The 123,131-nt window shown below is 41.3% G+C and overlaps 10 protein-coding genes across 14 annotated transcripts; 3 read left to right on the top strand and 7 right to left on the bottom strand.

Moving 5' to 3' along the window:
- Positions 1-337: 337 nt before the first annotated feature.
- sfr1 (SWI5-dependent homologous recombination repair protein 1) lies at positions 338-3,079 on the top strand. The gene is made up of 3 exons (XM_080507598.1): positions 338-474; positions 2,327-2,668; positions 2,859-3,079. Exons 1-3 carry the CDS (start codon positions 379-381, stop codon positions 3,045-3,047), a joined length of 627 nt encoding a protein of 208 aa, XP_080363724.1. The 5' UTR covers positions 338-378; the 3' UTR covers positions 3,048-3,079.
- Positions 3,079-10,601, bottom strand: cfap43 (cilia and flagella associated protein 43). The gene is made up of 23 exons (XM_080507597.1): positions 10,576-10,601; positions 10,442-10,479; positions 10,161-10,265; positions 9,455-9,532; positions 9,121-9,228; positions 8,833-8,937; positions 8,635-8,748; positions 8,080-8,259; positions 7,705-7,911; positions 7,524-7,610; positions 7,252-7,332; positions 6,792-6,905; positions 6,581-6,700; positions 6,376-6,483; positions 6,100-6,186; positions 5,920-6,008; positions 5,609-5,819; positions 5,360-5,472; positions 5,101-5,260; positions 4,806-4,976; positions 3,750-3,830; positions 3,516-3,669; positions 3,079-3,414 (listed from the first exon to the last, which is right to left on the bottom strand). Exons 3-23 carry the CDS (start codon positions 10,263-10,265, stop codon positions 3,239-3,241), a joined length of 2,649 nt encoding a protein of 882 aa, XP_080363723.1. The 5' UTR covers positions 10,442-10,479; positions 10,576-10,601; the 3' UTR covers positions 3,079-3,238.
- An 8,048-nt stretch (positions 10,602-18,649) lies between these two features.
- Positions 18,650-21,438, top strand: LOC308138108 (glutathione S-transferase omega-1-like). Its single transcript, XM_080507083.1, has 6 exons — positions 18,650-18,789; positions 19,987-20,095; positions 20,190-20,412; positions 20,500-20,601; positions 20,697-20,803; positions 21,260-21,438. The coding sequence occupies exons 1-6, from the start codon at positions 18,762-18,764 to the stop codon at positions 21,408-21,410; spliced, it is 720 nt and encodes a 239-aa protein (XP_080363209.1). The 5' UTR covers positions 18,650-18,761; the 3' UTR covers positions 21,411-21,438.
- Positions 21,439-21,999: 561 nt separating this feature from the next.
- Positions 22,000-26,430, bottom strand: itprip (inositol 1,4,5-trisphosphate receptor interacting protein). Of its 3 annotated transcripts, none has more exons than XM_080507080.1 (2): positions 26,298-26,430; positions 22,000-24,123 (listed from the first exon to the last, which is right to left on the bottom strand). In XM_080507080.1, the coding sequence occupies exon 2, from the start codon at positions 24,053-24,055 to the stop codon at positions 22,442-22,444; it is 1,614 nt and encodes a 537-aa protein (XP_080363206.1). In that variant the 5' UTR covers positions 24,056-24,123; positions 26,298-26,430; the 3' UTR covers positions 22,000-22,441. The 3 variants fall into 3 exon arrangements, with proteins under 3 accessions (XP_080363206.1, XP_080363207.1, XP_080363208.1); XM_080507081.1 differs by lacking the exon at positions 26,298-26,430 and adding an exon at positions 24,289-24,392; XM_080507082.1 differs by lacking the exon at positions 26,298-26,430 and adding an exon at positions 24,208-24,245.
- An 851-nt stretch (positions 26,431-27,281) lies between these two features.
- Positions 27,282-31,528, bottom strand: fas (Fas cell surface death receptor). Of its 2 annotated transcripts, none has more exons than XM_080507164.1 (9): positions 31,467-31,528; positions 30,910-31,043; positions 30,601-30,735; positions 30,289-30,406; positions 30,095-30,159; positions 29,149-29,247; positions 28,980-29,035; positions 28,674-28,692; positions 27,282-28,548 (listed from the first exon to the last, which is right to left on the bottom strand). In XM_080507164.1, the coding sequence occupies exons 1-9, from the start codon at positions 31,520-31,522 to the stop codon at positions 28,268-28,270; spliced, it is 963 nt and encodes a 320-aa protein (XP_080363290.1). In that variant the 5' UTR covers positions 31,523-31,528; the 3' UTR covers positions 27,282-28,267. The 2 variants fall into 2 exon arrangements, with proteins under 2 accessions (XP_080363290.1, XP_080363289.1); XM_080507163.1 differs by having other exon boundaries at positions 31,455-31,523.
- Positions 31,529-50,644: 19,116 nt separating this feature from the next.
- LOC308138891 (phosphatidylinositol 3,4,5-trisphosphate 3-phosphatase and dual-specificity protein phosphatase PTEN) lies at positions 50,645-64,367 on the bottom strand. Of its 2 annotated transcripts, XM_080508181.1 has the most exons (10): positions 63,655-64,367; positions 58,011-58,095; positions 57,849-57,893; positions 57,709-57,752; positions 57,299-57,537; positions 56,664-56,805; positions 54,062-54,130; positions 53,357-53,523; positions 52,470-52,799; positions 50,647-51,889 (listed from the first exon to the last, which is right to left on the bottom strand). In XM_080508181.1, exons 1-10 carry the CDS (start codon positions 63,731-63,733, stop codon positions 51,704-51,706), a joined length of 1,386 nt encoding a protein of 461 aa, XP_080364307.1. In that variant the 5' UTR covers positions 63,734-64,367; the 3' UTR covers positions 50,647-51,703. The 2 variants fall into 2 exon arrangements, with proteins under 2 accessions (XP_080364308.1, XP_080364307.1); XM_080508182.1 differs by lacking the exon at positions 54,062-54,130 and having other exon boundaries at positions 50,645-51,889.
- A 3,285-nt stretch (positions 64,368-67,652) lies between these two features.
- Positions 67,653-79,436, bottom strand: LOC308138260 (bifunctional 3'-phosphoadenosine 5'-phosphosulfate synthase 2-like). Its single transcript, XM_080507334.1, has 12 exons — positions 79,249-79,436; positions 76,036-76,150; positions 75,592-75,827; positions 75,313-75,451; positions 75,061-75,179; positions 72,633-72,746; positions 72,143-72,254; positions 71,048-71,253; positions 70,734-70,869; positions 69,542-69,810; positions 69,216-69,445; positions 67,653-68,942 (listed from the first exon to the last, which is right to left on the bottom strand). Exons 1-12 carry the CDS (start codon positions 79,273-79,275, stop codon positions 68,801-68,803), a joined length of 1,845 nt encoding a protein of 614 aa, XP_080363460.1. The 5' UTR covers positions 79,276-79,436; the 3' UTR covers positions 67,653-68,800.
- Positions 79,437-83,076: 3,640 nt separating this feature from the next.
- On the bottom strand, positions 83,077-91,127 carry minpp1a (multiple inositol-polyphosphate phosphatase 1a). The gene is made up of 5 exons (XM_080507963.1): positions 90,546-91,127; positions 88,865-89,059; positions 87,126-87,223; positions 85,441-85,571; positions 83,077-83,767 (listed from the first exon to the last, which is right to left on the bottom strand). The coding sequence occupies exons 1-5, from the start codon at positions 91,123-91,125 to the stop codon at positions 83,383-83,385; spliced, it is 1,389 nt and encodes a 462-aa protein (XP_080364089.1). The 5' UTR covers positions 91,126-91,127; the 3' UTR covers positions 83,077-83,382.
- A 2,161-nt stretch (positions 91,128-93,288) lies between these two features.
- LOC308138363 (multiple inositol polyphosphate phosphatase 1-like) lies at positions 93,289-97,260 on the bottom strand (the record flags this gene model as incomplete). The annotated part of the gene is made up of 6 exons (XM_080507447.1): positions 93,289-93,664; positions 94,301-94,431; positions 95,328-95,425; positions 95,785-95,979; positions 96,062-96,556; positions 97,254-97,260. 6 exons carry the CDS (start codon positions 97,258-97,260, stop codon positions 93,289-93,291), a joined length of 1,302 nt encoding a protein of 433 aa, XP_080363573.1.
- Positions 97,261-99,397: 2,137 nt separating this feature from the next.
- Positions 99,398-121,801, top strand: LOC308138500 (phosphatidylcholine:ceramide cholinephosphotransferase 1-like). The gene is made up of 6 exons (XM_080507631.1): positions 99,398-99,494; positions 114,673-115,535; positions 115,649-115,766; positions 117,714-117,867; positions 118,602-118,768; positions 119,675-121,801. The coding sequence occupies exons 2-6, from the start codon at positions 114,922-114,924 to the stop codon at positions 119,849-119,851; spliced, it is 1,230 nt and encodes a 409-aa protein (XP_080363757.1). The 5' UTR covers positions 99,398-99,494; positions 114,673-114,921; the 3' UTR covers positions 119,852-121,801.
- The last annotated feature ends 1,330 nt before the right edge of the window (positions 121,802-123,131 follow it).

Genomic DNA, 123,131 nt, shown 5'->3' with positions numbered 1-123,131 from the left:
ATTTGTTGGAGAGGTCACTGGGGGGGGTTTGTAAATGTGGATATTTTTTCAACAACAAAAAACTACTTTTCCCAAGGTGCAGTTCGGTCTACGTTATCACATTTGAGCCAATCACAGTTCGTCTGATTCAAACCCGCAAAAATACGGAAAAGCAGAAACTTCCTCCATCGATACGAGTTTTATTCACATTTCAGAGTCAGACAGGGGTCTGTTTTGTTTGCAAGCTTTTGCAGCAATGTTTATTTGCAGTTTTTAAAGCGGGAGTGGCGAGTATGATCTTAGACGTGCGGTTTTCCGTATTTGTCGTTTAAACAGGCTAACACGACAGGCTAAAGATTGAACGTCGAAGTCAACAACGAATCAAAGTAAATCTCACCGATGGAAATCACACCTAAATCGGCCAAATCCCATCCCACACCCCTGTCTCCTTGTAGTTCAGCGGAGTCAAGCCCCTATGGAAGTAACGAGGAAAAGGTGAGTGCTTCCTAACAATCAGTTTACATGTATTCAGATCAACACGCTTCACAGAGACGATAAAATAAGACTGAAAGCCACAATAACAAAACATGGAGTAAAATATATTATTTCCTATTAAAGACCCACATTTTCTTATGTTACAGCCTTCTTTTACAATGGAATTAATTCAATTCCCCTTGAAATACTACACCACATAATACGTGAATAAAGTTTTTGTTTTTGCAAATATTTTAAAAATAAACTAACAAATCACGTGTCTAAGCATTCTCAACCTTTTCAATGACATTTAAAATTGAGCTCAGGGGAATCCTGTTCCAATGATCAACCCTGAGATGTTTCTTACCCATCTTAGCTGGAATCTAGCTGTGGTCAATTCAGTTGATTGGACATGAAAGATGCACACGTGTCTTTTAAAAATATATAAATAGATTCTCTGCTCTGATAAGACAAAGATGGATTTCTTTGGCGTGAATGCCAAGCATCATGTTTGTAGGAAACCAGGTGATGCTCTTCACTTGGGCCAATACAGTGAAGCATGGTGGTGGCAGCATCATGCTGTGGGGATGTTTTTCAGTGGCAAGAACTGGGAGACCAGTCAGATCAATGCAGCAATGTACAGAGACATCCTGGATGAAAACGTGCTTCAGAAGCTGCTTCTTGATCAGAGACTGAGGCGATAGTGAACATCCTTTAGTTGCCTAACCAGAGCAGACATTAGTCTTGATTGAAGAGCTCTGTAGAAATCTGAAAATAGCTTTGCAGCGACGCGTCACAACCAAGCTCATGGAGATTTAGATGTTCTGCAAACAGGAACGTGCCAAACTGCCCTAGGATAGGTGTGTCAAGCTTGTTGCATCATATTAGGGGGAAAAAGACTTTTAATGCTGTAATTGCTGCCAAAGCTGCACCAACAAAGTATTGGGCAAACTTATTACTTATTATATATGTGATTTCTGTTTTTTATTTTTAATACATTTTTAAACATTTCAGAGAAACTTTTTCCACATTGCCATCTTGGGGTATGTTGTGTAGAAGCTTGTGGAAACAATACATGTAATCTATTGTGGAATAAAGCTGACATTATAGCAACAAGTCAAGTGCTCTGAATAGTTTCCAGATGTGCTGTACACAAACAGCTTCTTCACTTCTGGTGAATACAAATTGTGAATGTAAGTCTTCTAAAACAGATCTTGCCTCAATGTCATGATTGAAAACTTTCCCCCACTGATTCTCAAAGTGTGGGGTGAGCCTCTCCAGGGAGGCGTCAGAGCTTCAGGTGGGTGCATTGAAGCACAAAACTATTAATTATCTTGTTAGAACACACTTTGTATGACTCAATTCGGATTATATGTAATGGAGGCAAATGTACCTTATATAACAAAATGTTGTGCAAAACCACGTGTCACTGCTGTGGCACTTATACAGACTATATAGAAAAAAGCTGCCCTTTACGACATGGCAGAGATCTACAGTTTAGCTAAATTGTTTATTTGCATGTGAAATGAGACCCTATTTGTTTCAAGGTGTTTATTCGGCTCCTCGCTTGTCTCGATTTGGCGTTAATGAATGGTTATTTCAGCGTATTGTTTAGACAGTCAAGAAAAACTGTCATATTTAAGTGGCATGTTGAAGTCTTGGACCACAACAGAGCCACATCTCACACACACACACAGAGAGACTGCAGATCCATAATCTGCTAAGTTTAGGAGTATTTCTATCATTGCATGACTTTAAATGGAATTAGTCCACTCGGGGTTTAGTTCATCGGCCTGGTCCTCCTCCCACATTTCATCTTCAGACGGGAACACCCAGTTCTCCCCCTGATTCACGTTTTACCGTCATCCCACAGCATCACCCGAAGCTGAGTGCCTCCCTGAGGGAGAGGCTAAAGAGAGCAAGGCGCTCGTTCATCTCGCCCCTTTCTGTGGCCAAACGCCTTTGCGTCGACGACTCGGAGGAGGATGGCCGACAAGTTTCGGCAGATTCCCGTCGGCAGACTGTTAACAGTCCTCCAACCGCCGTGCCTCGTGTTGATGTAAACAGTAATGATGGGAGTGAAAGCTTCGCTGGACACATGCCCGAAACAACACATCTTACCCCAGAGGAGTTTGCACAACAGCTGAGGAAGGAGGTTAAAAACAAAATGGAGACTCTGCGCAGACTCAAGATGGTTAAAATGTACAGAAGCAAGGTACCGGCCACCTTCACATTTCAAATGAGACTTGTTTTGGTGATCTACAGAAGTGATTTTGAACATTTGCATTAAATAAACCATTACTGAGAACCATTAACTTCTGCGTGTTGAAAGAGAGGGGAATCTCATACATGCACTGTCGTGGGGCCCACCAGGAAGTTAATTTGTCATCGCTCTCTCTCCTCAGAATGATTTAACACAACTCCAAAGCTTGATTGAGAAGTGGCGGCATTGTGCCCAGGCGGCCCTGTACGAGCTCCAGTCTCAGGTCCCGATCGACGGGAGGAAGGCTGACCTGTCCGAGCTCATCGACCTCTTCAATCTGGACGACGGCATTCTGCACTTTGACCGCGTGGAGGAGGACTTCACTTCCTGAAACTCGACTTCGAAATGTCACCAGTTTCTTATTACTACAAATAAAACAGTCAGATTAGAAGCACCAAGGTTGAAAATTGTTTTATATATATATATATATTTGTTGGGGGTTTTTTTTTGCTGCTATAACTGTAGTTCACAGTGAAGTTTGCACAGTGTAAATAAAATGTTGTATCGACGTTGCAACTTTGCTCAGTGGTGTTTCAGCTGATCGAGTGAAGGAAAGTTCCTCATGGTCAGACGTTCAAGTTCTGCTCTGAGGACAGCCAGCGTCTGCTCCTGCGCTCTGGCTCCCTCCTTCAAGCTGCTCATCTCAGCAATTATAGAGAACCGCTCTTCTGCTCGAGCCTCCTCGTTCTCCTCAAAGGCTGAAACACAAAATGAGTCACATTACCCAGAAGCGGAGGGGAATCTTCCTCTGCGGTATGTTTTGAGCTAAAAAAAACAACCAAAAACCTATTTTCATCACCTGTAGGTTGGCAGATGTGTCTCAGTTCTGCCACTTTCAGCTGCACGTCGGGAAGCTGCTGCTCTAAAACAGCGGTTTCCTTGGCTTTCCTCGCCGCGTGCTTGTTGATCTGCTCGATCGTTCTGATGCGTTGCTGCACGTTCTTTAAATGAGTCTGAAATAGGGAATGAAACCGTTATCGAAGTCAAAGTGTAGAGCTCAGAAATGAGAACAAACAAATCAGCATTCTGTTACCTCTTCCATAAAAGCTAAACTCTTCTCCAGTGTGCAAACTTGCTTGGACATTCTACTGTTTTGATCCTTTTTGCTCAGATGCTGCAAAGTGTAAGGAAATAACTAGAGTTTAGAAAGTCACAAAGTTAAGCAGAAAAATGTGTAAAAAAAAAATAATAAAAGCGGAATTTTCTATGAAATGACTGCTCGCAATGTTTCCGTGATGGGTGTGGAAAACAACCCTTCATCATAAAGTGTTCAGGATCCCTCAGGGTGGATTTGTTTATATCCAGAGTTTCTCTCTCTCATGGTTTCAGGGGCTTAAAACAATGAGAGGAAGCTGAAAAATCTACCTGAACCTTTTGCCAGAGGAAACTGGCATTCGCACACAGAGAGACTCATGCCACGCTCATCAGCCTGCAGGATGAGGAAGCCGAATCTGTTTTTTTCGACGATCCCCAATTCCTATTTGTTTTTAAGATAACTTTCGATATTGTGTGAGTTGGGACGCTGCTTAAGAATTTGAAGATTTTCACTTGAAAGCCAAATATTGTCCCGTCGACGTTTGTGGTCTGTGTTTGATTAAGGTGTCTGTGCACGCCTCAGATTGGTATGCACAACGGAACGGACAAATTCTTTCCTCAAAATCTGAACACAAACGCTATGCTGTTGGAAAAAAAAGCTGTTAAGGACGAACAAAGTGTGAGGAGAGCAAATCTTTAACCAGTCTCCACCTGTTGGATGAGCGGTAATGAGTGAAAAACAAAAAAGACAAGGGCGTGGAGCGGGCGTGAATAGGCTGAGTGTCTTCAATAAAAGATCATCCATCTGTCCTGGAGGATGGTAACAATTTTCTGCATGCAAAAACATCAGCTGCTGCCAAAACCCAAATACCTGCCTGCATATCATGTAGACTGAGATTTGGCTTGGAAGAGCTGACAGGAATAACATTTCACGAAAAACACATTTCAGTGTCATTTCAAGCAGAGCTTTTTTTTTTTTGCGACCTTTATGTCTTATGAATAACAAGTCAGAAACATAAGATGCAGTAAACATCCAGGAGAAAGAAAACATTACGATCATGTCCCGCTGCTCCTCTGAGAGCCGCAACATCTTGATGCTCCTGGCCTTGTTGTAGAGATCCTCCATCTTCTCCCTCAGGACCTTGTTCTCCCACTCCTGCTGGATTATGCCCTTACGGACGTCTTTGCGCTTCTCCATGGCGGCTATTTTCTCATCTCCAAGCATCTGTTGTTAGAAATCATCATTTTGACAGACGGGACACGTTTTAATCACGAGCTGCATTCAGCTCGTGATTGAAGTTGACGTATTTTAAAGCACAACCAAAGTTGTTTCTGTGTCTGCTGCTGACCCTGATGTGCTCCCTGAGACGATCCGCCAGGTTCCTGTGGTAAAGGACGACCTTGGAGTAGTCGACAGTCAGGTCTGTGTCTGGCAGCTCCACCTGGCCCTGCTTGATTATAACCTGGACCATGGTGTCTATCAGGAGTTCATTCTTCTCCCTGTGTACACTACAGCATAGCACACCATATGGGTTCCTTTGAAAAGAGACAACTTTTAACTCGTTTCAGGTGTTTCAGACTTTCATCTCTTGTCACATGCGGCCGTACCTTTCAAGCTCCTCATGGAGGTTTTCAATTTGCTGTTGAGCGGCCTGTTCCCCGTCTCGCCTCCTCTGCAGAAACGCCTGCATCTCGGCAAGAGTCAGAGCTTTCAGTTTGACCTGTGGGGAACATGGAAGACGAATAGTTTGATAGATAATGTGCACAATAACTGTAGTTATGTCTCAAAATGATCTGGTTGCGTATTTGTCTATCTAATGATGTATTCCAAGTCTTTTAACATCTCTATCGTGTTACCTGATGCTCACTCTCTACTTTTGCTCTACGAGTCACGCAGAATCTCTCCCAGACTGAAGGATTCAAGCCCCTGGGCATATTCTCCGGAGCATTCAGGTCCTCCATGGCTTTCAGCATTTTGCCGTGTGCGTCAGTAGACGGAGAACCACACAGACGATGATCCTGTAACAGGCTGGGATTGTTGTCAATCTGGGCCCTCATCTTTTGTACCCTGAGGAATAGAAGACCACCTTGGAACAGGTGAACTCCCACATATCATGATTCTACTCATGCAAACTCTGAATTAGCAGACGTGGGTGGGCGTTACAAACCAGGGGCGACGTTTGAACAGCTTATAGAGGACATCCACCACAGCGTTTGGGACGTCGAAAAAGTCCTTCCTGAAGTCTTTGTCAAGAATCTTTGGAAGATATAAAGGATACGACCCTTTAAAATGTCCTTCAACGTCACTTACAGTGAGAATGACTTGAACGTTTTGTCGGTAGGTTTACTTTGTCTTCAGCCACAATGCTGTCATAGGCCTCGTGAAAGACTTTTAGTTCTTCCTCAAGTCTCTTCAATTCCTCAACAATTTCATCCTGACAAGAGAAATAGAAGTCGTGAAATTGTAACAGTGAAGCAGCAGTTTTTGAATCCACATACATGTTGTACGGATTGGCACTTCGGAATGTACATCATGAGCTGGATTAACATGACTGCCATTGCTTCAGATTCTGAAGCTGTCACTCGTAAGTTTCTCAAGAATTACTGCATCAGAAATGACCAACCTTGTGTGCCTCCATTTTTTCAAGTTTGCGCCCCAGCTTCAGCTCGAGATCCCTCATCTCCTCATCCATAAGGAGTGACTCAACAAGACACGTAATCTTCAGTTCCTCCTGTAAAATACATCAAATCCAACATTGAAGAATTTTTTTTTTTTAGACGTCATGAACTTAACGAGGAACACCTGATAAGATCTGTGTGTTTACTCACCTGGTTAATAGCTAGTGTGCATTTCTCTTTCTTCTCCAACAACTTTGTCAAACTTTCATCAACTGTTTTGGTTGCATCCTGGGTGGAATTTTGCAGTTTTTTAATTTCCGCTTCTAAGGACTGTAACAAAAGCATTCACAGATCACTTAAAACAAACGCCAACAATTGATTAATGTTGATCTATAGACGTACATGCGTCTCCTGTCCTCACCCTTTTGTGAGTCTCTTTCACTTCGTTGAGTGCTTTGACTTTGTTTTCATACTCCTCGTAGGCTTTTTTCTCCTCCTCAGTTGAGGGCACCAGGCACTCAGGCGGAGGTATTTCCTGTGGAGTAAATTCAATAGAACCATGCGCCCTTCATGCGGATTTGTCTAATTCAAGTGGAACAACCAAGGAAATAATTTAAGCTCAAAGGAAAAAAGAAGAAGAAAAAAAGTCCAACGCATCATGAATTTATTTTGAGGTTCACAGAAATCCACCCGCCTTGATCATAAAATAAATGTTACATCTCACTGAGGGTGAAGAGTGGTTTTCAAATGACTTGTTTTCATCCAATTTTCAGACTGGATCTGAAAGATACTTAGTTTCGCGAGTATATTATACAAAATGATCTGTTTAAAATATTTTATTTGGGGACAAAACCCAAATGTATGTATGTATGTAGCTATACCTTTTTCAAGATGTCCTCTTTCTTTACTTCAATCACTCCATCCATCATGGCATCCAGAGCCTTTCCTCTACTCACATCTTCCTGTCAACATGACAGACAACAACAAAAAAAAAAAACATGAATATGGCAAAACAGAACACATGTACTATTCTATGGGATAAATAATGATCATAAAAAAACAACAATTAAATCTTGTATTGATAATTAAGGATGCATAAAAGAATTTCCTATAGTCATGAGGTGAAAAAGAAAAACTACTTATGGCAGCCTACTTTAGCAGCCAAATGACTAAGTTCCTCCAGTTTCCTCCTCTCCTCCTCCCTTCTCTGTTCGGTTGTGACATACTTCTCTGCTTGTATCTAGAGTGGAAAAAAACCCAGGTCTCGTACGAGTTAAAACAGCAATTCACACGTGGGAGGATGTGCACACTGCTCCGTTCGGTGAACTCCGAACCTCAGAGTCGTCCACGGTGAGCAGCCTCTCCGGACACTCGCTGTCGGCCATGCTGGGCTCCCAGAGCTCCGCATCCACCTCCAGCTCCCGCATGAGCTCCCTGATCAGTTGGTTCCTGTCGCTCACACGTTTCAGCTCCTGCACCTTCTGCCTGTGCAGGGCCTCGAACTCGGTGTTGAAAGCCGTCTTGATGCGATAAATCACATCCTGCATTTAGACAAGCAAAGATCAGTACGACGATGTGATTCCGAATGACTCAGTGAGGTTCTGTCAGGCACTTTGCCGCATTTTCTTTTACTTTTCTATGAATCGTGAAATATTTCACGAACATTATCACCGTTTCTGGGACTCTCTATCACTGTCTCTCTCTCTCACCTGCAGAAGAATGATCTGGTTGATCCTCTGGTCTGCTGTTATGACGCTGAACTGATCATAGATGTAAGGATTTGAATGTCCTAACTGAGCGGAGAAACTCCCCATCAGAGAAACGCTCTCTGGTTTGTGCAGTTCCACCCTCTGCCCTTCAAGCGCGACGGCACGCTCCGTGTCGTTCAGCTACAGGAGAAGAAGCGTGCCGACATATTATCGTGCTCTGAATCTCAAAACATTTCAACGTGACAAGATTGGCGCGTGTTCAAATATTTTAACAGCAAGAGGTTAAACGAAGGACTGTGATTCAAGTCACGGTCCTTCATCACGTTATTTTTCCAGCCGTTAACTTGTTTTGACTTGACTAATTTCGCAACAAAAACAAAAAAAAATATTTTTTATTGCGTGTACAAATCAACACGGTGAAGAGGGTGCGCTGTCACAGCTTTCAGAAAACGCAGACATTCGATGTCAGTTAATCACCCCTGACTCGACTGCTTTTTTTTTTGCCAAGGAATCTAAGCCATGCTTCACTCGAGCGCTTTGATCCGTCTTGCTTACAGCGACGGCCATTTCAAGCTTCCTCGTGTTCTCGACCCTGCGAAGGTCCTCCAACTGTTTCTGAGTCCGCTCATCCAGACGGTAGTTTTGCACCTCGACGTCAAGGTGAAAGGCCTGCGTTGAACGACAGGAAGCAGGGATTAAAAATAAACACTCACTCGTCTTCTTTTTTCGGTGTTTGTTTCAGAGCAGATTTACCTTAATGAGTCGGCTTTTGACCTTCACAGAATCCCAGCATTCTCTCTGCAGGACATCATAAAGGTAATATTTCTCCAAAATGTCCCGTTGAATTTCAGCTCTCACCTGCAAATGTGGGGACACAAGCATAGCAAAGCCGAATGTGCCACCAATGTGATTAAAGTTTGACATATAATCACAAAAATCACAATATAACGTATATATGACGTAGATAGAACCAGCCAGATTGAAAACATTAGACATGGGATATTTTGCTTAATTATATTACTGCAATTATATTTACTGTACCCGTGTGACTTCCTGTTCCAAAATGGCCTCAAATGTACTCTGTTCCTCAACATTCAGGTTAAAGTTCTGCTCTGGGAGGTCTTCATTCTCACAAACAATTTGCTGAACCTGCATATCCAGGAGACAAACGTTTTAATGTCATTGTGTTTCACAGATAACAACAGCATACATCATCTTAATTCATACATTTTATGTGCTATTATCAATTGAATTACTATAAGATACAACTGAGATACAAAATGCTTTTATTCATCGTTCTGAGTTTCGCATGATAATTTTGTTTTGTCCTTCTTGATTTTTTTAATGATGAAAAAACGTAATAAAACTGACTTACAGCATCACGTAGCTCTTTGATGGTTTGTCTCAGGTTTCTTTTAAGCTCAGAATATGCATCATTGTCTTCTTTCATGGCCTGTTTACAACATACATTTTAATTGTGAGATACAGTGAAAAAATAAAAACAAAAATCAAATCATGTATTTATAGAGAATATAACAACAACAAAAAAAGAAACGTGACCTAACACTCCACACAGCAAAACGCCCAGAGTTGAATTAACTCCCACAGTGTTTATTTGAGTCGGACTCAAATAAACACTGTGGGAGTTAATTCAACTCTGGGCGTTTTTGGTTGTGCAGTGAAGAATGAAAACTAAAAACTGCTTGGTTCCCATGCACTATTGCCAGTGTGGTGTGAAACCTTCCCCTGACCTGACACGCCGCCACCGCCGGCCCGCTGCTATTGCTGGGTTATAAAATACTCAACAAGTTTTTCACAGATGTCCACTTGCTTGATAGCGACGTGCCGCTGACTAACTGGCTGACTTTCTCACTCTGTGCACGATGATAAATTAAGCTGGTGAACGCAGCGAGCGGCGGCCAAAAACAGCAGCTGTTCTCTCCGTTCGGGCTTCGCGTGCAGGTGCGACGGGCACAGTGTCATGACGGCTCTGTCTTACAGGAACCCCAAACGCTTCTAAACACACTTAACATTCATCACATCTCATGCCACGACTAAAAATATCGCAAAGTGACACTGACTGCTTCTGGCCTGCCCTCCGACCAGGTGGGGTGAGAATGTGGAGCACACAGAAGGCCGGGGCTCTCATCCTGCTCTGTCGCGTCCGCAGACGTTGGTCCACTCATCTATTGTGTGTTAACACATGACATAAACACAATCAAAACACATGGTAATCATGCTTTGGAATAAGAAATAAAGAATAAGCTCCATTAGCTTTGATAATGCGATAATAAATCCATTTTCACTTTTTGTGCAGTACTCAGTTAATCATATAAATACAACATTTTTATTATTCTCTTACCGCACTCTCCTTTTGTTTTTGATGCCTGCAGGAAACCCCTACACAGGAAAGCCAGCAAGAATGGGGTTTTCAGTATTAAACACGTCCTATAAGAAAACAGAGATATACTGGATCGACTGAGTGGCTCCACTGACCTTGTCCACTTTGATGCCTTGAGCTCTGCCAGGAGCCCCGGTGAGCAAATGTACACTGTAAACATGTGAAGGTACTTTATTCTGGTGGACATCTATTTCTATTGAAAAAGTACCAAAGACGCCGAGTTCATTTGAAACATCTGAACAAAAGTAAAAGGATTTGATGATTTTAAAAAGCTGAAGAGTATGAACAGTCGTTATTTTACTGCTCAGTGGCCTAAATTAAACTATGACGCTTGTGTAGATCATAAAGAAGAAACATGTAATGATTGGACTTGATCATGTGCCATTTAATCATTCCCTTGGCCAACAAATGATCAGACACTGTGTGTGAAAGAGATTATTCTTCAGGAATGTGGAATGTGAGTGGGTTCATATTCAGCGGAGAGAGATTGCTCCTGTGAATTCTGTCACTCTTCAAGCGTCGTGTGGATCGGGATTCTCCGGCACTCACAGCAGATCACTCACCGTTTATTTACTTTCGTCCCTCATTGCAATGGAAACAGACCAGAGTACTTCTCAAAGTAAACAACATTTGAGTACGCAACAGTTCCCTCTGCTGTTCACAGCCGCACACTATGCCAGCATGGCAAAGCTGCTTGCTTCACCCGAGGTTGGTGCAGACAAGGAAGTCACCCTTGCCGTGAGGAGTGTAAGGCCTTCCGGCGAGAAGGACACACTCCTAACGACACGAGCGGCATTGCAGCTCAACGTACCGCTCCTTGCAGGTGCAGAAATATCCACGCAAACTGGAACATTTCAGAGGAAATTTTGTGTGTCTGCCTCTCGCTGCATCGAGATGTCAGAACAGCATCAAACTTCCATCTCCTATCATCTCCTCTGTGAGGAGCCTCCCTCATCCGTTTTGAATGGGGAATTTGTCCACTTTTTTGCGATTTATTCAGAAAGAAAAAGAAGGTTAAAAGAAGAAATGGCTTTGTTATTCCTGGTAATCACTTAATGAAAGAATCAGCTGTGAAAATGGCCAAATGTGAATATCTAAAGATGTCAGATTCCCTGTTGGCACACTTCATTTACATTCCCCTACTTCCCTGCACATCAGAAGTGCTTCCTCTAAACAAACAGCTTGATATTTGAGTCCCACTAAGACAAGGCAAGAAGTGGAAAGCCAGCAGACTTGTGGCCGAGCTGCACTCAGCTCTCACATATGGCAATCTGTTGTTGGGGGGATTAATTAAGATGTATCCATAGTGCGTGATATTAGGAGGAAACACTGAAAACACACATGGCCACTAACCTGACAGTGCAAAGAAAATGGGAGTGGATGAAAAGTAATCATGACTTCCTCAATATGATCACCTAATCAAGTGGCGTTAAATGTTCTCAGCTTTCTTTGCTCTGACGTTAATCCACAGCCTGCTAACGGTTAAACTATCTAATCCACTTCATTTCTAGGCTTTGACAGGTTTCGTGAACTCGGTAAGATACTATTAAAAACACTGGGTTTTGTGCAGGCTTGCGACAGTTGGACTCCTCAACCATGGCGTGCGGGATTTCTCCCTCGGTGTCTCGCGCTCTTTCTCTCAGTTTGAAACTCACCTGTAAAAGAGTGCCGTTCCTCTCTCGTTGTCTGGGTTTGAAGATAATTCAGATAAAAACGAAGACGATCACGTGTACGTGTCTGTGTGAGACTTGTCCCCATGGAAACGTCTCAGCTCCCAGGTGACGGAGCAGCCGAAAGGTTTCTGGGAGATGTAGTCCTGTTGTGAAACTACAACATTGACCGTGAAAACTAACTATTATTATTATTATTATTACTGGAACATTTTAGAGGGAATTGTGTGCACTTGTCAAAGAGGAACCTCGTTGATGAGATGAAAAGAAATAAAAGGAGATGAGGTTTTGTTTTGTTTTTTGTTTTTTTTAGAACTTTATTGCACAACATCCAAACAGTGCAAACAAACAAAAACTTTAACCGTGGTGTTCACAAATAATACATATATATAATCAGTTACGCACCAAAAATTGGCGGAAGAAAAAGATATTTTTCAAACGACACCAAGAATAGTATTCTTTGTGCCTCGCCTCTTACAGAGGCCAGCTCTCTGTAGGTTTTAAGCAAAAACTTCACCAACTAGAACACAGGATTTCAGTGGAAAGAGCATTTCATATCTGACTGCCTTGAGAACTGCAGAGGAGAGACTGCCATAGCACTTCTATAGGTGCCACGAGATGGAAAGTATAAAACAGAAACTGTTGAGCAAACTGTAAATGTGATGACTAACCGAGATCTCGTTCTAAATTTATACATTTGCTCGTGATCTCCAGAAATAGACTTGGCACTTTTGTCTCAAGCCCTAAAATGTTGTATCATATGAACAACACACCAGAGTCCAATTTTATTTGTTTCAGCCCTTTCCAGTAAAGACTTCAGTATTTAATGGATTGTGCAGCTGTTCAGCTCATCTCTCCAAGCTTCTGTATAAACATAATATGAGTTCATACAAACCATTTGGCTATGGTGCTGTGTGCAACAACATTAGTGACAATATATCTAAACATTTGAATAACAAACTCTTCATCAATCAGCTGAATGTCTTTGAAATTGATTCAAGCAAAACTCATCTGTCCCAACTGTAACATTTACTGCTCACATACTTATAAAATCTCCTGAAAGACAATATATCTCAACATGAAGGACATAAAAACGCTCCTATTATTCTTTGATTTGGTTTACTCCCATTAATTACTTTGAAAAACTCTTCTCGCCCGCATGAGATGATTAATTGGAAAGTGATTGCGAAATCGTGAAAGGTTTTATTTGATTCTGTAGAATTGCTTTATGTCAGTACCACATGATTTTATGACTCATGCGTCAAACATCCGATCGTTCTCTCCCCTCTTGGACTTTGCTCTCACGTGAGTCTGTATTAGTCGTCACCTTGGACATATATCAAATATTTGTTTTTATCACAATGGGGAGTGATTCACCTTTCAGGTTCATGGCAGGTAGAGAAAGAAATATGAGCAGTTTGTCATCCTGATTTATGTTCAGTGCACAATAACAAGACTTTCACCTCCTCACTGTTGCAGATGCGCTGAGTGGAAAGTGACACAATAGATCCTGGAACAAATCAAGACAGAGACCACAAAAAAATTCGGTTTTTCTGTTGATGCATGAAAACATTGAACCTACAGTACAAGAGGGAAATGGCATATTACAACCAGGGCCAAATAATGTTTGTGAAAGCCAACATGCCTACTTTACACTTGAATATGACAAAATTGTCATCATAAAGATCCTATCTGTAGTCCCTTCAGCTACATGTGTATTTTTTTTATTGACAATGAATTTTATTTTATTTTACCTAACATAAGCCATAAATACCCAAGCTCATGAAAAAGACCCCACATTGGACTTGGTTTTACATGAAGGTCTCAGTCCAGACAACATGGAGAATAACTGTGTCCTATTTAACCACAGCTGTCAGATAGTCTCAGAGTCTGTCGCTCCATATAAAGGCATACAGCTGAAAGACGCCTCACAACCTTAGTTCAATCAAACAACACAAGTCGTAATAAGAGATTGCAGAGGAAAGGAGGTAAGATGAGATCTGGAAAGCACCAATAAAAGACTAAGACACAGTTAAAGAAGGAAGTTTTAGTTTTAAAGTCAATCCTAACTTTATCAATAAATAAACAACATATGCAACGTAACATAACTCCAATTCAGACAGCAAATCATCATCAGGAAAAATGACCCAAAGTGTGTTTTCAGCAATTTCACAAAAATTTTCATGAAGAACTTGTACAAAACTATCCTGAAAATAAAACCAACCAGATGTGACCTCAATGTAATCACTCCTACGTTCCTTAAAGAAAATATAAAACACAGTATTGCATAATGTGCAACAGGACAGCAGGCCAGGCTCGTCACGAGAAGAAACACAAAGTTTGTAAACTGTGTTTAAAATCAACTTTTTCATTTATATAAACCTATTACAAGCCGTTTTAAGTGAGGATATCTCTGAGTTTACCTGTGCTCTTAGCAGTTAATATAAGTGTACTTTTACAAGCTCTCCAACAACAAGAAGTAGTTTTAAAATCAGACAAGTCAGTGTGCATGTTTGTTTACTTGTGGACTTGAAGAGGACGGAGACAGAGAGCCGGTGTGGATCAGAAACCCCTCTGTGCAGCCCACATACATGCTTTGATGTGGTTGTCCAGCAGATGGCAGAGGGAGTCACTCTGACTCTGTTGCTGAGGTTAGTCTGAGTAAGCAAATGGCGGTTTGGGATTTTTTATTTTTCAACAGGTCACACAAACTGTTTCATTGAATAGTGTAACATGTCTGAAAGCAATTTTGTGAAACTGATCGACGAACTCACCTGATATGCCTGTCAAAACACATCAGCAGATTACAGCTACATAACTTTGCAGCCAGCTGTGCGCTTACCTTTTTTTCAGGACATGAAAACTGGCACTCTTCTCGCTATTCCTGACAGTGATGGATGTAGTACCCACCGCACAAAGCTGGAGCCATTTCAAAGGCTTGAACAACATCCTGTCCCCCCCCCCCCCCCCCCCCTTGTGGGTGCACACAAACATTGGCTCAGCATTGTCCTGCATCGAACAGTCAGGTTAACAAAGTTTTATCTGGATTCACTGCAAATACAACGTGTGACATGTAATATGTATGTAATGCTGTGGTCAGGAAGAGAGGAGCAACAGCCCAAATAAAGAGCATCACTTAATGTCAGAGATGTATAAACCAGTTGTGCTGTTCCTTAGAGAAGAAATTAAAGCAATGAAAATTACAAGACATATTTTGTCAGATGATAATAGCCAGATAGATTGATAAGGACCGCAAAAATTCAAAACTTTACAGATTGCAGTCAAATTAATGCATCATTATTTCCTCTTAGCACTGATTCACATGTTTAATACCAGGGTCCAGCTGCAAGGTTTCTAAATAGAAACGATTTGTCTTAAAAGGCGTTTGTTGTGTCATTACTTCAGATTTGAAAACTGCCTGAGGAGCTTGAGAAAATAGCTACCATGAGAGGAGAGAATTGGGTGTGTGTGACTGTTTCCCCTAAAGTAATCTAGTTTTGGCTTCAGCATCCCGCGACTCTGTATTGGAAAAAGCAGTAGAGAGCATGGATTAACGGAAAACCAAGAAGACATCGAGAGTGTGACCACAATGTATGGGGAAATCCCCAAACCAGAGACTAGTGACGAGAATGAAAACATATATTTTCCCAGTTGGGAGGCAAACACTGGGTCATTTTGAAAATGTTGCACACTGAGAGCATTTTTCAGAGAGCAATGTTTTTAGAACTCCACTGTGTAACAGACAAAATGCAGTAAAAATAGACCATTTCCACTTGAAATCATTGTTGTGTAAGCAACGTATGTACACCTATAATCAGTGTTGTAGGCTGAATGCATTTCGACAGTACAGTTCTTTATTGTTACATATAAAAGCCCAGGCTCCATCATGTCTGGTAGTCAGAGCTGTTTATTATATAACATCCCTTCAGAATACTGTGTTCTCAGAGTGCTGGCTTGCTGGAGGCTGCAAGCATTTCTACACGTACAATGGGAGGCAGAGCCTTCAATTATCAGGCACCTCTCATATAGAACCAACTCCCTGGTTCAGTTAGACAGGCTATACCGCTCTCTCCTTCAAAGACAGACTCTAAACCTCCCGATTTAATAAATGGTTAGGGCAGGTTCAGATTACTCTGGACCTTTTTCCAGTTAAAGTCTGAGTCTGAGCAGTGAGTCTCTTTCCTTTTCTCACCCTCACGCCACCATTGCATGTCACTGACATCTTGTTTCTCTCCTGTCGTCTGTGATTTCTACTGTCTTTTCTCAAATAATGCCTTTCTTTTTTATCAGCTCCACCTTGAGTGTCCTATTGTCAAAGGATCTCTGACACAATGGAGGTGGAGGTTTTCAATCTTTGTCTCATGACTCATGCATACTACAACTGGCGTTGTCATTGTTTTGTTCCTTGAAGGAGTAACGACAGTAGGCAAGATTTTGCATCGTCATCATGACTCTGCATTACGCAGTCACATGATCCCGATCAATGTATCGCAAACCCGGGAAAACGTTTAACGTATTTTAAAACTTCACTGTCAAGTTATGATTATGTTTTGTGGTGGTGTCTAATAAGAGCTACTTTTTGTCCTCAGTTTGTTTAAGTGTAAACGTTTATAATGCAAAACATTAACTTTGTCATTAAAAGTAACACTAAGAGTCCAGTTGTCTTTAACGTAGACAATGTAATGTAAATCTGGTCTAGTATTATATTAATACTTCCGTGTAAAAATACTTCCTTAACAAAAACATGAACACCTCTGATTCAGAGATGGGAGCAATGTGATAAATGCCAGTAAAATAATGCAATGACTTGCACATCTCATTTGAAGGTGTTGCAAGTTGAAATTTGACATCATGACACGGTACACATTTGAAAACTTGGGACAAAAAGAATTAAGTGGAACTGATTTAATGAAATATACTGAATGTGTTAACATGTAAAAAAGTAAACAGACTACCCCAAGAAGACACTATTTACAAAACAGGAGTGTAGCAACCAAAAATGTTATACTATCCAATCCAATAATGTTGTACCTGCCTGACCAACCTGATCAACTGCTGCTGAGTATTTTGCAAGAACCCCCCCCCCCCCACCGCCTCCCAACCTTCTCTTTCAATATTGAAAGAGGAGGTTAGAGGTTGCAGGAGCAAAATATTTTGCATTGTCATCATGACTCTGCATTAAGTAGTCAACAATGTATTGCAAACAGTGAAGAAATTTCACACCACTTAAAACTTGCCTGTTATCTTTATGTAACATGCCGATAGCCGTTATGGGCGAGCTGAGGGAACGATCATGGCTCTCTCATAACTCACTCTAACAAAAATGAGGCCTCTCTCATTGGTACTAAATCCAATCCCAACCATCAAAATGTAAAACTCCATCATCCATCCCGCCCCCGAGGTTAAGAGTTTGGGTGTCATCCTCAACAGCTCCTTAAAATTTCAATCTCACTTCAGTAATATCACCCACTCAAAATTCAGCTGCCTATAGATCATCACTCAAGCCTCCTCCACCCACCACATCACCCCAGTGCTCCAACAGCATTAATATAAGTTATTCTAATTATTTTTGAATGACTTGTTTTATGACTGCGAATTTAATTTTAGTATAAAAGTCATTTCAGATAAGGTGGTGTCATCAATACTATAAAAAAAAAACCCTGAAAGGTCAGAATGCACTTTGTTTTATTGCAGACAATGAAAGCGCCGGAGTAAATTTAGCCTTGTAGAATTTTAATCATTAAGAAGAAAATATTTGCTTTTGAAAACATGAACACCTCTAATTAAAAAGAGATTGGAACCATGTGTACAATATATACATCAAATTGCATTGAACTGTGCTGAATTAAAGCTTGGAGTGTGTTTGCTGGTGTCATTTAGTGTTGGGTTTTTTTGTTTTTTTGTTTGTTTTTTTTTTGTTTAAAAAGAAACACGAAGATCATTCACCTCTGGAGTTACATCAGAACAACCGGGAGATATTATGGCCTTACCTTTGAGCTCGTTCTTTACCTGACGCTCGGGGAAACTTTACAGAAATATGGATGGGCTCAGTTATTGGTCTGAGAAAGCAAAAATCCACTGATGCCACTGGCTGTCAGAGCACTGACCCCTCTGCCAGGATTTGGTCTCCAGGTGAAGGAAAGGACGTGATTATCAAACTGTTTTATTGTCTACACAGTCCACAGCCTTATCCCTGAAGCCCCGAGTTAACCAGCAGATTATAAAACCGGAAAAAAAGAAAATCACCTCAAATTTGCATCTCTGAATTGTATCAACGTTAATATGGTAGTGTAATTTTAGCAAATTGTCAATTTTAAGGCCAATTTCAAACTACATACATGTAACTTTTACTTTATCAATAATTTCTATTGAGTTTAATAACGCGCAAACCGAGAGGGGCGTCTGCTTGAAAACACTGTAACCACGGTAACCAGGCAACTCCAATCTCTCACGCCATTGGCTGATACTTGAGCGGCCCCGCCCACTCCGGAAACTGGAGTACCTATTTAATAATAGGGAAGTTTGAGTGCTCTGCGAGCTTTGTGGTTTCTTTCCACGATAATCTACACCCGGTTTCACTTTTATCCTTCACTGACTGTTACAGACTGACCATGTCGACTGAGAAGTGTCTTGTTCAGGGTAAGATAATCCGCGGAGTTCTGCAGACAGAAATTGTGGCGCGCTTTGTTATTTCCGTGGTTTACAAACTGTCATTTATCGTTTTCCATTGTCCTGACGGTCGCTTACGTCGCTTCATTTCCTGCTCAGAGGACGGCATTACGTTGATATTTCAGAAAAGTGACTTGCAAGATGTTCATCCCTCCTATTTCGACATGTTGCACGTCTTCTGCTCGGGCTCGAGAGAGTGAAGACAGAAGCGAATTTTTTTTTACATTCTTTTTTTGCAGCGTCATCGTGACTATGCATTAAGATCTCGTCGATGTATTGCAAACGGTGAAGATATTTAACCCCTTCAAAACTTGACTGTCGCGTTATCTGATGTGTTGTTGGCTGTTATGAACGGTTTGTTTTATAATTTCCGTATATTGTAGCGTAAAAGACACTGCAGATAACGCGGTGTCATTAAAGTTATTAAAAAAATCTAAAAGGTCCGAATCCAGGTTGTTTTATTGTAGACAATATACGCTCCTTACGCAAATGAAGTCTTGTATATTAATAATTCATGGTGAAAATACTTGCACGAGCGCTTCTGATTCAAAAGAGATTGGAACAGTATGAATAATACCAATCAAAACAAAGTTATAATATTGACCGTTAGATCATGACTTGAAGCGGATATCAATCAGAGTAAGAACTATTTTATTCATGCCTGAGGGAAATTCTAAAATAAAAAATGTGTTTCCGCCCGGTCTCGAACCGGGGACCTTTCGCGTGTTAGGCGAACGTGATAACCACTACACTACGGAAACTTGTGAAGAAGCAAAGTGGAGTAAATGTGTTATGTAGATAGGTTAGTAGTACAACTGCTAAACATGCTGCAGAACTGTTTACTTTTTGAGAGAATTGCAATGTTTTCATAACGGGCGAAATTCAAACAACATAACAGTTTCCAAGTTTCTTTCTGGGTTGAAGAATCAGACTATTACTGCAACATTGCAAATGTTTTGATTCTTTATTAGAGTGTCTATTTACTTACCATCTCCAAGCTATTTGTTAAAGAAGGATGTCCCAACCAATGACATCTGATAACGTTATGCCTGCCAGTGATTTATTTTGAGCCATTTTAAATGTCATGAAACCAATAACTTTGCAATTTGACAACAATACATTAAAATTGTTGATAAAGATGAATTTTTTTTTTTTTACTTCTATCAGGTAGTGCCGCACCCGGTCCAGTGCCCAACGGCACGATCAGGATTTACAGCATGAGGTTCTGCCCTTTTGCACAGAGGGCAAGGTTGGTGCTGAATGCCAAAGGAATCAAGTAAATAATTGTTTTTCTTGTTGCACTTTAAACACAACATTTACTTTGATTTATTGCCTAAAATCATTTGCTGCACCCACTCTTTTGTCTCAAGGCATGAGATTGTCAACATCCACTTGAGAGACAAGCCTGAGTGGTTCCTGAAGAAGAATCCTCTGGGTCTTGTTCCAACCCTGGAGACAGCTGCCGGTGAGGTGATCTACGAGTCGCCCATCACCTGCGAGTACCTGGATGAAGTATACCCTGAGAAGAAGTTGTTTCCCCCAACTCCTTTTGAGAGAGCCCAGCAGAAGATGCTGCTGGAGCAATTTTCGAAGGTCTGTCACACTGCAAATGTCCAGATCCTGTTTGCATGTCTGCCTTCATCCAACACTCATATTATTATTGCTGGGTTTTTTTTCCAGGTACCAGCATGCTTCTACAAGATTCCAATGGGGAAAATGAAGGGTGAAGATGTCACAGAGCTGGAAACTGAACTGAAAAAGAACTTCACCAAACTGGATTCGGTATGTCGTCACGTTACTCCACATCTCTCCATGCATTTTTATCTCATTTGTTTTAACGTTCCACTGAAACACATATTCAATATTATCATTCTCAGGTCCTCGTTGAGAAGAAGACTAAATTCTTTGGTGGCGACTCCATCACAATGATCGACTACCTCATGTGGCCTTGGTTTGAGAGGCAGGAGGCGTTTGGCCTGCAACAGTGAGTGAAAAACAACAAAAAACAAACTTTGAAAGTCATTTAGCAATAAATAGGTTTTATTATGAAGTCACTTAACAGTGATCCCACTTGAGCAGGTAGCACAAAGGTCAAGATATGTACAATAAATAGCAGGGAATTCCGTAAATGATGATCATGATAATGAAATCTGTCTCGTCATTATTATTTTGTAGCATCTGATTTTATAAAAGCTTCTAAAGATGACTTGCAATTTTTACATGTAACCTGCTGGCACTGAAATGTTTACAAAGATTTGTTAAAATTGTTTCATGGTCTCTTAAGCCATTATCTGTTATCTAATTTATATATCTTGTATCTGCTGAAAATAAAACAATCTCTGGTTCACCAACATTTGTTTGGAAGCATCATTGTGTTTAATTGTTATGATGTAATCTTGTGTTAATGCTGTTGTTGATTCCCTTTGTCTTGTCTTTGCAGATTTTTGGACCACACACCTGAGTTGAAGAAATGGACCGAGCGCATGTTGGTGGACCCGGCAGTCAAAGCCTCCGGGCACAGCGTGGACACCTACAAGGCTTTCTACCAGACCTATACCTCTGGCACACCCAACTTTGACCTCGGCCTGTAGCAGGTTGCTGTCCTGACAACCCCCCCCCCCAAATAAAAAACACCTATAAAGTCAACTCTACAATGTTCAGCTTTAAAGATGACCGTCATGTCAAAATTGCTATTTCGTGAAATAACCCAGGGTCAATTTATGTATTGTATATTAATATTATATATTCTTTTTCCCATTCAGGAGTCATTTTCATTACATTTTCTATTAATGTGAAAGATTCAGGTGTGATAAAAACAACCTGCTAATTTATATATATGTTAAATGTCAGATTTCTTGAAATACAATTGATACAATCGACGTTAACTTTATTAGAGTGAAAGTTGCTTTTATTGGTCATGGAAGTGGTTTGTTATAAAGAGAAATATGAATTTCTACAATTTGAACCAGTTGCATTCATTTTCTGACTCAGGGTGACTTAAATGATCCATTGCAAGAGTGTGATATGTGAAATAAAAACTACATATAAGTCTGAATCTGTATTGCCTCTTTGTGTTACATTTGACATAAAGTTGCATCAATAGACATTGATGCTTTAAACAAACTGGGGCTTTTCTGTTGATATGACATGAATACAGTCAAAATATAAAAGGCAAAATGTAGAAAACATATCCAACACTAGGAATGATAAACCTATCATTTCTTTGATTAATAAAAATATTCTTCACTATTTATTAAAACAATTCCCATCCAGGCTTCACCCAGAGTGGTTGCTTGTTGTTGCTTGTTTTCACCAGCAGAGGGTGTATGTCTTTCTTGGAAATGTGACTTCTGAAGCAACAGACAGTCCCACTGACTGTATTTCATAACTGTCAAGACACCATTTAGGCACTCGGGTGTAAGAAAATGACGGCTAAAATATAGACTTCAAGTTGCATTCTCAATATAGTGGGTGTAGAAAATAAATCTACAGCAAAACCACATTTTCATATAAGCCACAACCTTTTTTGGAATGTGCAGCTTTTCATGACACTGAGTGATAAAACAAATGAGAGTGAGAGAGAGAGAGAGAGAGAGAGAGAGAGAGAGAGAATGGCTGGCACTCAAAAGTGTTCCTCTATGTCTTGGGGTGATCCACCATTTGATAAGTGAGGCGTGTACTCTTGGATGAGTACCGATGCGTTTCTCAACATCTCCTGAAAATGCCTGACCGTCGCTGTGTGAAGATCCCTCTGCAACACAAGAGGCCTGAACAGATTCACGGGCTCCGCTTTGCGAATCGTCTCGGGAACGTCGATTTCTTGGGGCACTCTGCCGTTTCCAACGAGAACGTGGTTGAGTCTTTTCTCCAGCAGACTCCTCTGCGTGAAGCTGAGCACGTCCCGCAGCCTGTGCTCCATGCTCTCCGGACCCCACGTGGACGGCCTGCTGCTCAGCAACAAGTGCAACAAAGCGGTCTTTAGGTGGTAGTTGGTAAGGGCAGTTTTCCCTGTGAGCCGGGACTGCTTCCTGTGCAAGAAAGTAACAATCTGGAGGCAGTGTAAATGACAGGAATGTTGGGGTAGGCGTTTAGCAAAATATTTGAGCAAATTCCTCTCGTATACAGCAAAGGAGAGAGGCCAGTGTGGGTCTGGGCAGACGTCACACTGTGAGGGGAAGTGCGAGACAAAGTAAGCATCGGTTCCCTCCAGCTGAACCACAGGGATAATGTTCATCACGATGACTTTCCCAGAACGGAATCGGACTTTCAGAGCACCTGCAGCATCCAGGTTGCGAAAGTTGACATCAAAGTCATACTTGTGTGAAATCCGTCCCCACGCTTTGGTGATGGAGATCTGAAACCACTTCATGATTTGGTCTTTGGCTAAGAAATGAGTGTTCTTTGAGCACAGCAGCTCGTCGCGGGCGTGGTTCACGTTGACTGAATCATTATTGCTGTGCAACAGACAAAGCATGTCCTCGCCCAGGTTGGCGGATCCACATAGACAGGCCTCCTCGCCCTCCCCGAACCGGCTCACCTTTATCTTGCCACAGCCCTCCATGTCTGGTGGAACGTCGCTGGTGGGGCTGCACCACAGCTGGTACCGGAAGCAGTGCGGGTCAGGAGGGGAAAAGGGAACTATGAGGTCACACATGAGAGGCTTGCACACTGTCCAAGACTCAAACATGCTTCCAATCCCAACAAAGTCCCCAACTTCCATGTCCATCTCGCGGTCGCAGACGCTCCTGAGGGACTCCAGCAGGTCGTCAGCGAAACCCTCAACAAACTCCCTGACTCTCCAGTTTTCATGGCCCGAAGTGTAGGTGCATTTGTCACAGAAGTTCCTCAGGATGTCCTTATCCAGCACCATCTTCCTGGGGCTGATGGATCCACTTTCGGAAAATAGGTCTTCGTCCTCCACTAGCCGGGTTTCCGCGTCAGCAAAATCCACCCTGCACATCTCAATAGTGAAAAATATGAGAAAAGACAGCGTGCTCCAGAAGTACCAGCTGTAACCTTCGTCCCAGATGGTTTCTTCCTGCTTCGAGTCCAGCTCAGAAACTTCCTTCTCCAACTTGGCCTGCTCCATTTGCAGCCTCTCCTCATGCTCCCTCATCCGAGCCACCAGCTCCACGTCCTGCTCCGGGAGGGTGATGTTCTCTTGAGGAAAGAGCGAGGGGTGGTTCAATATGGCGGCGGCCACCACCATGCACACTCGCGCTATCGCCCCCTGCATCGTCAGCTAGTTTTTACCAGAGACATTGAAGGACTGAGTGAACATCCTGGCAGACCGCAGCTCTGACCCTGAAAGGAAAAGGACACATTTAATTAGTTTTAAGTAAATAAAAATCAATATGAGAAAAACAAATGAGCATTAGTCTACCATACCCTGGCATCTATAACAATTTCAGTTGCTCTTATGAAGCACTCCACCCAACAGGGGAAACTAAAAAAAATCCCAGTTTGTACCTCTAAATATAGAGGCAGTGACGCACTAGTTGAGTATCAGACTTTGCAACATAAGAGGAAGGAAGATTGAGCCCTTTGGAAGAACATCGCCCTTCTGATAACCACATATTGTGCTTCCTCACCCGTACATCCTGCTGACATTTATCTGAAATAGAGTGAAAAAACAACAACATTTTTAGACTTTAAATAAGTTTTAATACCATTCTGCAATGCGGAAAATACTTGCACTGCATTCTAATGTTTCCTGTACGTCATAGACAGCGAATAAGCATTGCAATTGCAGGGGAGGAAATTACATAAGCTTATGTTCCAACATTGACATAGAATTTAACCATGTATGGTGTTTTACATCACAATTTAAACTCTTGATTTGATTGTAACTTACAGTACTGATGTTATTAGTTAAAAGCTATAGGAATGTTTAGTGATGGTGAGCTGAGTTACAGTGAATCACAAAAAAGTTGCTTAAAATAAAATGCTCAGAGAGACTTCCTTTGACATGCAAAGTGCAAGAAGTAAAAGGAAGCGTAGTTGTGTTATTACCTCACTCTAACATCATGAGATGACTGCAGCTCTTCAATGACAGCAGTAATGGTGGGGTACGCAAGGCCAGAAAGCCAGGGAAACTTCCCATGACTTACGCACTGGGACGCTTTCCAACACTTACATAGATTTGTCCATCAAAACAAACTCACTGCCAGACTCGAGGCCAGAAATGTGGCTCATGTAAAATTGCTGTGGATGGTTACAGGCCACAAAAACATGAATTTTTGTTTTTATTTAATCTTCCAGTAATCTCACTGTCTTTCCAGTTTTAAAATGTACACATAATTATATAAAAACACAAGCCGAGTCCAGCAATCTGAATATGACTGCAGGCTTTATGTTTTACTTACTCTGTAAAAAGTTTAAAAGGAAACAAAATAGGACTTAAAATTATAATTCTCATTATTAGATATGTTATCAAACACATCCGTGATTACATTTTGACATTCCATGAAAAGTAAATTGACATTTTGCACTACTTGTAAACTCCACGCATGTGGAAAGAGTGATAAAAAAGTGTGATACAGCATGTATCTTAAGATGAAGATTATGCAACAGAGCCACTGTTGTGTAGGAAAAAAATGTCCACACAGTTGAAGCACTTGTATCAAATGTAGTTTGTCAATAATTCAAATGATATATGTATATTTATTTACATTGATTGCACTTAAATCAGGAGAAGCGTTGTGTGGTAGTGGTTCGACCCCAGGCCTTCCTATGCATTGTACATGTTCTTGTGTTTTTACTGGTTTCCTCCCACAGTCCACAACCATGCAATTGTGGTTAATTGTCTGCAGGTGTGAATGTGTGCGATTGTTCGACTGTGATAGATTATTGGTGATCAATAATTAAGTTAAAACAAACAAAAAGTGTGTTCACTTCACACACTCAAGGTCACTGTTGAATTATGCAGACATAAAGACAATAGTTGTTGTATTGGAAAATGCCAGCAGTAAAACTAATAGATATCGTAATAAAATATAACATTTGGAAGAGTTTAAATTGTCAGAAGCTCGTGCCCACTGAAAGTAACTGATCGCCTTTCCCATGGTCACGTGACCAAAGTCGCAGCAGCTAAACTTGACAACAAAATGGACAATTAATCACGTAAATACACCAAATATATTAACATGTCGGTGCAATATACATGATATATAGTGTTGTATCGAATAAGTGCGAAATGTGAACGCATTCAAGACAAGAGCGTCGCAAATGCACGCGCAGTGAGGGAGCGTCGCCGCTCCTGTTGTCGTGGCAACACAATAAAGAAATTCCGTCTAATTACGGAAAGATGGCGACGAACAAACATTATTCCAGACAACATGAGTCACTACAGGAGCTGCACTGCCGCTGATCTGTTAAGTTGTTCACTGGCTTTTTTTTTTTTACACGCTGTCGCGTGAATCTGCAGGTTTACAAAGTAGTTTCAGTTCAAAATAAAGAACTGGGGGGAAAAAACGTACCTCTCGTCCATGGTGACAGAGTTGGTGTGTTTTTGTTGTTTTCTTCTTCTCCCTCTTCTTCTGGCCATCCGGTGGTAGAAGCAGCTTCATGAGAACAGCGGAGACATTTCTCAACCCTCTGCTTTCACATTTCCTGACATGTGCGCTCCACCCATGAAGACAGAGCCCGCCCTGCTTCCTCTGCACACCCGAATCCACACTTTTAAGGGCTGCGAGGAGAAAAGTTTAATCATACATTATGTGCAAAATGTCTTTTTCTCACTAATCTCCATCAGTTTCTTTATTCGCTCACGCTACTTCAAGATGTGTCTTTGGTACATATGTGTTTGTTGCAATTATGTCATTAAAAGGGGGCATCATGCATTTGTGGGATGAGCAGTAGAGCTGAGTGAACTGTTTACACCACGGGTGGGCAACTAATTTTCCCAAAGGGCCAAAAGATTATCACTACTGTTGAGGGCGGAGATATAAGTTGACTTATGTTTTGCTGAATAAGAACAATCTCTTGATCAAAAGCAATTTTGCATGATTCTTGTTGTTCTGCAACTTTTTTCTTAGTCTTTCCCTGGAAGTCATGATTAATCATTTCCCGAATTTCAAATTCAGTAAATCAAAACATTCATGACACATGTCAAAAACTACACTTTCTGATGTAATATAGCAAATAAGGATATTCTTAGTACGAGGGGCATCTCTGTGAGGTTTGTATGCTCCCCATGCGCATGAAATGAACTCCAACCATAATCCTAAAACAATTGTTCACTCAAAATTTTGTGTAGTTGTGAATATGAGTGGTTGTATGTCCATGAGGGACTGGCAACTCGTCCAGGGTTTACTCAAATCAGCTGTTGCTCGACACAAAGTTACACTGGATATAAATAAAGGAACAATGGAGACAGAAAATACAGAAATCTTTCTCTTGGAAACAGCAATAAAATCTTTTGTAACTCAATATTCAATGTATGAACAATGATCATCTGCAACAATGAATAGTAAATGTCCAACAGTGTTGCTAATTGAGCCACTGAAATTGAAAGAGATTAAGTTAAACAAGGAAATTCTGAATCAATTATAGTTGACATGACTAGGCTGATGCTTTTGAAAATGAAAATACTCGTCTCTGAAGCTACCAATGAACAGATTGGCTCAAACATATGCATCAGTGTTACATGATTTAAGGTCAACCACAAAATGTAAGGAGAAAAATCCCATTTGACACTTTCACTCGTTCTTAATGTACACAATTATGTCAATAGTACAATTCAGTACATGCAGAGTGAGTGAAAGACAACTGGATACACCCAAGAGTTCATTAATCAACGATAAAGTCCGTCGTCTGTAAATCACAGTCGTCGTGTAACATATATATTATATATTTAACAACCGCTTTTACAAATTTTCCAAAATTCTTTAAAATACTCCAAATAAAAAACAAAATCTTACAAGCACATTCACAAATTAATCATTTCATGTAAACATCTTGCAATCTGAATGAACACTATACAATGATATGATTATAAGGTGCCATTTACAGGAACACTGAATAAAGTGACCAGATTGATGTGCAAGTTTGTATGGCCCAAATTAAACCCCAGCATGCTCTGCTGCTTGGAGGCAGTTCGCAGCACGATTCCACGCCCAGCTTTACCTTCAAGCCTACTAATATTGAAGATGGATTAGTTTTTTTCCTCACAGCTTCTTTGTGCGATGCGGCATGGACAGTCGTGCTTTCCCGCACTGCCTATTTTCTCAGCGTGACGTGGTGACGCCGCCTGACACAACCACAAGACGGCTCAGTGACGAGCAATCCGACGTGCAGTTTACATGATGTCTCGATGTCTGATGTCTTGACTGCAACTACTGACTGGATATTAAGCCGACTTCTTGTTGGGTGGATGCGTGTTCTGTAAAGTTTTGTGAATAAAAAACCGGTTGCATCATGCATCAGACCTCAAGTGTACTAAACTAGTTCATCCAGTAAGATTCTTGCCACATAAGATGTCCTGGATCCTCTCGGCTTTGGCGATTTTGCGGCTATCACGAAGGTTTTGGACCAGCTTGTTTGAGGCCTTCCTGCCTTGAGTATCCACCCACTTCTTCAGCAGTTGGAGCGTCTGCTCCTGACTGTCATTCGGGTAGTCCAGCATACAAGATTGAATAGCAGCGCTCAACATCCCGCTTTGCATCGCCAAATGTTCCACGTCCTTCCATTCAAGCTGCTCAGCAATTTTCGGCAGTAAAGGCTCAATGTCTGCAAAAGAGTGCCACTGAAACGTTAACAACAAGGCTAGATTCTACGTCAAGCTTGAAACAGAGAACAATGCACTTTCAAATTGAGAAAACAATTGTTTTGGATTCATGTTTGGCGTTTCATACCATTAAGAAGCTGCATCTCCTGTGAAGCAGAAACAGAATAACGGTTAACCGCCAACTTCACTTTGATTAAAAAAAAATACAAACAAAACTGTTTGCACATTTTTACAGCAACACCGACACAAGGACGCACACAAGCGCAGACACCTTTCAGACTAACCTGTGCCTCTTTCATAGAGGGGCAGCTTCACCAAAATTAGAGAAGAGACAGAATCACTTATCATTCACGTTAATGTGAGTCTGATGGAAAGTCAAAGCTAAACATCCTACAACGGATCGCGTCAGAGCAAGTTGAAGAGATTAACTTACCACGTCAGCTTGATTTCCATTATCTGGCGTTGTACTTGAAGTCTGCGGTTGTTTCGCTTATGACAAAAAAGAAGATAAAGAATCGTTATTTTTATTTTTTTTTTAATGAAGAAATAAATGTTGACCTTGTAGTGCACAGCAGGTTTTAATGAGTAGCAGAAATACTCACCCGCTTTTTTTTTTTTCCAGATAAAAACTGCCACTCCTACTGCTGCTAGTACTACTATCAGTACAAGTACAGAGACCACGATGGCTGTTGTGGGAGTTCCTGTGACAAAAACACCAAATCACCAATGTGTCTTAATTACTACAACATTATGACATTTTCTTTCAGGAATCGTGTGGCTATATAATAATAACTACATGAAACAATTTAAGTGGGTCTCAGTTGAACTGTGTATATTTTGCAGATATGTGTTTTCAGGTTTTGGGGCAGTCAAAAAGAGAAGTGGATGTGGTCACCACCAATTAATTATGTAAATAGGGCTGTGCCATTCCGAAGAACAGATTGGCCTCCTTAAGTACAAGGTACTTGAGGAGGGAAGGATGACATCACCAGGTGGCAGAGTGGTTCAGAGGGATGTTGTCATCCTTCAGTGTGTGTCAACCGGGAGAGAGCAAGCAGCCTGTGTGTGTTTGACGTGATCTGTGAATTTAAGTTAAATGCATTTTCTCATTTTGACATTTGACAGGGAGGCAAGACTTCATGTTTATTTTACTCTTTTGGTTTGCAACCTGAGAGATTGGTGTGGTTCTGGTTGTTTTTGAAGTCGAGTTCACTCTTTATTTTATTTATTAATTACTCCTGACTTGTTTAACTTTGTTGCTTTAGTCACATTATAAATAACTATTCACTTATTCACTGAGAAACTGTTTGTGTGGCTGCTCCGGCCATTGAAGGATGGCATTTTATGTTTTTGTATGTTGTTACTGCATGTAACACTAATCAAAAACAGGAACCATCATCCTTTTATAGAGGTTGTCTGGGTGGGCTCAGATGAAAAAAGTTTGGGACTCTCTGGTTTGAATCAAGCAACTCTGTGTTTCTATGGTGTGCCCCACAATAAGACCATTATGATTTATCCCACACTGAATGAGACTGAACAATTCCAAACCTTCAGGTTTATCGCAGACTGTGTCATTAGTGGCAGTGCAGGGTTCCTTAATTTTGGTTGAACACCTGGGGGGAAAAAATAAAAAAAATAAAAAAAAAAAAATATATATATATATATATATATATATATAGTGATAGAGAGAGAGAGCTACTGAGGAGAGCCAGCGAGTCTTCACGTGGAAGAGCAGAACTTACACTCTACAGGGATGGCAGATCGTGCAGCTCCCTGTGTTGCTGGTGCAGTAATGACTCTCCTTGCATCGACACTTCGTATCTCTGGCAATGGTACACGGTTCAGCAACTTCCAAATTAGCTGAAAGGACAACAGGTGCATCGTCATTATCACAAGAACTGATAAAAACCCATCACAGGAGGGCTCAAAATAAAACTTTTTGAAAAAGCTACCGGTATATCATTTAGTCACGTGGCTGTGCTACTTTCACAGGACTGATAATGACCGACTAGAACTAATTAGGAAAATGATAAAGATGTTCGTTTTGTTTTTACCATTGGGGTGGGAGCATGAAGTGCACGGCCGGCAGGACTCAAAATTGTTAGGATTACTGTTGTACGTGCCGGTCTGGCAATGCTCGCAGACTCGATCATCTGGACTTGAGCTGCAGTGCTTCTCGAGGTATTGACCTGGACGTATGCAGACATAAGAAGAAGGGCACATTTGAAGTCGACGTCTTTGTACTTTTAGAAATAAACAAACCGTGCTTGGGCTCAACAAGACTCATCTTCACGGTATTTGAACGTTTGTTTAATTTAATTGTTTATAAATCACATATACTTCCCCAGTACGTTGCGACTCACCAGCAGCACAGAGGCAGCAGGTCCTGCCTTCGTGCTCGTAGGTGCCGTCCACGCACACCTGCCTCCTGCTGCGGATTATTTCTCTCCATGGATTCGCACCGACTTTAACGTCAGACTGAGAAGAGCAGGGCAGGCTGAGACACGGGCAGGAAAACGAAAGTGAAAGTTAGTAAACAAAACACGAATATTTACAGTAAACACCGATGTACTTTCGACCACATAGGAATTAGTATAGCTGTCAAACTCGGGTGTTAAGGCGAGTTTTGTTACCTCACTAGTTAGCCCCCCCCACGCAAACTAAAACTTATTCGCCGTAAAAGAAAAGAGAAACCGCAAATCATCGTCTCCAAAAAAAAAAAAAAGAAGCTTAACATCCGGCTCATTTTCAGTCATAGGTCTTGTTCATTTGTTATTATAAATTACTTTAAATCACGTAAACAACACCGGGGAGGAGAGACGTCAAGACATGTCTACAACGTCAAAAACACGCACACACCAGTGAGGCCACCGGATTATAATCACGTCTCCTACTTAACAATACTTACAGTAACACATACCAGAATAAAATAAAAACGATTAATCGAACCGGGACTCTGGTGTGGTTTGCAGCCATCCTCCACCTTCTCTCATTCAAAATTGAAGTTGACGCCCGCACCAGCCGGGAAATCTTGCACTGCGCAAGCGCAGTGATGATGGTGATTTGAAGTGGGTTTTTTAGGTGTTGTTGTTTTTTTTTCATAGGGCACGTGATCGACTGAGGTTTGAAAATATGTTACTGTGAGGCAAGAGCGCCAACCTCGCCACTGTGCATGCAAAATACAGTTTTCTACTTTCTGCTGAGTAAGAGTTTGCCCTGACTTGAATTTGCCCACCACATGTTTGCCAGTGAGATCATGTGTTGGAGCAAAAGTCACGCTTTAAGCCAATCTGTGTAAGGATCAGGCGTTGATTGTCTCCTGGTGCTACAACTGTTTTGGATTAATATATTTGTTGTGGCTTTGCACAAGAATCGTGTTAAGGATATTTTTAATTTGTTGATGCTTACGTTTGAAAGTTGAAATTATTTTAAATTGTTTGAGGATTCCTTACCAACAGCAACTTTCAAAAGTATCGTTCCTCCCACAATGACAGATATGCAAATTAAGTGTATCTATGTGATGCAAGTCAATTAAAGGAGCACGGGAACATGTTTGGACTAAATTCTATATCTATTGCTTCGGTGTTTTTTTTTTTCTTTTCTCTTTTTCCATGACATTTTGAAAATGGAAATACCCCTTAGCTCAAAACCGTTCATCAACTCTGTGTAATGTAATGAATATATTCAAGTAACGTTTCAGTATCTGTCCTGCAGACTTAGTTCATGCCACTAGGAGGCGTCGTTGCACTTTCTAGCTTTGTGCTGTCTATTGTGGAGGCTTTTGCTCTTTGGTGTCCAAAATTGATATGACGTAATACTAAAGTATAATATCAACTATTGCTTATGTATAATCCATGTTGTGCTTGGTTTGGGTGAGGATTTAAAAAAAAAAAAACAAGTTAACGTTTTGCTATCCTTCTTAAATAATGTAAATAACTTGGCAGCTCACAATCCTTGTTCATATACACAAGAAGACATAAAATTAAAAGCTTAAAACTTGGGATATTGTATTTTTTACTTTTTTTATGTATCTCTTACAGTATTTGTTGGGGTTTTTTCTGAGAGACACTAAAAGATCAATTGTACATTTTTGCATAGTGGCAATAAAGATAGAGTGATCCATTCAAGGTAGCAAAAACCCTCAGTTGCCAGTCTAGAAGGCAAATGTCCACTCACATTGGCACCCAAGGGCAATTTCAAGTAACCAATTGACCTCGACTCCATGTCTGCTGACTGTGGGAGGAAACCCTGCAGCACAAACTTAAACTGGTGATATTCTCACTGTGAAGTGAACGTGCAACCCACTCTTACACCTTACCTGACTCATAAAGTATCCGTATAGTGTTGGACATGTAGTGAAGTGTTATATTACGTGCAGATTACATATGTGCTAAATGCCTCAACAGCAGATTTATCTGTGAACAAAAGTCGGGGTGAAAGTGTGTTTGGCTGAGGGATAAAACTTATCATGCAGCAGGACTCCTGATTTAGTATCAAATTACTGGCCCTTTCTGTTCTTTGCCAGTCTGTGTCGCGGGGCAATCAGAAATTATGAGTTTTTAATTAGACAAATGGAGAGCAAGTTGTTTGAGCTGACCCGCCTCTTTCTTCTTTCTGATACATACACCACAATTAATCATAATGTAGTTTCTATTTAGTTATTTGAATAACAAATGTTCACTCAAATCAGGAGAGGAATTCTGAACAACAGCTTCAAGATATATTCAAATTTGTGCCAGAAATATATATAAAATATTATATTAATCTTTCCAAGCTGCTCAGTCGACGAGCTTGTTGCACTTCTCTTGCTTTTCACGGATGCATGTATCATACTCTCTCTTGTGTGGGCTAGTGCATAATGTAATAACAGCATACAAAATAGGCCACAACGAGAGCATTACTCTCCTCCATTCTGCTGTACTACAACAAAATCAAATAGCTGTTAAAAAAAACCAACAACAATAACAGCAACAACAAAAAAACACAGCCACCAGAGAGCTGCAGCTCGTAGATTTCTGCTCGGCAGAGCAGCATTATCATCGGTGGCCAATGTGTTCCGCCTCCTATCGCCCCCGGGTCATATGCAGAGTAAGGCAGAGTAATAGCTCCACTGAGATGGAGTGTGTGTGTGTGTGTGTGTGTGTGTGTGTGTGTGTGTGTGTGTGTGTGTGTGTGTGTGTGTGTGTGTGTGTGTGTGTGTGTGTGTGTGCGTGTGTGTGGGGGGGGGGGGTTAGAATAAGACAATGTTTTTGTTGTTCGGAGGGAGTTGCTGGAAGGGGCTGCGACGCAAAGCGTCCCCGGGGACAAAGAAGACGAGAGGAGAGATGATTTGGGAGAGGCGGCAGGTAACAGCTCTTCTCTTTTGAGAAGGAGAGGAGACTTCAAACTGTGGGTTTCGTAGATTTTAGTCAACTGCAGTCACACTGCACTGCTATATTTTTTTCATTTTAGAATACACTATTAACGATACTCTGTTATATTCCAAATTTCTTGCACGTCGGGGAAGATTTCTACCGATTTTATTTTTCACTTCCTTCAGGTTAAACTTCTTTAAACTGAAGGCAATTTAAAAAGGGACACTGTCCGGTCAGGCCTACAGGCAGTGATCAGAATCCATAAAGAAACTAGAGGCTGAATGCGAAAACTACATTAGCTTTGGTCTTTGTCACCGACATAATTTAATATTAAATGTGATGGGAACCTAGTGTCTGTTGCATGTTTGTCCAGTAAAGAAGAAACTGGATCTGTGTGGGGACAAACCTTCTTCTTAACACACACACACACACACACACACACACACACACACACACACACACACACACACACACACACACACACACACACACACACACACACACACACACACACACACACACACACACACACACAGAACAGGAAAAGAGTCATGCTGCTCTTCAACTACAGGAAATAACCTCGGTGCTGATGACGCAGGTCTCCGGGGAAACTTCAGCGAAGTTGTACAGATTTGAAATACACTGTACACTCCGCAGGAGCACCAGGCCCGTGCAAGGCTGTGCAACGTGTTGCAGCACGGACACACACACACACACATTCACACACGGCTGCACACATGCATATTTTCTTTTTGCTTCGTGCCATAAAAGTGGGGGAATTAGTTCATCACTAAATCGTCAAACGCGACTACGATATCTTCTCGCTCCCTCGGCGCCGGCTTACACACAGGCACACAAACTAGATGAAAAGACTTAAATCTGCAAAGCTGCCACTAGATGATAAGTCTGTGCAGAGAGATTTCCCCCAGCAACACGTCCAGCGGTCTGCCTAATTAGAGCTGAGTGTATCTGTGGGCAATGGTCCGCCTATGGAAGACGGGGAATTTGGCCCGGAGCGTTCGTACACTGGGCTGTCTGGTGGGGAGACAATGGTGAGGAGTGCCGATTGGACGTCTCCTTCCCAGAGCAAAGACAAGAATAATTCCGGTTGAATATCCCACAGAGATGGATTTATTGGGACTGTATGGGAGAGAGAAAAAAAAAAAAATCCGGTTAGGGACTTCATCGGAACCGAGCAGCAAGACAGCAAGAGACTGAGCTGAGCCTGCAGGCAGGCCAGAGTGATGCCAGTGTGCTGTGTGTCCCGTCCTTTACCTGTCCTCGCTGTCCTCCGAGCGGGTCCACTCCACCCATTTATCCTTTGTCGAAGCCATTATACGAAAGGGCATCCTCCTATTCCTGTCCTCAAGGACACCCCCCCCGTTTCTGAGTTTGCCCTCACACACAGCAGGATTTGAAAAAAAATTTTATGTCTGTTGTCCTCAAAGTCTCTCAACCTTTTATAGCCTAGCTGCAATCTACATTACATATTTGCAACCATTATGGATGAAGGACGAGGTGCATGTTCAGGAAAAACTAATCTATGTGACGTGAGAGCCCTTATTGGCACATCTTAATGTCCTTTATTACTCGGACTACAAATTCGTTCTCCAAGTGGCAAAGATCTTCTCTTTTTTAAGTTCCGCATGTAGTTCTACCGCCAACAGGCAGTTTTGTGTCTGCGTCTTCAGAGAATATGGATACCATTGACCTTTTCTGAATGGGTCATCACCAAGGCCAACTGCAAAATTTGTTTTTCTCTTTCAGTGTGCTGAAGCTCCACGGCTTAGTGTCCTGAATGAAAAGTTGAATCCAATAAACCACCACAGTTTGAAAACAGTCTTTGGTTACAAAAATTGATTTCTATGTGCAGTCACACTTTTTTTTTTTTTTTTGCCAGCAAATAGGTTGTTTGCTTGCACAGCAGCTTCTGGCTAAAATCGGTTGTTTAGTTCTAATTTTTAATGTCGATCCATCTATCTTCTATTCAGCTTTATCCATTTCAGGATTGTCGGGTTCTGGAGCCAATCCCACACACAAAAAAAATCCCACATAAAATGCATGTTTTTGGAACGCCCCCTCCCCAATAAATAAATGGACGCACACACAGGGGAGAACATGAAAACTCCACACGGAATTGCTTGGACTCTCAAACCACTACTTTCTCACTATGGGGCGAGGCAGCGAACCACTTCACCGCCATGTAGGTCTTTATGTCACGTCTGCTCGTCTCACTGAAGCGTTTCCACCCACACTGGAAAAACGAGTTGCTTGTGTAGAAATGGTGCGGTTAATGTTTATGATATTTCCACTTTGCAATACTATTCAGCTTGTTTATCAAATAATTTATAGACGGAATGGTTTGACACTTTCACAGTATTTAAACCTGCTATAAAATAAACCAAATACATGACATGTGTTTTATAAAAAAAAAAACACACACACACACACAGATTTGCATGTTAGAAGATGACATTGGTGGAACCACAGCTCAGGTGTAACATATGAACTGTGACTCTGAACCTCTGACAGTGTTTTTTCTCAATATTCTCATATCTTTTCAGAACCAGTGGACAAATTAATTTAGTCTTACTCAGTTTTCACAAATGCATAGATAAATAATCCAAGATCACCTGAATTGAATTGGTGGATTTTCATTTTTATTTTTTTCAGTTTTCACCAAACAACATCGATACTGTACCTCATAACAGTGTAGATGAATAATTGATCATCTGTTGTGCCTTCATGGATCCTCAAAATTGTGTGTGGTTATTATATCAAAGAATTATTGAATCTGCAATGCTTTTAATAACAAAGCGTTTCAAAATGTGCCTCTGAATAGGAGTCGGTGTTTTCAAATCACAGGATATATGTATGAAACACTTGATAAGAAACAACCAGAACTGTTGCACTTTGTTCCACTTAGTGATAACAAATCCTGTTTGAGTGGATGTGCAACCAAAGCAATTAATTGTGACCTTCACCCATCATCTTATGTCCTACTTAAATGTGCAAATCTTCCTGACGGGTTTTTAAGATATTCTGACAAACGCAATCAAATCAATATGGCCTCTGCAGTGCATTCACTCCACTGAAAATCAATCCATGTTCTGGGAACATAGCAGTGTTTTACACCAAACTTTTCTGCTTCACCCACACAGAAAACACGTACAAATGTGCAATAAAAGTCTCACGCACGCACACACACACACACACACACTACTCACACCGCACGAACACACAGAGATATCACCTCCCACCCACCAGCCTGGAAAATATTAACCTTTTCATCTCATGTCACCTTTTCGTCTAACTTCACGCGCCACGCTCGCATGCCAGGAGCCACATGCCACACTGCACACATGCACATTACGAAACTGGCGCGAACGCACACCGGCTCATGCACACCGGCACAGAGGGAAGCGCACACACACACACGAGGCAGCTGCAGATGTCTCAGAGGAAACTTCAGAGAATTCAGGGAGTGGAGAGTCATTTTGTTTAAAGAGGACCAAACTGCAGGAAATGAGAATCATTGACCCTCCCCTGCGACCGAATTTACAATCTGAGGCTGAAATCAGCCGGAGAGAGAGAGAGAGAGAGAGAGAGAGAGAGAGAGAGAGAGAGAGAGAGAGAGAGAGAGAGAGAGAGAGAGAGAAAACAGAGAAAGTTAGCAGGAGAAGGAAATGTTTGAGCGTCTATAAATAGAGAGCCCACGTTTGAAATGATTCAGAAAGGCATGCAGTCATTTATTATTCAGCTCATATTGCTTCATGTTTATCAGATGGATTGAATAAGAGAAGCTTGACAGGCCTGTTTCGAATCTGGATTTATTATCTGGCAATATCAGATTTTAAAGACAACTGAATGTGTATTTGTGAAAGAACAAGTGCAGATACAATAAAGTGATGGCTAACAGTAAAGAAACCTTGAAATGTCCCAGTATTTCAGCTCCTCGAATGCAATTGTCTTAGATCTGCACCTCTAATCCATCTGCTTTGTCCACAGTTTGACTACACCCAGACAAAGGGGATTTAAAACGGCCTCTCAGAAACACTCTGTGAGCCTTTACTTAAGATTTTTATCACAACCAACAGTGAGGACGAGAAGCTGTGTTTCAAGCGTTGGGTATTAACAAAACCAAACAGTATATTGTGCGCGCGAGGAGAAGAAGAAGCCTTTTTTGCATTGAAGATGTGCATGGGGCCTCATTCATAATTCAGAGGCGTCGCGGCAATATGAGAGAGGAGGACGCATCTGTCTGCATTACGCCAGCGTTGCCTCTGCGTTGCATCACCCTCCCGGGAGGTTCGTTTTCGAGAGTTTAATACGCTCCCTATCAGTTGCGTTCTGGCTGTGGTCTAATTTCAGCGTCAGATAAGGGCCTTTATTTGTCACCCGGCTCCTTCGCCCTGTCACACTGTGCCTCCTCAGTCGAAACATCTTGAAAGGAGCGCTGACGTGACGAAGCCGCCATGTGTCTATATGTTACTTGTGACTGTTAAGTGTGCCGTATTACAAGTAGGAATATTATGAACCCTCTTAGTGCTCACTGAAAGCCCACCCCCCACATACATATAGCTGTCTCCCCACACAAAGAGAGGCGCATGTGCCTTATTACACACACACACACACACACATACACACAGCTGGCTGCTGGTCTGTCTGACCTAGTTTATTTCTGTAGGCTGCTCTAATGGAAGGAGCGAGCCTGATGTATTATCTGACTGTATCTGATTTGCATTTCTGCCCTGTCACTGGCAGATGGCACCAGAGGTCGAGAGCGGAGCCTTTTCAGTGGCACGTGCGTGCACACACACACACACACACACACACACACACACACAAACACACACCCGCGCCTTATACATTTTTAAATTGTGAGAAAGCTGGATTACTACAGAGTCTGTAGCCGACCTCATGTATAAGTGAAACAAAAAGTATGTTGTGTGTCATAGAGTCCTGCATGTCTGCTTTAAGACATACACACGCGCCAAGTTATGTCACCGTGGAGCACAATGCTCGCTTGCATGCATGCATGTATGCAGAGGGGTGGAGGGCCCGGCACTCTGAACTGTAGCGTTTGGTTTACACCCTCTGCTCCTGCACTATTCATGCTTAATAGGAAGGAAGCGATGAATCACGCTCACTTATTTGTGGCAGTGGTTTGTGCTCAAGTACAGAAGATAGGGTCTCTCTCTCTCTCTCTCTCTCTCACACACACACACACACACACACACACACACACACACACACACACACACACACACACACACACACACACACACACTCACTCACTTTCTCTCAAGAAGTGAACAGACATGACACCTCGGTGATTTGTCGTTGTCTCTCGGACGGCAGTCTCCCGTCATTGTTGAAATTATTAGGAAGAATTTGATGGCTGCTTTCTGGTAACACAGGAATATCAAGTTTACATTCCCACTGTTGCATCTCAAATGTGTGGTGCATCAAATCTGGAAGAATGAAACACATGTGTTCTGCATGTGCCATAGCAACATGTGTAGGTGGTGTATATGCGTGTATATGTGTGTGTTTGTATGTCGGACTGCACTGGTGGTTCATAAGAAAATAAGCACATATAAGTTGATAACAGACAACATATGAGGACCTGTGGATAAAATTTTGCATATTCTAATAACTTTTAGTTGCGTCAGACACTCTGCTTTTGGTCTGGATTTGTCACTCCAGGATCAACTGGCAGTTGTTTCTGAGGAAACTTTCTGCTCAGTGGAACAGTTTGTTTCAAATCATCTGGATTTTTTTTTTTTTTGGGAGGTGCAAACGCACTCAGAACTTTTCTTATTAGGGCCTGAAAGAGTGCTTTAGATTTAGGTTTGATGCCACATGGGGAAGGCGCCAGAGACCATAAGGAGGCCCGAGGCTTTGCCTGCTGCGAGCTTTGGACGTCAAAGAAAATGATAATAAGACACATTTTATTTGTGGAATAAAAGGTTTGGAATCACGGCCTGAGCAAAGAGAGCACCAGGCCCTTCAGATTTTAATGAAGCGGGGTCCTTCTATCTGTCTTAAACCCATTCTGAAAACTCCAGTTTGAAGTTAAAGGGCTTTAAGGTTCTGTATCACAGTAGCTACTGCTTTACATAGGATCATTGTTTTTAATATCTAAACTATGAAAGAAATTACAATGTTTAATGTGTGATTTAATTAACTGTTTCAAAAGTTCGATTTTTGTCCAGCTCGAATGTATCTTGACTGTGGTTTGCTTGGATGTGCCCACGTGAGTTATCAGCCTTTATTTTGAGACAGGAAACTTCAGGGTGTGCTCTATCTATGACGTGCACGCACAAATGCATGCACACACGCACACACATAACCGTTATTTATGGGTGTGGGGACATTTTCCATGTGGTTTGAGTGGTTGAAGCTTTACAATTGCAAAATGAAAAGAAAATGGGCAGATCTGCAAAGACATGACATGAATTTAAAGGGTGTTGAGCCCAATTAGTTTAAGCCAAGTTAAAGTGTGAGGCAAATTTTTTTTTAAAGAAAAGTCTCCTCACACCGGAGAATAACTTTTCCTTGAGCTCAAACTTAAAGAAGCGGACTGAGATACGATTGCATTGTTAATAATTTTATGCTCCAAGTTCAAAATCAAGGGCTCGGTTCAAACAGAATGCTACTCGTGCTTTAGAATTCCCCCTTCGTTCCTCCCTGTATCTTCTTACTTTCATAATTTTCTTTGACATGGCCATCTCCTCTCTGACTCATCCTCCAGGTCTCCAGCGAATTGTGGCGAACCGCCGTCGAATTTACTCCACTTTTATATTCCTTTCCTCTCCTGCATCTCGCTTTCTCCCGCTCTCCATTTCCGTTTGTGCTGCATCTGTCTCTCTTTAGCAAAGGTTAAGTTCTCGTTCGGTGTGGATACAGCTTAAATAATGCATAGTTCACATTAAACATGAATGAGTGAGCTTTTTAAAAAGAAAAATATAGTAAATTATACAGTGAATATCAATTTTGTGAGTTGAAATAGTTCAATATTTGGACAGATATCCACTGAATACAAAAGTAGGGTTGAATTTCCTTCTGCTTACACACACAGTGGCCTTTAAAAGTTTTCTTTTTAATCAACGAGAGAAAGGATTTTTAATTATCTCAGAATGAGCTAATTGTGCCAGTTTAGTTTAGTTGGAGAGAGAGAAAAAAACAATCTGTGCGTTACCTCAGGATGCCTCTGCTCTTTTTAGAGAGAAATTTGCTTTAGTGGAGCCTGATGTATTTCCCATGTGTATCATAGAGTTTTCCATAGTGGAAACTCCATCAGAGCAAACAAAAACATCCTTTGTTATCTGATTTTGCAATTTGGTTGATAATAGTCACCTGGAATGCAACTAATGATATTACAACTTTAACTCAAGTTGTTCAGTTGTGGCTCACAGTGTTGGTGGTCAGATTCCCCACTTCACCTGGCCCATGTGTCAAACGACCCCAATGAGAAACTCGCATCGGTGCCATCAGGAGGAGCACAGTGACTGGCTGAAGTAGTACAATGCACTGTAAAAGTAAAGTCCAAATATTGGGTTTTTTTTTTTGTTTATGTTGGTTTGTTGACTTGTTAGAATGACTTTTAATGAAATCCTAATGTATTTGGAAAACAGAAAAATATAGTGGATGGGGCTTTGTGGCCTGGAATCAGGACACCAGGTCATTCAGAGACACCAAACTGCAGAGACAGAATGACAACATGACTAACATGACTAACATTTAATGGAATTTAATGGAAAATAGTCTTCGGGAAGCCACACAAATCCTGCAATTTGAGAGGCTCTCGATGACAAAGGTGGGCATGCTAAAGTTAGCGCCGCAGGTAGCGAGATATAGACACGTCATCCGTTTAAATTAGACACTCTTTGGATAATTCACATGCGACCTTTATTTCACCCCTCTTCTCCAGGATCCCAGCAGTGTCACTCTTCCTTCGCCTGGTGAGAGCATAAAGGATGACAACATCGTGCGCTGTCTCTTCACACAGGCAGCTGTGTCATTTTTACCTCAAAAACCTGTTAGCTACGCAACAATTTGAACTTTTTTGTGTCTTATTTAATAGTCTGAAATGGAGTTAAGTGGAACTGGCATGTAGTGTGTGTGTGTGTGTGTGTGTGTGTGTGTGTGTGTGTGTGTGTGTGTGTGTGTGTGTGTGTGTGTGTGTGTGTGTGTGTGTGTGTGTGTGTGTGTGTGTGTGTGTGTGTGTGTGTGTGTGTGTGTGTGTGTGGATGCTGTGGGTAGGTAAATCCAGTGTGCATGAATGTGGATGATGTGTATGTGTGTGCTTGCCGTGTGTGTTCTCATTTGATGGCGGCCTGCCATCGGTGTTTGTTTGGGGTTAAAAGCCCCTGTCTCCGAGGGTGTTAGCGGGGGTCATCTAAACCGGATCTGCAGCAGAACCGCTTGAGAGGCAGAAGCATAATCTGTTGCTGGCTTTGTGCTCCCAGATTAAAGTGATGATGTTTTAAACCTTTCTCACGGCCACAATATGCCTTTGCTCCCCCTCGCTTCGCTACTCAGTATGTGTGTGACAGCGGATCCACACGGCCGGGTTCAAGAAGAGGACACCTTCCTCGCTATTTATGAAAATGTGGGGCTTTAGCACATTATCTGAGACGACGCGCGCGTGTTCTATTCATCTATTAATTTGCCATCAGCGCGGTGTAGCTATAGCATATCTTCTCCAGTGTTTGAGGGGAAGCAGCTGCTAATCCTAATCCCCGCGTTCTGTCCCCCCCCCCCCCCACGGGATTCTGTCAAATCACTGGCCCTTTAAAATGCTCTGGTTGGCTGGTTTCAGGCCTGGTTGAGTAGCTGGCTGACTGGCAGGCTCTAAATGAGAGGATGGACCACGCTTACCCGCTCCTGTGACTGACTGACATCCACCAGGCCTCCTGAAAGTGTGTCACTTGTTTGTACACTTGTTTGTACCCAGCAGAACTTTCCATATCCACGCCCCACTGCGGTTTACCCCGAGGGATCGTCCACTCCGGTGAAAATAGCTGTAAACATTTGCGAGGCAAGTCGTTTACAGGTACGTCAGAAGGTTTAAATAAATGCATACCATCAACGACTGGGTTTACGCAAGATGTTTGTTGCTGCACGGTTCATGAAAACAACCACTGATATTCTCATCTCAAAGGACATTGACACTCAAACCCTGTCCGTATGCTTCGGGCACAAGTTAAACATTTTGGCAAAAGTGCAAGAGAAAGCAACCAAATGGAGGAAGCCAAACACTCCTTTTGTACTTTGTTTTTTTTTCTGAGCCAATAAACTAAATATAACTCCACATATATTTTTCTCTTGTGATGGTAAGACCATAGTGTTGGATGTTACCAGGGTGAGATTTAATGGATGAGTTGTATCTGATTCCTCAGCGTCCTTTATTCTTTGTAATTTTTCACACATTATCATAAAACAATGGGAACAAGAGGAGATTAAAGTGGTGTTTCTTTGATCAAGAGACATATCTAATGCAAATGCAATGGAGACGAGTGATTCTGGTAGTGAGAAGCTTCCCTCAGTCCTTTGTAAATGACAACATGAGTCAAAGCCTGCGCAGTGTGTTGGTTCACAGTTCATTGATTAGGTCTCACACGTGTGAATTTGCGTTTCTTTGATATCATTTGGGTGTTAAAGTAACTTTGATTGCTATAAATCCACTCGGTGAAGTATATATTTAATCAGGTGTCAATGTCAGCTGCATCCAGTGACGTTTGAGATGCAGCGGTCATTAAACTCTGTGATCTTATTAATCGAGACTCTTAAATTATGACAGTGTCTCCATCCAAGCTTCAAACTGCTGCTAACACACACTTTAAAACAGGCTTGTAGGCAAAGTCCATTCACAGCAGGGCAATGATGCTGATGTCAAATTACAAATATGTTATTGCTGCAAATATCCTGCAAGTTACAACACAAGAATTTCATTTAAAATGTTTTTTCACATGAATTTGAGATTACTGAAGACACTATATAAGATCATAGTTTATTAGACATATATAGTACAATTACAGCAGGAATGGTAATGACGCAAATGTCAAATAACAAGCATGTGATGCTGCATCAGCGTACTTTTTTGTTTTCCATTTTCATGTATTTATTTCAGTGTTTATAGCTTTATTTCAAGCCACCAGAAAAGCAAACTCTGAATACTGAACACCCTCAGGCTGGTTTTAGCAGGCTGGAGGTGATGAGCTCAGAACTGACGTGTTGGTAACTTGTACATATAAACCCTTTGACAAAAAACCCCCCCCAAAAAAACATCACACGAGTGTGCGAGGATTTTGACTTCAGCTTCCAGCAGCAGCGTTGGCTTTCTCTTATTCCTAATGCATCCCACAAAGTGCGAGACGCCCCGAAGCGACGTCTCTCCTCCTGAACTCTGAAAGTCTGACTATCTAACTCTCACTCTCGGCACAAACACTAATATCGGCCTTGTCCATCAGCCGTTCTCACATCAGTCATTCCAGATAATGATTCTCGGCTGGCGGAGACACGGAGCGGAGAGACGCCGCGTCTCATCCCCCCTTGTTCTGGCTTTTATACAGGAGGATGAGATGGGAATGAGGAGTGGTGCGCGGGTAACTATCAGTTATCTGCGAGGATTAGAGACTGTCATCAGCAGCCATATGCCTCATATTACCCTCCTGATGACACTAGATGGAGGGAGAGAAGAGAGGGAGAAGACGGAGAGGAGGAGGCGGAGGCTCAAGGGAAGGATTACGCTCGCCCTAAGATTTCAGGGGTAGAAGTCAGGTGGAGAACAGAGGCTGTCACAGTAAAGTGTGACGAGTTCATAGATGCTGCCGCATGTGAGCCCACAGTTTTACATGCAGGTTTACATATAATGTGTCCGTGCTGTTCTGGCTGCACATAAGAATTACAGTCAATCTTCTCTGCTTCTTTTTCTTTGTTTCTCGCCTGAGGCGGTGCAAGTTGACTATTATTCAGGAGAATGGGCACATATGTTCTCTTCATTGATTACACTGTGTGTGTGTGTGTGTGTGTGTGTGTGTGTGTGTGTGTGTGTGTGTGTGTGTGTGTGTGTGTGTGTGTGTGTGTGTGTGTGTGTAGGAGGGGGGTAATAGGAGGGGGAGGGGTCAATCAGTGGTGACAAACATACAGTAAATGTTTCCATGTGCTTCTCTTATTCATGAAAACACACGCGCATGCACGCACGCACGCACACACACACACAGAGAGAGAGAGAGAGAGACCTCGTGTGACTCATTAGTTGACTCAGGTCTTGACAGTAATAAAAGAAACAAACATCTGAAGACATTTTACCGTAGCTTCATTAACGGTCGGTCCAACTCGTGACGAGAAACACTTTTAATGGATTTCCATCACATGTGCGTTGTGGCTGCTGCTCGGGCTGTACGCACCAAGAGCATTTGTTTCTAAACCCCTCTTCTTCTTTTTTGTCTTTCTTTGTTTCTTTTTCTTCTTCCCAATTCCACTTCCTCTTTCACCAGTTCCGGTGTGCCACTGCCGGGTTTATTCTGATGCATTCACACAAAACGAGAAACCCTGCAGATGATTTGCTGAAAAGTGAATAACCAGTTGACTCTTGAAATTATTGCTGATTGAGAGTGAGAATATCTTGGGTTTGACTCCGTGTGACTCTGTTTGCATGTTTTTGCATATATGTTTCCTTCCACAGTCCAAAGAGATGCATAACAGATGAATTGGCACCTTTATACATGAAAAATGTGTGTGTGTGTGTGTGTGTGTGTGTGTGTGTGTGTGTGTGTGTGCGTGTGTGTGTGTGTGTGTGTGTGTGTGTGTGTGTGTGTGTGTGTGTGTGTGTGTGTGTGTGTGTGTGCGTGTGTGTTCTGGTGGTTATTTGTGTTCAGTTCCTGCTTTCTGTTTAACGCTGAGTTGGTAAACGTAGTACAGTTGGTGGCAGGCTTGTGGTGACAGGAGGTCAGATGGTGGCAGTAGATTTTTAAAAGATAAACAACTCGAAATATTCCTTCTTATTAATGGACACCTTTTCAACAGAACTCCAACAAGAAGTTATTTCACGTAGATAAGTGATGTCATTTAACGTGTCGTCTCTTTTTCTTTCGCAAAGTTCAGGGAAATGCCACATTGAACACAAAGAGGAGAACACTCCAGACAACCTTAATTAATCCGCCAGGAAATTGGGTATTTGCTTCATCTTGGACAGTAACAAATCACCACCACTGCCTCAATTATTGCATTTCATTTGTAGCAACTGTGCCTGGTTCATTAGACACTGGATTCTTCTTCTTTTTTTGTTTTGTAATCCCTCCATCCTAAATCTGAGTAAATATAAAGTCATTTCTCAGGAAAACAACAATTTAGTGCAGTTGATAGAAAATTATGTTTTTTTCACTTCCCAAAGCATTCATTAAAGATGGGATAGACCTTCACTCCAGTCCGTAATGACCCACGACATGCTCTTCCATAGTCCTGAATGACAGTTAGATCTGAAGTGACTCGTGATCAATCAGTAGTAAGGACAGAGTCTGAGAAGAACAGCAGCTTTTAGATTTTTACATCTTTCATTTTTGTCTTTTCAGTTTCTACCTGGAGGCATGAAAAGGACGATGTACACACTTTCTACAATCCTAAACATGAAACGACCCAAAAATTTCTGGGGACAATAACAGACGATGAATGAGAGTAAAACAATACATTTAGGAATTGCAACGAGAGCTTAACAACATGCTGATGAAAGCCGTAATTGTTTAATATTGTATTTGTTTTAATCTCCTTTGAAAAAAAAAAAAAAAAAAAAAAAAACTCGGCAGGATTCCAGCTTTATTGTGGTGAGATTAATTCAAAAATATTCAGCGAGGATCGAGCACATGCTACTCAGTGAATGCAATCGGACTAAGTTTGGATACGTTTGTCTCACTGATGGTGATAATAATTAAGGATGAGCTGACGCTGATGGGACTGAGTGAGGAAGACCACCATGAAGAGGAACGGACATGTAGAAAGACCATATGTGTGAGTCTGGGCACACAGAACTGACACCCCTGTGGTTCTGCCTGGGCTCATACTGGAGTACACATACACCGTGTGTGTCTCTGTGTGTGTGTGTGTGTGTGTGTGTGTGTGTGTGTGTGTGTGTGTGTGTGTGTGTGTGTGTGTGTGTGCGTGTGTGTGTGTGTTTCAGCTTTTGTTTAATTTCTACTTCCTGTTTTATTCTTGGCCTAATCCAAATGCAACACAGCTGTGCAGTGAGCCAGAGAAACAGGGCTTGGTGGGGGTGGGGGTGGGTTGGGGGGGGCATTGCCAGGTCCTGAGTGCAGCCATACTCCACAACCGCTACCAACAGATGGAGGAAAAATGGGGTTACCAGCTTGGGCTTATCTTCTCTTAGTAGGCCAGTCTGACCCAACTCCCCACCTCCATCATCGCATGCACACACAAACACAAACACACACACACACACAAACGTGTGTGTGCACGCACAAACTCCCCCACCCCCTCAGTTGGTCATAATACCATGTTGCATTGTGTCAAATAACCTGACCTGTCGGTCAGAGCTTATCTGCTAACTAACACCAATCAATCAACAACAGCTCATGTTGATGCACTCCATCTTCACTGTTTACTCCCCATAGACTTTTTTTTTTTTTTTTTTACCATCTCACTAGTTGAAAGTGAAGACAGAGACTGGAGTTCAATGATCTCATGGTGCATTCATGAGGAACTGGGAAAAACACCTAAAAACTGTCAAATCTGAGAACTTTCCCTTTGGGAAATGTGGGAAGTTTTGAAGAGATCCAAGGAATATGGAGTTATTCATCACAACTGTATTTGTGCATCGACATGAGTAGTATTTCTGAAGGATAAAGTCTGGGGAAAACAAATCCCATTGCATCCAAAGTGGAAATGGCTTATCCTCGCCCAAATGAAGGAATACATAATGTCGACTTTATGTGCATCATTTAATCCATCGTTTTACCCATGTATCGATAATAATGCTGTCATTTAGCTGGAGATTGTTGAAAAGATTGAAGTCTGTGTATGTTAGTATATGGATGAAGCTTTGCCCCGAACTGAAAGCCTGAAAAAGCTTTCTTGAGATGACCCACGTAGAAAAAAAAATAAAATAAAATACAATATCTGAACTTTATTTAATGTCAAGTGTAAATAAACTAAACGTGTTGGCTGCTTGTCATTAACACTTTCCAAACTTGGTAGTTTTCTTTGTTCCCAGTGGCATGAATACGTCATAGCAGTTTAAAAAAAAAAAAAAAAATCATCAGACAGGAACGGGGTAATGGAGCTCTCCAAAAACAAACTGGAGGTGCATTCATGAGTAACTGGGAGGTGGTAGAGATCCCACTTCCCTCTGGGAAACATGATCTGCTTTCCAGGCGGCCATGTTGCTTATTATTGTGAGCCCTGTAAAGTGGGAAGTGGGACCATTCCAACTGGTAATTATCCCACTTCCCAGCTGCATGAATGCTAGTTTTGAGTCAAGATAAAGCTACACAATATTTCAACATTTTTGAGATCTATTTGTGACGTCACTTTTTCATACACCTCTAATGTCTTTGTTTTCAACACCTGGTATGTCGGTGAGGAAGTTTTGTTGCATCTTGAGTTGAAATTGCATCAAGTACATTTCAACCTTTTTCATTTTGACTTGTATTTTAAAATAAAAAAACATAAAAAAATCCCACTTTTTACCTTCAATGCACTCTCATAAATAAGTGACTCGTGCCAATATTGACTTTCTACAGTATATTCCAATATTAACTTTGGCTCAGTATCTCACAACTTTAAACCTTGATACCATCTCAGTGGGGTTTCATAATAAAATACCATGAGGTTGTGTGGGGAGACCTGAAATGAGAAATGCAATAAACATATAAATTCCTATTGTTCCCTCGCAGAGTTTGTGTTCCATCTTTATTCTGCTGAACGTATAAGACATGCCCCACATTTTGGGTGAAGCTTGATATTCAGACGCGACTCCAAATCATCGGCTTTCACCATCTTCCCTCTCGTCTCCAGAGAGGCCGGCGATGCCGATAAATCAAACAAGAGTAGCCGCAGCTCAGAAACGCGGGAGACGAAGCAATAGATTGATTTAGATTAATATTTCAGGTGGCGTTTCTGCTGCTGCGGTGTTTGGCGGGTGTGTGTGTGTGTCTGCGGAGGAGGGCAATCAAAAGCCGAGATGCTCCGCGTCGAGCTCGGGCCCGACTGACGTCCATCCACTTCGTTCACCCTCACCCTCCTCCGCCCTCTTAGGGCCGAGGCATCTCTCAACTCCCGTCTCAGCACATTCATTATTCATCCGCCGGAGTCGCTCCCTCCTCCTCAGCTCGGCCAATTACAGCCGGGCCCCAGCGACCGCTGCCTGTCTCATTCGACGCTGTACTGGCTGGCTTTGATGTCTCTATCAACACGGAGGAGCCGGGGACCGAGCCTTAATAGAGCAGGGGGGGGGGATTATACGACTGCATGCCTCTAGGGGTGGAACTTAAAAAAAAATAAAAAAAAATATATATATATGTTTAATTCATACTTTATTTTATTATCTGAAGACTTTAGGCCATGCTTTCGCCAAGGCCTTGCGACTCTCCGCTCTCCTATCACAGCGACACGCTTGTTAATCCTGTTACTCTTTCATTTGGGGAGTCGCGGCGCAGGCCTGCCATGTGGAGCGGCTCGTCGACCCGACGGCCTCACGGGCTCCTCCCCTCCTGGCCTGGAAGCGTCTCCTTCCTCCGCTCATTCGGTGTGGAGAACGCCTCCACTAACCAGCGGCAGCGACGGGTCGCTACAGGGTCAGCCGCGCTGACGTCAGCTCAGTCGTGTTCACGTTACCCAGAGTTTAGGGGGAAGATTGCGCCGGAATCGTTTCAGGAATTGGACAATACACGTTGATCACATGAATACGGCAGTAAAAGTCCTTTCACACACATTAGTATTGAAAATTTGGATTTTAGCGGAGTGGTTGGCGCTCCCAGCTCAACGCCTGGTTCAAGTCTGGAGGTCAGTGTGGAGTTTGCATGTCCTTCCTTGCATGGCGAACAGAGTTTGCTCTTCAGGTTCACCCATTCACTCACAAATATGGACAACCCACTCCTGCACTCTGAATCAGCTGGATAAATGAAGGGACTTCCCTGCTCTTTTCCCCAATCTTCATCTTTGCACATGACTTCGGATTGACTGGTTAAAAAGTAATCAATTCTAAACCATGCTCCCTTCGCTCGGAACTGTTTTTATTGGAAATAACCAGAAATACTTTTGGGTAGTCCTTCACTTTGACTTCTCCTGGCAACGAATATCGAACCTCAATCTCTAATCAAGTCTGAATAAAAGCCAGTGATTGCGGCGCCTCCAGTGAGAATCTGTGCTTGTGCTCGGCCCCCCCAACGAGGAGTTTGAAAGCGGCTCGTCGCCCTGAGCTGAACTCTTTAGAACAATCCTTCAACGCTTCCTACCTCTGGTCCCACCCGCTATTTGCAGCGCTGACCTTTAAAGCAGGAAGTTACTGTTAACGCGGCTCCAACAGCTGCAGAGACGACCTGCTTTACAACATTTTTCTCACCAAAGCAAAGTGCACTAGTGCATCCCCCCCCCCCCCCACCCAACGCCCTACACAGGCATTACAGGTTCTGAGCATCATCGAGTTATCGACCTGATGGCAACTACGTATTACAAAAAAAAAAAAAACAAAACATATATTCATTCATTTTCAGCCTTCATGATGTAATTTTCAGGGGAACCCCCACGCGGAACACACATCTCAAAGTGGGCTTCTTTAAGAAAAGACAACATTGCATACATTTATTAGGGATGGACGCCAATTCCAATACATGCAAATCACCACTGTCCTTTAAATGTAGTGTCGACATTATTGCAAACACTTCCGTCTCCCTGCTGTTTTGTGTATTATATTTTTATTATCTTAGGATAAAAAAAACATTAACAATTACATGGGATGCCTTGTTCTGCATAATTTAACGTATACACAGTGGGAACAGGAATGGCAATGCTTTAGACATCATCACAGCCTCTTCATAACCCCGCCCACCCCCAACCCACTGCCCGCATGCAGTTTGCACTGCACAAAGGCCAAAAGTCACGTGAGACAGCCTGCAAAGAGCACAAGAAGCATTCACAGTAAAGGAATATAGGAAGGAGGAGAAGAGAGAATGAGGGAGAGGTGGAGGGGGGTGGGAGTAAAAGATGAAGAGGAGGAGGAGGAGGAGAAGAGAGGGAGTGAAACAAAGTGACTGCAGCACTGGCCTTGGTTTAGACAGGAGAAGGAGCAGCATAGTCCTAGTACATCATTCTAACTTCTCCCACACTTCAACTCCCGTCTCCTGATTGTGGTACTCTTTCCATTGTCTTTGACACAAAAAAGTTTGTTTATATATGCATGTATATATGTATATACATATATGTATGTATATATATATATATATAAACACTTTTTTTTTTTTTTTTTTATAGCTACAGCACCTTTTCCCATGGGGCAACAGTGTCAATACCTCGCACATGGTACATGGCCGTGCCAAAGAAAAAAGAAAAATAAAATAAACTTAAAAAACAATATATTGGTCAGGATATTTATCTTTTTTTTTTTTTTCCCTAAAATTGGCATTTGACATGGTGATATTCTATTGCCGTCTGGGGGAGGGAAGGGACAAAGGTTCTTCTTTTGAGTTCATATTCAAGTTTTCTCCTTTTTTTCTGGTGTATAATTTCTTCTTTTCCTGTTTTTTTTTTGTTTTTGTTTTGTTTTGTTGTTTTTTTTAAAAAGAGTTCACACTTTCGTGATTTGCGTGTGCTGCTCTTCATCAAAAGGTTCATTTTCCGGATCAGAGTCAGTGGTGTCAGAGTATCGATAATGGTCTGGCTCATTGTCGCTAACGTCCGGGGTGACGGATGTCGAAGTGCTAGCCTCAGAATTCGAAGGCTCCTCCACGGTTTTCGTAAAATACAACTTCACCTGGAAATCGAGACAACCAAACTTCAGTCTGTGCAGAGAGATCATCATCAACATGTACAGGAAAATCATTTCGGAGGCTTTCTCAATGATGAAACTAATCTAGGATCAGGGTTCAGATTGAGCTTGAGTCGTGTGTGTGTGTGTGTGATCATTACACCTGGTTTGTCAAACCCATTTTAATTGATGAGCAAAGCCTAGTTCCATACCAGCAAAATTATTCTATTATTGATCTATAAATAACACCGTTAACTGTTTCTCATGAGAGCAAAGTGTCGTCTGAAAGTTTTTTTAGTCACTCGTTTCAGACTTGAGTCTGTCACTTCTGCGGCTGCAGCTTCCGCATGTATGTGTTAATGAGCTCCTGGTCAACGGCTCATTCATGCAAATGCTTTGTCACTAGCAACAAGGCAGGTCGGACTATGCAAGCTACCCTGAATAAAACAGAGGGACAATTGAACAAAATGGCTACACTGCGACCGTCAGACGGGTCGGCTATGGGGCTACAGGATTGATGCAACCCTGATCACATCGACCAGCAGAGGCTCCGGTGTTGACGAGTAAACCGACGTCTGAATCTTACCTTGAAGTTTGGCGAGAAGTATCGGTTAGCTTTGTCTTTGTTGGCCTTGTCCAAGTCGTTCTTAGTGAGCGTCAGGATGAGGTAGTCCCTGTCGCTGTCTCCGTCCTTGACCCTGTCCCTGTCGCCGTCCCTGACGCCGTCGTCGGTGCTCCGCGGCTGGCATTGGCCGGCCCCTGGTCCTGGTCCTGGTCCTGGTCCTGATCCCGATCCCAGCCCTGATCCCCTCTGCTGGCTCTCTGCGTTGTTCGGCGCCCCGTTCTCCATCTTGTCTGCGCTCTCCTCTGGTCCGGGGATGAAGAAGGTGTTCACCCAGAAGTGAAACATTTTATCCTGGGAGGTGCAGAGACAAAGAGAAAATTACCAAAACCGAAATAAGTTTGAAAAATCTAATGTCACAAGTTCCTGGAGGCCAAAAATTGCCAAACATCAGTTCGTTTTAATATATCTAACTTTGTGCCTTTAAAAACTCGAAACAAATATTTGTTTTTAAAAGGGGCTCAGCCATTTTTAGACATTACCGAGCCTTGGCCGCTGTAGTTATGAACAAACATTACTGCAATAGCACCAAAACCGGCATACAGTGCTATTTTCAGCCATGCATAAACACACACTCAAGTATTGATGGCAGCAGGGCGGAGCCTTGGCTCATGGGACTGCAGGTCATGTCACTGTTGTGGGAATCAGATACTTTCAGGTTTTGATAGCTTCATTTTTAGTTCATTCATTGGGATTTGTGGCACCTCGCTAAGTGAAAAAAATAAATAAAAAGACTTGAGTCAGATGTCAGTGTATTGTTCTTTGACCTGGCAAACATTGTGACATGCAACAGCTGAAATGAGCTCCCGATTACACAAATCTGAGCGTCGACACAAAAAAACACGACGAACCTTCTTCATCATCTTATTCTGTTTATGGAAGAACTCCACTTTGATGTCTCCGCACACTGGCAGCGGCTGGGGGAATTCGAAAAACATGTGCTTGTCCTCGCGCCGCGTGTGAGCGGGGTTCGACGTGTGGATCTTGACTTTCAGCTGGTACACCACGAACTGGGGATCTGCGGAGAAAACGGAAAAGTGTCGACGTCGCACGAGGGATGAGGGGCAAGATCGTGAGATGCGCGAGGAGATGGATGGAGGAGACGGAATGCACGGGAGGAGGAATGAGTGAAGACGGGAGCGGGGAGTGAATCGGGAGAGCGAGAGAGGACACCGGTGTTATTACACACGAGTTTGACTAAAGAAAGGGCACAGCAGATCCTCCCACTTAGTGAATAAGTGCAACCCAAGCATTGTATTAAAAACATTTGATTAAAAATTAAGGAGGAAAATGGAAAGTAAGACAGCAAAATGCATTTGCCAAAAGAAACCCAGAGCCCTATTCTGATACAGTTGTGGCCCGGTGTTGAACTAGCGTTGCATATACAATATTAACTGGGTGGGGGTGTTGGAGATGACTTCATAAGCTTTTCCTATGCTGCTTGGCAACAAGTCTACCTTAGCCTGCTGCTGCCTGGTGGATCTCGGGGGGGGGCAAATGAAAGCAAATGAGTGAAATAATGTATAACAATAATAATGGATGAAAAGCTCATTTACCCCAATGCCAATTCCCTTTCTTGAAGCCCTGAGGGGTCGGCTCGCTCCTGTTTTTAACGGTACTGTCCCCTTAGAGAGAAAGAAGGTGATTAGCACAAAGAGGGGTCTGGCTAGCCTGCCAGGGGCTCCACAACACAAACACAAATATTTACATGGACACAGCTTTCTTTTTTCTTCTTCTTCTTCTTCAACACAAGATACAGTAGTTGGCTTTTAATATGGAGGTGTGCTATGGAGACATGTGAAACCATGTGTGGTGTGTGCTGCCTGATGCACAAAAAAGAAGAGACAAAGCGGGGGACTGGAGATTGGTGAAAAATCAAACAACCACATAGCATCAGAGTTTTCTTTTAACAAACACATGCTGACCTATATAACTAACATCTTCTCTTTTCAATGATGTGACTGAGCCGTGTGTGTGTGTGTGTGTGTGTGTGTGTAGACATGCAAGAAGACGTCAAACACCGAAAAGGGCCTATTAAAAAGGGAGCGTTAGCGGGAAAAGAGAAGCGTGAATACGCCAAGAGCTGAGCAGCACAGTCAGGTGTTAAAAGGTGGAAAAGCCACAGACATGAAGGAAGAAAAAGTGCTTTTTCTGACCAACTGCTAAAAATGGACAAATTCAGATTGGGTGCGCAACACTGCGTGACTCACGCACACATTTCAGCTGAATTATTCCACTTTCTTTCGCCTCTTCAGGCCATAACAGAGTGTTAATATTATTAGACTCGTAAAAACTGTTTTCAGCAACAACATGATACCTGAAAACACAGACAAATTTCTACTAAAAGAATAAGGGCGACCCCATTAATACCAATCTTTGAAAGTGTGTTTTGGATGAAGGCCAGTCAAAAACCCAGCTACAATGTCAAACCTCGGTGGGATTTTAAATTTAGAAAACTATATTAACACACAGTCCTTTTATCTTTTGCTTGCAGCAACGATAGAAAACTGACGCCACATAAAGCACAATTAGCTCATGTAACATAGCAGCAGCCTCCCGGTAACTGTTCTTTGTGTTTACACAGGATGTGTTCAAGAGCAGTGTGACCACAGCTTACTATAAAACACAGATCTGACTGTAGTTGTGCACGTAAAATCATTTCAAATGTGCAGAAATCACACAAAAAAGTATAGGCTTGTTCAAAACAAATACTTGCCGTTTTAAAATGTACAGTTGTATTGTTGCATGGAGTGTGGTAGACAACAACACAGATACAGCACTGAAAGCTGCCTTAGAGAAGTATCACAAACAAGTGTGGAGGAAATCTGAATGCAGAAGCCTGGAAGGTGTCATAATAGGAAGGTTTTGGACATTTCACTGTACTTTGCACTGCAAACCAAATTGAGCATTTTTCGATATGTACTCCTAACCTTTTGCACTCACACAAAAGGAAATGTCTGAGGGGTCCAAAAAGCTGTTTTAAGGAGCTATTAGGCAAGTATTTTAATAGTTAGGCTGTATGTAGCCCCTGAACTAAAATAAGTTTGTAAAGTATGAAAGAGAGAATTGAAACTGAACGTATGGACCAGATCCGAAATTGGTCAATATTGTTAAATAACTCTGTAATGAGCATTTACAGTCCTGTTACACAGTGAAAACTGGTGATTTTTATTATCTAAAATTAGGACCTGCTGACATATTTTTAGTTTTTGTTGCAATCGATTTCACTGCACATTTTAATAATTGTAATAATCAGCTATTTTACAGTCTATGGATGAGCCTTTTGGGGTGTTTGCATGATAGCATATGTGTGAATATAATCAGGATACAGCTGGATAAAACCACACTTTAACGACGGGTGTAAATGGGGTCAGAATCTGCTCAGAGACTTTTAAGATTTGCTTATAATCACTGATGACCTGCTGCAGGAGTCAGACAGTGTCGTCTCTGCCAACTAAACAAATGCAAAATGTTTGCATACACACAACGTTTCATAACCGAACTCACTACCCACTCCAGCTCCGAGAGATCTTATAAATACCCACGAATGAGGAGTTGAAACCAACAGGAGACACACTGTAACACTTCACTGCTCTCTGCTTTAGCATGCAAAAATAAATCACTGACCAACACGTTTAATTCCTCTAGTGACTTTAGGTTACTTCCTTCTCGTGGAGCTCATGAAAGCGAATGCTGGTACATGCACACTTCCTCTGATGCAACGTCACTCAGTTTAAACAGCACAAACTCTCTCAGAGTCGTAGGAAAGTGAAGCCTGGGGAGGCTTGACAACGACTCCACTACCTCTTTTCTCAACTTTTACTCGACTCGCTGAGCCATTAAAAGAAAGAAAGGCATCTTATGATCATCAAAACATTTGAAGTTTCTACTACAACTCAGGATCTGACTGAACTTGTTTTTACGAGGACAGACAATTAGTTGGCTTCGTGAGAAATTGCCCTAAACCCTGCAAGATTCAGCTTCACAAGCCTGACACGGGACGGCCTGACTCCACCACAGATGACCCTGCTCGGCTCTCCGGTGCTGGACTGGAGCGTGGGTGAACCACAACGTACGCCGCACATCCACGGCTCTCGCTCCATTTAAGCAGCCTTGCCTACGCCCTAGTTTGAGAAGCTGAAGTTGAAGATGACTCACTGCAGGTGCCCCCGCTGAACATGGGGAGAGTTTCGAACACCATTTTGTGGAAGAGGAGAGCCACCGGCTTGTACTCTAGCTGGTTCTTCAGTAGGTAGCTGTAGTAGTAGACGTAGCGGCGCTGGCTCGGGATTGTTACTCCCTGCAACAAGAAAACATGCAACAATGCTTAAAGATCGCGAAACGTGTAAATGGCGGTTCTCGCTCAACCTTCACTGAGCAGAAAAAGAGTGCGCTCATGTGGGATCAGCGTGCTACTTTCAGATTGCAACTTCTGAGCCCACAAGAGCTGCAAAACATAAAATCCATTCAAGCATTTTGATGGGTGTCAAATACTTTCACAAATGAGCTATTTAATGCATCATAACCTGAAGCCGATTCTCCAATGGAAAATCCAGACCACAAATCTAACATCTAGAATAGCTTAAGATCTGAAAAGTAATTACGACATTATGACACCGCATGACTTGGATTCAACGATAAATCTGTATGAGGAACTATTGTGCAGTCACCGCGAGTCCTGAAGGGTTATATGAAGACACATCACACTCTACATGGGGAATCAGAAGTTGCTGCTTTGTTTGCGTCGTCTGATCCGAGTTCACAACGGTTTCTTGTGCTGCGGCGCCTCTTACCTTCTTGTCTCTTGTTCTGACTTCCCCGTAAAAGTCAAGTGCTTCGTGGGCCTCTAGGAATTTGCCGCGATGGAGGAGATAAGCGCAGATCATGACTCCGGTGCGGCCCTTCCCCGCTTTACAGTGGATGGCTGCCACGTGATTGTCATCCTCGCTGAGCCACTGGTCCAGGTCTTCACAAAACGGCTTAATTAGCTCCAGCTGAGGAGGGTTGTGGTCTTCGAAGGGGTACTGTGCAACTGATGTGCGACGGGATGCAAACGTGAGGGGAGGAGGGGGGAGACCACCGCAGACAGGTCGCCAAAGACGAGATGGGGATGAAGAGAAAAAGTGGACATTTTTAATGAATTTGTGTGTCGTTGGGTTCTCAGATCATCAGACAGCTTAGAGAAAGACATTGAGCAGCCTACCTCTGCAGTTAAATTTGGCAGCATCGTAGTGTCTTTCTGCGCAGCTGAAAAGGGAAGGAGGAGAGTCCAGTTAGAGATCACGGAGGAAGTCGGTAAGTAAACAGATCGACTTGGATACAAACAGTGTGTGGGACACTTACAGGTTGTAGATTTTGTAATGGTTTTTATGCTTTGAATCCAAAAACCTGGTTGCAGGAGAGAACATATTCAGGAGGCATGGTTAGCGGAGAGGAAACGCATCAATATACGAAATTGCATTTCTTTCGACTTCCCCACGATAGACAGACAGACGTGTCACTCACCGTACTACATCGTCTATATTGTTTCTGTACACGCCTTCAAGTCTCTCTGCAGGAAAGCCCATAGCAATGATGTTTGGGTAGATATCTGTTCCAGCAAGAGTTATGGAAACGTGCGTCTTGCATGTGTATTGAAATCAAGCTTTAAAAACAACAAAAAAATATAAGTCATTGCCAACAAGACATCCAGCAGCAGTCAGCCAACTAAACAGTTGCATAACAAAACCTGAGCGCTTCCATAAAAGAGTTGTATGAGATTAAAAACTCAAAGAGCTCAAATGGTTATATTTTATTAATCTAATCAGTTTCTGGATCAGCAAAGTAAAAGCTCGAGATTCAATTAAATGTGCTAAAGTCCTTTCGGTTAGTTGAAGCCTTTTGTGTGGATAAATGCATTTGCCTTATGAAACTGTTTTATACATGTGTATAGATATGTATGTATATATATGGATATTTAATATCCATACATTCGTTTTACACATTCAAAATAAATCTCAAATCAAAAAACAAATTTTTTTTTTTATGTGAAATGCATCAAAAACGAGAAGGGTGATACATATTTTTTTAGACCGACACAGGAAGTCGTTGGCTGACGGACCTTTGATCTTTTGCTCACGGCAGCGATGACTGTCACCGTCAGCCACTTTTAAACAAGCGCGCTGCTACTTTAGCTGCAAACCTGCATTGAGATTTTTTTTAGCTTTTAAAAATAACAGGTTCAAGCATTAACTCTGACTCCAACCTATTTCTCCTACTTTTGTATTAAAAATATATTGCACAGTGTATCAATTTTATATGGAGCTGGATGAATAATTGTATGCATATGAAAGGCTGAAGACCCGTTTCCTGCTTATAAATGGAGTCAGTCATTTTATGCTGCATTTCTGTTGTAGCCCTCATTTTTTTTTAATTCAGCTTCAATACACCACTGTTTTGATATTTCAGCAATGTCTCCGGTTCATGTCTGATCTGGGAGTTTTCATCTTCTCCCTGTGCATTCAAGAATTTTGGTCAATGTGTGACTCGAATTGCTAGTACTCCGTGTTTTCCCCGTGATGTGCTGCTCATAGTTCCAGGTTGCAACGGCCTTAACCCACAGTCAGCTGGGATCAGCTTCAGCGCCCCACAATCCTAAGCAGGATAAAGCAGTATAGAAGATGGATGCATGCATTTGACGTTTGAAAGAAGCTAAACTAATAATCTGCCGCTAACACACACGCAAAACAACCTGCTGTGACATATATAAAAAATCAAGGATCAGCAGTCATCCATTACACCGCCAAGAGTTTAGTGGTTTGGGATTTTATCAAAAGGAAATAATCATAAAGGAGCAGGAGAAACCAAAGTTTTGCTTGGTGAGATTATGAGGGTGTTGGTGCGGCTATGGATGGCCAGCATGGTAAAGGAAGGGCCCCACCGATTGGTGTGCGAGTGTGTTTGCATGTTGTGACAGATGGCCTTGACAGTGAGAAGCAGGCACAGAGGACGGGAGTAACAGCGCTCCTGCTTCAGCCAGGCCCACATGTGGCTGCACGAGGAGAGTCTCCGCTCCCTGACCTGCATGTATTTTTAGAGACCCAAAGTTATATTGGGATGATGGCAAATGTTAGGCTTATCTCTCGATTGAGCTCAGCCGGACTAATTTGAATATCAGTGAGGTTGAATGCAGGGCACATCAAGTCACAAGATTATGACGGGGAAAGCAAGAAAGAAAGAGGGAAAAAAAAAGCTTTTTGTAATGACCTGCGAGCTGGTGCAGAAGTTAATGTTGCATGTCTGTAACGTACACATCCAGAGACTGAACTTTGGGTGGCAGCACTTTGCTCGTGCCACACATACACCTGCCTGGCATCGTGGGATGAGGCTCCGTATTTCAGCACAGGACCGTGATGGAAAAAGTCACGGCCGACGACATGGTGACACACATACGATCTTAAAGGCGCACATCAGCATCGCAGTAAAAAGAATAATTCAGTTGGCATGCGTGTCTTCGAGGCTCGGCTCCAACGCCTACCTGTAACTGAAGTCTGCTCGTCACCATAAGCTGTGGGATTTCACACTAACCACTGACAAAAGGGCAACCTTCTCTTGCACTTCCTGTGCTACCGTATGAAAAAAATAGAAAAGCGGAATTTTTCTAATTGGACGTGTCTCGTTTCTTTTTCAGAGGGTTTTATATTTTTTTAAGACAAATCACAAAAATTTGACACATGTCTGACAACTCCACGAAAAAGCCACAACTCTGCTTGGGATACCGGGGGGGGGGGGGGGGGGTACGTACAAGAACGACCGTTTTTATCATACACTTGGTGCAACTGCACGAGACAAGGTGCATTAAAGAATCGTGTAATTTCACACACATTTACTGCAAAAAAAAAAAAAAAATCTTTAAAGGAGACTGACCGGGGCAACTTTGTTTTCAAACAAGACTACCAACAAATCTGCATCATTTGCAAATTGTGAAACTACATCAATAAAGCACAAATGGTAACCTGTACTGTACCATAATCCTGCTCAGTAATGTCTCCAAGAGTTAATTAGGAGCCAGATATACACGTTCTTCGCTCTGTAATGGGCCATTCTAACACTGAGACCCACAGGCCAAGAGATCCTAGTCAGACTATTCTAAGTGTTTTTGAAAAGCTCCAAACTCCCAGGAGAGCCTTAGCCCAGGGCATGAGGGGGGGGGGGGGTGGCTTGGTCTCTGCAGCTGGAAGGAAGTGCATATGCGGGACCCCTGACGGAAGCTCCAAGTAGGAGGGGGAAAAAGGGAGGGGGGGAAAAAAAGGGAAAATCTGCTGCTTTAGGCACGCCTTTTCTTTAAAGCCAGCCCTGCCTTGGCTCTATGCATACACCAAATCCACAACTGAGCACAAGAAGAGAGAGGGGGGAGTGGGAACCAGTGAGCACTAAGTGAGGAGGAGGAGGGGAGGACAGGAAAGGAGGAGAGCAGAGAAAAAAAAAGGGGGGGGTGCAAGCAGAGGGAGGGTGAATTAGAGTGGGAGTAGTAAAGGAAAAGAGCAGAGGAGAGATGGTGGGTTGAGAGGGTAAGAGAGGGAGAGAGCACTCAGACGGCAATGCTGATACAAGATCACTGGCAACTCTATTTTAAGGGCAATTCCCAGAACTGTGATACTGCATTACATAACTGCACTGAGCCCATATTGTTTTTAGACTCCATGCCAAAAATGATAAAAGGGAGAGTTCGAAAGGGCCCACATCTGAACAAGAGAGGACGAGAAGATGAAAGATGCCACCTTTGAGCGACGTGCCGTCCCTTCACACTTGCACAAAGCTGTGGAGGCACCGCAGTCAGACATGACACTAGATTTACCACATTATAAAAGCAGGTGACAAACATCTGATAAAGTGACTGAGACGCACACGTTTCAGCATCTGCAATCACACATACATCACAGCTGTCGGCTCTGCCTGAAATCGGTTTATACTGTTGCTATCTTTAGTGGCAGTGCTGAATTGAGCTATACATTTCCTTCCAGCCTGTGAAGAAAAGACACTGAGAACAAGGCCTCACGTACAATACAATACAGATGATAATAAACGCAAATTATGCTTATAAGCACCTTACATGGTCTTTACATGGCGTAAGAAACTAGACAGGCCTTAAAATTAATCTGTGCAATTAATAGCGCCTATAAATTGTGATTACAACATCCAAAGAATGACCTCTCCATATGTTTTTTGACCAACCATAAGTCCACTATTTAAAATATATTTGCCATTTGCTCTCACTGCAGTCTGAGCAAACCAGCAAAGTTTCCAATTTATGAAGCTGGACCAGGTGAAACACGTGCAAACCAGGCAAATTATCCAGTTTGTAGCAGATTAATATTGTGCCAACTCATTCATCATTCATGCAACCTCTTGCTTCACCTCCAAAACCCCAAGTACCACTTTCTGGACTCAAAAAGGCCAACAAGGCAGCTTGACATACAGACACATGGTCAAATGCACAAAACCGCCACCCTACCTTTGACCGTGACTCACCCTAGGCACTGTCACACATCACACTTGTACATTTAGCTGGTCAACCACTAATCTACTATGCTACCAACCAAACAGGCAGGCGCACTAACTTTAGTGTCAGGTGATACCTCAGCAGTGAACCAGGTCAGCTATTAACAGTGGAAGCACATGGAAGACGCATCAGTACGGTGAAACGGTACTAAATTTCCACATTTAGTTTTTAAATGTGGAAATGATAGCCAACATTAATTTGGGTCAATTTCTCAAAATTTTGATGCAACACCACCAACATTCAAAGAGGACATAGTGTGTGGGCTCAGGCCAAAGGTGAGATTACACAAGAGATATTATACAGTCAGCTGATTGCAGAGGTCTACTGATAAAGCAGATGTATGGAGGATCGCTGCTGTACCATTCTTCCAGTTAGTGAAGCTTGGTATATTAAAAAAAAATTAGTCCAACTGTGTTCAGCATCAGCCTGAGCTAGCAACAGTCCTCCAGATGCACGAGCAGCTATATTTCCAAAACTAGTGACCAAATACAGCTGCACAGATTTTTTTTTTCTTTCTTTCTGAATTTGTTATTTAATTCTCACACAATTGTTGAGGAAAAAAACGTGACTAACCATCTCTATGAACATACACTTGTGATTCTAGTGGTCAAATAACCTATAACCTTTGTAATGCAAACCCAGTCTTTCCTATTAAAATCTCTACCAAGGCCTGGTCATGCAAGCACTTGCATTTTAAACTCACCTTTTATTATATGACAGTAATTTGTGTATGGATTTTCTATAACAAAGCACCTCAGTGGTTATATCAGTAATAAATATAGCATAAGCGTGGAGTAAATCCTTGAATTTGTGGCAAATGCAGAACCAATAAATGCCAAATAAATTTAGTGTTAAATGTAGATTTGGCAAGATAATTTCTGGACATTGCATCAGCACCGTCATGTTACTCTGATCATTTTGATCGTGACAATCTTGATATTAAATGTTGATAGCATTGCATCTATATATTGATTAGGTTTCGATCAATGCCTGCAGAAATAATCAAATATTGTAGTTGTTTTCTAGAAAAGCCATAACCTTTCAAATTAAAGTAAAAAAATATAATAATATATATATATTTTTTTAAATAATGACCATCTCAAGACAGCCCATAGCTGGCAGACTGGTATGCAACCCATCAGGCCCATTGGTTTCTCTCTCACACACACACACACACACACACACACACACACACACACACACACACACACACACACACACACACACACACACACACACACACACACACACACACACACACACACACACACACACACACACACACACACACACACACACACACACACACACACACACGTCCAGCTGAACGGGGCTTCCCAGCTATAACATGACTGTGACACTTCTGCGTGCCGCCTTGACAGATCCACCATCTTTCAAACATGCTGGGTGACAGCAGAACTAGCCAGCGAGCTAACTCGAGTAGCGGCAGAGGCTAACTAACCTCACGTTACTCCGCTGGCCGTGGCTCCACATCCACTAAGCAATGCAACCGTTTCACCGTACTGGTCAATGCAAACTGTACGTGTGGGGGGGGGGAAGCAAAAAAAAAAAAAAAGAAAGAAAGAAGAAAAGACATTGGAAGGATACACGTTAAGTCCAAGTCGAAACCATCTTCTTGGTATCTCCTTTTGTTCCGGCTGACCATTTCTTTTAGGATCCCAGCCATTGTGGCAGGTGACAGGAGTCTATACGGGGTAAATGGTAATGGTCGTTGGTATGTCGCAGTCAGTGTGGCCCCGCTCTCGGTGGCTGGATTTCCGCAGGTCCTCGGAGAGAGCCAGCGGGGCTGGCAGTAGCTGTCGGTGGGATTAGAAAAGCTTCCTCTGGATCATAAAGACGGGCCTTGCTGTGCTCCTCCGCGCAGGCCCGACTTTCCCCGAATCCTGCAATTCGTCTTGCAAACGCCCCCCGAATAAAATACATGCAGTTGTCCTCGGAAACACCCGTCGATGCCAAACGCGGTCCAAGCTTGTCGGCTCAGCGGCGGCTGCCGGGATCGACAGCAGGAGAGCGGAGAACTCACCGGTTCTCGAAAACCCGTAAAGACGTAGCTAGCCCCGCTAGCCGACGAGCTAGCTAGCGCAGCTAACGCTACCTCCTCTCTCGATCCAAAAGCGTCCTAACGATTCAACATTGTCATCGACCGACCGCCGAGAACACATCCGAACGAGAGTGACAGGCTCCACCTTGAACGTATACGGACTATACAAAGACTAGAAGCGTGCAGAGGCGGGTTTGACAGCTCGGTCCCGGGGAATCATCTTCTTTTCTCTGCGCTGCCGCTCCAGCTGAACTCTCAGGCTCCCATCATGGCCTCCACCGAAGGAAAAAAAGAAGGTAGCGCAGGCTAGGATTTTACAACACGTATCCCGCCGCCCTCAGCACATAGTCCCGCAGCTCCAAATAAAGCACGCAAACGCAGAATTATATCGCATCGTCTCAGCAATTAACACCAAGCGCCGATAACTATCCGAGTATCCCCGGTGCGCGTTTTTAGCCATTGAGCGCGCTGAAGTGGAGTTATTTGGTGCATCTGGCGGAAGGATAAAGCGTGTCCGTGTGCGACGCTCCCTTCTGTCAAAGTGATCACGTGTGGCTGTAATTAGGGAAGTTTCCAACATAATGTCACTTTTCGCGGTTTAAACTGTCATTTTAGCTTCAGTGACCAAATGTACCTATCGATTATACCACATGTAATTCCCCATGACACGGGATTTTGACTTTTTTATATCCTCAGTTAATCTCCATAATACATATCTCCTCAAATCAAACCAAAATCATTGCAGCATTATTCATTTAGAAGCCTTTTATTACACAGTCATTATTTATGATAATTAAACATGATCACCGCATGCACGCGATAGAAATAATCTAATAACAATTAAACAGCATGTTCGATGACTTTGAATATTGCTGAAATATCTCATAAGCTTTGAAATGTGTTGATTTTGCACAATACAAGAGAAAACAGTTTAAAAACGCACGCATATCTTGCAGGTGATAATATATGAGCAACAGTTTGTCTAATTGCAAAATTGGGGCAGCAATGACAACCCCTCAAATCATTTATATAGAACGGGGGTGTGAAACTGTAAAGTCTGCTGGTCTAAACTGACCCGCAGAGCAGGCAACTAATATTCCCAAAGAATCATATGAAAAAAGCATTACTACTACTGATGTCAAAGGCTGGACCTATGACATTTTTCTAAATTTCCAGTTCAGAACATAAGTGACTTAAAAATATATATATTTTAAATTAACCCTGTTTTTCCCACTGTGAAACATCAATTATTGTGAGGTAAAAATGTATGGCTCTGCTCGTCAAGCTGATAGAACAAATCCATTAATAAAAAAAAAGGTTTTATTCCATTCAGTGTGTCCCAATGATACCCTGAGGTCCAGTAAAGCAGAACTAAAGGACCCCAAATGGCCTGCTTGCAGGCCTTAGGATGCCTAAGGTGCATCAGTAGGGTCTACAGTCCATGGGAATCCCAAAGTGTGAAAAGTACAAAAAAAAAAATGTAAACTCCAAACATTCAATGGAATCAATTTTCTGGTTTATTTACTGTGAATGGCACTTAATACATGCTGCAGAAATTGTGAATCTTAAAAAGCATCAGGCTACAGACAGTATTACCTTTTAAATAAAAACTCCTGGAGAGGTTTTTGCAGAGTTGGACAGCTGAACATGGACATATTTGAATACTTTGCTGCAGTGCAAGTGTTGCACTCACTTGTCAGCTGGTAGTTTTTGCAATGCTTGCAAGTGTGTGGCCTTCCTCCCCCCCCCCCCCCCCCCCCCCCATTTGAAGTTATTAGTCATATATGACAGTTATTGTGCATGAACTAAAATTTGCCATTTTTACAGGATCTGTAATCTTATCCCCGGATTTATAGCATTGGTGTCTTTAACTTGTTAAAATATTTGTTTATTTATTCTATCTCATACATCTTACTTACAGCTAGCATACTTCACTAATATCTGGTTTGCGTCACATGTTTATGACCTGAGAACTTGTAAGTTAAGAGTCTTGTTTTGAGTAACATTAATTACACACTAATTTCTTCAAAAGTTTACATTACATTTCTTGCGTCACTGTTCATGTATTTCTTTTAATCTTGCTGCTGTTCACTAATGTGTTATATGTTTTTTGTATAATATTGTGTCAGTATGAATCAATTTTATTAGTTTTTATGTAAAATCCAACAGCATTTGGTTTTTTTCCCCAAAAAATATTTTCAGATGATAAAGGTTTTTTGCTGAAACTATAATACTTTTCATTCTGGGTCTGAAAAAGATGAATGACGAAGTATAGGTTTTTCTTTTCTTTTCTTTTTATTTACAATCAATTATTAAAATTCTGCCCCTTGGGTTTAAATTTCCATCTTGACAGCACATTGTATCGGCTTTGCACTTGTTAGCCATTTTTCATTCTACTTTTTCTGACCTGTAAACCAGTCGATCATAAATAATTAGAATCTGTGGTACCAGTGGCTGTCTCGTGCTGCAGCTGGAGTTTAGACGAGTTTCCCCTCACAATTTATAGTCAAGCTCGCTGCATATTGTATTGCTGTTAACACCTAAATAGCTCCACAGAATGAAAACTCGTCTATCATTAATATTGATAATTCAAAATCATCATGAATTGTACAAGTTCAAGTTCATGAGGCCCAAAGCACCTTACACATCTGAATTAAACTGAGCACCTGAGAGAAAATGTGGTTTGTGAATGTTACATTGCCAAAAGCTAAAACAGTTTTTGTCTGTTTTCCGAAATATGTAGGCCTGTGGGATGGTAGAGATTTACACAAGCAGGTGCCTCGTCATCTGGCACTGACATGACATGTTGGATGTACAGTAGTTGGAGATTTTATAAAGCACCGCGGGTGCAGTTCAGCAGATTTAAATGGGGTTACCTGGAACATCGCAGATTAAATGATCTGATCCTATGTAAGGCTAATTGGGAATCTGCTTCTTAAAGGGGGAACTGGTTCTCCTCATAGAAGACTGCTCATCTCACAGATTACAGCTTAATGACTGGCAAAATTAATCAGACCTCCAAGTTCACTCGACCATCTCTTAAGTGTAATTTGAAAGCGTCTCAGGGTCTCGGTAATCTGATAGGAAAGATCAAGCTGTCAAAGCCAACCCCGAGAGGAACCCATTGTTTTGGACTGCATGTGTGCGCAACATTTTGCAGCACTTTCATCAATATGCTCACAGATAAATGCTGAAGGGTGACAGTTGATTTGTTGAACACAACGTGCAGGGGAGGATGACTGTTTCACTGGATCTGATGATGCACTCAGAGCTCAACTATCAGAGCAACTTCAAGTGACTGTGCGCTTTTAAACGCTTTGTCAGTGGGCTCTCGTTTTGGTTTGTATGCCGGTTATTGCAGGCAGGTGGCGCCACTGCACTTCAATCTTTACAGCCAGAGCGTGCCACAGGCAGACGCCTGAACTTTGACCTCACCGTGGTAAGCACAAAGCATGCACCTTGTACAGAGATTCAGATTGCATAAACTGATAAAAACAGATGAACCAAATGCATTTTATTCAGGGTAAAGTACACACCAGTCGAGCATGGTTCAAAGTAACAAATTTATTATATTACTGCATTTTATCCGCCTTCCTACAACTGCAATGAATTAAATGAAGTTGTGTGCCCACTTCTTAAAGTTGCACAAATCTCATGTTTTGTTTTTTGTTTTTTTGCACAAATATCAGCAAGAAACAACAATCATTTCCATATTGATGGCAACAGAGATGAAGGCCACTTTCACATTATATAGAAATCTGCATAGTATTTCACAATGACATTAAAAAGATTACTTATTCAGCAACCAGACTCTAAAATTGTCACGAGTCCTGTGTAGTGACAAAGCTACAGTGTAACTTTCATTCGGGTCATATGAGACATGACAGACAGTTGTAATTCTTGTTAAAATAACATAAAAGGTGAAATATACATTAAAAAAAAAAATCTGGATCCTTCGGGTATGACATGTAAGTACATAAAATGATTTTTCCTGTTTGTGCTCCTAAACTTATAAAATATATATATATATAAAATTATTTTAAAGTTATTAATTTATTAAAATACATATCTTAAGTTAATATGCTTATAAACATGTATAAATCACATAGTTTCATAGGAATGTAAAAATGCAATGCTTCTGGAAAGAAACCCAAACTATGACAACTTGCAAACCTTACCAGATCAAGCCAAGAGCTCCTTGTTGAGTTTCTTTTAGTTATCATCATCAACTGAACATTCAGAATTAAGAGAGGACTTTATGAGACTGTATTGGTATTTAATTTCTTTAAACCACACATCAGTTTGGCATTGTAGCCTCTTTATATAAAGTATAATGTTTCTGTACTGTCAAATGTCCGCATCATCTGCACAGAAAAGTTATTGCAATGCCCAAAAGTCAAAAAATATAGTACACTAAAATATGATAGAAAACTTTCATATTGGTATTCCTATGCAAATTAACAGAGGAGATTGTTTAAAGCATATTAAAGCCCACAAGTCTTTCTATAGCTGGGGTTTCTTCAAAGACAATTCATTTTGATTTGGTGAAGACAAAGCACCCGCCCCAGCCAAAAAAACACATCACTTGCAGCCATCCAAAAACAAAACCAAAAAGGAAAACCCATATTGTCTCCCCGTCCCCAACAACCAACTTCTTCATTTCATGCTATTGGCCCGTGGGCTCAGTGCTGATTACTCCTTCTTCTGAATCGATGAGTAGTACTCCACCAACACCTTCCAGGCCTTCGGTGCCATGAAGCCATCGGGAGGGTTCTCCCCGCTCCGAGCCATGTTCCTCATCTTGGTTCCTGATATGAACTCAAACTCAGATTGACTACGAGATGAAAGGAAAGAGAGCACGAAGATAAGAAGAGTCAATATTTACACGTTATATATATTGATGGGAGGAGTAGACCTGCACTGAAGTTAAAATCACAGTAATTGACCTTTGATTGATTATTTATCACATCTCTATTTCTATTCTTCTTTTTCTGCGGCTAATCTTAAATAGGTTCATTTGACGTCTTTGCAACAAACACACTTGATAAGAAAACGTTATCTCATAACCTGATTGTGCTACAAAACCTGCAGCCTGATGTTTACTCACCGCTCCGGGCTGTAAAAGTCCATCGCTTTCTTTGTCTTGTTGTAGGCTGCAACCCTGAAGGGGATGATCTCCACCGAGGTGAGGCCCGGGGCCATGGTGAGGACCTTCCCCCCATGGGTGGGCTCATACAAGTCTTTCTTTGTCTCTGGGTGCGGCATGCCTGCAGGGTCCCGGCCAACAATGTAAAAGTTCGCTCCGGCGATCATTCTGGCTCTACAGTGCCACTGAACCTGGAGGATGTACGGTTTGACATTCAAGTCAGAAAGCTGCACTGACCAAACCTTAACCTCTGAACCATCGTCTGTGGAGGTCCCCCCCCCCCTCACCTCTGTGGGTCCGGCATACATCATTGGTGATGGGAAGATTGCAACGATGGTGTTGGCCGGTTCCAGGACGCCCTCCTCCAAGACGGCGGCGTGCTGCTTCATCCTCCAGTCCAGAGGCACGTCGTCGTCTTTGGTCCAGCCACCGAGCGGGTGAAGCAGGAGGACTGGGTTTTTGTATCCCCGCTCCAGCAGACGCCGCTTGGTGTCTTGCATGAGCAGCGCGTGGCCATTGTGGACCGGGTTACGCAGCTGGAAAGCGAAAATCGCGTCTGGGGTGGACGAAACCGAAGAGAAGGGGAAAAAAAAATGTCATTAAAATAAAGAAAATGTAAAAGCATGTTGTTTGTGTGCACTTAAATTAGTTGCATTATGATTTTGGACAACACAAAAACGTAAATGATGTTGTGCACTTCAGCCACAAACATGCCCACATGCCTTTTAATGAACTCAAATAGACAAACAATAAACTTGGCATTTGTAGTGTTTGCATGTTGATATCCTAGAGTTTCCCTACTCCACGTGAAAACATTGAAACCAATAATCATTTCAAGTTACCGGTAGTTATTATGTATTCAGCAATAGCAAATAGGTTTAACTGCCAAACAGTTCAAACATGTTTACTTTTAATCAGCCTAGAGTTTTTAATCTTAACTTCTACTTTTCCATTTATCATTCAATCCTATTTTTAATGTCTTAATCTCTGTTAATAATTCTCATTTGTTTATGGAGGTTGCTACATAAATACAGATAATCCTCATTCTTATTTCCCTTATTTGAAAAGGAGCTAATAAGCAATACTTGAGGCAAACATGATCATTTTTGTTTGTTTTATATAAATCTCTCGTACGCTGCCGGTGTCGTTTCCCCATTGTGTTGTGGTGTTGTTGACCGTCATTTACAAGTGTGGTAGGTGATAACCTTTCAGTTTTTGCTGCTCATAAAGCCAAACTGTAGTTTCTCCACGGGCAACAGAACACATCACAAAACCCATGCAGCTATAAATTTACCATTTTACTTTTTCATCTGCTCCTTTGTCAAGTTCGTCTGAAAGACAAAGGGTGTATTGCTTTCATGTCCGAAGTGCAGCTTTCACCAGCTGCAAAGATTCTATCATCCACTTTTAATTTTGGGTTGGAAGTGTTACTTTGTGAAGCTTTGCTTTCATGGCGGTGGAGTACTTCACTTTTCTCACCTGCGTTCATGTCTTTGAACTTCTGCTTGAGCTCCATCGGAGTGAGGCGGTATTGGTCGAGGCCGTCGTTCCATTTGATCTGCTCCAGCACCTCCAGGTCGCCACCTACCAGCCAGTCACCTCCTTCCATAACCATCTGATGTCAAACGCAGGACACGCAGTGTGTTTCATTAACTAAAATCAATGCCTTAAGCAACATTCTTGGGTTTCATATTCGGCTTTCTAGAACAACCAAAGGGCCTCGATGTCCGTAAAAGTAACTGGAATGAATTCAACTCAACTCAAATGAGTGTTCGCACTCAATGTCTAACCACCTTAATGTAGGGGTGCTGTGGGCAGGTGGTGCCCCACTGTCTGGCACATCGCTCCTCCTTGCGGTGGCTGTAGAACTCAGGGTTCCTGAGAATAGCCACGCGTGAACCTTGGTACTCCAGAGCGATCGCCGTGCTGCCGTCCAGTGACTCTTTGACCTCAGTGCAGACCGGCAGGACGATGGGGACAGACATGTTGATGGCTCCGCCTGCGACCGGAGAGGAAGGAGTGAAATGAAACAGAGTGAACCGCAGCACATAGGGTCTGACATTGTGGAGACATATAGCCAGTTAAAAAAAAAAAAAAACTTGACTCAGTATTAACATAACTAAGGTACAGTGCTAATAAAATATTAACCTATGTGCAAATGTAACAAAAATAAAATTGGCCGATTTGATTCAGAAATGTTTTGTTGGGAACCATAAAGAGAATTCAATTTTCCACTTTCAAAAGTTAAAAAGAATAACAGTAACATGATCATGAACGGTGTCCTATACAACAGAAACCTAAAACCAAAGATTAAATCCTCATTCAGATGTTGTTGCTCAATAGACATTATGCACACCACAGCACACTAGATGTGACGTAATTATCCCTACAATATTAAAGTGCAGAAGCAGTTATGGCCCGCTTTAGAATAAGTGACTTATTGAGATTGTGATGCACGACGGTCTGGGAGTCATTGGGGCTGTTCACACTCTTTTTTTTTTGTGTGCAAGTTCAACGTTCAAATAGCCCGAACAAAGAAAAGGACCGTTTGCACTTCAGCCCAGTTTGCTTAGTGGTTTCATTGACACAGTCATCATCAGGCAGACAGTTGTAAACAAAAGAGATGCTGGAAAGATAGACATGCAGACTTCATAACTTACACAGCGGCGCTTCAGGTTTTGTTGCATGTGATGCAATGCATGTGATTGTTGAATGAGTGAGCTGAAAATGTAACCAGTAACTGAACCAGTTTATAAAGGAGTCAAAAGAGTAGCTGGCTGGGTAAATCAATGAACAAAGATATGGTAAGGCCATCTTTGCCCGTCACGTAGCAGAGTTTTGGTATTATTCTATCAGGTCATAAGAGGACAGCGTGGCTCTCTCTTTACCGTCCAGCAGGTTTCCAAAGTGGAGGACTTGGAGGAATTCCCTCTCCCTCATGAAGCCCTTCAGAGGACTCGCCCAGCCTTCTGCCAAAACCTGAACCCACTGCATATCCAGCTGTGAAATGAGAATTTCAATTATTCTTCCACTTCGGGACTTTGATGGGACTCATTGTGACGCAAAGGTGTACATTTGAAATCTTTATATTGAGCAATAAGAATGTAGTTGCAGCGCGGAGGAAGACGACGGCCTCAATGTGCTTTACCATTAACATTAAAAAAAAAATTACAGCGGTGCGACTGTTTTACAATGCTGCTGCTGCTGACACACTGTTCAAAACTAAGAAATGTCAAATACAGAGGGAAAACATCCATCCAATGAAAATGCAACTAATAAGTCATGTGTACGACATGAGTGGCCTAGTTACTGGCTGTATGACCTCTGGCTCTGAGGCAGTTTGATAAGGAAAGCTTGCGCAATGGGCTGATTGGTTACCCTGGTGATGCTGATGGTGGGCAGCGCCTTTGCATCAGTCACAGCGAGATTCAGCCTGTTCTCCGGAACAAAGAGCTCGTTCACCTCCTCGATGATCTCGCCTGGGACAATATTCTGTGTGAGCGCGGAGAGAGAAGAGACGTTACCACGGGAGACGTTCATAGTTTGGAACGAACTTTGTGACGTTCTCGTACGGCAGAGCAGAACAGAATGCATGTGTAACAAACATATGGCAGATCTGGTTTGGTTGATGTTAAAAACTGTTTATACCCTTCTTTGACTTTTTGGCGGAGACAGGCTACAGTCTCCCAGTCGTACGCCGGATGACAAAAGGTGGATGCATTATCATTTGCTGCAGTATAAATCCACACAATTTGACAGCATGCAGGGAGAAATACGCCATAAAATTTTTCAATAGCACTCCTACTTCTTTTTATAAGTCAGTGTACTCAATATTTCTACTTCAAATATTTAAAAATTTTTTACAGCCAGTAATATAACTTTCTTTTTTTGCTTAAGTGTTACGTTTCCAATGTTATTTGTCCATTTCTTACTACTTTTATCAGTCACTCACACATTCAGCACAAGATGCACAAAACACAATCATTTTCTGTGGAATTTTTGTGAAACACATTAAAATATGTTTTAATTATTACCACAAATCCCAAAGAAAAACAAATCCAATTGGATTTTCATTTTGTCCATACTGCTCTAGAAACACACTTATAGCCTTTTTGTGTAGCTTTAAATTCAGTTTTCATTCAAACAATATGGAAATAAATATCAGTTCTACAATACATCCCAGGAAATAATCATCCCTCTGTCTACAATGATATTTCTCCTTTCTGTCTATCTTGAAGTAGCGCTCACACACCTTAAATGAAAGGTTTATTTTATTTTACTGAAGGACAAAGTATCACTTCAGAAACTGTAATAGTGTTACTACATTATTGGTGTGCCCATATTTATCCCCTTAAAAAACACTGACTCACTCCCTGCTGAAATCAAACATTGGCAGCCTTGCTGTTATTTCCACGTTGGACATTGAAAATATATTGAGATACAGTTGGAGCCTGGCTTGATGCTCCTAGTTTTAAGACTGTGTGTCATCAGAAAAATTTTCCCTCCTGCATTGGTTGACTCTCAATGTGGTTAAAGCACCTGTCATCTCATTGTTAGAGCTACCGTACATAAGCGTTATGCTTTTACTTGTTTACTTTATCTGTGGCCTTACCTTCAGCAAACTTCATATCTTCTCAGCAGACTGTGTGCATCAGTGATTGCTGATTTTGTTTTATTATTGGAAAAGCCAATGTATGTGAAATCATTCTCAAAGTCACACCTGTTCTTCCCATTTGACTTTTGTGATTTAGATAACTGAGAAACACGACACATCCTAATGTGTACTTTCTTTCACTGAGAGGATTTATTATGGCTGACCACATTTTCAGCATCAATAACCCTATTCTTTGACACTTTGCACCGCTAAGAATGTGTGTTAAGTGTGTTTTTCCTTCATGTTTTCCACAGTGGTGTCGTGGTTAGCACTCCCGCGTCACAGTGAGATGGTCGTAGTTTGATTCTCTGTGGGGTTTGCGTGTTTCTCTAGGCACTGTGACTTCTGCAAACAGTCTCAAAACAAAATAAGTGGCGAATCTAAACTGCCCACTTTATGTGACGGTGTATTTTATACAAGTACTATGAAGGAGAATGAAATGGCCCTCTCTTCATGTAACCACACAGACTTGCTGTTAAGATCAGGGCTTTCTGGGGGCTACAACGTCACTTCCAGGACCTTTTGTTCTTCTGCTCATTTAGTTTTATTAAAAAAAAACAAAAAAAACCTGGCTGTATATTTGGGGGTTATATTCCTCTGCAGCTGAACATATTTTGAGCCAATCAGGTGGCTTTCAGATAGCATTAAATGACAGATAAGTAGTATTACATTCGATCGGCCTAAAACCTTTGCACAGTACTTAACTAACATGTAATACTGCATGCAAATGCTGTAGTTTAAAAAAAATCCTTTTGAAGAAAGCAATCCACACATGAATGTTTAGACATTTAATCCTCTGAGATTACCTTCGCAGGTTTTTGAAGAGGCGTCCTTTATGTTCTATACATTGAATCATTGGTTTGAGGATGATCTTGACAGGTCCTCCTTGATTATACTGAACTTGTTCAGTGGCTGAAGCTATTTACTCAAACATATTCTTATCAATCTTTGGTCTAACCAACCTATTGGTATTTCCATATTCATATTTACATGGCTTACACTGAGACTCTTTGCTAAGGCTGCACAGCTGAGCAGGAACAGTGTGCTTCTAAAATCCGACATTTACTGCTTTGTGTGCAGAAGGAACAAAAAAAAAAAGAGAAAAAGAACACAAGTTGAACAGTGGTGCAAAACAAAGTTTGTTGCGGGTACCTGGTCTATGAGTAGATCCATCACTTGCTTGAGACATTCATTCACAGAGAGCTCCCCGGTTTTCAGAACGAGGTCTGCTGCCTCAGGACGCTCGTAATCTGAATCGATCCCAGTGAAGCCTGACAGAGGAAAAATAAAATAAACAAAAGAAAACGTCAGAATGACCAGCGTGTTTACTCGAATGAGTTACGGCATAAGCAAAGTACAGACGCAGGAGGAAAGTTTGGTCTTGATGACCATTGTCACACAAACCTTTGATCTCTCCAGCACGGGCTTTCTTGTAAAGTCCTTTTACATCCCTGCTCTCGCACAGTTCAAGAGGAGCGTGCACGAAGACTTCAAAAAACGGGAGGCCGGCATTTACATGGATCTTCCTCGCCTCGTCACGATCCTACGGGAGAAAAAACAAATCAGAACCATAAAGTTATTACACTTATTCATTACTTCTTATCATATTCGCTAGATCAATAGGCAAAGATCCCAGTGATTGACGAGCTATTAAAAAAACAGCGCCCTACAATGTCGTCTCACCTTGGTAAAAGGAGAAATGAAACTGGTGACACAAACAAGGCCGGCGTCTGCGAACAGTCGGGCCACCTCAGCAACACGCCGGATGTTCTCCTCGCGGTCTTGAGACGAAAAGCCCAGATTCTTGTTCAGGCCGTGGCGAATGTTGTCCCCGTCCAGCGAGTAGCAGGGAATACCGTGGGACACGAGGCACTCCTCCAGGGCGAAGCCGATGGTCGTCTTCCCGGCCCCGGACAATCCTGGTCGGAGTAAGCTTAGTCAACAGCAGGGTTTACACTGGCGTGCACACTGGTGGGCACACTTGAGGTGCGGCTATGAGATTTGGATTTAGTGAGCAGACGTTCAGATGGTAGCCTGATCACACTCTGAATCTCACTGGAAGTCATTCTATGTTGCAGAAGAGGAGGAAACGTCGTGTCTGAGAGGTGGGAAATGCAAAGAACTCACCAGTGAGCCAGATGGTACAGCCCCTGAAGCCCCCCCTGGTGCCCACAACCTGCCCTCTCTTAGACCGACTGACATGATGAGCCTGGTACACCACGTTCGTCGACCTGTTTACATCCTGAAAAATAAAGGCAAAGAACAAAATGTAAAAAAAATAAACAAATTGCAGAGAGTTGTATAATGCAACAGTATGGTTAAAGCATTTTAATGCGTGTTATGATACTGATATAATAATATAATAATTACAAAAATATTGTTGGGTTTTTTTTCATAACAGGGCTGCTCAGGAACTTAAGTTGTTAACCCTGTTAATCAGGATGTTAATAATCCTTTTCACCACGTCAGCACCAATAGACACACAGCTCTCTGGCTTTATGTGTGGAAGATGCAAATAAGAGGTTAATGAACTCATGAATGGAAACTTGCTCCACCGGCACGTCAGCTAAATGACAGCATGACAAAAAATTTATAGAGGAGATATATGAAAAGAAGGAGGCGTGTGACGTGAGCTAAAAGGGGGACAAAGTGTGACAACAAGAATTCATCTTGACGCTTTGGTTGACACGCGTACATAAAAGCCTCCTGGCAGTCTACTGCTCTGCTGAAGCTTTGTGGAATTGCCGAGTAATTAATATATGGGACATAACTGGTTTTACAACCAGATGATCCGTGTTGATTCATCTCTGCTGCCTCCCATTAGAAATATGCGCACAGACATATTTTCTCTTTGAAGCTTTGGTGCTTTTGTTTCCATGATTTCAAACAAAAGCTGCAAAAGTATATCGACGTATCAATGAAAATGAGCGGCTATCATACAAAGCACCCTGTTGTGTCCCATTGGCAGAATTAGATTTAACCGCGTTGGAATCCTACGTGTAAAATATCACGTTTTAAATGACTCTAAGCAGCCGGGCCGTGGATAAATGGGACTGTATTGACTTGTGGAGGGGAGGGGTGGTGAAGGCAGTGATGGAGGGAGGGAGAGGACTGACTGGACAATGTGGCCAGTGTGCTGCCTGCAGCCCAGCGATGATGTGGCAGTGCTCGTGCCCACACGTTGGCCCTCTGCACCCAATCTCCCCACATCCCCACATCCTTATGCCTCGGACCTGTTCGCCCATTGGGACAGTAGCTTTGCAACACCAGAGCCGTCCAACGCTGCCACACGCTGACACGGCGTCAACGATGTACAACACACACACAATGCAAGGCGTGGACCGATTGTTTTTAAGATGCCTCTTGTTCCACCAGAGCCTCTCCGCTGACATCATGATCATTTCCATCAGCTCAACATGTATTTCAAGTTAGTCGATGAACTCACGCCACTTTAACATCAGCCCTGAGCGTATATATTTACATTTATTTTCACGTACCTAATCGTGTTTTATTCTTCCCTTTATGATTCCTACATTTGCTTCAATAGTTTCTATATTTGAAACACGTTCGGGATTGGTTTCTCTCAACAAACATTCTGAAAACTCTTATCAGCATGGAGTTGAAAGGCCTTACGTAACTCGTTTCCACTTGTTTGGAGTTCAGCTTGTGTTTTCTTTTTTTTTTTTGCCATCGGGAAACCACAACAGATACAATGCTGATATCAGGCCCGGAGTAACGTCTCAAGGGAAGTCACATGTACACACAGTAACAGAAAAACCAATAGCGCTAGAACAAATGGCACATGTCCAAACAATCACTACATAAATTGGTTTGGTAAAACAATTCCATCAAATGGTGCATGCCTTCATTAAATACAGATTTGTCTAATACTTATCAATTCACCAAATATAGCAAACGATTTTCTATTCTATGTGAACACAAATACCAAAAACTGATTCAAACAAGTGACCGATTGTGAATTGTTATGGTTAAACCGATGCAACAAAGTGCCTATGATAATGCAGACCTAAACTCTGCAAATTCCACAAATCCCAATTAAAGATGCTATAACAGTTGACGTACAAAGCCAGTGGAAACCAGTTCTACAATGTGTGTCTATGCTATGATGCGCAATGTTGTTTCGTCGAATCGTATTAGTCAATAAGCCAAAGAGGGCAGCAGGCATTTCTTCGTAACAATGGGTCTCCTACGTCGCATACCTTCATTAATTAAATTTTATTTCTGTGGTGTCAAATACAGCACAGTCATTTCAAAGCAGTTTAACAGAGAGAAAAACAAAATTGACATGAGTAAGATTAGGAGCTGGTTAGAAAGGAGAATTCTCTTTTAACTGGAAGAAACCTTTGCAGGTTGAGGTGAGGGGCAAGAAACAGACAGAGACAGAAAGCAACAAGCAAACAGAAGCAACAACAAAAAAAAAAACCCTGCGGAAATGTTCCATCATCATCCATTAAATGTGACTCAAACATATCAAAATGAGTGCTGATTCGACTTGAATTATGACAAAATTTACACTTGTCAAACTTGTCAGGAAAAACAAGCTTATTTGTTCTGTCAAGCCAAAATTAAAACGACAAGCGGGGGAACTATTTCGCAATTCTACATCAAACATGTCCAAACAGTTGCTGACAAAGCTGTGTGTGGTTAAAAGTGTGTCACCACGGTGAGCCACACTAGATTTCCAACTGAACAAGATGACACAGGGGATGTGAGGGGGTCATTTTGGTGGGACGCTGTTCCGGTATTGCATAGGGCTTAACGTCGCTCGCCTGGTTTTCTTTGGTGCCTCCTCATATGCTTCCAGAGTGGAGCTGCATTCCTGTGCAGCATCAGTGTGCCTCCTTGCCACAGTGGCTCCTTTCTCAGCCCTCTCTGCAGACCGGCCTGCCTTCATGAATGGGACAAATTGACGAGGATATCATGTCTGCAACAACTGGTCCATTCAGGGCCAAGGTCCCACTGTGGACCACCACACCTGGCAGTGCAGGACAATCCTGGGACAGATCTAGAGTTCCTATACATGTTTGGGTACACTTAAAAAAGAAAAAAAGAAAAAAGAAAAGGAAAGAAAACTGAACACAAAGCTGTATTTTCTACTGTTTTCCCACATTCACGGTCACACTTGGGAAAAAGAGTTGATCATCTCACACACTTGGCTTGACTTTTCAGTAAAACCTTCAGAGGCTAATCTGATGACATCTTGAATTTCACTTGCCCCCCTCCCCTCTCTCTCTCTCTCTCTGTCTCCCTCTCTCTCTCCCACCAACACCCGTTATCCCCGTGTTTTTTTTTTTTTTCTCTTCTTCTTCCCCTCCTCACCGTACGAAGCTTCTTCACCCCGGACATTTCGCTCTCGTCACGCCGCGGAGCAGCACTCGAACACCGGCTTCGGGAAGGCTTGACGCTCGCTGTGGGGCCTGGAGGTCTCCGGGAGTCCGCTGATCGCTCGGACCGCAACTGCCTAACTTCGGGCTATGGTAATCGGGGGAAGGACGGACGGCTGGGAGTTTTAAAAGGGGACTCAAGACACGTAGCATTCCGCTGGCCCTGCCTCCTCCGCCTCCTCCTCCTCTTCCTCCTCTTCCGACGTCCAAACGATCTGCATAATTTACCAGTATGAAATGAAGGGAGGAGCTCAGAAAACTGGAAGGACGAGGTTCCCCTCACGCTCTCTCCTCAACCTGGTTATAACAGATCAAAATTAACTTTTTCTATTCAAATATACATTTATACCGCAAGTTGTTTTTGCAGCCGTCTTCAGCTCTACTCGTAAGCGCACCTCCAGCTCGGGTTTCCCAAACACCCACTGAACCCCTTCAATACACAGTTTGCGTTATTCTGCACTATATAGACAAGTTCTTTCACGCCAGATAAAACTGGTTTTATGAGGTCATCTACCAGGAAAACGATGGATTAAAAGATTAAAAAACGACACCCCTGCCCGATTCTTTAAAACCCTTTCGCCACTTTCCACCTAATGAAACTTTATCTAGAGCTACAAAACATGTAAAAGCTGATTTAAACATTATTTTTTAATGTATATTTATTTTGCAATTTGGCTTGTTTTGTCTTTGCCTTTACATTCTCACTTATATATTATATAATATATATAGTTTATATAATTCTACCCTTTTTAACAACTTAAAAAGTGGCACACAGAACAATTTTTTTTATATAAAAATCTGAATAAAGCATGACAAACAAACAAATGTGTTAAAGCTGCATTGTACACACATCATTCATGCATTGTTTGCGTGGAGTTAGAGACTATGAAGAATAGCATAAGGAAGTCATACCCCAGTCAATACTAACTTTTTAACTGGAAAGATGTTCAATAAAAGATGTTCATATCTTCTGGTATCTTTTTTGAGAATACTGTAAGCTGTATCTAAAGTTCACAATTGAACCATTTCAGCTGACCATTATATTAAATATTAAAATATTTTCATTTAGTTATTTTATCTTTTCATGTTTTCTTTTGCAAATGTACTCGTTGTAGTTGTTTTGTTCTTTTTCAATCTAAATTTTTCGATATTTTTTTTCTTAGCTGTTTTGGCTATTTTTCCCTCTTTAAGATGTTTTATTTATTCCAACCAAGCCTCGTCTACACGGCAATATTTTCAAGTGAAAACCGAAAACTTCCATTGCGTTTTGCGTTCAGAGTCACTGAAAACGCAACTTTTGGAAAAAGGATGAGACACATGAAAAAATATTAAATACCATGAAATACTTTGTGTTTGACATTCGTTGTATTTAAATATGTGATAATCAACTGTGCTTTTTTTTTCTTAGCAAAAGAGATGAAACTTCTGAAATTCTCTCAGCTAAAGTATTTTTCTTCAAGTTGATTGTTTGGAAAAGCGTGCCTATTCACACGTTCTGCAGCACTCATGCATGCATGTGCTCACAAAGTCACACTCAGTCAGAGCTTTGCTTTGGTGGTATTTGCCTGCTGCGCCTTGGATCTGTTGGCTCAGGTCTCAGTGTTGTTATATTCCTCTTCACAACAGTGACAAAATATTAGTGTGATGTCCAGTGGAAAAAAAATCAGAAACGTCTGTTACTTTTTGTGGAAAATTCAATTACTATTTAGGTCATTTCAGGGCCAGATGTGGTGCTCTAGCTTTCTGATTTTTGGCCCCTGGGCCATATGTTTGACACCCCTGTTATTAATAATTAGCTTCATGACTAGTTTGAGTATTGTTTGTGTATTGTTTTAAATGCATGAACATATCCTGAATAGGACTCAATGAAAGCATTGAGAATATATTTGAAAAGTTTCGCTGATTTTGTGCAGACAACGCTTTGCCCATGCACAGTTATTGGTTACTTTCTATTACATGAACTTGGAAGGATGTTTTGTTTTTAAGGGCAAAGGGAGCAAAGCAAGCAGCAGAAACAGGGAATGAATGCTGAAATTGACAAATATGGTCTCCTTCCCCAGAAACATTTATAAACCAGTAGCTACAAAAGAAATTCAAATGTAACTTGGACAAGCAAGTCATGCATTACATTTGATTGTGTTTCTAAATCAGGACACCTTCATAAAGTCACCTGTACATTTGTAACATGGTAGTATTTCTGTGAGACATTAGCTGAGCTGTGACAATATTTTAAGTTACACTGATTCAGTTCTTCTGAAGTTACATCAGTTCATTTGAAGTCAAATGGAAAAAAAAAGTCGAAATGTCAAATCACCCACCCCTGAACTTTGAGAAAAAGAATTATATCTTCAACATCTTTTGGAAGTGTCAGGACTGCTTCATTCAAGTCATACATTGAGCATAAAGTCAATGGAGAATGTCTGCCACAACCTCTGCTTCACATCCAAAAGCAACTGCTTCCTGAAGGCTCATATATAGGATAGCAGTTGAATTGATTGATAAAACCATTAGTGGTTGTTTTTTCTTTTTAGAAATAAAGATTTTTTTTTGCAATATTCGTGTTTCATCATTTCAATAAGAAAAACCTTGGTGGTTTTGTATCCTGATAGCGCGTCGTTGCCCTCAGGCAACAAACACGATCGTAACTTTGTTTCACTCAAACTCTCAGCTGACTGCAGCAGAATGAAACAGAGATGATAAGAAAATGTCACAATCATGAAAACACATGTACTTTCTTTACCCAGACACTCATTCATATGCCAGTTCTGCCTTCAACTCCTGCCAGCTCTGAAGATCTAAACATCATCAATACTATTGTGCCATTCAGGGTCAAAACTATCTGTGGAAGGAGGAAAACCCCATAGAGGAATACTGATAGGAACGTTAAAAAAAGAACAGTGCAGAACGCTCTACATTCATTATCATATGTATAAAGAGGAACTTTGAACATAAAACATGAACTAAAAAGGGCCAGACAGTCCTTTTTCTGTGACATTTTCACCAAACACAGCCAAAATGCACATACTTTGTTTGGTTCTAAACCCAACCAGGACTTGTGTTGAGTACATCGTCGCCTCCTTCTCTTTAGTTTCAACTCCAACAACACATCTGTATTATTTTTGGTCAACTAAGTCTATCCAACGCAGTTTGGGTTGTTTGCTTTCTTGCACTTGGAGAGTAAATATATCAGTACCACCAGTCAGGTTTATCTTAAAATCTTTTGCTCTGCTGCCAATAAATAATCCCCAGTGATGGTTAGTTTATCAGTGGTTACCAGTTTCTTCTTCAGTTCTCTTATCAAGTGAAACATGTTGCCAAACAGCAAATAAACGAGTTGAGGAAGTGTGTAAAATGAAAATAAAACCCCCCAAAATGGCATAATCAAACATGGTAATTCAACAAAGTTTACACTTGAAGCTCTACAAAATTTGACAGCAAAATGTTCTCTCTCTTTAACCTGAAGGTTGTCAAGATTAAAAAAAACAACTTTGCTATTTCCAAGCATTTTATCTAATCACCATTTAAGGTCAGTCAACAGATTTAAATAGTTTCTCTTTAAATCCATTTGATTGATCTTTTTACGTAACCTGCTTATGAGATCGTGGTAGAAAAAGTAAACGATGTCCTTGAACCCCTTCCTGACTACTGCTGAAAATGGCAATAAGTTACTGAAAAACCTGACAAACAAATGAGCTAAGCGGGTTCAAGCATTGGCACCGGGCTTCAATCGAAAGCAAGGAACATCAGATGCGTGCACTGCAAAAATAAATTCTTTATTCAATGCTTTGAAAAGCGTTCTGTAATCAAACGTCGTCTTGAAAAATATGGACAATATAACTGTAATAGTCATAAAACCCGAAAGGACTTTCGGTTTTGTTTTAAAGCATCAAATAGAATTAGTAGGAAAGCTTTCTTGTTTGACCTTTTTCGAGCAGAAATTCAAACAGTGACGTGCGCAGGGTTTACATGGGTGAAGCATTCAAAAATGCTGATGAGAAAAAACAACAACAAAAAAACCCTGTTCACACCGGTAAAGCTTTAGAAAGACAATAAATTGTGAACATTTCCATTATAGCTCAAAAGGACGCTTAAACAGCTGGCATTCAGTCTCAAAGTCGCAGCCTTGGAGCAGATCCCCGTAGTGCTGCCTGACGTCCTGGTAGCGTGGCATGGAGGCCTGCGGATCCGTCAGGCCGGGGAAAGTCACGGGCTTCTCGTTGAGCAGCGGCTGCAGCCGGAGGTCTCCCGCCCCGCAGTCGTACAGCACGAACAGCAAGTTGGCGGCATAGGGCAACATGCGGCTGGTCCGGAAGGAGCGTTGCGCTTGCGTGGCGTAGTTGCTGGACGTTAGGGTGTCGGTGTCCTTGAAGAAGCCGAGCAGTGTAATCAGCGGCAGGAGCGTCTCGGCGTGGCCGATCTGGACCGTCGCAGCTTCGGTCACCTGCTGGCCTGACCTGGTTGCGAGAAAGCAGGAAATAAAGATTTGTTGATTTTAATCGGGAATATTGACGCATTAAACAGCTAAAGCACGGGACAGAGTACAGTAAACATTGACAGAATGGAAAGGACACTCTGCGAGAAAGCTTAGTTAAAGTTTAGATTAAAACATGAATAATATTGTCATCTATTGTGTTCAAGTTGTTCCCACGAAGTGACAAAAAGCTCACACACTGTGCTTGGTCTGTGTTGTCGTTCAGGATTTTATCCAACCACTTCCTGGTGCATTTAGAAATGAACTGAGACCCACAATCTCCTTCTACTTGGTTTGCGTGGTTTATCTTACAGCAGCATTCAGGCCAACAAAGCAATCTTACCACTGTACATTGAAATTTGTCAGGAGAGAGTGAACGATTGAAATCAGCAGCGTCCAGTGGATAACAGAGAGCGTTCCCTTAGATTAACTGCCACCGTTGGTGCTGTAAATTATTATGCAATTACTGCAACAGCACAACAGATATGTGATTATTATGAAATTCACATCTAATTATGCTGTATAAAGACTGTGAAGGAACACAGTCTTATTATTTTCAACCCAATAATTTAAGTTTGTGTAATTATTATCAAACTACCAGTTAGTTTGAGGAGATGAGCGTAGCCTGCAAAATGTGAGACAATGTTAAAAAAAAATAAAAAAAACGGTTGAGATTTGTGTTTTTAAGATGGACTAAGTTACATCAAAAGGCTGAATTCCAACCGCTGATACATGTCCTTCTAAAATGGGATACTGATTGTTTTGCACAAAGACAAATAAGGTAAATACATGCATCTTAGATTTATAGAATCAGAAGGATTAGATTCGTATTCAAAATTATAATACAAAGTGAATCATCTGTTTGATTGCTAATGAATAAGGTGCATTATCCATGTGGGCAAACAGACCTTTACAAACAATAGTGATATTGTGTATACACACCCTCATGTCTCAGAAAACCAGTGTCTCAGTGAATTTAAAGTGTGTTTTTTGCTTTTGTACTGGAATACTTTAAAGGCACTATACTCTTTTACTTTTACTTAAGAAAAGAAGTTGAATCAGCATTGTTTTTTTTATTTACAAATGTATCTGTACTTCAGTAGAGTGAGACATTTATTGATATATAAAAATAATAGTGGAACTTAACGTGTAGAATCATTTGAAACATTCAATGTTGACGCCAGAAAACACATCTATACAATTACTGTTCATGAAGTTCAGCAGTTAAATCTGCGGAACAACTTTCAGCTGCCTTTCCCAGGTGTGTTCCCTCGACATTCTTTTTGCATACATATCTCTTTTGAGAGCTGTGATTACCTTCATGCTGTCCTGCTGCTGCTAATGCATACACGGTCGGTGAAAAACAAAACCAAACGTGAACGACATGTCGTGAATGTCAAAGTTTTCTGCCACTGATCTGAGATAATGACACATAATGGCTTGTCAGCATCTTCATTGTTCACTTACAACAGGTCCCACATAGTGTTCCCATAAGAACATACAGTGATTAAAAAATTGTTGCCCCGCCTATCTGTCTGCACACAGATGGATCGACCAAGTCAACGGCCGGGCCTTGGTGAGGGTCGTTTGTGCATCACGCTCATTATTTCCCGTGCTGGTTCCATGACTAAAAACATTGACCGCGGTGTGACTCACTTGTTCTCGTCGGCTGCTTTCTCCAGGCGACTGAAGACATCGTGGAAAAGAACACAGCTCGACTTGCTGTTGATGTCATAACCATACCCCCGCTTCCAAAACTGCTTCAGATCATTCGCATACTCCATAACCTGTTGAACCAGACGGCACGGCTCACATGAAAAGATCATGACGACGAAGACTGAAAATAGGTAAAATTCTGAAACCGAGATCATTTGCATGAGAAATGTTAAAACAGGGAACATTTTAATATAGTTCATGCAAAACAAAACACCTCAAGGAATCTTACAGTTAATGAGAGCCGACAGCAACATGATGTTCATAATTGTATATGAAGACATCACCCAAAGGCTTGATCCTTCTGTGACAGATTGTTTCAGTGTAAATATGTTCACTTATGGCAGGATAACATGTTATTGCAACGCACGTGATCATTCAGTCGTCTATAATTATTAAACCCAACAAGAATATGAAGGAGGAATATAAACCTCTGCCGTCTGCAATGGCCAAAGATCCAGATTTAAAGGTGAGTCTAAATTGTCCATGGGTGTGAATCTGTGTGTGTCACTGTTTGATGGTCCAGAATGTCACCGGTCCACACAAATCAATATAAATCTAACTCTCATTGTATGTGTGCGTGGATCACAACAGGTTAGTGTTTTTTTTTTCCTCCCGGAGGTTTGGTACAAATGCTGCCAGGTCGCTATCAGGTTTGATCTGATAACTATTGTTCAGATTCAGAGTGGACGGTAAGAGTTCAGGTTACTGAACTGTGTTAGGTCAGCGTCTCACAAAAGACACATGCAAGCCTTTTGTCGTACAAGAACAAACATTTTGTACGAGAATAATTAGGAGAAAAGCATCTGCATCTCAAAAAGCCCCGAGGCGGTATATTCAAGACACAAATTGTTGAGCGACGAAATTGAACTGTGACACAAATAAAACTTATCATTGACTAATGTGCAGCCCTTCCACAAACTTATAACACACTTTCATGTCAAAGTGTCCTTAATGTTTGGTTATTTTTCTTCCTTTCAATGATTTAAAAAAAACGTTTCAGTTGACTGGATACGTGCTATAGACGTGCCCAGTGGGTGAGATAACACCATATGAACTCCACGATAACAGAGATCCGCAGTGTCATCATGAGTAGTAAGTCTCTTCAAGTAAACAGGGGAAGCTTACGTAACTCGAGTATCAATTAAATATAAATTACTATTAATCATTAAATCATGACAATGACATTGTTGAGTAAAATGCTCTTCTTTCATAGAGAATGACTCTCTGCTGCTGGATTTGTTTACTGTGAATCATGTACTTTAACCCAAATGCTCTCATTCTGTTGCTGCTGTTTTGTTTACCACATCAACAAAATTAAAAAAACAACAACTTTGAACTCGTAAGCAAATCATCATAGTGACCCCAAGACAGTCTGATCCCAGACAAGAATAATAAGCATTTCACACATAAGCACTCCAGTCAGAAAAAAAACCCCCAAAAGACATCAATATAGAAGAATGGCCAGAAATTGAACTTTTCAATCATATCAGGGGAAAAAAAACTGAAGGCGCAATATTGCTTTTAATAATATTTCGATGATCTACCACAAACACCAAAATGTGTAAATCAGAGAAGAAAGTACTTTAGAGTAAAATGGGGGGGTAAAACATAACAGAGTGGTGTACCTGAGCATCGACCTCATCAAAGAGCTGACACCACGGGGAATTCACCGACTTGATGGCAAACTCGTACGCGCACATGTAAAATGCCGCTTCTGCCATATCTGCAGGAGAGATGTGATGAAACGTTAACAAGCCGGCAGCTCTTCCACAAGAGAACAGAAAGCATTAAAAAAAACTTGTGTTTGATCTAAAAGTATCCATATATTCAGGTGAAATTACACAAACGTTACAGGGGCAGGTTGAAGTTTGAATAATTTGGAAAAAATATGTTTTGGAATTTTAATCAAACAGTCAAACCGTCATGTGTTTTAATGCTATTACACATGAACTAAAACATTTCAAGCTTTTATTGATTCATTTTTAAATGATTTAGCTTAGAATAAAATCAAAAATATTCCAAATGTCATGAGATCTGTTGATATTCCTACATTTTTCCTACACACAATGACCACAATTCATATTTAAAAATGCCGGAAACCTTTTTTGTTGTTGTTAATATACTACATCTACAAACGTTTTTCTATGATAAACACATTTTTGAGATAATCACCAGCAAAATGTAATACCTTTGACTTGAAATTGTAGAATTAAGGACACCATAGGTTTGTTATAAAATCCTTTTTAAAAATTAGGATTATTCTACCAAGTGGATCCTTTCACTATTTTGACTTTGCTGCTGCTGCTTTTGTGTCACGTGGACGTTGAACAAGTGCGTAACAAATACAACAAAAACACAGTTACGGGTTATCAATCATGAACGAAAGTTAAACAGTCATTGGACACAAGTCCAAAATAACGGTTTGACCTTAGAAACACGCTGGATTAGGTGGAAGTGAATTCATATGTAATACGAAGAGCGACTTCAGCTGTGAGATAAATGTAGTGGAACCTAAAACCATTGAAATTGCGAGTGAACGACACAAAGCAACACTCACAGTATCAGTACTTGTTGTTTCACTTTGGTGTGACGCTTGGATAAACGGAGCCTATTTCACCGAGTCCTGACACACAAACTCAAAGCAACAGAAAGTTGATAGGCTTGAAAAGTCAGCAGCTTCTTTTATTTTAGAAAACAGCTCCACCTACTGATGATTTCATACAAAGTCTTACCTCAATATACTGCACACTACATACAAGCCATGATGATGTCATGCGAGGATTATCGGTTGAATATCGATAATTTGCGCAATTTTTGGTGAATAATTTGCAAGTGCAAATGTGACGATATTGTTTTAAGTTAGTGCCCAACAGGTTAGATGAACATCACAAAATGATGAAATATAGGTTCCATCAAAATGTACAGAAAATTAAGTTTTCAATTAAATACAATATAATCTAAAAGACTCAACCAACAAGAGCAGAACATATTATTGCTAATCTCTGTTCCTTTACACTTACATTTACTTTTTGTCATAGAACACTGTTTCTCTATATTATTGAGACATTATATACCTATAAAAACTAGTATCATATGTTATGACATAGCAAGATATATGCCTATATTAAGATCAAACATGGACGACTGGTAGTTGTAGTTACACGAGTCCTTTCTCACATTTATTGTGGGCCGTGAATTAAAAAAAGAAAAAAGAAATAGTCATTCGACATAGTTTGGGTTTTTTTTTTTAATTCTTCATCCATGAATTTTTTTATTCTTCCCCATTCAACTTAACCTGACCATATGTGTCATGTTTAATCTTATCTTCTGAAATTATTTGAATAACTGTCCACATATTTCTCACCATCTGTGATGAGGCTGTACTGGACTCCAAGACGATCGGCGATCTTCTGCTGGACCCTCGTCATCTCCGGCCCCTCCTTGAATTTGTCCAGCTCGCTCATTGCTGCCGGGTTGTTGTCAACTTCATCCAAGAACCTGGTGCACTGGTCGAAAAACCTCATGAGAGCGTCGTTCACTGCATGGCCAAACTCCTTATCTGCAGCAAAAAGAAGAAGAAGAAGAATTATCAGCTAAACGTAAATGTGAAAATAATAAACCCAAAGCAGGACTGGATTCACACTAAATGGTGTTATGGGAGTGACCTCACTCACTATAAATAGAAACAAATGCGAAATAAAAACAGCTTTAACAGTGTAGGTTTAATGTGGCTTATAACTGATATACAGATTCATAACATAGTGTGACATGATCTATAAATACCTTAGGTGAGACCTGCATAAAAATACAGTACATTGCATACATATCTAAAATATAACAAACACTGACAACGGCAACAAAAGAACAAGTTGTTTTTATATATATATATATATATACATATTATACGTTTTTCCTCTATAGACCACATGATAAGAGTCAGATGTTTGATATATGTGCCATATTTCTTTAATTTGACTTCACTGGAGGAGATGTGAATACATCGGTTGTGTAAAAATTTTTAAAAAATTAATATTATATATTATTATAAAATGTAATTATTCACTGTAGCCTATTGACAAAAACACACCCATGTACATATAAAAGAATTCTAAAATGAGACAGATGGAAGAAAGTTTACTCAAATTTAGGTTTATTTACTTATACCAATGGGAAAAGATGAGCTTCTGTGGTGGATTTGATTATAGTGAGATCGTTATTTATTTATCTCAGTTCAATGCTGCATTTCCAAACCAGTGTGATGGCCGCTCACAGCGATGTGCCTTTTCTCTTCTTGGGATAAATTTTAATCAGACACAACTGTGTCATTCAGTCATAGTCAGTTTTGTTCATGGACCCCTAACATTGTCGATAACAGACAGGTCACAGTCCTCCATGTTTTCAACATCATTTTGCTCAAAGACACCTCAGTCTAATCTATGTGTCGCCATAAAGCCCTGCAGAACGCCGAGCAACCAGAAACTCCCAATCGGATATGTTGAAGCACAGCCGGAGAGCCACAGTGCTGATTGTGTGCCAACCTGTATAGAGCATCTTCCCTCAATAAGGGAGCAACTTCACCTCAATGGGATGAACAAGCCAAAACATGAAGACAAGTCGGACTGGAAGGAAATTAAAAGAAGAGATCATTTCTCAAGTACCATCTTATGTTTACTTCGGGGGAATAAACACGGACATTTTAGATTTTCTCTTCTTTTGTATTACTTCTGTTAAGTTGAGTTTTTTTTCTGTTTTTTCTTTCCCTCCTCTTGTACCATGGGTGTCCTTTATCAGTTTTTAAGTGGTAGTAAGTAAGTAAGTAAGTAAGTAAGTAAGTAAGTAAGTAAGTAAGTAAGTAAGCAAGCAAGTAAGTAGGTAAGTAAGTAAGTGCCCATACTCATTGTTGTTCATTCTTCTTCAAATATTTGAGTTTGTGTGACTTTATGAACCTGTTGGACTTTGAAACATTTGTATTTCCAGAGTGAGCAGTCAGATCCATAATACCCACGATGCCCCCTGGAGGGGCTTATTACCGCTGCAGATCTCACCTTTAACGCCCCACAGCTCGGTCAGTCCAGCTTTGAAGGACAGCGTGCTGTTGACACATCTGTGCTTCGAGCTGGTGATGAACTTGACCAGTCCCCCTCGGAGCTTCTGCTCAGAAAGCAGCCCGGGGAATAGCTTTGCCAGGCGGACAGCCAGATGTCTGTGGTCGTCCACTCCCTTCTGAACCAGCCGGCCGTCCATGTCCTCCGTGTACCACATCCTCCACCGGGTCTGGATCTCCCGCAGCCAGCTCTCCCCGGCCGAGGCGTTCAGTCGCACGACGTCGTAGAGCCTCCTCATCTTCTTCACGTTTTTGGTGGTCGGGTACCGCGTGCCGTGTCTTATGATGGCAGTCAGATGGATCTGGCGACATTGTGGAGACGGAGGCTGGAGGACAGATGTGTTTACTGCCAGTATGTCCTCCCGGAGATGCGGGTTCACTTCCTCATACCTCCCCTTCGTGCTGAAATATCCGGCGATCGCTGGTATATCCTCATGCGGGTCATACTTGTTAATACAACCGTACAAGCAGGTGAAGGCAGTAGAAACAATAAGTACGATTTTCCATAAAGTGATCCGCATGATCTCTGTGTACAGCCGTCCGAATACAGCAGAGCCGGAACTTGTGACGCCAATCCTACGTGATACGTGTTAACCAATCACAAGCACGCGACGGAGCATTATCCGGAAGTGCACTTTATTTTGATACATCGCATTCATTTCTATGGAGTCACATTCCTCGGAAAATTGGGTTAATAATTAAATAGGATATAGTTAATTACCGTTGATTAAAAAAAATGTTTTAATATCAATGGTTATTACTCGCTGGTCACACTCCTGAACAATAGGGGGCGGTAATGCTTCATTTAAATGGTTGCCAACCGCTGTAAAAATACAACGAAAAATACACACCAGAGGCGCTTCATTATTTCACTGATGCTTCAGCATGTTTTCACCAACTCACTCTAATACTAGGTATTTAGAATTACTGTTTGATTAGCACGATGCAGCAAGATTAAAATGCAGATTTGTTCTGCAATTGGCAGATCAGTTCTGTGTCTGTGTGATTTTCTGTTTACTATCTCACGAACCAGCATGGGGGATCTAACTGAGACTGATTTATCCTTAAGACAGGTAGAGAAATTGAATGCTCCAGCTCAGGATCTAAGTAAGATTAAATTCAATTTTTTTATTGCATAACCTTTCTTGTATCAAAAAAATAATCTGCTACAACCTGAATCCTATGTAATTGAAAGACCTTTGTCATTGGGGCCTTTTTATATAGATGCTTGTTTTCCAGTGACACACACTTTTGTCTTATGATAGTGAGTTAAGTGCCACCCTAAGAGAATCACATGTTTCATCTTGGCCACACCGTGAAACGTTTCTGGCTCTGGACCTGGATAAAGACAGACACAACGACGAGAAACTGCAGAAAAAACAGATACGGAGCAGAAAAAGATTCAAGCTGGAAAAACTGATACTAAATGTGATGGAGTGGATTTCAAACAACTGCAGAGTTTACCACAAGAGCAAAGTGTTGCATACAAAAAGAAGCCCCTGAAGGGCCCCGTCTTCGATTTTATGATCTGCAGGCAGTTTTTGTGATTGTTAGTGTCAAAGTGCATGTGGTAGGAGAGTCTTTGTACTTAAGAGTGCATTCAAAGTTCAATGGAACTGTTGATCTTTATCTGTATAAAAAATGCTTAGTTTTGTCTCACGTTGTAAATGTACTTTGCCGATATAGCACATTTTTATCTAAACACACTTTGCTTCATTAACTCGGTGAAATGAAGGAAAAAGCACCCACCATTGGGATTTAAAGACTACTCACTTTAGCAACTGAACCACAACAACCCAGATTTTATCAATAGCACAGGCATTACCAGCAAAATATAACTGTTGCACTTAAAAGTCGCCTATTCATCTAAGTGCATCACAATATAAGACACATTTTGCTTTTTCTGTTGGGGAGTAGTTTCTTTCAATGTTTGCTTTTCACGTGCTATCAGACCACCTCAACAGCTGCTGTGGGGCAATCTCCACTCCACAAACATGGTGTTGTTGAGTTCAACTGCAGGAGCCAGAAGATTTACTGCCTTGACTTAAAGCAGTGGAACAAGAGTAAGACTTTTAGCCATGAGGACAGTATTAGTGTCCAGCGTGGGACAGAAGACTCTGTGGGGTGTGAGGTAAATCACTTCAGAGGGGACCACTCTCTTCAGAACAAGTGTACACTTGAAGATATCACAAGTGGGCCAAGAGGGAGATACACGCCAACAATGGCTTCTTTTTCTAAAAGCATTTCACAGGCAGAGTTTCAGTGTGAGAACTTCATGTGCAACTTCGTTCTGATCAAAGGAGTGAAGTAATAGAGACAGTAGGATCCATGAGTGATCTCATAGTTTAGTAAATAACCGACTGGGTTGTTTTTCATGAAATGCAGTTCTCCTTGTTATCGACAAGTTTATTCAGTGTTCTTATCAGCCTTGTGTATAGTTAGAGCTACATGAAATGGGAGGCTAATAACTAATACATAATTAAAATGGATTTATTAATTGGGACTTTACCACTTGATGAACAAACAAAAAACAATGAAATATCTTTCATCTTACTTCTTTCGTTTATTGCTTTCCACAAAATGCTCATTAGTGGGAAAAAAAATCTGCAACATATTACTTAGCTCAACATGTTATTTCCATTGTAGGTGCATACTGAGAATAACATCCTGGTGATTGTTAAGACCTAAACATCAGTGGGATGCTTCAACTGACACTCAGCTCTGAAGTCGCAGTCTTGGAGCAACGTCTTGTAGTGGTTTTTGGCGTCCTGGTAGGATGGCATGGAGGCCTGCTGATGTGTCAGACCTGGAAACGTCACAGGCTTCTCATTGAGCAGGAGCTGCAGTTTGAGGTCATCTGCTCCACAGTCGTAAAGCACAAAGAGTAAGTTGGCAGCGTAGGGCATCATGTGGCTGGTGCGGAAGGAGCGGTGGGAATGTGAGGAGTAGTTGGCCGATGTCAAAGGATGTTCGTCTTTGAAGAAGCCCAGCAGAGTCAGCAGTGGCAGCAGTGTGTCTGCATGGCCGACCTGGAACGTTGCAGCTCGACGAGTGGCCTGTCTGGAGCATTAATATCGAAGGAAGCTCACAGTCTGATTTAACCAAGGGTGTCAAAAACAATAGTCATTTTATCATGCGCAAAGATGTGAATGAGCAAATTAATATCTTAGAGGGTCATTTCTTCAAGGGTCCACATATGATATTTTCAGAAAGACAATTATCTGATTTTCCACGAAGAAAGGTGAAAGGCTCCTGCTTCCACTCATTGCTGTAACATTGAAAACACTGTGTATTACACAGAATATGTGAAATAAAATGTGATCTGCTTAACTGAATATGCAAACTTAAACAACCGATGCTTTGATTGACAGTCTTTACATTACCATAATTTTTCAGTCCTAAATGGTTATGACACCCTTTTCTTGGCTCAGAAAATTAGTGTGTGTTCTTGAATTTATTGTTTGTGGGTGCCAAAACATTACCCTTGATAGATTGTGTTTATTGCCTTGGTGTCAACACAATATTTAATCTGTGAAGTTATACCAAATCATTTCCCCAGAAAAACGATCAAAACCGAATTAAATCCAGTTCATAAAAACAACAAAACCTCTATTAATTTCCCTTGTTTGACTTCAGGTATCCCTAAACACTTTTAGAATCTTTCATTTGCAAGCAGATTATCAAATGATTGCTCACCTGTTCCTCATGGCTGCCTCATCCAGTTGGCTAAATACATCATGAAAGAGGCCACAGCTCGCTTTACTGTTAATATCGTGGCCATAGCCTCGTTTCCAGAATTCCCTGAGGTCACTGGCGTACTCCATTACCTGTTGAACCAGATAATTCAGAGAGACCCTGTACAATTAAAGCATGCATGTCCCAAGATAGCAATCTTTTAGTTTTCTATTATGTGAGGAAACTTTATAGGCTATACCAGAATTGGAGGTCAGCTTGTTCTGCAAAATAAACAAAATCTCCTTTCTTATGTGAATAATGCCAAAGGGTTTTTTTCCCCCCAGTAATGAATTGTGTGAAAAATCAGAGTAGTTAGTGAGGATAGTGTATGTGCTGCAACTCTCAGAAACATGTAATTTGATCCCCCTGAGCTAGATTATGGTGGATTGTTTACTTTGTTCTGTTTGTGGATTGAATTCAATAGTTGGCAGAGTTTCTGTACTTTCCTATGGCCTTGGTTGAACTGAACATGCCATCGGTTGGCCGAAAGTGCTTGTCAGATCAACTGAAGTACTTTTGCAATGTGCTTAAGTGCCTCGCTGTTGTGATCCGAAGGAAAATTGACATTCAATTTGAATGCGAAATTTTTACTCAATCCACTTTGCCACTGATATACAGCACTTTTTACGTCTTCAGTATTTTCCTTCTATGTAAAATTTTTACTTGTGGTCAATAGTTGTCAAATTCACCAAATGCAAAACATTATGTTCCACACGATAAGAGTAGCATTTTTTGTATTTTTTTTTAAGGAGAAAAGCAGGTTCATGATACAAACTATTACAAATGCAGGCTCATTGTCCGACTTAAATATTTGTTCCACAAAAAGGCGTCTCATACATCCCACATGCATTATGTATGAATGAGCTCAAAACAGGGACTTTGATATTTGCACACGAAATATCATCATGATACAGCAACAATAAGCACAGATCTCATAGCCCATGACAAAAATATAAATATGCATGCATCTTGTGAGTGACACACTCACCTTTGCATCATCCTCATCAAACAGCTGACACCAGGGGGAGTTCACCTCCTTGATTGCAAATTCATATGCACAGAAGTAAAATGCAGCCTCAGCCATATCTGCAAGAGGAAGTATGTTAATAGTGCACAGCCTTTCCAGTAAGCACATTATTTCTTATAGATAGTAACAATACAGTAATTTCTAAAATCATGAATTTGAAGGTATTGCTTGCGGATCTGTGAAACAATTTCAAGTTCTTTATGCTGATTTGAAGCAATAAATGATGACGCACAAGCTCTAATATTTATAATGAAAAAATTAAACATTACCCACCAAAATCACAAACCATGTTAAATGTGTATTATAAACATGAGATAACTATAATATTTCAAGTCAGAGTATGAGGTGTGAGGATCCTCATGGATTTTTTGTAAAACAGTGAAAGCAAAACACACTTTTGTTTTTGAATATGACTGACTATATGTGATGAGGTTATTCAAGACACCAAGACGGCCTGCAATCTTCTGCTGGACCTTCCTCATCTCCGGCCCTTCCTTGAACTTCTTTACTTCTTGCACAGCTGATGGGCTGTTGTCAACTTCCTGTGTCAGCCTGGGGCACTCAGTGAAAAACCTCATGAGGGTGTCATTCACTTCATGGTCAAACTCCATATCTGGATGGATAAAAAACAATAAGTTTCACAGAAAATTTATCTAAAAGGAATAAAACTTCAGTTGTCTTTATCATGGTCTCACCTTTAACGCCCCACAGCTCCGTCAGTCCTGCTTTGAAGGACAGGGTGCTGTTGACACACCGGTGCTTTGAGCTGGTTATAAATTTGATATGACCATCCCGAAGCTTCTCCTCCGAAACCAGCCCGGGGAACAGCTTTGACAGCCGGACAGCCAGATGCTTCAGTTCATCCACGCCTTTCTGAACCAGCCGGCCATCCATGTCCTCCGTGTACCACATCCTCCACTGGGTCTGGATCTCCCGCAGCCAGCTCTCCTCACCTGTGGCGTTTTGCAGGACGACGTTGTAAAGCTTCTGCATCTCCTGGATGTCTTTGGTCGTAGGGTACCTGGTGCCATGTCTTATGATGGCAGTCAGATAGCGTGCTTCACACTGAGCAGATGGAAGCTGCACAATAGATGTGTTTACCGCAAATATCTCCTCTCTCAGATAAGGGTTCACTTCCTCATATCTCCCTTTTGTGTTAAAGTAGTTGGCGATTGCTGGTATTTTCAAATCTTTCTCAAGTGACACATGATTAAGTAAACAACACGAGTAGATAAACAAATGAAATATGGGAAAATTAAGCATGATCCACCCATGAAAAATCTTGAATACGGCGAGTGAAAGTATCAAAATCATCTGTGTGAGTGAGCAGAGTCCAGCTCAGTTTATCTGTTTAAAGGCAAACATGCTTTGTGCAATCACAGAGAGAGAGAGAGAGAGAGAGAGAGAGAGAGAGAGAGAGTGAGAGAGAGAGAGAGAGAGAGAGAGAGAGAGAGAGAGAGAGAGAGAGAGAGACAGACATTTTGACAGTACACTTTCTGGGCCCTACAAAGTGGAAATAGGAAGCCCACACATAGATACACACATGCAGAACAAAATGTGTGGGCAAGGATCTTTTGATGTGTTAGCTTCTCTCTTAAGTTAGTCTGTTGTGGGTTGGTGTTGCCAGGCAACCGTTATAGTTACTCTGACCACAACATTGTGGTTTGATGAACCTCTCATATGTATTCAAACACATTCGAAACAGCTCCAGCTCTCTCCGCTTCAGCATGGTTCAGTGAAACATGAACACGAGCTCTGCACAGCACAGCATAGCCTTGATATATCAGCAGGTAGCATGTATGCAAAACATTATGCTTTGACGCCATAACTGCACGCAAATCAATGTTGTGCAACTCCACAGACCTTGAATTGTCATTTACTTCTCACTTGACATTACTGTTGAGTCACTGTGGTGTTCACTCTTGCCCTTACTAGATTATTAGCCGCATTTTCCATGACCCAGAAGTTGAAATGTGAAATAAACTGTTTCTATATGATATAGAACTGCAGGAGATTATAGTTTAACCATTTTCTTATAACAAAATACATTTACTGTAACATTTATGAAATGTAATGATGCCCTGTAGGATATCAATATCATTTTGTTGAAGTGAATTATTCGCTACTTGACAAAAAAATGTATGCAAATATATGTGCAAAAGTACAAGATCTGGCGAAGGGAGCCTACAATCAGACCGTTTAGTTTATGTTCATATATAGAAAGGTCAAAATTGAGAACAATATGGACATTATGGCAAAAAAGTCCCACCCACGGCTTGGGTGTAAACATTCCCGAACAACAAATTCTCTTTTTCTCATTATTTGCAGAACATTTGTGATGATACAGTCATGCTCCGCACAAGCAGAGATGCTGACACAAATCAAGCATATTACGTCCTCAAAAATGAACAAAATAGATCCATTGTTGATGCATGAAAGAGGCGTTGTCAGGCCGCTGTGCCCGCCCCTGTGTGTCTCATCTCGTGTTTCCAATTAACCAATGGCCTTATCCCTCTTTGTGCACCCATCGTTGTGTTCCACCGGTGTCCACCCTCTCCCCTGTGCATTTAAACCCCTCTCCCTCTGTTGGCTCGTCTTGTCTACATGTCACCTGGTGTTCACTTTACTTTTCCTCAATAAACCTGATTTTATGGAAATCTGAGAGTCTGCATTTGGGTCCATCTATAATTCCCTGGCCGGCATATGAAAGAGTGAATGCTCTCGCAGAATGAATAGAAGGAGAGGCACTCACTCGGTATTCAAGGTAATGCAAGCACCCGGCCCTGTCAGAGAAAATGGTCACAGAAGTGGCACGGTTAAAAGAATGAGCCCGATTATACATCAGAATGTCAAGCGTGGTTTTCTTTGACTTGTGTTCAGAAAGGTTAATCTGTAGTTTCAGTGTAAGTGTTTTATTGCATTGAGCGGAGGACCCATTATAGGCTTTTACTAATAAAGGAATTCAGAGTTAAGATTTGATCATGTGCAGTCATGTGCAAAGAGAAGTGCACCGAAAAAACCCAAATCATCTAATCTAAAATATAAAGACCAATTTTATCACAGGATCTGTGGTAGTCATATTTTTTTCTGGCAAAATATGTTTGTGTAAATGATCACAAAGATGTTGGAAAATGGAAAATGGATATTATATTAATCGATATTTTGATTTTACAAATCCACGATCCACACAGTCCTACACATTGTGTATTTAAAAACATTGCAAATGTTTCGATGTCTCCTTTTCAGAAACAAAAAGGCCTTCCTGTTTGTGTTCAACAGTTTGTATAAGTTGAGAGAAGGCAAACATGATTAAAGAGGACTGTTTTTGAAGTGAGAACTAATGAACAATACAGATGTTCTTGGAGTTAAACTGTGGAACGCTCTCAGTGATGAATTTAAATGTAACAGCTCACTGTTAACGTATTGTTATGTTATTTTCTCTAGATTTAATTATGAGATGATTCGTTGAAATATTATTTATCCACTATCTTGAAGTCTTTTTTTTTTTTTTTTTGAAGCCTCACAGCAGAACATACACCAACAAGCTCGTGTTGTTCTAAAAAGTAAAAACATTTGTTGTGTATGTGTGAGACTCCTGTTGGAAGCTCTATTTCCGGAGCATGCCTTGCGCCCTGTGGTCAGTCCTTCTCCAATAGATGGCCTCAGATGAGAGTGAGTGGGCCTGCGTTACTCGGATTTCTTCCAACACTGCATTTTCACAGAAGTTGTCATTGGCGCTGCATTCACAGACTCCTTCTTGACTCAGACGTAAGGTCACGCCACCTCAAAGGATCTCTTCCGAAATAAATAAATGCGTATAAATATCGGTGCTTTGTAAGGACGTGTTTTCTCAGCGACAATAACGATTCTATTTGATCTTTCTGCCTTGGCTTTTTTAATTGTTATATTCTATCGTAATGGAACTGATGAGCGAAACAAAGATTTCGCTTTTTTTCAATGGTACATGAACGCAGCAAGGTGACGGAGTGGAGGGAACTCCCCGGTTCTCCAGTCACAAACCGCCTACTCCATGAAAACACCGGACATAACCGAGGAAGCATTCACATCACATTGCGGCGATTACCAGCACAATTTAAAGAGAAGTCGCTCCACATTTTTCACGGACAGGTGAGTACCCCTCCATCTCTCTCTCTATGCATGTTGTGTACCACCGGTTATTTATATATTTTATTTGTGGAGTGGCGGACGCAGCTATCGACCGATTCCCCCTCCGAGCTCACAGACTATGACTGGTTAGTAACTAACAGTCGTTAGTTAATGCGTTAACTACAAACTTCAGAGATAAACAGCCAGGTGTTGGATCACACGCTGATCTGCTTTCTCCTTCACAGCCCTGCCACCTCTTCTCCACCTTAGTTATTCGTCTCCGGTAGCGTTTTTTTTTTTTTTTTTTTATCCAGCGCTGGCCTTGTGTTGAAACCCCTTTTTTTAATATACATAAATCAGCTTGTCGACGGAACGTCTCCCGTTATCTTTAATCCCAGGGATGGACTGGGAAGCTGCTATCACTCCTCCGTGTGCCCACGTCAAATCCAGCACGTTGGAAAAAAATAATGATGCTGAAAAAAATAAATAAACACGTCGAGGTGTAGCTGCTCTCTTCAATTCCCGCTCTGAATACAGGGGGCTGGGGACTATTTTCTTTTAGCCTAGCACGTTAGCTTAGCTGAAGCGCTGAAGACGCCAGCTTGCTTATCTATTTTTAGGTGGTCAGTCTATAAGCTCTTAAGCCACGCAGTATACAGCGGCTGTCAGGGCCTCCGTGGGAATGTAAGCCGTGTTTCTTTTTTTTTTTAATAGCACGCTTGAGCCACTTGTCATACGTGATTTTTTTTTTTTTTGGGGGGGGGGGGGGGGGGGGGGGCTAAAAATCACAGGTGTAGCCCCAACGACGTGAATCCGTGTGGGGACATGCCGCGCCGCTTGGCCTCCTCTGTAAACATGAACCACTTGAGTCGTAAAAACACGCGTAAACGTTTGTTTCATTGTTTTGTTTTTTTATTGGTCGTTTTGGCTTCGGTTTGTGTCTCTTTTGCCGATCAGGGGCGGGACACGTGACCTGATGTAGCCCCCAATATTAATCTTTCCCCTGCCATACACAGACCTCATTACAGATGTGATTTAAACACGTGTCCCAGTCCTGTTAACAGGCCCCACAACCAACTGGGTGGACAAAACAATTGAGCCACCCTCACATATAGAAAAGAAATCATGTGGCTAAAATATGGGGAAGTATAGTTCATGTTACCTATCTATTTTGGAGTGAGAAAATGAGGGGAAAGGTCAGCAACACAAAGCTTTAATGCTGCTACTGTTACGAAGGCCCACATCCTTAGGAAAACAGGACATATTTAGAGTTATTCATCTCTTTGGATTATGTATCACCTTTATGCATGCATGCATGTGAAAGTGAAACAAACAGAAGGGAACACCTGATTAAACTACTTTGTTGATATGCAGTTTCAACCCTTGATAATCTATCGGTCTTCTATACCCACTTTATTCAAGTTGGACTGGCAGATTATGGATAAAACGCAGAAGGCAAGACCAGCTATCCTCATACAATTAGTAGAAAGCACAGGAATAACTTATTAATGCAAGCACAGAACTTAAAAGGTACTAATCTATACATAAATGGATACCTAACAAAAAAAAAAACAGGCCACTGCTCAAGAGGCAAGAATGTGAACTCGAAATGGTAATTTCGATAAAAAAAAAAAAAATCAATACTTAGAGAAAGCAGGCAAACTCCGCCCAGAAGCTTTACATAGGTTTTCTTTCAGTGAACGGACCATACCGCTATAACACAAAGCTGTCAATTCTTGCTTGTATATTTGGTTCAGATTGTGATTGTAATCAAGCTCTACAGAAGAGGATATCGCTTCATCATGCTAAAACCTCAGCGGTTACTTCTTTGGCACTTAGAACCTTTTGATGAGAAAAACAATGTTTTTGCCACGGGTGACAATGCAGCAGTGTGAATCAGATAAATTACCTAAGTATGAGGCGGACTTAAGCAGTCATTTCACAAGATGATATTCATTTGAATAGCTCATGTGATGGCCTGTCATGTTTCTCAGTCCTTCTTCCAGAGGATTGGCCAATGATATTTTGCGGTAGAAACATCACATGTAAAAACAGAATCAGAGCGACTCATTCTTCCCAATTATTCCCATTAATTAATTTGCTCTTTGGCCTTTAAAATGTCAGGAATGGTGAAATTTTGTTATACCTGAATAGTTGGATGCAGTCTACTCGGCCCTGTTTTATCCCTCACATTAGATTAAATAATAAAATCAAAGTCAGATCAATATCATAAAAATCCAATTGAACTAGACATTTACATTGAACTATAAGACTCTTAAGTTAATAATCAATTATTGAAAGAGCCTGTGAAAAAAAGATTGCACTATTGCCAATATATGCAATATTTTCTTTGTCATCTTCTCAGCACACCAGAAAGAAGCTTCCCGAAAGACTGTTCAGTCAAAGAAAGCGTTAATGGAAACAAACAGTGAGATATTTGTGTGAAAGCGGCTCTTCATGAGCATAAACGGTATGACTGCAGCCAGTGTCAAGAGGGCAAAATGTTAAATGGGGTTCATTGTTGTCACTGCATCCAGGCCCACTGCAGAGAAAGCCTTATTGCCAAAGTAAAGCATGTCAGACTCTCAACGAGCAAACGGGTGCATTTGACAAGCAAGCGAACAAGGCACAGCAGCCTGTTGTGTCCTTTTAGTGGAAACAATGAGCTGTTCTGTCGGCACGGCTACGATTCGGCCATGGAAAACCATCTCAGCTGACAACCAGCACATTCACCAGCCATACCTGAGATCATCAACTTACTCTGGCCTGGGCAAAAAAAAAAAAGATGTTTTCATTCAGGAAATGGAGCGACTCAGCTAATCTGTCTCAGTTTGCAGCAATTCACTCTCTTACTTCTGCGGTGAAATTGTCGATTACTTTCAAAGACTGCAAATTACTTGACATGGTGACATTTTTATGAATCATGACCAATCGGTTAAATTTCATATATAACACACAAAATCTATCAGATATTTGCACCCTTCATACTGCTACCACCCATTTTTGTTCGGCTCTCCACATTTCGGTTTTTGGTGTAAAGGAGGATGAGAAAGGACGGAGTCCAAGTATTGAGGAAAGACTTAACAAGATGGTGCAGATTCTTGGTCTCGTCTTTCCTTGTAAAGGGGTTTGTTGATTGTGCGTCTTTCTAGCGTGACAACTCAGGTTGCATCTATAAACCTCAAGCATCTGACTAATCACTTTTCTGAGTCTGAGAAACTTGAGTAAAATTCCTAGAGCCCGAAAAATTTTATTCTCATTAGCTCTTATTTAGATAATAATACTATACTTTAAATCATAAGATTTATACATGCTCTTCCATGTATTTTAAAGATGTGCCGAGTTTATTCCTTGCACAACCTAAGTTGACTAGTATTTAGTTTTGAGTATGGCTGGCAAATGTTTTGAAAGTATCTCCCTAAAAGCAGACAACAGAAGGTCCTTAAAAAGAAGAAACGAGTCTTGTAGAGCCCTGTTATTGGGTGTAAAGCATGTGTGAATATATCAGCGGAGAAGTCCAATATTGTGCTTTCCGTATGCAGTCCAGTACAAACAGCAGTGCAATAACATCTGTCTTTCCAATACTCCACCGCAGCTTTGATCTGGTCTCAATAGCTCTTAATGCTTGTATTGTTTCCTCGAGAGAAACAATAAGCAGTGGCTTCAGTGCAGATTCTGCCATAATTAGAAACGCATGAAGTTTTGCCACCACTCACATGATGCCCCAGTTTCCTGTGGCCTACAACCGCTTGTGGTGATCTAGGGTAGTAACGCTTTGATGTGGCCCATTTTGTGTATTTCATAGGCATTAGTAAAAAAAAAAAAAAAAAGAGATCAAGTTCTATTAAAACCAGTACTGTGCTGATTTCAATCAAAAAGGACCAAAGTGTTGGACCAGGTCATGTAGGTACAAGACATTTGCATCATGGAGGAGGTTGAGCGCAGGGAGTATGTGTTAGGAATTTTAAGTAGTACAAGCTGGCCCAGTGAAGACCAGCTTCTTGTCTGTTTTGTGCAATTGTTTGGTCCCACCTGAGCTTGGTACCTTCTTGTTCTGGCTTGTTTTGGTCACTGTCTGACTTCTCTCTGCATTCCACTTCGGCTGCATCGTTGGGGGTGGTTGATACAACTAAAACTAAACAAGCATGGCGATATATTGGCTGCAAACTGAACACCCATGCAGCCTAATTGCTGCAAATCCAGTTTCGGTCTAATTTGTCCTATTTTTGATGCGAAGCTCAACTCTTTTAAGGTCAGAGGGTGTGTCTTTAGCCAGTGGTGAGCCAGAATGTCATTTTTTGGTGATGGAATAATAACACATCTTGTTAAGTGTACATGTAAGAGAAACACTAATACTTTCAGGCTTTACAGCTAAATTAAATTTCAACCATTTTAATGTGTTTTAATGATACAATGTTTCCACTTTGAATCCAGTTTATTCTAACTTTGTCCCATTTCTGTTGAGCTTTGTCACAGCTGTAGTGAAGCCACTACCTAGAACATTTAGATTTTAGGTTTTACTTTCACTTGTCCTTTAAAAAAAAAAAGAAAAGGAAAAAAAGAATTTGTAGTTGTATAAAGAGCTTGTTTAGTTTTTGTTTAGAGAGACACTTGATACCTGTACATTATTTCCCACCTACTTGACATAGGCGTTACAATTGTACACGTCTGTACTTGAAAATAACAACGTTGAAAGCTTTCTCGGTCTTCTTGACTGTTGGGCCGGCTCCACTTGCAAAGCTCCCTTTAAGCTTGGTGTGTACTCCGTGGATTAAGAATGAACGGGTGTACCCAGTACAGATAACGCAATGGAGACAAAAACAACTGGAAAGTTTGTGGAAGCCTGGAAGTCACATTTGCAAGGTTCTACAGTCTGAGAAGCTTAAAAATTATGGCTGAGGATGTTAATGAAGATAATCCACCAGCTAATTGTCAAGCAATTATTTGTTCTTTCTGCTATTGTTCGTTCTAAATGAGAACTTTTTTATTTTTTTTTGCGTGTGTGTAATCAAAAAGATGCACTAATTGGAAACCCAGACAGTAACTGCAACTCTGTGTGTGTTAATATTTCTAAAAAGAAAACTCCCAACATAGTAGCGTCCATACCAGTAGAGAAACATCAAGCTTCCTGTTTTAAAGAGATGTTGCACACTCCTTTCTAGTTTGCACCAAAGAAAAACATGCACTTTTTTGAGCTGAGCAAACCACAACATTGGTTCCTTCATTAGTAGTAACTCATTCGTAAGTTCGTAACTATATTTTCCAGTGTAACCAACGTTAATAGCTTGACAAAAGCCTTGTCAGGCGGTTGTTTATGTTCTGCTGAAATGTGCAATGTCTTTGCAGTATGAAGTTGCTTTTCCTAAATCCACAACTCCTTGTTGTTCACGTTGTTGTTGTCTGAGGAGATGGGCTCAATGCTGTGCTGCTCGCTAATTACTCCCCGTTGACAACAAGTCCCCTGTGCGCTATCCCAGATATCATTTCTGGTGTGTCTACAACACATCAGCTGAACAGAGAGGTGAGGCAATTTGCGCGTTAGTCCTCTGGGACTGCACGGGCCTGACATGCTCATCAGTGACTCATAAAGCCACAGGTGGTTTTCTCATTAGCAGATGGCACCGACCAGTGCGGTGGCTGATGTGTCATTCTGCTCCCCAGAGGCTTGTGCAAGAGGAGTCCACGTATTATGGTCTGTCTCATCATCACCCTTGGCCAAGTTGGACTTTGGACATAACATTTCTCCTTGATCGCAGGATTCACTGCCAAGGCCTATGTACACTTTGTTGTTGGGCTACGTGTCATTATAGACTTCACTCCTAAGTTCATAACAATGCAATGACAGCAGGGTAAACATTTGTCAATTCTGTTCAGAGTGGGAATGTTTTCTTCATCTCTAGTTGTAGACTAATAAAATAAAGAAATTAAAGGGAAAATACATGCAGTATTTGCTGTCACGGAGGGGATTATTGAGGAAATTGGTGAAGAAATTCACTGCAAATGGCTTGTTAAATGTGGTTTCCTGATAATAGAGGAACAGAATCTCTAGTGTGTTGGTGTGGTTTCAAAATGCAATAAAAAAGGTCTGATAACTTGAAATTAAAAGCCAGTATGTTTGGTATGAAGCAACTGCACTGCTAAAGGCTCCACTGCTGTGTCAATTCACAGTGCCTGCATGGGGCCTGAGTCACACCTTAAAAATGACTCAAAACGGAATCATTTAGAGTCCGTTACCCTTTTCAGTAACCACCATATTGCTCATGGAAACATGTTGATTAAACAGTGAAAATAGAAATCCAGCCTCCTTCATTTTATCACGAGGTTATATGCACTTCCTCAGTGATGAGAGCTGTGTATGATCAAGGTCTCACGAGATAACGTAGTTAAGATGGTAGCTAATATCGGTTCAGACTTCTAAAACCATAAACATTGTAGGTTTAAGAACCCAAACCGCTTCTCTGTCAGTGAAATACTATGATTACTATGCTTTGTCATAGTCTCATTAGTCATCAGCCAGTGTTGCTTGGTAAAACTCACCCAAGCGGCCGTCTCCAAGGAAATATTGTCTTCATAGATATTACTATGACTACAGAGAGCTACAGTATTGGCCACTAGGGATATTTTTGGCTGCTCATTTCACCAACCCCTGAACTTTAAAATATCAATCTTTATGAAGCCATATGACTTCAACTCAGTTTAAGCATATCTTGCTAGCTCATTCTTGTGATGAGCGGCATGGATTTCACAGACTCAGGGATTACAAAGTCTCTGGGTGAATGATGTCATATTGGCCAGAGTATCAGCAGCTCCGCTAGCAGTAGCAGCTGTTCTTGGGTGCAGGTAAATGTCCAAATGCTTGACTTGTATGTGGCTGCTCACTGGTTCAGTTTTCATTTACTCGTAAAAGGGATAGCCAGAAAGTGTGTGAAAGGTTTTTTTTTTTGTAGCCTGTGATGGTTTTAAACTGAATTTGTTAGTGAATGGTTGATTTAGGACAATAAACTATATAAAACATGTTTGTAAACAACTGGTGAATGAATGACTTTGATAAGGAAAACAATTTTTGCAACCTTAATGGCATTGCTGCTAAAGCATGATACACATATTCTATGCCTAAATTCTTAGGTTTTGGTTGATGTCAAACGTTTCCCCCTTTATTGTAATGTTTTTTTAGACTTCTCTGTGCTGCACATTCCAAGTTGGTTACTCATCAAACAGCCCAGATAAAGGCAGCTGGTCAATGACTATTTTAAAAGTGTACAGAATATTTGCTGAACTTGTGCGAGCCATGAAGACTTTTGTCATTATAGATCAGTTCAATTGAGTAATTTCTGTGTTGTAAAAGTCTTTTAAGTCACACTCTATACTTCTAAATGTATGTTGAAAGCACAATACACACCGAGTTAATTTCTAACCATAATATCTTTCATTTCACCTCAACAGGGCATGCATTATGTAATTATTGGCCTTTCTTTGTCTGCCAAAGGGAGGTGTTTGTATACCACTTGTAAAAGGATACAGGTAGGAGCATATTGCTCAACTATTGTGTTTTTATCACGATATGGGGGGAAAAAAACCCTGTAAACTGAGACAGCTCTTTCAGAAATGGTGAACAAAGAGAAGGACAACACCCTCACTACACAGGCCAAGAGGAAGGCAAACAATGCATCTTTTTAAAAACTGTTTATTGTGGGGATAGATTTTGGTTTAGCTTCCATGAACCTGACATTCATTGCATGTTGTGCAATGTTGTGAGCATTTTGAGCGAATGCATAACAGAGTTGAAGGTGGATAGCAAACAACTGGTGAACGCAGCATTCGCTGTCCGATACGAGAAGAGTTTGAGAAATGCGGTACAGGGTGGGTCTAAAAGGTGATTGAAGACTTCATGACCAACCCATGAGTCAGCTCAGGTTCTAAACTTGGATTCATTGGCTTGATTAAACTTTAGGATGGGCAAACGATTCATCTAGTAATTTTAGCATCTGGTTTACCTACTATCACGACTGAATAGTTTTGTCCATGACTTGACAAAAAATATTCTCCCTGCTTCTATTGAACTTATTGTTTTAGATGTTATATGTATTGAGTAAGTTTTTATGGATTAAAAAAATAAAAAAGGTAAAGCTGCATAACGAGGCTTAAGAAACGCCAACTGGAGAATGTTTGAGCTGTTCAACCTGAAAGCTGATGGAGTAGGTTAATCAGTTCTTAGGACTGTGGTGATTGATTAATCGACTCATTGTTGGAGCTGTACTTGATTTGCTCTCATGCCGTTCTAAGCTGAGGAAAAATCTGTGATCGCTTAACGACAACTCTTATCAGGCCAAACATGCCTGCAAAAGGTAACAAAGGTGACAAAGTCGGCATATTTGGGTTTTTTTATGGAGTAAGAGAAGTGATCATTGTATTGTAGACACTTTTTCTTTTTGCAGTATCGCTTGTTGATTTACAGCAACACGATACTGTTTCAATTTTTTACTAAATTATCAATTCCCGTGTGAGCCTGATCACCTGGGTTGTGAGGATTTGTTTATTAGGTCATGAGATTTAAGCTGCAGATTATTTTTCACACGGTTGGTCATTCTGTAATTTCTCTCCGATCGAAAATTGTACTATAATATGGCACAGGTGTCTATTGGTGTCTGTAAAGTCGATGCATAATATGTCCAGTGTACAAAGTGCGTGTCTTTCACTGCTGAAAGATGCCTCTGCATGAATTCAGTATGTTTGACATTACCCTGCCCTGGTTGTGAATTCACTCGTGGATAGACTGGAACAATTTAGGATTTGGTTTAGCAACAAATTCAAGCAGAGGCATGGTGTTAAGCTGAAGCTTTCCATATGGCGTCTTCTATACCTGAGTGTTTAGTGAGTCGTACTGTTACTGTGCAAGGGTATTTCTTTTCCAGGAAATGGGTATATATTTCCACTGACATGAAAGGATTAGTAAGGCCCTTTTAGGTTTGTCTAGGTTACGTATCTGCCTTGTGTTTACGTCTCTACCTACATATCAAATCTGGACTAGTGTCAAATGAACAAAACTCTATTCATTTCAGTTGTCACAGTTGTGCCAACTGTTTATTTTCAAGAACCCAAAACACAACAAAACAAATCTGAGAGCATAGTGAGGAAAACAAATGGAAGGAAAAGGAAATAAATCTGCAGTGAAAAAGTGAGATAAAGCACAATCAATAGGGGTTGGTTCCCGATCACGCACCCATGGAGGCGAATGAAAGAAGAGGTGGGAATTGAACGACAGCTAGTGGCAACAGGTCAGGGAAACAATTTTCCTCCACTCCGATGCCAGACAGGCTGAGCTGACGGAACAAGAGGAGGGAATTTAGGAGTGCGCAGCAGCGAGTGATAAACTGCACAATGCAAATGCCATTTGAAGCTCAAATTCAGATCAGGCACTTTAAAAAGTTTAGGGGGTGTAGCTCAAAGGGAAACAAAGCAGCTGAGTGTATTGATGTCATGAGTGCATCTAGACTGCTATTTACACTAGTAAATGTTTAATTAATGCATCTGGATGACACTTGTTGCACAGCCCCTTTTAGACATTTTCAGGCATTTGCTTGTTATTATGTCCCGATCTGAATTGACTCTCCATTTCCAGGAAAGGTTTTTTCAGAGCTATTGTAACCGAGTCATTTTGCCTCGGTTTTAAGAACGATGCATGAGCCTTGTATAGCGCTTTATTCTAGGAGGAGTTTGCTTTAATATTATGGTTGCTGTGCAGAGTTTTGAGTGTAAAATATGTCAGAACGGGGGACATCTTGTCATAAAAAGTTGGGTAGCCACAGTACTCCAACTCTTTTTATGTTCACCATTTCTCGAGTTCAATCTCAAAGTTATACTGAACAATCTAATAAAGAACTATGATAATTCAGAGGAAGGTTGTAACTATGTTTAATACCTAGTTTACTTTCAGATGGGATATTTTCTAAAGGTATATAGGTTGACTTCATATATGCCTTGACTTTCTGTATTACTTACAAAAAACAAACGCTCCTTTATGTTGTTAAATGCACAATTTAATTTCCAGCCCAAAAAATTAGTTTAGGCTCACGTTATTTCTACAGTTTCGAAATATTCATTGTTAATCAAATTAAATTAAACTTACAATACTTTTTGATTGCCTACAATGTGATGTACACATACATGGATACCACGCAAGTGTTTTTCTTTGTTGTATTTATTAATTTCAAACATTGTGATTGTACAAACCGTTTTCACATCAGATAAGCTGTTGGCATGAGGATTTTGTGCTTCAACGACACAACAAGTGATGCCAAAGGCTCTGCTGAACAAACAATAGGTAAATAATAACTTTAAAGAAGGAAGTGTGATTAGAAAGCATATGTGGAGATATATTGTGAACATTATGGATATCACAGACGGGTGTTTGATGGCAGTTAAAATGCATGAATAAATAGAGAAGAGACAGTAGCAGAGAGATAAAGCAAACCTTGTTAAATGAAGTTCTGTTGAGTGATCTGTGCATCAGTGCAGTGCTCCTTCATTGATTGGCGCCACCTGTACTTTTATTTGTACTTTTTATTACTTCCACCCGTGTGAACTCTGTGCTGGTTTATTGGCAGCGTTGTGATCCAGGTTTCAGCCAGTTAAGCTTATGGAATACTAAAAACGTTCAAAGACCCAACGTGATTATAGTTTCCTCTGTATTGCCCCTTCTCCACCAAGCTGGTTCAAAGCTGGAGCCTGACTTAGCACCAGTTCTTTGTGTTTCCACCACCTAAGCATTGGCTTCAGGCTCTCAAAGCTGGTGCTGAGCGAGCACCAACGCTTTGCTGGCCTGGAGCGAAGCACTGAGTACGTCACGGCCTGGGGGCAGGGTTCTTGTGACCAATGACACCAGTGGAAACACAGAACTGGCATTTATTTAAAAAACAGACGAGCGTATACAAGAATTTTAGGCCATGTGACGCTAAAATAAAGGAGCAGTGGACTGATGATGAAACCCAGTTCTCTCTGGCACTGTGGTGTGCAGCCAAGGAGCAAATTAAGTTGGAGGGAGCCTCTTGGACCAAAGAAGGAAGGACTATAGCGAGAGATGGCTGCAGGAGGACACCAGGGGAAACTAAACCAGCTCAACTATTGGCTATTGAGCATTGTTGGGTCAGCAGCTACATACAGAGGCACCGATCCCGTGGTTGCTTCTATACCCACTGAAAAGGTTGAGCACCCACTGGGGGTTGGCTGATCAAACAAATATAAAATGAATAAACTAAAGTGCCTATTTAAAATAAACTAATCATATTTTAAAAGATCTATTGTAATGGAGTGATGGTGGTTTTTCGTGGCAGATGAGAATTCTACCAGTGAGCCACCAATGCTTACATGTGACATGGATTTTTATTAGGCCTTCGTGACCGTGTCACTCAGTGTAATCTTAGAATAAAATTTTTCCTCCATTGAATGAAAATGGGTTAAAGTGAGTAGAGATGGGTTAGGGTTGTATATAATAGACTAGTAGAAAACAGAGAAATCCATTTTAAAATCAGATGGTCAGAAGCAGTGAGCCACCCTATTTATGTGATTTTCATATGGTGGTAGCCTAGTCATATTATATGGGCAACCACAGGCAAAAATAAAAATGGTTGCCTATGGCTACGCATGCAGTGACGTACTGATGTTTTTTCAGTGACGCGATGGCGTGGCTATTTGCTTCCTTGTCAATGGAAAAGGAACTGGTTCCTGGGAGGCGTGACATTTGAACTAAGCAATGGCACGGTCACTAGCATTGGCACCAAACTAGGGTGTGTATGTGCATCTGTACTTTGTGTCTTTTGTGAGCAGGTAAATAAAGGTCGTATCCTTTTTAATCCTCAACTTTTTCTGCACATTGAATGACGATAAAGTTGCGAAGATCATTTGGCTCCTATTAGGTAAATGTTTACCAGTGGACTCTTACTTGTTCAAGTCACACCTTTGCGCTGGAAATAAAAAAGCTCTTTGTGCTTCAACGGAGCTTTTCTTGATAGTCCTGCTATCTTCCGCTGGTGGTATATTTACTGAAGGAAGTGAAACGCTTCAAAGATTCTAATAGTTGGTTTTGGAGGGCGCTTCAGCAGTTTATTTAATCCTGCTTCAGAATTCACAGCATCAAAAGGTAGAAGAATTAGGAGACTCTCCTGTTTCTGTACGTTTTAAGACCAAAAGCAACATTGTTATTGCGCGCCGGGAATTTTCTAGTTTCTGTTATGATTCTGTTAGAAAGAGATATCAAAGCCTGCCGCCTGGCCATCACTCTCAACATGCAAATATTTACAAGGGAGAAGTATACATTTTCCACCCAGAGATTTGTGTTATTGCTGGATTTGTGTCTTCCGGCTGGATATTATTACAGGCAGCAGTGCAATGTTTATATACTTCAGGCAAAGTTTTTCTTATTTTCAGTTCACCGCTATGATAAGTTGCCTATTTTCATTCACTTCACCGTGTCATACAAACATTATAAATGAATCACCCTGTCACATCTGAATGTCTGTACCTATGTAAATACAGGTTAGTATATTAGTTTTGTTGCCGCTCCATTGTTGTGTTGAGCGAGATTATTTCTGCACAAGCTTTAAGCTGATTCATAGACCAAAGGTCCCTAGCACACAGCTGACTCAGTCACAGCTAATCTCTGATCTCTCTCAGTTGTAGACTGTTAACAGATTGATGTTAGCACTGTTTCTCACTGTTTGTCCTTTATCTCCACTAAATAATCTCCTTTGCCAGCCTCCTGGCTGTGTGGACGTACAGAGCCGGGCTATCACATAGCGAGTACAATAAGGAGTCTCAGGATGCACTGTATGCATGCTTTTTATGCCGTTGTTTACACACTTTGTCTTCAGTGTTGTGAAGTCACACTGGATTTGTGTGGTTGAGTCAAATTATTCACGTCCGTGAAAGAACTGAAGTAATCCAATGCCGCCGGTCCGGTTTACGGCCCGTCTATGTGGCCTTGTTTTGCTGGCCTTGATGAAAAGGCCTCTGTGCAGCGCTGAGGTGAGATGAGGTACTGATGTGCAGTTTGTTGTCCTGCCAACCAGCCAGTCGGCCAGTGTTTTTAGTCTCTGCTGGCCTGAGCCGGCTGGCTGGCTCTGGCTGACTTGCTGGATGACTGCCCTCTTGACAGGGGTGGGGCTGATGTAGTGCTCAGCTCTGACCTTCACTCTGATTTATGAGTTCCTCCTTGCAGTCCTTTTCTCCTCCCATCGACCCTTTTTTCCTCCTCTCCAGCTGTACACCGCACTCCCCCAAACTCAACCAGGGCCACGCTGCGTCCACCTCTGACACCGCGCTCTATAAACAAGTCAGTGATATGGAGCAGATGTGTGGGTTCATCTCCGTGTTAATGCTTGCATGTTGCATGAAGTAAAAAAAAAAAAAAAAAAAAAGCAAAGAAAAAAAGATCTAAAGAATTGGCAAAAGAGTTCCGTCATGTACAAAAGTTCACAGCATGGAAACTTTAGCTCTTTGATCTCTTCTTGCCGTTTAATAAAGATACCACTTTCAAACAAATGACATACAAATGTAATTTACATGATTGAAAAACACGGAATAGTTACTGGGAAACTAAGTACATCTCAAGCCTTTTATACATCAGATTGAATTGACTAGGACTAGATCAGAAAGCAATATCCTACGAGTCCTGTCTTATTTAGACCTCTGATATTTAGACCATGCTGCCTTCTTTGCTGTTAAGTGTCAGTATGCCAAAATACAAAGAGTTTTGCTGAAAAAGGCCGGCAATAAAAAATACTTTACAAAGTATTAAAAAGAAATTACTGCATTCAAGGGATCATGTTCTGCGTGAGACATACATTTCCAAACAACGGCTGTTTCTTTCCACTGACCACCTCAGTCCGTTCAGCTTAAGAGTATGGCAGATTTAGTTAAAAAAAAAAAAAAGAGCACTTCTAAGGACCTTGAAGTTTCAATATATGGTCTGCCGGTCACTTTTCTATTCAGTTTTATTTATAAAGTGCTAGTTACAACCTCTCATGGTACATTCAGATTCCTGGCTCAGCATAAAAAAAAAAAAAAAAAAACGAACTCCATTTTATAAGGAGCAAAGTTCTAGTGGATTCAGATGGGAAGGCAGTGACCTTCTGCTTACGCCAGTAGAGTTTAGGGGAAGGGCAGAGATGGAGAACAATAAACAAACATGTTGACATCAGAAAACAATCAAATCCAGATGATAAGAGACAGATCATACAATTCCTGCTCCACAGACAGAGAAACATTCAAGACGTTATATGGTGGACTGACCCAATAAAAGATGTTACCACACTGAGGCTTTGGTGTAGTCCAAAATATTGCAATTACACAACCTGATTATCAAACATAAGTGCCTGGACAGAGATTTTTTGATGTAATCTTGGAATATCATTGGTTTTACATAAGACTGTCTTTTTTACAGTTTCAGGGCATTTTGATGTATTTTGCTGGGTTAAGAGATGAAGTAGACTCAACTACTTGTGTGGTTGAGGTTCCAGGTTCCTTTATCTATAACTGTAGAAATACAATACATATATAATGAATCTGTTCTGTAGTCCCAAACAGTTTTCACTTTCCTTCCAAACTGTTAACTTCGTTGTTTAACCTCAAATGTGTATGATCTCTTTATCTAATAAGAGCAGAAAATCTTTTATATGTGAGGTTCAAAAGTGCCGTACTTGTGTACTATTGACACTTTCTCTGTGAAGGAGGTCGTGTTTAAAAGAGCTCATCCACTTAGGATGTTGCTGCTGATGCCTGAGAGGTCTTCCCTGCAGCGATGATCACAAAGAAGAAAGCTTCTCATTGATTTAATCCTCATGTTGTTGCTGTTATCATTATAAAAGTGTTACGGTCACTTGAATTATTCAGTCAATGTTGCGCATTTCATGCTGCACCTAAGTGGTTTCACCTGTAATTTCTAGTTGTTCGGAGTTTGTCATGCAACTAGTTCCTGTTCCTCATTCTACTCTATTATTCAGTCATTCATTACGAGCTTTCAGGTCTGACCAGACATCCAATTTGAGAGTGCACCCAGTGAAACTGTGGAGTGTAACTCTGTAGCCTTCATGAGTATTATGAATCCTATCATTCATTTGTTTTCAGTAGAAAAGGAGGATGTGGAAGTGATTGTCATCGCGGCCTTCTGAAACCTTCTCACAGCATTGTACGTTTCCTTTCACAGAGATGCAGAGTGGAAAAAGCCAATGAAGTGAAGAAAGCCACGGTTCCTTGGCCCTACGTCTGCTCATCATTGCTTCCTTCTTTCTCGTCATTTCTTCAAGAGGAGGCTGGGCTCCCTCTGTGGGCAGTACTCACTATGTGCCAACACCGGAGAGTTCCTACCTCTGACACATAGCCAGCCAAAGTTCGATCGAACCCTGCCCTCGAGTTGAGGACACATCCAAACCCTCCATACTGCCCCGTGGACAAGATGAAGAAGGTGGTGGCATGGTCAGCAGAAGATGTCTCTACATGGCTTAGCAAAGTGGGGATGCCAGAGTACATAGATGCCCTCAGTCAGACAGATGGCCCCACTCTTCTCGGCCTCAGCGAGGTTGATTTCCACAAGCCTCCCCTGTCGCTGGTGTCCTCCGATGGTGGGCAGCAGCTGCTGGAACGCCTGGAGACACTACGAATAGAGACCCACATCGAGGCACACAAAAATGGCCACGCGAACGGGCACGTTGGTGGCCAACCCAACGGAACTAGCAAGCCTCAGAGGAACGGCACATTGGGGATGAAGGACTTCAGAATGGAGATGGTCCACATCCCCATTCCCACCATGGAAGCCACACGCTCGTCTTTCCCCACTGAGTGGGGGAAGACGGGCATAGCGTTTGTCTACGCAGTGGTGTGCTTTGTCACCACCACCATCGTCATTTCAGTGGTTCACGAAAGAGTACCGTCGAAGGAGCACACTCCACCGCTGCCTGACAAGTTCTTCGACCTGTTCAACAGGGTGGAGTGGGCCTTCTCCATTTGCGAGATTAATGGCATGCTGCTGGTGGGACTCTGGCTCATCCAGTGGATGCTGCTCAAATACAGGTACGGTCATTGTCGAGCAGTGTTGTATATTACTCTTCCAAAAATGCCTCTCCAAATGACTATGGATTACTCTATTAGTTATTAATTTTGCTTATTTCCCCCCTTCTCTTCAGGTCAATCGTGGGCAGGCGGTTCTTTTTCATTGTGGGCACACTCTATCTGTATCGGTGTATCACAATGTACATCACTACTCTTCCTGTTCCCGGGATGCACTTTAAATGCTCTCCAAAGGTACACTATGCACTCACTTTTACTCTCATTGCTATTGAAGGCTGGTTCAACATGAAGAATGTATTTCAACAACAGAAGTACTAAATTAACTTGGTGCTCTCATTGACTACTGATTACAAGATTCATATTCCATTTTTTTTTACATAAGCGAGAAAAGGTTGGGACTGGTTGCTGCCCTCTTTGCAGTCTGTTATGTAATGTGGCACATGTTCTGCAAGGGAAGGAGTTTCATATCCTTTGGTCTGAAAACACAATGTGAAGAATTTCTATTCAGTCGATGGCATCTTTCAAATATTTTAAGATATTTGCTTTAGTTTGCAGAGGGAAGAAGACAGCTGTACATGTTTTGCATTTGACTTTTCATTTGCACACACATTTCCTCAATGTTCGTGTGTGTGTGTGTGTGTGTGTGTGTGTGTGTGTGTGTGTGTGTGTGTGTGTGTGTGTGTGTGTGTGTGTGTGTGTGTGTGTGTGTGTGTGTGTGTGTGTGTGTGTGTGTGTGTGTGTGTGTGTGTGTGTGTGTGTGTGTGTGTGTGTGTGTGTGTGTGTGTGTGTGTGTGTGTGCGTGCGTGCGCGTTACGAGAACACTAAACACCGGTGATACGAGTGCCCAATCATAAAACTGCCTAAAGCACGTCAAAAAACCCTTTTTATAGTGTCAGAAGTGGAGGGGGAGAGTATCTCACCAGATAATGTTTAGTTCACACCACTGAAACCTAATTTTGTTTTGGGGGGAAGGGTTAAAGTGGTTCCTATGGAACGGTTGTCGATTGATGCGTCATGTTCAACACCATTTCGCCACACTAAACCTGTGTCTTTTTCTCGCTGTTGCTGTTCAAGGTTGTTGTACCACTTCCTTTTTTGTAACTGCAAATTTTAACAGCCAATAAAAGAATGAAGTCCCTGAAAGGCGGTTACGGAAGTTAAGTGTCACATATATATAGTAGCAATTAGAAATAATAAAAAAAAAAAAAAATCACAATTTATTCAATTCAAGCTTTTTTTGTGAATTTATGAATCGACTTGCATTTGTTGACACAAACAGCATGATTTTTTAAATTCTGTTTTTCAACTTAAATATTAGCAATTGTCGTGCATGAGTATCTTATTGAACTTTTTTAAATTAAATAATATAATTAATTAATTGCAAATAATGCCTGACAGTCCTTATAGTTATTTCACTGTTTTCCCTAATACAGAAATACAATCTGAGCCAGTTAATTACCCTTTTTAAAGCGAGGTAGTCTAACTGCTTGCAGAAATTGAACCTGTCCTTTATAACTATTAAATGGTAAATTAATTTTATGTATTTGATGCGTTTTCTCCATTTCAGTTTTCTCATCATGCTTTAAACTGTTAGTCACATTCAACCATTCACATATATGCACACAATAATGGCTGTTATACAAAGCGGCAAAACCCACATGTGTACCGCCATTCATGCATCGTCTGTCCTCTATGTAGTTGACAATAAACAAAGGCAGGTGACACCAGGTCACAGACAACCACAAACACACCCACGTTCATACTTATAACTGGGAAACTGGGAAAACCTTGCATACGAGACGCCAACCCTCGACATTACACTAAAAACAAGTCGCCTTATATGTATTCATATGAACTCAGCATGCAGCTTCTTTTATTTTAAAGCGAGAGAAAAAGGTTGCTCTTACAATCAGACACAGAGAGCTGCACTTTTATCTCAAAGGAAAAGTAATTTTGAGGCGGGATGCACATGAATCCAGGCTTGATGGAAGATTTGATAATAGCTGCCGTTGCCATAAAGAATTACCTGTCAGGGTGACTTTATGCTCCGCTGGCGTCTTTGATCTCTCTTTTATCTCCCACTTTTCAGATTCTCTTTAGCAGTCACCGGGAATATTTCAGTTTTTACTTTTCTGTTTGTCCTCCAAACGTGTTGTAATGCACGACTGTGTTCTGTTCCAGCTTCTCGGGAACTGGGAGGCACAAATGAGGAGAATCATGAAGATGATTGCCGGCGGGGGCCTTTCCATCACAGGTTCCCACACCATGTGTGGAGATTACCTTTACAGCGGCCACACGGTCATGTTGACGCTAACGTACCTCTTCATCAAAGAGTGTAAGTTCCACTTTTTCCTATTCTTTTAGTCGTAGTGTGCCATATAGAAAATTGAGTTCTCCTTCTCAAAGGTACATCGTATAATTTTATGATTTCTGACAGTGGTAGTTGCTAATCATTTTGTGTGTTTTGATTGTAATTAACAGTTTTAAATATATAGTTGATCTGGTCCTCACTGTCCATATCCAGGTGATATTATGTGGCTTTTTGCAACACTTGTTGGAAAATGTAAAAAAAAACCAACAACAAACAATTGATAGTAATAGTGGAAATGTTGCCCTGGTCACACGTCTGTTAACATGTTTGATTCAACGTGTTAAGACTTCATTCGGTTACACAACCACGTTTTCTGTTCCTCAGCAGGCGTTTCCATTATCTAACACGTTCTCCCACTCGGTTCATCAGCAAGGCAGAATGTGGGAGGGGAATACGAGTGTTTTTTAACGCTTTGATAAGATAAGGTGACCATTACATGTAACCCATCCTTCATCACTTCACGTTCAAGGCTTCATTTGTGGCGACAGCCTATTTGGTACTGTCGTGACATCTAGTGGTGAAAAGGAGGAAGTGCTTCAAGTTTGCAGGGTTTTTTTGCTTTCTTTTCCGCAGTCCTGTCCAGAAAACGAGAAATGATGAAGAGATTTCACATCTTGTATCAACTTTGAATTGTTTGAAAAAGAGTTTTAGCCTCTTCTCACCCGATGAAACTTGAAATCTGATCTCTTTCTGTACAGATTCTCCCCGGCGTTTCTGGTGGTACCACTGGTTTTGCTGGACCTTAAGTGCAGTGGGAATATTCTGCATCCTTCTGGCCCATGACCACTACACTGTGGATGTGGTCGTGGCTTATTTTATCACTACACGTCTCTTCTGGTGGTACCATACCATGGCCAACCAGCAGGTGAGTATTTATGATACTCTCATGTCCTCAATAAATGATTCGTTTTACTTCTACAAGCTTCGACCTGGAGTTTGCGACTAATTTTCAGTACTGTTTGATAACTGATATACAGTTACAGGTGTAATGTGCATTTAGGTGGCCGTTCCGACTGCGACATTCCTAAATTAATGTGTTAGTGAGATCTTGTTATTTATCAGGAAACAATCACAGGTTCTTTGCAATTTTACTAGAGTACAGAAACTACTGTGTGGTGATTCTGTTATAACTACAATACTATTACACTGAAGGGACTGTCTCTTTTTTTTAAGTTTTAGCATTTGCAGGGGAAAGTTTCCCCTTAAAGCCTGTATAAGTGGTACATTAATACAGTCATGATGTACCTTCCCAATTATTGGCCTGAAAGCAAGGCAGATTTATTTAGAGAGCACCATTCAGACACAAAGGAGTTCACACCGCTTTACTGAGAAATAAAAGAAATGCATTCAAGCAGGCAATTAAGAATCTTAATCTCAAGCTATTGGGGAGTATAAAATACTTCAAAACCTCTCACACATTCTCATCTTTTCTATTGTGTCGACTTCACTTTGCGCTTTTGGTGTTTGGCGTCTTAAATCGCCTCCAAATATTAGGTCTTCTCTTCAGAGAACCCCACTACCAACATGGGCGTCGTTGCATTGTTGTAGTTATCTGCCAGTTATCCAGTTCCCCCCTTCACCACCATCGTCACGAGCAATCTATCTTGTATCTCGTTGACGGTGTTGTGCAACCATGAAAGCAATATTTGTGGCGCGCATCTTACAAAAGTGGCAACGTTTGAAAGGGGAATAAAATGAAATGTATTGCCAAAAGGCATTGTTACAACAAAGAAGCAATTCTGATCTGTACCCGTGTGTCTTGTGGTTTCAGTCCCTGAAGGAGACGTCCCAGAGCAACCCTTTCTCGCGGGTGTGGTGGTATAGACTGTTCCAGTACTTTGAGGAGAATGTGAACGGCACCGTGCCCCGGAACTATCAGGTGCCGTTCTCGTGGAGATTGTTACAGTGGAGCCGCAGCGTGAAGTACAGCAGACTGGACATCCAGTGACCCCGGTTCTTTCACGGCAGGCGAGGACTGTGACTCTCACAAGTGCTGGACGACGGCACAGTTCAATGTAGCGCTGTCCTTTCACACTCTAGCAACAGACACGTCCCTGTCCAAATGGGTAGCACTGTGACCCACCTAGTACTTTTTGTTTTTTTCCTTCTTTCCTTTTTCTGTTCTGGTAGTTTTTGTCAGTACAGAGCTCTAATTTATTTCCTTTGTTTCCTCTCCTGAAGCTGCATAAGTTTCTGCTTTTGCAGTCGATCTAAGAAGCTTGTCAAGAACTTCTAAAACTCAACAGTTTTTGGTCGAAAGGACTGAAGAACCTTTTCCCTCGCAGCACAAAAACCAGAGTAAATATCACATTCTTAGATTTTTAGTGCACATACAGTCAATCGGAGGCTTATTTCAGAACCAAAATGCCATAAGCATTTCTCTCTCTTTTTTTTTAATAGCAACTTACTTTTTGTAAACTGTCCTTGCTATGAGTCAAAGGTGCAAAAAATAATTTTTCTAAATATGTCAAACTATATTTTTCAAAAGCTAATGATGTCCAGCAAAATATTTTTTAGATTTTTATCTTTTTCAAGATGGATAAATGAAAGCATAATAATCTTAATGTGGTACATTATTCCAGTGCCTTTCTTAGCTTGATTGTAAAGCGATTCAAGTACGTCTTGTGTCGTTTCCGCCGCGGTACCGGCTCGTACTGTGGCTCGCTCACAGTCTCGTTCCCATGAATGTATAAAAACGACTTTGCCAGCCTTACCAAGAAGATTGGTCTTCCCAAAAATGAAGTGCAAGTGAGTGAAATGTCCCGTTTGTTTCTCGATGCTCTATGATGTCACTTTATGCATAGTTGCTTAACGCCATTCAAAACAGAAGAAGAAAAAAAAGACTGTTAATTGTAGTTTGTATGTCTGTAACGTTTCATTCATAACCAGTCTCAAATCAACACCAGCCATATTCAAAGCCGCATCACTGAAGCTCAGTTAAACTTTCCAATACTTTACTGTCTGATCGGACTTGGATAAGAAAATGTCTGCAAGGTGCAGAGGTGAGTTTATGTTCACAGAAGTTGTTTGGGTTACTGAACATGTGATAAACCTCTTATCTTTCTTATACTAAATCGAGCCTCTAATCTTGAGTTTGAAGATGAAGCATCTTCTGCGTTGTCTTAAGTGGAAAGCCAAAACAATCATGTCGAAGCGTACAGATATTGAACTTGTTTGTGAGGAACAAGCTGAATCATAATGCACAAGCAGGGCTGTGATACATTTGTCCATAAGTGCAAACATTGATTTCCGTGAATGTGAAAATGCGTCTGTATTGATCCTATTCAAATAAATGTAATTTGTTTTTTTTGTTTGTATATGTAGCCATGACTGAACTCTAAAGATCAAGTATTAAACAAGTCCTCGTAGAGCGGAAAGGCTGAACTCCAACTAACCAAGAATCTGCACTAAACACAAAATTGTACCAAGTTCCAAATTTTTCACAGGAAGGAGCCAATGTGAAGGTTTTCTCATAGTTATCGAGCTAATAATTCTCCAGAGTCTTATCATCGGGGCCAGATTACAGTGATGAGTCGGCCATCCTTCCTGAGGCGGCGTCGTCATTCATTTCACAGAGAACAATTTCTCAGTTTTTCAAGAGCACAGCAGGATCATCACGCATGGCCATATTTGTGATCCTATTGTCGGAGGGCTTTGATAAGGATGAAGTTGGATTCATTGTGTTTTAGTTTGCCAATCATGTTTTCAGTGCGTGTGCGTGTGACTGAGTGCGTGTATGTGTGTCTCTTCAGACATGAACGTTTGTTTTATGCTTCTCCGTAAATGTATCACCTTTTTTTTTTTTTGGTCCCCTTTTTGGTGTGTATACCAGATGTTTGTAAGATATGATAAAGGATTCTACTTGGGATGTTTTTGAATAAAACCTTTTATTATAACACATCTGACTCGTGGTTGATCTCTGGAGACGAGCGTTGCTTTTTTTTTTTTTTTTTTATTGGAGCTGACGTCATCGCAGGACCTCCAGCCGCCAGCAGATGGACACATCGAGTTGATTCAGCAGGATTGAACTCAAGGACTCGAGTGTGGTGGTCCTATTTATAATTACTACACTCCCCTCTGTCTAAACTGCCATTTGATCATTCTAGGCTTTGTTTTGATTTTTTTTTTTTTTTTCATTTTACTTAAGGTAGTCTTGCTCATGATTCAAGCTTCTGTCATCCTCATCTGCCCAGCCGGTTTGTGTCAGACTGTTGAGTAAACTCGACCTCCTACACACACTCACACTTAACGTTTAGTCACTCATACCAGACTCCAACATTTTCCCAAACATGCTTGGTTAAAATCTCTTAAACTTTTTTTCAAACACGTGTGTAGTTCTGTTTCCTCACACAGGGTTCCAGTGGGATCTTAAAAAAAAGTCTTAAACGTATTGAATTTACAAATGTGCATTTAACACCTTAAAAAAATAGTCTTAAAAATGCATTCAATTTTACTTGTAGGAACTCTGTCACACTTGATGAGAGAAAGTCCAACAACATTCACTCTCTTGAGCTCCGTTTGTGGCCTCCTTAGGAAATAAATTGTTAGCTGATAAATGTTTCAGCCTGTTTGCCAACTTGACTTCGCTGTGGGGTGTTTTTGCCTGTCTGCTGTTCTGTCTTTAGCAGAAAGTTTAAAGCTCAATTTCATTCATCACCTGAAACAGCTGCCCAATGCAGACGAAAGAGGAGTTGCAGAAGTGGGAAACAATCAGGTAATGCAAGATGAAAAATATTCCAGCTCAGAATTAGGGGTTTGTAAATGTAGAAATATGGATTTCATGTTTTGTATGAGGGATGTAATGCATGTTGTAACTGTTATAAAACCTTCTGACTCGTCATCTTTTGAAATCAAATTTTATGAATGGGATGAACCTACCTCTGGATGTTTTTCGTCATGATGTCACTCTCAATCTATCCATCTTCACTGCTTTTTAAGACTCTGGGGCCCTGCAGCCGATCCAAGCTGATGATGGGCGAAGGAAGAATACACCCTGGTCAGGTCGCTGGTCCATCACATGACTGCAACTTATGAAGAGGTGAGTATCAAAGATGGAGGGATAGGGTCAGACAAAGGAAGTTAAATTGGTATCTTGTGACTGGTTACTTGAAAAAGCGAGTTGTTTGACTTCAGTCATAGCAGAAAGCAATGACTGATCATAGTCATGGCAAATAGTCGTGCACACATTTTTGGTGTGTTGTAGTTTTGCAGCTAATAATAATGTTATT

Source organism: Blennius ocellaris (assembly GCF_963422515.1).
Source record: "Blennius ocellaris genome assembly, chromosome: 13".
NCBI classification, from domain to species: domain Eukaryota; kingdom Metazoa; phylum Chordata; class Actinopteri; order Blenniiformes; family Blenniidae; genus Blennius; species Blennius ocellaris.
This window is presented reverse-complemented; position numbering and strand designations above follow the sequence as displayed.

What these genes read in the sequence shown, in the direction of transcription:
- sfr1 (XM_080507598.1), top strand. Translation starts at nt 379, where the DNA reads ATGGAAATCACACCTAAATCGGCCAAATCCCATCCCACACCCCTGTCT. An exon ending in ATGGAAGTAACGAGGAAAAG is followed by an intron (nt 475 to 2,326) that starts GTGAGTGCTTCC and finishes GTCATCCCACAG; the next exon opens with CATCACCCGAAGCTGAGTGC. An exon ending in TTAAAATGTACAGAAGCAAG is followed by an intron (nt 2,669 to 2,858) that starts GTACCGGCCACC and finishes CTCTCTCCTCAG; the next exon opens with AATGATTTAACACAACTCCA.
- LOC308138500 (XM_080507631.1), top strand. Translation starts at nt 114,922, where the DNA reads ATGAAGAAGGTGGTGGCATGGTCAGCAGAAGATGTCTCTACATGGCTT. An exon ending in GTACCTCTTCATCAAAGAGT is followed by an intron (nt 117,868 to 118,601) that starts GTAAGTTCCACT and finishes CTTTCTGTACAG; the next exon opens with ATTCTCCCCGGCGTTTCTGG. An exon ending in ATACCATGGCCAACCAGCAG is followed by an intron (nt 118,769 to 119,674) that starts GTGAGTATTTAT and finishes TTGTGGTTTCAG; the next exon opens with TCCCTGAAGGAGACGTCCCA.
- LOC308138891 (XM_080508181.1), bottom strand. Translation starts at nt 63,733, where the DNA reads ATGGCTGGGATCCTAAAAGAAATGGTCAGCCGGAACAAAAGGAGATAC. An exon ending in TGCCAAATTTAACTGCAGAG is followed by an intron (nt 57,538 to 57,708) that starts GTAGGCTGCTCA and finishes GTCGCACATCAG; the next exon opens with TTGCACAGTACCCCTTCGAA. An exon ending in GAAAGGGAATTGGCATTGGG is followed by an intron (nt 53,524 to 54,061) that starts GTAAATGAGCTT and finishes TTTTCTCCGCAG; the next exon opens with ATCCCCAGTTCGTGGTGTAC.
- fas (XM_080507163.1), bottom strand. Translation starts at nt 31,522, where the DNA reads ATGGCTGCAAACCACACCAGAGTCCCGGTTCGATTAATCGTTTTTATT. An exon ending in TTCATGCTCCCACCCCAATG is followed by an intron (nt 30,407 to 30,600) that starts GTAAAAACAAAA and finishes TTGTCCTTTCAG; the next exon opens with CTAATTTGGAAGTTGCTGAA. An exon ending in ATCTGCCATCCCTGTAGAGT is followed by an intron (nt 30,160 to 30,288) that starts GTAAGTTCTGCT and finishes TTTTCCCCCCAG; the next exon opens with GTGTTCAACCAAAATTAAGG.
- minpp1a (XM_080507963.1), bottom strand. Translation starts at nt 91,125, where the DNA reads ATGCGGATCACTTTATGGAAAATCGTACTTATTGTTTCTACTGCCTTC. An exon ending in CGAGCTGTGGGGCGTTAAAG is followed by an intron (nt 89,060 to 90,545) that starts GTGAGATCTGCA and finishes TTTTTGCTGCAG; the next exon opens with ATAAGGAGTTTGGCCATGCA. An exon ending in AAAGCAGCCGACGAGAACAA is followed by an intron (nt 83,768 to 85,440) that starts GTGAGTCACACC and finishes TCTCGCAACCAG; the next exon opens with GTCAGGCCAGCAGGTGACCG.
- LOC308138260 (XM_080507334.1), bottom strand. Translation starts at nt 79,275, where the DNA reads ATGTCCGGGGTGAAGAAGCTTCGTACG. An exon ending in CTGTACCATCTGGCTCACTG is followed by an intron (nt 75,828 to 76,035) that starts GTGAGTTCTTTG and finishes TACTCCGACCAG; the next exon opens with GATTGTCCGGGGCCGGGAAG. An exon ending in CCACCATCAGCATCACCAGG is followed by an intron (nt 72,255 to 72,632) that starts GTAACCAATCAG and finishes CTCATTTCACAG; the next exon opens with CTGGATATGCAGTGGGTTCA.
- cfap43 (XM_080507597.1), bottom strand. Translation starts at nt 10,265, where the DNA reads ATGAGTGGACCAACGTCTGCGGACGCGACAGAGCAGGATGAGAGCCCC. An exon ending in AAAAAATGGAGGCACACAAG is followed by an intron (nt 6,187 to 6,375) that starts GTTGGTCATTTC and finishes TTCTCTTGTCAG; the next exon opens with GATGAAATTGTTGAGGAATT. An exon ending in CTCCATGAGGAGCTTGAAAG is followed by an intron (nt 5,261 to 5,359) that starts GTACGGCCGCAT and finishes GCTATGCTGTAG; the next exon opens with TGTACACAGGGAGAAGAATG.
- itprip (XM_080507080.1), bottom strand. Translation starts at nt 24,055, where the DNA reads ATGCAGGGGGCGATAGCGCGAGTGTGCATGGTGGTGGCCGCCGCCATA.
- LOC308138108 (XM_080507083.1), top strand. Translation starts at nt 18,762, where the DNA reads ATGTCGACTGAGAAGTGTCTTGTTCAGG. An exon ending in TGCTGGAGCAATTTTCGAAG is followed by an intron (nt 20,413 to 20,499) that starts GTCTGTCACACT and finishes TTTTTTTTCCAG; the next exon opens with GTACCAGCATGCTTCTACAA. An exon ending in GAGGCGTTTGGCCTGCAACA is followed by an intron (nt 20,804 to 21,259) that starts GTGAGTGAAAAA and finishes TTGTCTTTGCAG; the next exon opens with ATTTTTGGACCACACACCTG.